This window comes from Carya illinoinensis, chromosome 7, assembly GCF_018687715.1.
Source record: "Carya illinoinensis cultivar Pawnee chromosome 7, C.illinoinensisPawnee_v1, whole genome shotgun sequence".
NCBI lineage: Eukaryota > Viridiplantae > Streptophyta > Magnoliopsida > Fagales > Juglandaceae > Carya > Carya illinoinensis.
Genome location: NC_056758.1, coordinates 29,210,732 through 29,354,910, shown reverse-complemented (window position 1 = coordinate 29,354,910; position 144,179 = coordinate 29,210,732). Strand labels below are relative to the sequence as shown.

Below are 144,179 nucleotides of genomic sequence, written 5' to 3'. Positions count from 1 at the left end.
CAACGCATGATAGTTGAGTGTATGGATTTGGAGAGTACATGTCCTTGTTCCATTTTGGCTTAGAAGAAGTGGTTTTGGTAGATGTTAATTTATGATGGCATAATTTTATGCATGTGGAGAATTATAAGAGTGCGTAGCGTAAGCATGATATTTTATGTTAGTTGGGGGGATTTAAATTTGTGTCGATTTTGAGGAATTCGTGGTGATTTAAAATTTTAGTGAGAGATTAATCATTTGGTTGTGCAAATTATGTTTATTGATAGTTAATTTTAAAAGTGACTATTAGGTTACCAACTTGTAGAATACAATGAACAATTGTAAGTTTTAGCATATGAGTTGATTGAGGTTAGCACAGTTTGTGGTATGAAAATAATAATCATTAGAATTTACTGAGTGTTGTATTAATGTTTTTGTGGAAATGGAGATTTCGGATTACATGGTCGCCTTAGGAGTATTAGATGTGATGTGCCACTGAGAGACTAGTGCGAGTATGATGGAAGCGCCTATAGGAGCAAATATGAGAGAGCATTACTCATGCATGTTTGGGAGTTTTTGACGGTATGATTTTCTCAAGTGTGCTTTGGATTGTATCTTGTAACTGTCTTAGTGTGATTCTTGACCTTGCAAATTTCAAGGATGGAATTTTATTTTAAGGGGGAGGATGTGATACCCCGTATTTACGTGTATTTTAATTAAGTAAATTAAATTATTAATTAAGATTATGTTCTTTTTTGTTTTAAATTTTAGATGATTTACGTAGTATTATTTTAAGACTTTTAACTATGAAATTTAATTTAAAGTGCCTTCTTGTTTTAAATATTGTTAGTTATTTAAATTACTCTTTGTTCTAAATTATTTTATTATTGGATTTTATTATTTTATTTTTATTTAGTCACTACGTTAAAATTATTTTATTTGACTCATCGTTTTGAAATTATTTTCGTTAGATCAGTTTTGAGACCCTGAGTTGAAAAATGCTGGACCCTCATTTCTTTACATTCCTTTTTCTTTTTCTCCTCTTTTTATTTTCTCTTTTTCTCTTTTTCCTTCTTTATTTTTTCTTTCTTTTTCCTCTACTTTTCCCCCTCAGCCCATGCGCGGCACCCTTTCTTTTCTCTCCCATTTCATTCAGCTCTCCTCCAGCCAGCCCACACGCATGTATATTCATGTGTTGTAAATGAAAACAGGTTTTCATGTGAGAGAGGATTTTTGGTATGTTTGTAATGAATGAAATGAAAGAATTGAGAGAGAGGAAAAACTTTAGGGATGATGGTAAGTAAGAACGGTGGTAGAGTCCTGCCTGCGATTCCTACCTATAGTGCTCTGATAGGTACCCCATGTGTTGAAAGAAACTATAAGGATAGTGATAAGTAGGGACGGTAGTAAAATCCTGTCTGTGATTCCCACCTGTGGTGCACGCAGTAGGGATGGTAGTAGTCCCACCTGCAATTCTCGCCTACAGTGAGAGCTATAGGGATGGTGGTAGTCCCGCTTGTGATTTCTGCCTACAGTGAGTTGATAATTGCTTAATGGGTCATTTTCTGAGAAAATGGTGGGTTTGTGATTAATGGATATGTGAACCATTTTTTGAGAAAATGGTAGATTTTATGATTGAGTCATTTTCTGGAAAAATGGTGAGCGGTTATTTTTGGGGAATGGTTTTGGGTCACATGCATGTTTTATGTGGTGCATACATACATGTTGGTTGCATGAATGTATTTTTATTTTTTGGGTTGTTTTAGTTGGTTACTTACCGAGACTCATAATCTCCTTGTATTCGATACCCTATGGTACTGCATGTTTTGATGCAAAGAAATATGTTGAGCTTGATGGATCAGTTCTGCTGGAGGAGTGACATGTGGTCACTTTGGATCACAAGTTGTGTATCACTTTTTGGCTATATAAATATTAGTTTTTATTTTACTCTCATTAGATAACTGTATAATATTTAAAATACTTTTAGTTTGATATGTGTGTATTTAAACTTCTGGTACTTACTTAACTATATGTAAATTATCCACTGCGACTTTTGTGATACACTTTTTGTATGTACACATATTTGACACTTATCGTTGGGATGCGTGACCCGTGTTGTTACAGGAAGCTGGCAATTCTATAGTATGTGGAACCTATGAGAAGTAGGGGTGTAACCAGTTTAGTTCGGTTCGGTTTTGGACAAAATCTAGGACCGAACCGGTAGGTACCGGTTTTACATTTTTCAAAACTGATTACGCACCAGTTACCCTCCTAAACTGGTACTTTGGTTTTACCAGTTTTCGGTCCAGTTTTCCAGTTTTAATAAAATAAAAATTTATCATAAAAAATCTGTTTATAAAAAAAAAAAAAACTGCTATGTCAAAAAATTCTGTTATAAAAAAAACTACTATGTAAAAAAAAAAAAAAATCTGATGTGTATTAGTATTAGTATATAATTATTAACTATAGTCTATATATTAGTATTTGTTAATTGTTATAGTGAGTTTAGTTTATTATAACTATATTATAGATAGACTATATTGATAGTATTAGTATAGTAATTTAGTATTAGTATTACTATATTATTATTTTATATGTGATTATTTAGTATAATGATTTATATACTAATTTATACATAGACTTAAAGTATAATACTAATAGTAATATAGTATTAGACTATTAGTATTTAGTATTAGGTCATAAAATGTAAATTGTATTAATATAAATTAAATACTAATATATACATAATTTATATATATCTACTAATGTCTTATGTACTTATCAGAAAAAATATAAAGAGTTTTAAATTTATTAAGCCATCAAAATTTAATAATAATATTTGAGTGATTTTCTTTCTTTTTTAGTTCTTACTTCTTATGAATCTATGATAAAATGTTATTAATAAATAATATATATTTATAATATTATATATTTAAAGCATATGATCAATTAAATTTTCATGTTTAAGATTAAACTTTTATTTTATAAATTATAATAACACTATATATAATTATAATTTATATTATTATATATATTATATATATAAATTATATATAATATAAAATATATTAAACAGTATCGGTTCGGTCTCGAAATTGAAACCGGACCGATTCCGGCCGGTTTTCCATTTTATGAAACCGGTTCTGGATTGGTCCAAAATTGGCACAACCAGTTCGAACCGGTTTTCCGGTTTGCCGGTTAAAATTTACACCCCTAATGAGAAGTACCTTGGCGTACCTGCAATGGTAGGAAGATCAAAACTCAGCACCTTCAAGAACCTCAAAGAAAGAATTTGGCAGAAAGTGAGAAGCTGGAAGAACAGTTTCATCTCACAAGCTAGAAAAGAAGTTATGATCAAGGCAATTTTACTGGCCATACCTACCTTCACTGTGGGGGTTTTCAAACTACCTAAGAAGTTGTGTAAGGACATTAATGGTCTGTTTGCAAAATTTTTGGGGAAAACAGAAGGAAGGGAAGGAGATTGTATGGAAAAAATGGGATAAAATGGGGGTGTAGAAAGGGAGGAGGGGACTGGGCTTTCAGGATTTGGAGAGTTTTAATATAGCTCTTCTAGCAAAGCAGGGATGGAGGTTTATAAAATTCCCTAACTCCTTGGTAGCTATAATATTCAAGGAGAAATATTTCAGGAAAACAAACTTTCTAGAGACTAAACTGGGCGCACAACCTTCTTTGGTGTGGAAAAGTATTTGGTTAGCCAAAGATTTACTAAAAGAAGGGATTAGGTGGAGAGTAGGTGATGGGGAAGACATAAAAATTTGGGGGTCTAAGTGGATTCCTAGTCCTTCTTCGTATGCTATTCAATTTTCAGTAACAGTGCTGCATGCAAATTCAAAGGTTACTGTTTTAATTGACAAACAAAAGGGTGAGTGTGATGAAGAACAGATTAAAACCATTTTTCACAAAGAAGAAGCTGAAAAGATACGTCGCATGCCTTTGAGTAAGGGTAGAGTCAAAGACAAGATGTATTGGGGCCCTTCAAAAAAGGGATATTTTTCAATTAGAAGTGTATATTTTCTGCATGTAGAAAATAGGGAGAAGGCCAAAGGTAAAAGCTCTTATAAAGTAAAAGAAGACGAAAGATGGAGATTTATATGGGATTTAAATGTTCCAGGAGTGACAAAATTATTCTTGTGGAAAGTTGGTAATGATTTGTTACCTACTAAGGTGAATTTATATAGGAAGGGAGTGACACAAGATAAAAAATGCCCTAAAGTGAAGTGGAAGATGAGTCTCTGATGAATGCCTTGTGGGAATGCCCTGTAGCAAATGATATATGGGGAGATGAAAATAGTTATGCATAGAAATGGAACAGACTTGAAGATGATTTTATGCTCTTATGGAAGAAACTAATGTTCTCCTTAAAGAGAAGTCAGCTGGAGGAATTGGCAGTGATATTTAGGAGAATTTGGTTGCGTAGAAATGGATTTGTTTTTGAACAAAGAGTCGAATGTACTAGAAATCTTATAATTTCTTCTAAGGCTACTGTAAAAGATTTTCAAGATGCTCATAGTATTTGTAAACCTACAGGGAAAGTGTAGAATGGTGGACAAGTGTAGACTATGGGTATAAATTTGAGGCGGGAAAACCAGATAAAGATTTTGTTAAGGTTAACTGGGATGCTTCTTTGGATACCAAAAGGAAGTTAATGAGAATTGGTATTATGATCAGAGATGAGAATGGAGAGGCTCTGGTTGCTTTATGTGATCAGAAAACAAATGTAGAAGATGCAACTGTGGCAGAGTGTTATGCACTAAGGAAAGTAGTAGAACTGTGTAATGACCTCAATATTCAGAATGTTAGATTTGAAGGGGACGCAAAGGAAGTTATCTCAGTAGTGAACAATGAAGAAGAAGTATTGACATGTTATATAGCAGAAGATGTAAAGTTTTCTTTTAAATATATATTAAACTAGACCATACAGTTTGCCCATAGAGAAAAGAATATGGTAGCTCATACTTTAGCAAAAAAAGCATTGACTTTAGATGAAGAAAAAGTGTGGATAAAGGATGTCTCAGAATTCATTGTGGGATGCCTAAACAGAGACAACAATTGTATTGCTTGAAGTTTTATGAAATGAAAAGTTTATATTAAAAAAAAAAAAAAACTAGCATATTCTCTTTCTGAATACCCACTTTGTTTTGCCTAAGACTCGCTTCGTCTTGCCTAAAACTCACTTCCTCTTGCTTAAGACACAACATCTTATTGTCATGATCATGTGTTTCTTGCATAAGTACGATTTTACTCTTTCTAATTTTCTTCAACTTATTTAATACCACGAGAGAATCAAAGTCTGTCATTTCTTTAATCTTTCATTTCTCTTTTTTTTTTGCTTTACGGCCCATTGGTTAATTCAAATTTGAAGATGCTGCATGAAAATCCTCATTTTCACCTAAATTTACTGAATTTGGTGTCGAACCATTCGAAACTTGGTTTTTTCTTTAGCTTCACTATTTCCATATGTTCCACCCACTTTGGATCGAACCTCAGCACCTGCCAACAATGATCAAAGCTAAAAGTTTTCTCCTCTCTAACTCTAGGAACATGACTTTTGCCTTGCCAATCTATATACATAAAGCACCATGGTTCTGAATAAGTAGCATGTTAGAAAAAAGTAGCATGTTCAAAAATAAGCTTAAAAGGTGTAAAATAAGTAGCATGTTCAAAAAAAGCTTAAAAGGTGGAAACTTGTCTTGCTCATTAAAACCACTTAGATGAATTCCTTCAACTTGGGCCAGATAACCACAAAACTTACTTACCGCTTGTTGAATTGTCGACGACCAATTCAGTCGAGATGTTTAGTTACGTAAAGAGTCAAATTTCTTGTTTTCTTCAAAATATTTATGAATTATTTTCCATATATAACATCATATGCTTTTACTTTTCCTTGCTTTGCATCTAAAGAAACTTTAAGCTATCACTCCATAAGCATCAAATCTTCCTCGTTACTAAAATTACTACCTCATTGTGTTTATCATCCACTCGTTTCAATCTCAATAACCTCAACTCGGGATAGAGAGAGTTGCTGTTCATTAATCTCATTTGTGACACTCATAAGAAAGTCATTGTTATTTAGAATATTTGTGAAGTAGGCATTACGGTGAGTAGATGGATCCATTCCTAATAAGAGATGTAAGAATTCATAAAAGTTACAAGTTACAAAAACTGGTGAAAATGAAATTGACAGTCAATACTAAATACAAAAAATTAGAGTTAAATGTTTGTTTACTATTAAGTCCATGTCAACTTTCCCTCATCTATTTCTTATTATCATTTCTCATTTAAATTTCTTTTTTTTTTTTTACAAGTTTTTGGCTTGACATGAATTAAATGAATAAATTAGCAGTTGAAAACTTCATTAACTCAAGTTTTAAAGAAACAATGTTGTTTGGCTTGTCTCGACAAAGTGCAAGACAAGGTTGAGAAAATGAGTGCATGGGTGAAGGTATAATTGCAGGGATGATAAGGCTAACAAAGACAAAAACAAGGGATTGGAACTACTTGGTACATCCTTTTCTCATGGGCCTACAAAAGTTCAGGCAAAATTCTGCAACTGAACTATCTCTATTACTTTTGAACATATAATAGATATATTCAAGGGGGATTAATTGAAAGAAAGGCTTGCAAGTATTCTATAGAGCTAGAAATGAACAATATTGCCTTGAGTTTGATGGTGGTCTATCAGGGATAAGAAGATAGCAACCCTGATGGAACTGCAAAGTTTTCCATGGTCCTAAAACTGCAGAGCTGCTAATGAAATGCTAAAGATGTTTCACTCTAGGCATTACGTGGGAATTTTATTTATAGGTAGTCAAAATGGTTGTAAGCTTCTGTAAGCTTATTTATAGGTAGTCACTCTTTTTTTCTTTAGATGACGGGGGAACCACCCCATGGAACCTAAAAGATAGCATAAGTCTCTTAGTTTGTATTTGCCAACTTCATAGTTCACACTCTTTTGTACCCTAATAAATTAAAATGCTTAAAAGTTCTATACAAAATGGGTTATTTTTCCAATAATAAGCATTCCATTAGAACATCCACCAATTTAACATTAAAAATTAATACATTCAAGCACCAGCATTTCTTGCTCATATGCACACACCTGGCTACCAGCAAAGTCTCATGCATACAGAATCCATGGCCGAGTTATTGACCAAGATTGTCCAAACGTAACAACGTTCCTCACATAACTTTGGTTTTTCACAATGGGAAACCCAAATCAGATGGGATCCTACGAGTGAGAGCAGGTTTAACTAGCATCATCATAAGTCTTAAGTATCTGAGTCACAAACTCTACATTTTATGACAATGTTCTAACAACTTTATTCCAAGTTCAAAGGATGTACAATTGATGGATGCAATTAACATACCCAGAAAAAGGTTAACTGGTTGGTCTAAAATAGTTATAATGAAAGCAAAAGACTTACTGTTAATGGCTAATTAACACAATCTGCACAGTCCTGTTGATTGATCTATAATTAGATCAATTTGTCCATAGATCTAAAAAAAAAAAAAAAAAAAAAGAAGAGAAGGAGCCCCGAGTCAATGAAGACTGCGAAAATTGACTCACGAACACGTTTAGTGTTGGAATATAGCCTCACAGATTGAACAAATGGAGTTAAAATCTAAAGCTACACGTGTCAAACTGGAAGAGGAGAAGAAAAGTTAGTTAATATAGTTAGTCTATTATTTCTTACTTTGCCTTCTATAAATATAGTCAAAGTACTCTGTAATTATCAATTCATTCAAGCATTTTTCCAATTCAACAATTCTGCTTTTGTCCCCATATTCTTTCCTCACAAATCAAAACCTCAATTCATCTAAGATTTGACATGGTATCAGATTGAAAATCTGTGTGCTTCTGCGATCTCACAAAGATTTTGTTCTGAAATCTTTGTAATCTTTTTTTTTTCTACATATTTTCTTCTATTTCTTGCATTTCTGGCAGTTCTTGGAGAAATTCCAGAAATGACTTCTGATGATGAAAATACTATCAATTCTCATACTTCTCCTCATACAATCAATCCTTCGGATGATTCATCAAGTCCATTCTTCTTGCATCAAAGTGACAATTCTGGTGCATTACTTGTTTCAGAAATCTTTACTAGTGACAACTACATCGCATGGAGTCAATCAATCACCATTGCTCTAACAGTCAAGAACAAAGCAGCATTCATTGATGGTACGATTCTTGCTCCTCCTGTTAATCAGCGTGTTCTTCACACTGCTTGGCTACGTGCCAATAATTTGGTTCTCTCATGGTTAATGAATTCTATTTCAAAGGAAATAAGAAATAGTCTTTTTTATGTTGCATCTGCTGGTGATCTTTGGAAAGAATTGAAAACCAGATACTTAAGAAGTGATGGTCCTAGAGTTTTTCATCTCGAAAAATCTCTAAGTTCTATTACTCAGGATTCTTTGTCTATCACTGAGTGTTTCAGTTCTTTCAAGACCTTATGGGATGAGTATGTGAATTACAGACCATTTCCAGCTTGTAGCTGTGGAAAGATGGCAACATGTACATGCAACTTGTTTGATTTTCTGCTTGCCAGACAGCAGTCTGATTATGTGTTAAAATTCTTGGTTGGCTTAAATGATTCTTATGCTTCAATTCGAAGTCAGTTGCTTATAGCTTCACCATTGCCATGTATGGCAAAAGTATTTTCTTTACTACTTCAAGAGGAAAGCCAAAGACAACTCAACAATTCTGTCAGCAATGAAACTCATGCTTTTCTTGCAAAACAGAATAGTCAGCCATCTATTCCATCGAAGTTTCTCAAAGACAAACAGAAGAGATCATCTTTACATTTCACTCATTGTGGGTACAATGGACATACAATAGAGAAATGCTTCCAACTTTATGGTTACCCTCTTGGCTAGACTGGACCAAAAGGGAAGAGAAGTTCACCCACTGCTCATGCTGCTATGTCAACCTCTGAGGTCTATATTCAAAACAGTAACGAGGATCACAAGTTTTCTTTAACCTCTGAGGAATTCAATAAATTGCTAGCACTTGCAAATTCTAACTCATATCCAATACCTACTCAAACACCTACACCAGCTGTAAACATTGTTACTTCTCAATTTTCTGGTAAACCTTCAAACCTTTGCTATTCTGTTTCTTCATCCTTACAATTTGTATCTTCATGGATTCTAGATACAGGTGCAACAGATCATATGATCTGTTCACCACTATTATATTCTTCACCACCTAAGTCAATCAATACTTCTATAAATTTGCCAAATGGAAACTCTATTCCAGCTTCACACATTGGCAATATTTGTCTCACAAACACATTATATTTGTATGATGTGTTATGTGTTCCTAGTTTCTCATTCAACTTACTTTCAGTTTCTAAACTAACAAAGCAGTCTAATGTTTGTGTCTCTTTCTTTGACTCCTATTGCCTTTTACAAGACCAATCAACAAAGAAGATGATTGGGATTGCCTTTGAGAAACATGGACTGTACCACCTATCTCAAGCTACTTCAAAAGCTGCTACCTGCAATAAACCTAAGTTTAATTCTTCATCCTTTGTCTCAGCTATTACTCAAAATCAATTAGATACTTGGCATTACAGATTAGGCCATGTCTCTAACTCAAGATTACCTTTTCTTAGACAGCTAGAGTCATCTATATCTTTCAATTCTACCAATGTCTGTGATGTATGTCCGTTAGCAAAGCAAAGAAAGCTTTCATTTCCTGTATCTCAAATTAGTTCAAATAAAATGTTTGACTTGATCCATTGTGACATATGGAGTCCCTTTAATGTTGTTTCCTACTTTGGTTTCAAATACTTTCTTACTATAGTTGATGACTATACACGTTGTACTTGGGTATACATGCTCAAGCTAAAATCTGAAGTTCCTTTTATCCTAAAAAATTTTTGTAAAATGATAGAAACTCATTTTAGTATTCCTATCAAAACAGTAAGGTCAGACAATGGATCTGAATTCCTTTTGACCCAATTCTATAATGATAATAGCATTATATATCAAAGAAGTTGTGTGGAAACTCCACAACAAAATGGAGTTGTGGAAAGGAAACATCAACATTATTAAACACTGCAAGGGCTTTAATGTTTCAAGCAAACTTGCCTCTAACATTTTGCAGTGAATGTGTGTTAACTGCAGCACACATTATAAACAGAATTCCTACTCCCCTTCTCAAAAACAAAACACCATTCGAAATGTTATTTGGTAAATCACCTAATCTTTTTCACCTCAAAGTGTTTGCCTGTCTTTGTTTTGCATCAACTCTCACAAATCATAGACATAAATTTGATCCAAAAGCTACAAAATGTCTATTCTTAGGTTATCCTTCTGACATAAAAGGCTACAAATTAATGGATCTTAATACAAATAAGGTATTAATTTCCAGAAATGTAGTCTTTTCTGAAAATGTCTTTCCTTTCAAGGCTTTTGCATCCAATTCTGAAACACATACCTTCCTATTTCCACCAACAAATTCTGTTTCAGGTTCCTATTCTCATTCTTTTAATATTCATTCTGATCAAAACCTTAATTCAGATCAGACTCGCCTCACCTCAGATCCTAGTCTCACCTCAGATCAAAATCATACAAACCCTCAACTATCTTCAGACCAGACTCTTGCAAATACTCAACTATCTTTGGAAAATGAATCTGTTCCTCAGATAGCTTCACAAACTCTTAGAAAATCCTCAGGAATTAAACAAATGCCAATTTACTTGCAGGATTATTATTGTGGTACTGCTTCACAAGTTCCAAATGCAACTCACTCATCTTCTATTGATGGTTGCTCTCACAATAAAGGTATTCTATATCCCATATTTGATTTCCTTTCTGTACATCGATTGTCCAGCTCTCATAAAGCTTTTCTAGTATCTCTTTCAGCCTTTCAAGAGCCTAAAAGTTATAAATTGGCTGCTAAAATTCCTGAATGGCAAGCTGCAATGCAAAATGAAATAAATGCCTTAGAGTTAAATAAAACTTGGGAACTTGTTACTCTTCCTAAAAATAAACAGACCATAGGTTGTAAGTGGGTATTTCGAATCAAGTATAAGGCAGATGGAACTATAGAAAGACACAAAGCAAGATTGGTAGCTAAAGGCTACACTTAACAAGAGGGATTGGACTTCTTTGATACTTTCTTTCCAGTAGCATAGATCACTTCCCTTCGGCTACTGCTTGCTGTAGTTGCTATTAAAAATTTGCATATTCACCAATTGGATGTTAATAATGCATTTTTACATGGTGAATTGTATGAAGAAGTTTACATGGAGTTGCCTCCTGGTTTGGTTGTCAAAGGAGAAAATAAAGTTTGTAAGCTTTTAAAGAGTTTCTATGGTTTGAAGCAAGCATCTAGGCAATGGTTTGCTAAAATGTCCACAGCATTGCTTGATTATGGCTTTACTCAAAGTACTTCAGATTGTTCTTTGTTTATCAAGAAATCTGAATCATCCTTCATAGCCTTACTAGTCTATGTAGATGATATTTTTTTAGCAAGTGATAGCTTGCTTGAAATACAATTACTCAAAACTTTTCTACATGATAAGTTTACAATTAAAGACTTGGGAGAACTCAAATATTTTCTCGGATTAGAGGTGGCAAGATCTAAAATTGGCATATCAATTTGCCAAAGGAAGTATGCTCTAGACATACTTGAACAAGTTGGAGTTCTTGGTGCAAAACCTGCAGCTTTCCCAATGGAATCAAATTTGAAGCTCACTGCTTCAGATGCTGATTTATATGAAGATCCTTCAGCCTACAGAAGATTAGTTAGGAGGTTGTTATACTTAACAATAACTCAACCTGACCTTGCCTATTCAGTCCAAGTTCTTAGTCAATTTCTAGCAAAACCAGCTGTTAGTCATTACCAAGCAGCCATTCGAGTTCTCAGATATTTAAAGGCAACTCCTGGACAAGGTTTATTCTTCTCAGTTTCATCAGAATTGCAGCTCAAGGCTTTTTCAGACAGTGATTGGGTAGGGTGTGTTGACACTCGAAGGAGTGTAACAGGTTTTGCCATTTTTTTGGGCGATTCATTAATTTCATGGAAGAGTAAAAAGCAAGCTACAATAAGCAGATCCTCTACAGAAGCAGAATATAGGGCCCTTGCTTCAACAGCTTGTGAGATTCAATGGCTCCTTTATGCACTGCAGGACCTAAATGTTAACCACACAGCCAACTTTGGTTTATACAGACAGCAAATCAGCATTATCCATTGCAACAAATCCAGTCCAACACGAGAGAACAAAGCACATACAGATAGATTGTCATCTTATTCGAGAGAAGCTGCAACAAAACATCATCAAGCTCTTTCATGTCCCTTCAAGATTACAACTAGCAGATATTTTAACCAAGCCTCTAGGCTCTCTTCCATTTCATCATACTTTCCGCAAGATGAACATCCTAAATATACATGTTTATCTTGAGGGGAGGTGTTGGAATATAGCCTCACGGATTGAACAAATGGAGTTAAAATCTAAAGCTATACGTGTCAAACTGGAAGAGGAGAAGAAAAGTTAGTTAATATAGTTAGTCTATTATTTCTTACTTTGCCTTGTATAAATATAGTCAAAGTACTCTGTAATTATCAATTCATTCAAGTATTTTTCCAATTCAACAATTCTGCTTTCGTCTCCATATTCTTTCCTCACAAATCAAAATCTCAATTCATCTAAGATTTGACATTTAGCTTTCATTAGGAGTTGGTCCATTGTAGAATTCGGGCCTAACCGTGGGAATGAGATGCAACTCAAAATTGGCCAGTATCTCTATCCTCATGCAACCATGGTTTGGAGAGGGGGATTTAAGATTATTGACAGAAGAATAAATAGCAAAATTGATGAATAGTACGCTTTTTCTAGGCTTCGGATCTCTAAATTTATGAGCAGCAACAAATCATTCACATTAGAAACATTTTCCCAAAAATATTTAGTGTATTGATGTAATTAGGTAACCAGGTAACCCAAGAAATTATCCAAACCGCAAGGAAAAAAAAATCTTCATCCACATTCCACTAATTTCCACAATAAAGAAATCATTTGCATTAGCACTTCCTCTTTCCAAATTCTAGAGAAAAAAAATTCATATTCGAAGATGAAATCATGACAAATTTGGGAATGGAAATGAAGTTACTTGCCAATTGCGATGTTTTGAGAAGAAGATGAAAAACCGCAAGTAAATCGCGTAGCCAAGGAGTGAAAGAGAAGACGAAAGTGAATTGAAAAGCGTGAACTGAATTCGTGCCTCAAGCGGAACGTGTGAAAGGAATAGCATGTTGGAGGAAATTTTTATGTCAAAATAATATTTTGGCTAGCAGTTGAAGTTCAATAGATTTGATCAATGAAATTGGTGAAAGCTAAAAATACTCATGTAGCTTTGTTGAGTTTATTACAGCCCCTTTTTATACAATCTAATTAAACTTTGGACAAATTTTGAATTTGTTGAGTTTACTACTAGTGCTCTAAACAGAACAAAACAAGGTGATCTTTAATTAACAAGATGTACATTGATTCTTTGTAATTAAGGACTACGTGCGGCCAGGTGGCTGCATGTGTTGACTCATAAGTCATAGACAAGCTAGCCTTGTTCCTCCATGTCAATCAACTGATCGTTAAATAGCTAGCACATGACATGCTGCACTACTCCTTTTCTCAACCTCAGTTCTTCGATCTAGATGCAACTTCGCCATCCTCCCACCTTTGACATGATGTGGACCTAATATACAATAGATACAACTATAGATATAACTATAAGAAAATTATTTCCTGTTAGAATGATGAGTATATTCTCGTCATAAATAGTCATTTTCATTACAAATAACATATCATAAATGTTCATTTTTCTTGTGTTGTGTGTGTGTGTGTGTGTGTGTATATATATATATATATATAATATCACCAATAAGATTTCAAAGATATGACTAATATGAGTCTAGATATCGTGCTATAGTTAAAATAATCAACTACAATGCGTGCATAGTTATATATTCACTACAACATTTTGTGGCTTTTGCCACGAGTTCTTTTTCTATAACTTACTTTCGTGGAAAAAAGTGACATTTTGCCACCAAAATATTTGGAGAGAATAAATATAGACATTTTTCCATGAGATTGTCTTGGTCGATAATGTTTGATGGCAAAATATTTATTCCTATCACGTCCGTAATTTTTGTGACCAACTTATATCATGGATAATAAAAATGGACAGCATATGAATTTTTAGTGGAAAAAAATCAATTGTAACGAGTTAAATTGTCTTTTTACCATAAATTGAAGTCGTCATAAAAAATTGTTTAATTTATACCCTAGTCACCGTGGCTTATTGTTTTTACCCACTATTAAATAAATAATTTCCATGAATATTACTTGCAGCAAAAATCTCTACATATTTTTCTCTTTTTTTGTTTTTGTTTTCTTTCTTCTTTCTTTTTTCTTCTTTCTTTTTCTTTTTCTCCTCCTCATTTCTCCCCTAGCCCGTGTGCGACCCAGCCAAGATCTCCGTCCGTTGCCAACCTCCTCCACCCAGTCACGCCGTGTGCTGCCGTCCGACGACACCGCCCAGCCCAACAGCTCCCCCACACTCCGACAACCTCCCCCACCCCAACCTCTCTTCCCCACGCTCTCTCTCTCTCCTCCCCGTTGGCGTTGCGAAACCCATTTGGGTTGTTGGTTGTTGAGCCGCCGTGCGCCGCCCATTTCTGTCGCCGTTGCTTCCATTCTCTTCCCCATTAACTGGCGACCTCACCCCTCTATTTTCAGCCCCTCTCGCGCCGCCAAGCTCCTCCACGCAAGGTTGCAAGCCGCGGCCCAAAATCCTCCCTGCGCCGCCGTCGCACCACCATTGGCCACCATCTTCTCACCACTTCATTACCGGTTCTCTAGCAACCCAAACCACCCTTCCCCAGCCCCGATCCGCCACCTTTGAAGCCTTTGTTGGATTTGGTCTTTGTTGAATTTCACGGCTTCCGGTTTTTGCCTCATGTTTTTCTCATCTTATTAGAAATGATTAGCCTCATGTTTTGCTCATCTTTTTTTGTATGTAAGCTCTGTTTTGTAGTTGTAGGATTTAGTTAATGGCTAACAGTTGTAGGTATAAAGCTATGTTTTTTGTTTTGATCTGTAAGCTCGTTGGAACTGAGGTGCGTTTGTTTTTGTTCTGCAGGTTCAAACTCTGTCTGTTGTCCATTTCTTTGTGATTATGAGGGTCTCAATTAGTAGTGCAGAATGACTTGTATTCAATGCTCACGATTTTGGTATCCTCTTGGTGTGTCTGTTTATATTTTTCAAGTTCATTTCATTTGGTTTTTTTTACTAGGAATTGTATAGCAATATAAATGTGCATGAAAAATCTTGTTGGCTAAGTCACTTTAAGATGTATATATTTGTTGCGCCCAATTACTAGAGTACCTAATTTACCTGCTGATTTTGTAATCCTCTTGGTGTGTCTGTTTATATTTACCTGCTCAATACTATGTACCTAATTTTTGTGTGTTGCCCATTAAATCTCCACGGGCTAGGGGGTTTGCAAAAGTTATAAGAGATATACAAATTAGGGTTTGCAAATCTTAGAGAGGCCCCTGTTTTAATTATAGTAAAGATGAGGAACTCGTGGTTAGGAAGGAAAGGAACTCGTGGTTATGCAAATGACTTCTAGAATCAGTATTGACCATTGTGTGAAGAAAAAATCAATATATTGTGTAAGTTGGCAGAAAACTATTATACAATATTTTTATTTCCCTGTTTGAATTTGCTAACTTTAATAGATGTGTGCATTTTATTTTACTTGAGTTATTTACTTGTTAGAGTATTAGTGTTTTCTTTATCTCATCAGTAGATTCGGTTAGTTTCCTGTCATTTATATAGACTACTAACAGTAATTATCAAAATGAGAGATTCTAGACTTTCCATATGGTATGATATGTCTATTTCCCTTACTTATCAAAAAAAAAAATGATATGTCTATTTCCGTAAATAGGTTTGGGTAATTTGCTAGAAAATACAAAAAATAAATCACTCTAGGAGTATGAGAGATAGTATACCTGTAGAAGGAATCAAATGTGAGTATGCTGTCCGTGGTGAGATTGTCACCCTTGTGCTATTTTTCTAAACATGAAACATCCATGCATGCTTGCCTTTCAGACCAAATCTAGGGCCTCCATGGCACATATATTGCTTCTATTTGATTAAAAATGGAAGAACCTACTCACATGCATGCATACCCTTTTTAGTTTAGGTATCATTGGAGACTCATACAGGCCATATGTCTCACCCCGATTAACTACTGCTTATGATTTCTTCTCCATGCAGATGATTTCTTCTTCATGTCATTTTATCTTTTTGAAAGTTTCCAGCAAGCATTTCTCAGTTATGGTTTTTGTAGGTCAAGCTGATTAGACATCCATTATTTTACAGGTAACTTGGCTTCATTTGTGTTGATGTTTGAGCATGGAATGGAGTTGGATAAAGATGAATTATTTTGAAGTGTTGGGATTTTGTGATGGAGCAGTTTTGAGTTTGTAAAGCATGATTTGGTATTGCTTTCTAAAATTGAATGTATTGAGAATGGTCAAGTTTGTAAAAACAAATGTAAACTTTTCTTATATTTTTTTTTAAATTGTTATAATTGTCAATTTTGATCTCTAATGTTGGAATATATTTATTTAAGCCTATATTAGACTATTTGTTATGATTATTCGTGGCAAATACATTTTTCCACTATATGCTCAGTAGCTATTGCGTATTTGCCACCAAATTGTAGACTTTAATGAAAAATGAACATTAGCAATCATACAAGATGGTGGGAAAAAAATGGACTTTGACAACTATAATTCATTTTGTGATATAATTGGCACCATGAAGTCTATTGCAAACATGTTTTTGGCACAACAAGATACATCACAAAAAATTTTATGTCACCATATTATACATGAATATCATCGTGGGAATTGTATTATTTCCAACCAAAGAGATTAGTGGGTAAATAAACTTAAAGGACCACAAGGGCTTAAATCCAAGCAGCTTTTGCCATGGGCCAAAATAATTTTTACCACAAATTCATTTCGTGGAAAAAATGTATCTTTTCCCATGAAAAAAAAATTTTGTGGCAAAATAGTATTTGCCACTTATTATATGCCACGAACGTCCCCACAAACGATTTTGGTGGGCAAAAATTTTTTGCCACTTAATCTTAGTTTTTTCTGACCACTCTCCTCTGTGGAATAAGCCACAAAATGTTGTAGTGATTATAAGTTGTGGCTCCACAACTCGCACGTTATATAGCTAGTCTAGTATATGATCTATATATCTACTTGTTCGAGATATGCAAGTTATTCTCCCCTTCGTTTTACTAAGGAAGAAGAAGATCAATCGGACCATGTACGTGCATATATATATATGATGTTGTTCTGTGTAAAACTCGTAAAAAAAATTGGGTTTCTTCCAATTGGCTAATTCGTTACCAAAACCTGAAATATATATTTCGCTACATATAAATTAAAGTTTGATCATCTGTACATGACTTGTCAATATACATGAAATTAAACTAACAAACCAATATACATATATAGGATAATTGAATTAGGTACGAGCTGCGTGACTTAAGTGTAAAAAGAAAAAAACAAACAGAAAAATAATTCAAAAATCCTTTGTGAAGACATTGGCAACCTAGCTAGCTAGCTAGTCGATGTTGGAAATATGACAAATCTCAACGTCCTTGTTCGCCACTTATTCTCTAATTATAAAGTGATCGATATTCAATTTCTAGATAATTTTTCCTAATATAGAAAACAAGATGAGAATATCTTCCTGCCGGTCACGCCGGTCTAATTTGAAAAACGACATCCAATAAAATCATGCCACGTAGACACCTCATTGCCATACCATGTGACCGCAATGCATTCAACCTGGTATTCCCAACTTCCCTCCCCCGACCTCTCCTCTCCCCTCTCCCCGCTCCCTTCTCCCTCGAGCCCCTCCCCCTCGAGCCCTGGCCCCTAGCCCTCCTCGTTCCCTCCTGCGACGTCTCCACCATCCTCTCCCTCAGTCGAGCCCTAGCCCCTCACCCCCTCACCCCCTTCCTTCCCGATTCGTCTCAGTCGAGCCCTAGCCCCTCACCCCCTTCCTTCCCGATTTCTCTCAGTCGAACCCTCACCCCCTCACCCCCTTCCTTCCCGATTCCTCTCAGTCGAACCCTCACCCCCTCCTTCCCGATTCCTCTCCCACGAGCCCTAACCCTCACCCCCCTCCTTCTCGATTCCTCTCCCTCGAGCCCTAACCCTCACCCCCCTCCTTCCCGATTCCTCTCCCTCGAGCCCTAACCCTCACCCCCCTCTTTCCCGATTCCTCTTCCTCTACAACTGCCCTAACCCCTACCCCTTCCCTCCCATCGAACCAGAACAGAGCCCCTGATACGAAATACCATTTGTTTCTCATTGTTGGGTTTGTTGATACTTCTGATTGCTAGCTCCTTTCCTTGTTGTATTTGTACAATCATTTCCATTTTCTATATTTTGTTTGCATTTGATTTATGCTTAGGATGAATGTTGAACAACCATGTTCGTGCTTGTAGTTGTAGATTTTATATAAATTTTCTATACTGTATTTTGTTTGTAAGAGCCCAATAATTTATTTTATATGGATAGAATAGATGGTTTTAGCAATCCCCAAAGGATTTCCCTTATATTGGTGGTAGTTGTTGAACATAAATTTGGTTGTTTTGTTGAGCTTTTTCTGGTCCATGGATGTGGGTTTTGTACATGCTCTGTTCAGTTGCTTCCAAACCTCAGGGGCAAAGTCATTTATTTGTATATAATATATCAATCATTATCTGTTTGTGCAAGTAAGATAAACTGTTGTAGTCTTCGTCATTTATTTGTATATGATATGTCAATCATTTTGCCATTTGAGTGTGAATCTTCTTATGAAATCTGTTTAATTCATTCATTCACTGTTAATTTACTGTTAATACTCTTTCAATTAGCCTGGTACTTATTATTTAGCTGAAGGACATTTGTTTGGTCATGTTCTTTGAATCTTCTGTACTAATTAAGGTAACTTGTGCTTTGGTTGTATATGATATATCAATCATTATTTGTTTGTGCAAGTAAGATAAACTGTTGTAGTCTTGGTCATTTATTTACTTATGATATATCAATCATTTTGCCATTTGAGTGTGAATCTTCTTATGAAATCTGTTTAATTCATACAATACCTTAATTTACTGTTAATACTCTTTCAATTAGCCTGGTACTTATTATTTAGCTGAAGGACATTTGTTTGGTCATGGGGTTTGAATCTTCTGTACTAATTAAGGTAACGTGTGCTTTGGTTGTATATGATATATCAATCATTATTTGTTTGTGCAAGTAAGATAAACTGTTGTAGTCTGAGTCATTTATTTGTTTATGATATATCAATCATTATCTATTTTGAGTGTGAATCTTCTTATGAAATCTGTTTAATTCATTCATTCTGTGTTAATTTACTTTTAATACTCTTTCAATTAGCAAGGTACATATTATTTAGCTGAAGGACATTTGTTTGGTCATGTTCTTTGAATCTTCTGTACTAATTAAGGTAACTTGTGCTTTATGATATGTTATTTAGTATGATATGTATTAATTTGCTGAAGTAGTTGCTTTTGTCTTAGAATCTACCCAGTTCCTCAGTGCTGAATCTTCACTGTGCGTTATTACTTTGCTTTCAGTAGTTGCTAAATATCTTAGAATCTGTTCCTCAAAATCACACTGTCCAACCTTTTCTCCTTTTGCTTGCATTAACTACTTGCTTTATTACTTAGAATCTGCCTTGTTCCTCAAATTTGATACAATATTTTCTTCCAATATTTGCTTGCAGTAGTTGCAATAAAACCACCTTTACTTGGGCTCCTAGTGATCCAGAATCGACAGAAAATGAAATACGATGATAGTAGTGCCAGTGAGAGTAGTGCCAGTTTCGAGCGTCCATTTTGCTACTGTGGGATTCCATCCAAGCTTAGGATTTCAGGCAAGGCTACTAGTTTTGGCAGGCGGTTTTACAACTGCCCAAATTACAAGATCAACAAGCAATGTGAATTTTTTCAATGGATCGATCTTGAAATGGAACTAAACACATGTTGCAAGATGACGTTGGATCTAGCTCAAAGAAGGAACTCTTTAATAATGAAAGAACGCGCAATGACTGAAGAAGCCAAATTCAAGCATATGGAGAAGAAGTATAAGGGAACCTTAAAAGCTTTATATTTGTCATGGACTTGTTTTGTGCTGATATTGGCTGTAATAATTTTGGTTCTGGAGAAGAATGTACCTCTGCCATTGTAATGATGTAATACTTAGCTTATTTTGGATCTGTACTGATACTTAGCTTGTAATGTTGAACTTATTTCCGACTTGTAATGATACTTAGCTTGTAATGTTGAAAATGTATTTTGGAAATGTAATGATACTTAGCTTGGTTTTTTGGCTTGTACTTTGGAAATGTAATGATGTACTTCTGAAGTTGACATGATCGTGTAATCTCTACATGTGAATCTAAAACTGTTTCTTATATCTGGTTTTACTAATCTGGAAATCAAATCTGGAAATCATTAGCATTACATGTTTGCTTCTTATGAAATCAAATCTGTCAATCATTTCCATTACAGGTCTAAACATGTAATGAAACCTGTGAACCGCAAGTTGCTGAAAATACACCAACTTGCAGAATCTTGCCATTTACATCCAACAATATACCAACTTGCAGAATCTTGCCATGTACATGCTGAAAATACATAGACTTGCAGAATCTTGGAATTTACATGCTGAAAACTAAATCAAACATGCTGAAAAATACATGCTCAAACATGCAGAATCTTACCTTCAACATACATGCTGAAAATACATGCTCCAAGTAAAACTAAATCATTTCCAGATTCAGACATGTTTTCAATCCTCCATGTCAAAACCAATTCATTTCCATTACAATGACTGTTAACTGTCAATCTATTACAACTTCCCATTGAACTTAATATTGTCTTAACCTTCCCAGCTTCAAATATAACATACATAACCAGATTCAAATTTGCCACAGGCACAAAAAAAATAAAAAACTGAAACTGAAACACGATAATCGAAATAAAACTGAACATGAGTATAACATTCTGGAAATCAATTCCAACTGCCTTTGAACCGCAATCCTCCATGTTCTTCCTCAAATGCAACCTAGTGCTTCGTCAACACTATTAACTGTAACAGTAAAAAAAAATGTTATACTCACAATAAATTAACCTTCAACATGCCAATTTGAATCACTCAGCATAATAAAAAAACCATTCCAAGTTCCTCAATCCTTGAAATAGTATAAAACACCAACTTGTTTTACCAACCTCATTTTTGAACTGACGGGTCCAAGCTTTGTGATATGTTACCAGTTGTATTTCCAATATCCCTACATAAAAGATAATAAACCTGTCAAAAATTTATTGAAATAAGAATGAAAAATTTACAACACAAATTTTCAAACTATCTTACAACCTCACTGAAGGACAGTTGTTCTTAGCATGACCCTCAATCTTGCAGATGCTACAACGCCTTTTCTTCGCGGTTTGAGTCTCCTTTGGGTTTTTTGCTCTCAACGATTTCGGTCGGCCTTTAGTTGCCACCCGTGGAGGATCTTGTAAAACTTGTGAAAAATTTGATACGACTTGTGATTTGAACATTTGTGAATCATTCAATGACATGTTTTCATCTTCCAAATTTTTTTCTCCTTCAACTTGTTCCATTGACAGTAACTCCTTGTGGACCTTGTCTAAGGCAAGAGAGAGGTGTTGACATTTTTGGATTGATTGTGAGCCAAGTTCGGCAATATCATAGAATTGCATCATCAATTTACTTTTTCTCAACATTGGATCATCTTGTCTCATTACATGCCCATCAGAAGTTGGTATGTCAAGAATAGTCCGACTCTTAGCATTGATGGTCCATCTCTCTAGAATATAATGATGTGGCAACAAATCTAATTTCGATTTCTTCCCAAGGACACATAGGATATGCCGACAAAGAATCCCCACAAACTCAAACATATGACAAGTACATATTGCCTTCACTTCTCCACTATCCAAGGTGACCTGATAAATAGGATATTCTTTGTCATTCTGTGTGACTCCGTATATCTTACTTTCACCATCTTTCCCAACTTTGGTTGGAATGTACCGTTGGCTATTGAATAGCTCATCCTAGAAGATCATGAAAGACTTCCTTGTGTAGATTGAGGCTGCATCTTTTTCAATTTTCCATAACGTTTTCATAATCGCCCGTGTCGATTTTGTGCACACGTCCTTCTCTTTCTCCTTGAAATAACGTGCATCTAAGGCTTTCTCGTATTGATGCACAAAATCGCTCACCATTGTACTCGAACGAACATAATCTTTGAAAAATTTATTCATGCTCTCGCTCCTTTGGGTTGTTGACATACCAGCACAAAACGTGGTTCGCAAGTAAGCTGGAACCCACTTATCCCTTCGGTTGTAAAGATTTTGCAGCCAATCATTATCCACTAGACCATACTTCGCTAGTATTGAACTCCACTCCTGCTCAAACTCATCAACAGTTATTGTCTCATGGATACAATGACGGAACTATTTTTGAAAGTCCGGAAACTTGTTATACACATGTGCCAAATGTTCTGGGAATTTCTGTAAAATATGCCACAGGCACAACCTATGGGTTGTATTTGGGAGGACCTCACTAATGGCCTTCGCCATCGCCTTATCATCATCAGTAATTATGGTTGAAGGGGCACGCCCAAGCATTGCCTCTTGCCAAGTTCTCAATAGCCAAATATAGGATTCAACTGTTTCATTAACTAACAATGCACAACCGAACATTATAGTTTGGTGATGATGATTCACCCCTGAAAATGGCACGAACGGCATCTTATAGATATTTGTCAAGTAAGTCACATCAAACGTGACCACATCTCCAAAATATTGATATGCGGCCCTTGATCTTGCATCTGCCCAAAAACAACTTCCCATACACCCATTCTCATCAACTTGCATGGAATACACAAACCCAGGTTCTTTACACTGCCTATCAAGAAAGTACGCATACAATCTTTGTGCATCTCCTTCTTCAAACAATTTCCTTCTTTTATTTCCCAAAAAATTCTCGACGTCCTTACCAATGCATCCAACATTAAAATCACCACCTGATTCTTTGCTCAACACCGACATTATCTTCCTTGTTGGTACACCGGACTCATTCAAAGTGAGAATGAGTTTTTTTTTGGACACGTGTTACGCCTCTATGTCCACGAAGCAAACTAGTGCTTCTCGGTGTAAGTAGCTCATGGTTGTGTTCGCGGATGAACTTGCATACTGTCCACTTTTGACAATCTTTTTTTATACACATCGTTGCTTTACACCCAATCTTTGTCTCTGCAGGTTCAGGGATTCTCCGTTCTATTTGCTTCCGACTTTCACGCCGAAATCCTTCCCTTGAGCAAACATACTCTACTAGAATTAGTTTTCTATCATCCTTTGATAATCAAGTATGGTTGGTCCTCATTGCAAAACCCGTTCGTCTTGCATACGCCTTGTAAAATGCTTGAGCATCTTCAACCTCATCAAATTCCTTCCCAACGAATGGTTCAATAAGACTACTACTCGAACTGGAAATCTTATTGACTTCATCTCCATCTTCTACTTCCACTTCCACATTAACTCCATCTTCCACCGCTTGATCTCGCTCTTCCACATTCACTTAATCTCCCTCATTCACACAGTCTCCCACACCCACATTCATATCATTTTGTTCTACTCCAATTTCAACATCACTACTAACATCTTCAACTTCAGGATAATTTCTACTCATCATGATCTCAACTTCATCACTATCCGAACTTGACAGAAAATCCTACAAAAAAATATAAAAAAGGATAACAATTCTTGTAAAGAAATTTTCTGTTATAAATATAGAAGCATAGCAATTCTAGCAATAAATATTTCTGTTATAAATATAGAAGCATAGCAATTCTTGTAATAAAAATTTCTGTTGTAAAAAAAAACATAGAAGCATAACAGTTAATGAATTTGACGTGCATATATGCATTATAATTAACGCCATGTTAGATTCCAACCTCCACCAACCACATGCCAAAATAAATTTTCAACAAGATGAAAATTCCAACAATCCTCTTTTAATGATTTAGATGGCCGACTAATTTTTTTTTTTTAACACTGATATATACCTTAAGTGGATTTAGCAGTGATGAACAACTAAAATGGGATGTTTTTTACCTTTCAAATCAAAGCCCTATAACAGAGTGTATGACTCCATTTTGCTAAAACAATATTCACAACATAAGGATGAACAAACACACCGACCCAAATATTATTTGGGATTTTATTTCAAATCATCCACACCGAATCTGGAAATGGAGTTTACATCCAATAAATCTGTCAAGCGTATGACATCAGATTCAAGATTACAATAATAACTTATAATGGCTTTACAGATCGACTGAATGTGAGACGAAATAAAACCCAAAACGTAATAGATCTGAAAACAAGATGAACATAAATCTGGAAACAATAATTTTTTGGATGCAAAACCGACCATGTGCGACGGGCTGAGGCTGAAGTGTGCGACGTGATTTTTGGGCCGGAAGTGAATGCTACGACGGGTTGAGGTGGAGGTTGCCGACGGTGTGAACTGGAGGCTGCGACGGGCTGCAGTGCGACGGATGACGTGAGTGAAGACTGCGACGTTGAGGGAACCGGGAATGATTTTCCCTCTGTTTTTACAAAATCTATTGGGCTATCTCCTGTCGTGTGCTGCATGGAATTAAGATGAAGCCCGCTGACGTGTCGGGCTGTTATTGGTTGCCGTTTAAGTGTTGAGAACGGCATGACCGTTCCGAAGAGGAACTGAAACAAGATTAGAAGCTAGCTAGTAGCTAGAGCAATACACACTAGCTTGCTAGCTAGTATATATTGTCGATGTATAGAACGCTTGGTAGCTAGAGAATTAGCAATCTTAATCTTCAACTAAATAAATTAGATCGAGCACTGGAAGCAAGTATAGTTTGGCTATTGCCACAGCCATAGAACAGTACTTTGCCCGCCTCGTACGTGCTTGAGCGAGAGACAGCCCTTGCTTTTTAACTCTCAATGAGATAAGACAGAATCAAGAAATTAAGATATTAAAGCTAGTCGTTGATTTTCAATCATCTGGCCGTTACCATCCCAATCTGAGTCGACCATAGAAAGCAACTTCAAGAGCAATTTCACATGGAGAAAATTAGCCATACTCAATTGCGTCCTAGATGTTGCACAAGACCCGCGCGTTTAATCGTACGTACTGGTCCAATGCGTCTATATATGTAGGAGCGTGCATATATATGTTGGCAAAGTTGGTTGACAGAATGGTTATATATTAATATTAAAGAACCCCCCGAATGTTCATTGTATGGAGTGCTAGGATCGATCTAATTAGAGAAGCACACCGGCCATCTAGTTTGCATGTTTGGGACCCCGATACAGAAAGGAGAACCAGCCATATATAGGTTTGGATACTACCATTAATTTTTGTTTGTTATCTGAGAGATCATGATCAAATATATATATATCTATATATATACTTTGTTTAGCATAAATGAATACATGAGGAAGACTTGCCTCACGACGCAAAAAGTGCACCAAAGTACCATGAATAGGTCTCGCATTGCAAACCCCAAATTACCATTTAAAGCAAATTGGCTTTGTTTTGGGATGGCTTCATTACCAAAACCTGAAAACACTTGATCAGGTCCTAGCTGCTATATCATGTAAAGTTTTTGTACACTTGTCGTACACTAATTGACAAAACATGCGTGAATGCTTTACATGTAGCTTTAACAGATCAAGATCGAGCTCCTACATCGATCTTGAACTAGCACTCTTTGTCCAAATTAAATTGTTGATCATGATCTCATGGAACTAATAATTAAAGCCAACAAATAAGGCAAATGGATGGGACGTTGTAAATGCAGATGATCTATTCATCATTATACTCATTAAAAGCTAGCTAGCAAAGTACATCTTATGAGAAGACACATGAAGAATGGATTCCATGAACACCAAAATAAAAATGTCCAAAGTGAAATAATTAATTACAGCATTGAATTTGGTCAGAAACAATGCATATCTCTTTGCCATATGATCACAACCACTAATTCCATGTGATCATGGAGCGTACTAGTGAAAAGTGAAAGTGTAAATTGAGTGTTGCTTATGTGTCTGTGTCATGCTCGATCGAAAAGATGTATATTATATGCTTATTCAGGAAATGTACACGTCATTAACTAATTACGTACAGAACCCACTAGACGTACGTCTGGCCTGAAGAAAAATAAATAAATAAATGGTTTCATCTTGTTAAAGCTAGCTAGCTAGTACGTACTTCTACGTATACGTCTCATTTTGGTACATCTTTTTCACTTTCTGGCCTCACAGAATCGATCGAAAAGATGTTAATCGCTGATCCATTATATAGGCTACTTGCAACAAAAGAAGAAAACAGACGTACAACAAAATTAAAGAAAAATGCTAGCTCGATCTTGCATTATATATGCGGCCTTTTTGCCTTATTGTGATAGTGCTCCTGATCTCAAAAGTATTTAGTGTGCGTACAGCTTTGTTTCATCAGAAAAGGGATCATATATAGCTATAGATCAAGGATATATATATCACACCTGGACACACAACATAAAAGCACAAATGCATTGCATTTTTCCGTTTTGGATAATGATACTTTTATTAAGCTAATTATTCCTTGTGAAAGTTTAATTTGCTATATATATATATATATTAGATATCCAAAACCTCTCAAATCTGCATATATATATATAAATATATATAAGAAGTTAAGAACGTTAAGAACATGAGGGCTGATGACGATTGTAATGTCGGGTTAGAAATATCTCTGATCTCAAGGTCATGAATACTTCCAAGGAGGTATTGGCGGACACCATGATTTGAGTGAGAGCACGCGATGTGCTGCACCTAGTCATGGAAAAATGATGCCCAGTAAAGTGTACGTTCACTTTCTCCTCCATTATCACAAACTTCCCAGGTCTGGAAAAAAATGAAAATTTTATTGCATCAGCGCTGCTGTGCGTCTTTCCTGAATTGTCATGGAAGGGGATATATATTTATATATGTATATATATATCTATATCAGAGCTTAATTCCTTGTCGATCGATACATTGTATATTTCTGATCATCAAGACTTGGAAAAAGGTACGTACATACATACATATATATATATATATATATATAAAGAGCAGAGACTCAACACAGATGCGGCGAGCACCAACCGCACCGAATGCTACATTTATAATTTAAAGGTGTACGTGGATTGTTACAGTACTGGTTTCTTTTCCTATATACTCGACATGGATGCTGTTGATCATTTGCGCGCAGACGTTAGCTGTCTCCCTAGAAGATCTTCATGAGCTAGGTGAATTCATCGAACGGCGCCTGAGGTTGTTTCTTCTTAATTTTGTACTCACCATTAAAGTCTCATGAACAAGTCCTTTAATTAATAAAGATATATATATACATACGTATATATATATACACATATAGAAGCCAGCGGCATTTCCTTTGCAAACCAATCTACTTCATAAATAAGCATTAGACCAGCTTGTAAAGCACCACGTTTCCCATTGAGATGAATGGAAGTATAGTTTTCTCTTTCTGTACAGCTTTACACGTCACATACCGTTTTGAGAGAGGGAACAGATACTATAAAGGAGATTTCATTTTATCTGCCTTTTTTCTCCATGCTTTTTACGAGGACAAAGTTCAACCATGTGGATAACCATGATGCATATGTAGAACACAACTCTGAAGGTTATTAATTATCCATTATACAGACAGATATGTGTCATATGCCTATTTGGAATATCATGTCAAGTCGTTGTCATATAATATATACACATAAATAACATACATACACACACAAATACATATATAGAGAGAGACAATGATTTAGCCATAAAGAAATTTTATAAAAGTAAACACATAAACTGATGTAGCCTGATATGATTTCGATTAAAAATATATTTAAATTATAAAATAGATCTAACATACATATCATATGAAGATATGTTAGTTTATATATGTACTTCTGTAAAAATTCTTTATAGTTAAAGTATTTCTCATACACTACAAAAAAAATGACTTTTTGCGTCACTTAAATTGGAAGTAAAAAACATAAAATAGTTGCAAAAAAAATTTTGGCAACTATTTTGTATTTTTTGCATCCAATTTAGGTGACACAAAAAGCTTTTTTCTTGTAGTGATATATATATATACACACACTTGTGTACTTTTGTATTTTGCAATACTTTTTCGAAATGCAAGTCACAATTTAAGTGCACTAGTTGTGTATCACGCAAGAAAATGGTCAGTGATTGGTGCTCAATCGCCGAACCAAAAAAACAAAAAACCCGCCCCGAGTCTTGATCCTGTGTTCATCACATGCAGAGAAATAGCGAAAAGCATTCATATCACAAAGAAGGTGCAACTATTGAAACGGCTTTAAGTTTTATCTAAGACACGCACATGTGCACAGTTAATATGATAAGTGAGAGTTATTACGTGGATCATAGGCACGTCTTCGCCGTGGGGGCTGTCGAAATGTTCTTGCTTGCTCGTTGGTACGGAAAAGTTAATTTAGTTGAGAAAGATATTTAAGTTGTTAAGCAATATTCTAGTAGTTGTATACAAAACATTAATTTGCGAGGGATGTGACGTATATCAAATCACAAAAGCTTGTGAGGGGCCATGTTACGAAATGGCATCGATCGATGATCATCATCTTCTAGGGCGAACAAAAAAGAAAAGGAGAGAATCATGCATCACAGCGCGCATCAGCACCTTTGTGAAACAAAGAGGGCTGCAATGACGTGGGAGAGAGTGATCCATCGAGAGAGCATTTTCTAAAGGCATTTTAATTGCTAGGCCGAACTTGATCATTGTATATAAACCCTTCGGCCTCTAAGACATTTTGACAAGAAGCATATTGTAACTCAAATTGTCTTTTGTTGCTATCGTTCTCATCTCTATCGATCTGACATCATGGATGGGAAGAAATTAGAGTACAAAGGTGAGGAGGCATTAAAGGATATTGAGAGACTCACGACGAAGGCGGATGAAGTTCAAAAGAACATCTTGAAAGAGATCTTAACTCGAAATAGGGAAACCGAGTATCTCAGTAAGTATATGAAAGGATCAAAAGATATTTTAGAGTTCAAGCGTAACGTCCCGATCATTACTTACAAGGGTATTCGCCCATATATCCAAAGAATTGCTAATGGTGAAGACTCCTCTCTCATTACTGGACACCCTATAACTGAAATGCTATGCAGGTCTCTCTCTCTCTCTCTCTCTCTGATTCTCTTTTTAGCGCTTTCATTGATATATATATTTCCTCCTTTTGAATAAATTATGCTTTCCGGTTTTCTATGATATTTATGTTTTCTATATGTCACGGTACTTGCAGTTCCGGGACTTCAGCTGGAGAACCCAAGATGATGCCCTCAATCGCAGAAGATCTTAACCGGCGAACATTTTTATATAATCTAATCATGCCCATCATGAATCAGTTACACACTTTTATCTCCCGACGTCCATGCATTAGTATATAGTTTTATTAATCTCCAACTATGACCACTTTAGCCATTATGTAGACAATTCAGGATGTAATGTCTCCATTGTTTTCTTGACATTAGGTGTATCCCTGGTCTTGACGAGGGCAAGGCCATGTATCTCTACTTCATCAAGGCAGAAACGTCAACTCCTTCTGGTTTACCAGCACGGGCTGTGCTCACCAGCTACTACAAGAGCAAGCACTTCAAGGGCCGAGCACGCGACTCTTTCAACGATTACACGAGCCCAGACCAAGCCATCCTGTGCAACGACAGCAACCAAAGCATGTATTGCCAACTGCTAGCGGGTCTAATCCACCGCCACCAAGTCCTAAGGCTAGGGGCAGTTTTTGCCTCGGCGTTTCTCCGAGCCATCTCATTCCTTGAACGTAACTGGGTTCGTCTCTGTAATGACATCCGCACTGGACAACTAGATCCCGCCATTACAGATCCTAATTGCCTGTCATGTATGTCGAGCATGCTTTCAACACCGAACCCACATCTTGCGGACGAGATCGAGCGCATTTGCAGCCGCTCATCGTGGAAGGGAGTTTTGTGCCAGCTTTGGCCTAGGGCTAAATACATCGAGGCTGTTGTGACTGGCTCTATGGCACAATACATACCATCCTTAGGGTATTACAGCGACTGGAAATTGCCGTTGGTGTCCACCATGTATGCTTCGTCAGAATGTTACTTTGGGGTCAACTTGAAGCCCTTGTGTGACCCTGCTGACGTGGCATTTACACTCATGCCAAACATGGGTTATTTTGAATTTATACCCTTGGGAGAGAATGGGACGATGTTAATGGACGTAGGGGAAGAAGAGGAGGTGCCTAATGATAAGGTTGTCGACCTGGTGCAGGTTAGGCTCGGCTGTTACTATGAATTGGTGGTCACTACCTTTGCAGGTAAGAAAGAGTACTCTTTAATTAATTACTTGATCAAGGTCAGAACATCTTATAATTAAATTCTGTCACTATCAAAAAACTGAAATTCTAATCCGAAAGTCTTTTTTTTTTCCCCGCCAATTTTGTTGTTATATATATATAGTGTTGTATTGATCTTATTAATATTTAGTGCTTTTTTTTGTTTGGGTAAACCTTTTAATCAGGACTATATCGTTATCGTATTGGTGACGTGCTCCAAGTGACGGGATTCCACAATCGAGCCCCACAATTCCGATTCATTTGTCGGAGAAATGTCCTTCTCAGCATCGACAATGACAAAACCAACGAAGAGGATTTGCACAAGAGCATCACTGTGGCCAAGAAATTGCTAGAACCATACAATGCCCTACTCGTGGAGTACACTAGCTATGCGGATACATCAACTTTGCCTGGACATTATGTATTGTATTGGGAAATAATTCAACTCATTCAAGGATCAAAGCCAGATCATGATCACGGCCTGGCCGCGGCTACTCATACAGTACTGCTACTTGATCATCATGACGAGGTACTCCAAGAATGTTGTATTGCTGTGGAAGAAAAGCTTGATTACATATACCGAAGATGCCGTGCATATGATAAGTGCGTAGGGCCCCTTGAGATTCGAGTGGTGGCGCCGGGAACTTTTGAGAAATTGATGGACTTGTTCATCGACCAAGGGGGCTCGATCAACCAATATAAAACACCTAGGTGCATCAAATCTCAAGTAGCTCTTAAATTGCTTAATTCTCATGTCCAGGCATCTTTCTTTAGTCCTCGGGATCCAAAGTGGATTCCTTAATTAAAATGTCATACCAAACAAGAGTTCATGTATAACCTTGTTGGTAATGATCATGATCGATCTACGCTCCATTAATTATGTATATTGTCTTGCTAGCTAGCCAGTAGTTATGGTTTAAGTTTAAATTTGGGAAGGGGGGTGGAGGGGTACCACATCATGAGTTGATGCCACTAATTCAATTCCTTTAATTTGCACTGGCTGGAGCGATTGAATTTGCGAACTAATTCTGATAAACCGATCATTTCATCTTGAAAAATAAGAATGATTCGGTTTGATATGATTTCATAACAAATATCGACCACGTACATTCGAAATGGCGAGTGCAAACGATAGATAATTGGTGCAAAATGCAAAGAGACTTGACGATCCAGATGCAGCTAGCTTGTTGTTGCATGCATATATATCAAGCAATAGATCAGTTTATATTATATATGTTGCCAGGTGCTACGCAACATAGGAAACAGGATAATCGGACGTGTCATTTCTCAATGCGTACGCCTCATTATAAGTCTGACAAGACAAGAAAAAAAAAGGAAAAACCGAAAATGGGTGCACCCATTAATTTCCCGGGTGGCTCTACAGCCACAGCTTCCGCTAGTGTAGTATTTTTAATTTTTTTTTTTTCACATATTCTTCTTAACATTTTTAAATATATTTTTTTAAAAAGTTCACAACATTAAAATATATCTCTTAATCATAAAGTAAAAAGATAAACAAAAGATCACATCACCATTTGACTTTGATCATAAAGGAAGTTCAGACGTATGTCGTCATTGATTACCTCATTAGCAGAATTCAATATTGTGAAAATTCTATATAGAAGTGAATCCGTAATGATCGGGTGCAAAGTTACAATCTTTGAGGCTCTATGGCTACCTAGTTTCGTTCACTATAACATATTTGGATTTTAGAGAGGTTGGAAAATTGTGATAGTTTCCAAACCATTATTAAAAGGTATGTTTTGTGACAATTTTTGAAAACCATTAAAGATAAATTTGACTATTTTTTTTTTTTTTAATGTTTGAATAGAGATGAAAATTACGTTCGCATGTTACATATATGTTAGAATATTGAGACTACTGACGTGCGAACGTGAAATGTTTTGGTGTCAATGCTCTATAAATGCACATAATAGATCCGCTCTGATTGTCCACTATCGTGTCGGTTCAAGGTCATTTCACCGTTTTGTTGAAAAAATGGCAATTAATAAATTATAGAATTCATTTATTTTTCTGATATTATTTTATATAAGTATTAATACTATTTTTTTAAAATTATTAACTTTGTTAAAAACATGATGATCCTGAAAACTTTTCTTTCATTCATGTCTATGCTGCTGCTCATACTAATGAGCGAAGTGAGTGGATGGATCTTGCCACTACAGATAATTATGTAAGTGGTGTTAATTTTGTTAAATAAATTATACAACATGTAATCTAGATTATTTTTTATTTTTATTTTTTTAATATGCTACTTAATTGTGTGTTTTCTTTCAAATTACAGGAAAAAATTATGGAAATGCAGTCAGCTTCTGGGGAATCCTCCCTGAGTGATATAGACATATTCACGTAAGTGCTGATGCCCAAGTCTACTATGGCAAGAGGTTTGAGACGATTTTTCAAGCATTTCTTTGGTTCATCTTCCTCAATCTCATCAACTTCACAAATTAATAATCTTACCAAAAATTTAGAAGTTTCACGGCGCGAGAATGAGTATATCAGTTTGAGATAGCAAGAGTTGGAGTCTCTCTTAGAGCGACAATCTCATTTAGAGACTTATTTGCAGGACCAACAGAGAGACCAATAAGAAAGAATACGCAGTGAAATTCAAGAGCAAGTGCAGCAAAAGATGATGGTACAAATGGAGTGTGTTATGTCTTTACAACAGAATCGCGATGAGCAAGAGAAAAGAAGAAGAAATGGATTTTATCAATTTTATCAGTGTATATAACTTTTAATATCTAATTTAGAAATATTATAAGACATTGTTAGTTGTTAAACGATGGTGTGTAAATATGATACAATTGGTATGTTTTTTAATTTTATGAAATTAGTATTTCTGATATGTACATTCGAATGTAAATAAAAAACATTTGAATGTTGGTTCACATTTGAACAAACTTTCGAACGTAATTGAACAAAATTAAAAAAATAACCTTTGAATATACAACTCAACGCTTGAATGTAAACGCACTAAAACTAACAAAACGTTCGAATGTTTAAACGATTAACGTTTGATCAAACATCCGAATTCGTTTGAACGCTTCTTCATTAACATTCGAATTAGCCTCCGAACGTTATACTAGTTACGTTCAACCATTGGTCCGTTAACATTCGAACTAAAATTCGAATGTTTATTGCAGTTAACATTCAGACGTATAAACGTTCAAACGTTTTACTAATACTTCGAACTATAATCAACGAATTAATTTCAACTTCTATCATTCGAATGCCAATTGGTCGGGTTGACGTTCAAACGTTATGTCATACGTTTGAACGTTATTTCTATGACAGTTTTCAAACGTCACAAAAAAATTTCACATTCGAACGTTATACCAAATGGAACACCTCCAACCGTCACTAAAAGTACTTTTAGTAATGACTGCATAGTAAACTGTTACCAATTATATTTTGTGACTCACATTAGGTGACGGTTTCAAACTGTTACCAAATGTATTTAGTGACGTTTTGATCATTTTTTGTGACTGTTTTCTCTTTCACAAAATACAAATTATGTTGTAGTGGTTAGTCATGAACTCCTAATTCGATACGAATCATTGATTAGAAAATAATCAGACATGGAGATCATCAGTTCGTACTGCTGAATACATAATAAAAAACAAATCTTATCCTTGGCTATCGATGGGAAAAAGGTGGATCCGGAGGAGAATATTTACACAAGTTCAAGGCCCACGGGTCTGATCTTTTCATTGCCATCACTGATGAAAGCACTAAAAATGATGACTTGGAGTCAATAAAAGGAATGCCCACGGTAAGTCCTAGATTATCCAATACATCATGAATATCGACCATGCATGATTGCCTGTATGAAAAAGATATATTTATATATATTAATGGATTATAATAAATATATAATAACATGCAGCAGCTAGCCCTTAATTTATTTGCGGAAAGCATGCATGCATTTAGTCGCATTTTGTCGTGTTTACTGTTTAATGGTATCAACAGATTAATTGCAATATATTAATTTGCAATATCGTTTGCACCAAATGTATATATGGTCGATTCCTTACGTACTGTGGCCATTTTTTACGTGCGTAATATTTTCAACACAATTTTCGATATTGCACATACCGATCGATCATCGTATGAATGATCGATATTTCTCATTAGCCATTAGGATCATAATATATATATATATATATATATATATTGAAGCTGATAGACATTAAATTAATTTTTGGTTGATCCGCGTACGTTCAAGCGAGCTCTGGAATTTTTTGAGGTGCCCCCACCAGTTTGAAATTTGCGCAGTCTTGCAACTAATCATTGTTATAAAGCATCGATCATGGATGCAGCCGGCACCATTTTCAAGCGTGCCCAAAATGCGCATGCAATTTATTCGTAGACTTTTGAAAGAGATGACCAATTGAATGAGCTCCAAAAAAAGAGTTGTCTGGATACTACATAATTCAACTCTAACGGAAAATCAGTTGTACATTATAATATTGTCTATAAAAAGTGATTTATGTTTGTAATTATTCTATCCATTTTCCAGCTAGCAGGCCGATATATGCATACATGGGAAAAAGAAAAGGAGATCATCATCTACCATAAATTAAGATATAAAAATAACCCATTTAATTAAATTTTGAGGCTCGATCTGATAAATCAATCAATATTAAATATCGAGGAGCACGTTTATATGAATTATATATATATATATATATCAAACGTGGGAGAAGGTACATAAATCTTTTTCCAATACATGATCTATCTGATCATCGATCTCTGACAAGTATATGGATTCGAATCTTGTTCTCTTTTCTCCATGTCCCCCTGCTGCTGCCTCTCTCCCCCCACCACACAGATTGCAATGTACTTTAGTATCAACTTCTCAAACACTTCAATGCGCCAGAGAGATCAAAAGCAAAAGCATGAGAAAGCAATACGGATTAATTAACTGCTCAAACAGATAATGCATATAAATATTCTACTTATATATATTAAGTATATATTCACTATAACCAATCTTCGAACGGCCATTTATTATATTGTATACAATATTTGATCTGAAAGTTCATATACATATATAAATATATAATTATCCAGCCATTATGGGTACTAGGCCATGTCTAAAAAACATTATAACAAGGGCTAATAATTAGTTTCAAAGAGAGTTTATGTATAGTAGGTAAGCTATCCTAGGCTTGCAGTAGCCATGATCATTAGCATGAAGCTCACGAATTAGGTAATTGCTAGCTATTCATGAATTCATCCATGGTTGGTCACGTAAAGACATTATCACTGGTCCATACAGCCAATTAATTTGTCGGTGAGAAAAGCTTCAAAGTCTGCTGGTAAATGATGAAAGCCTAAGTTTATGGAGAAGACACAAAATGAGGATGAATGTGGAGGGTCAAAAGGCATGTAAAGTGGTTTCATTATTAATTTTATTAGGAAAAGCTAAAATGTTTTTGAGTGCTCATGTTTCTCCCAGCCACATGAATGCTTTGGGGCTAAGAGTTTTCGGATAAGGTTGTTCATGTTCATCATGTGGAAGGATGAGTGTGATGATAAGCAGCCAATTGGGTATGAGGACATGTGGAGAATCAAAAATAAGAATTTCCCAGTGCCTAAAATTTATATTTATTTTATGTGAAGGGCATGCATGCAAATCATGTCATTTTTATCGATCCTTTGTATGTGTACAGAACCTTTTTAGCCGGTGGGCTAGCTGTTGTTTTCAAGCAGCCAGTTTTTACTTTCAAAGGTGTCAGTGCCCATGAAAATGAAATAAATTATATTTCATGTTATTGATGTTATATATCATATATATTATATATATATTATCAAAAAACTACGTGCAGTCATTTTAATCATATATTAATATTCTTGCATTTTTAATGATATGTAATATATTTTAAATAATTTCACATGTTTCTTAATAAGATTAGTCCCACTTAAAATGTGATATCTTAGTGAAAGTGACTGGAATGATAAAATCTAGAACTATATATATCTAATTGATTTTGTTTTTTATCTGTATTTTGGGTGACACCATGAAAACGTTTCTCAGTGAGAGTTAAATACCCCATAATAAATATGACATTTTATTCATGATGTTAATTAAGAAATTTTTAAACTAATTATTCAGTAATTATTGTCATTTTTTTTAATAAAGCATAACTTGGTTAGACACTATAATTAAGATTTCCATTAGATTTAATAAACATAGAAAAATCTAAATCTCTCTTTCTTTCTTGAAAAGAAAATAATAATTTGAAGATTTATGAAAGGTTTAGTACTGGTACGTACGTACCATATATATATATATATATATATTTATATATGGAGATGGAAGGTTAATTTACTGATTTTTTGTAGCAGATTTGTCACCGGCCCGAATTAATATAATTAAGTACGTAGTACTTTATCAAAAGTAGTGGCTGTAAATAAAACTGGGAAATTAAGAAGTTAGTCCTTCATGTGTTTTAACACCTTTTCAGATCATGATCACAGACCACAGTTTCCCCAAACTAGAACCTAAGTTTTGGCTCTTTGCCACATTGACCCGTCATGAGCTGACGTACGTCTATATAATGTTTTGGCTCTTACCTCGATCCACTATATATGCATATGGTGGAGATGAAAGGCCAGGGAAGAGACCCTGATTGAAGACCTGGCCTCCACCATCACACACCCATTACAAGGTTAGACACGATAAGAGAATGATGTAGGGGAAGGGGGTCTCCCCCCTTTTCACCACTTAATTAGTGTACGTAGTACTTGGAGGTCCCTCCCCCTTAATCACCATTAATATTGTGTGGTGAAAGCAGGGATATGGAAGCGAGATTCCTTTCCCTCTTTATCATTTGGAGTAGTACTGGATCAGGTAGGGGTCGGATTCAATCCCCTAGCTACTTTTTATTTTTTATTTTAAATTTAATTTAGTTTATTTTTATTTTTATTAATTTGATATTTTTTTATTTGCTTTTCCTGCATTGGCTTGATCAATTGTAAAGATCTACATGACACGTGAACTTCTGCCATTGTAAAGCTTTTCGTGTAAAATTACATGGTAGACTAGTTTTTCAAAGCAACAAAAATAATTAATTATAATTTTGATAAAAAATACATAATGGAAAATAAAAATGATAATTTGAATGTCAAATTGATGGGGGACCTGGTCCGATGATATTGAGTTGACAAATTATATGTTGATAGGGTTGGACTACCTTGAGAAGCCAGATTCGGCACAAATATGGTAGGAAAGGGTTCCTCGGATTGGGGCAATACTGCATAAGCATCAGCAATTTGACCATAGCTTTGATTATGAGTATTAAAATCGCGTATATGGCTCTAATTCAGAAAATATTTTCGGCACTCTTATCGTGTTCACCGTTTCGACTCCAAAATCAGTCATTTTTTCTTTAGAATCGTCAGTTTACGTTGTTTTTTTTCCCCTTTTATGGAAATGTTTTGCTGCCACTTTTAGAGATGATTTTTATTCGGTCTAGGCTAGATCTTTGGTAAGATTCGTATTTTATTATGTGTTTTTATTTTTATGCAAAAATTTTGATTTTGCCTTTTCAGGTAAAATTCTTAAAATTTTGAATTTCCTTACCTATATGAACCCGACTTACGGGTTTTAGAACCAAATTTTTGACTTTTATGACTAAATCATACCTTTAGAATTTTCTCTCTATTTAACATCATTTGTCAATCTCAATGCTTAGTTTATGTTGATTTACTAACTGTTATAATAATTCTTATTCTACTCGGCGTTAGAAGTTAACTTAGAATCATGAAATGCAAATTTCCTAGAGGGTTAATAATTCCAAGGATAATGCATAGTCCACAGATAAAAGCAATTGAAGCTGCCATCGATTCTTTTTCTTACTTAGTGATTAAGGACGTATTTTAAAATGATGTTGTGAATTATTTAAAAAAAATATTTAAAAATATAAAGAAATGTATGAAAAAAAAGAGAAAAGAAAATTACTCTATTCAGTGGCCACCTCAGTGGCGTTTATTTGTGGACGTGGCAGTGTCCTTATGCCGAACATCTTTACATATAAGCTTATAAGAGCTGATCTAGCTATGAAAAAAGGAGACTCCAGAGTTGGAGCTAGAAAGCTTCTTTATTAATTTGCAAGACATGGCCTGAGGAAGCAGATGTAGATCTTGGCCATGATCATGCATGTCATCTCATGTCACATGGCATAACCTTTATAATTAGTTTGGCTTGACCATACTTGCCTCACTTGTATGTAGAGTTAATATCAAATGGTCGTATAAATTGTTTTGTGTCCATGTAACACCCCGCTCCCCCATGATTAAGAACAATGTCATATTTAGAAAATCTAATGGATTCAGATTTCTACTATGGACCTTGACTAAAACTTATTTTCTTATTCTTACAAAGATTTCCTATAACAAATAAAATCATTCTTTATTAAAAATAATGAATATATAAAAGAGATTGCGTGGAAAAATTTATTAAAATTTATCAAAACTTTGTAATACAATAACTTAAAAGCTTTATACATGATCTAGGCCTTTGCCTTGCCTCCCTTGGCCAAGTCTTGTATTGCAGCTCCACTTTCATAAATATTCTGGCTTGTGGTAGTTTACGAACATAAAATAAAACTAAAATGAGTAAAAGACTTAATAAGAAATCTATCATAATGTAAACATACTAAACTTAAGGTTTTTTTATATAATATTTTATGCTAAGAATTTAAAATTATGATCTATAGATGCTTATGACATACATGACTTGTTTTGTTTATCTAAATTATCTAAATGATTGACTTATCCAATTGGCCAACACGGTTAACCCTCTGTGCAAGGCTGTACACCGGTCCCACATCTTATGGCCATAAGGAGAACCATTGATATGATCTGATAGTAATATATTATGGTGGACCACACTTGAGTCCGTGACTTGCACATCTAACCTGGCTATATTGGGAGGTCATTCGGGCATTCTCGTTGGTTGTTTACGGAAGTTGGGAACATGGGTCTATGGTAGTGTAGGATAGGAGTTTGAGGCAGTGGGCTTGGGGGCTTCCGTCATGCAAGAGAGGGCATGGCATCCTGAGGCAGTGGTACACAAATATTTATGTCTACAGGCTGTGATATTCTTGGCGTTGGTTGTTGCTGACGGTTTCGGTGACGTTAGATGTTGACTTTGACCATGGGTTCAGGATAGAGATTGGGTGTTGTATGGCCGTGGTATTGAGCAACGACTTTAGGCTGTATCAAATGGCAGTTGATCGAGGGTTGTAAGTAGAGGAAGGAGCAGCAGTCGTGAGTTAGAGAAGACAAAAAGAGAAGGAACCCCTAGCACACGTGGGGGACTTTAGTTGAAGAGGGTACTTAGAATTACACATGCAGTTGACTAGTGGTTGGAGTCTCATGGGCCGAGGGATGTGGTGTGGGCTTGCATCTGTAAGAGGCCCATGGCCATATCATGATTCCTTTATTTCATATTCTTCTTTACTCAAAAGTAGTCTAAGTATGTAAGCAAACCTCTAAGCCTTTTAAGCACTTGTGGTCATCTGAAGTAAGGCTGTAGCCTTGAACTCTTTTAATTTCCTTTGTAAGAGTTGGTTTGTTAGGCCGGTGACCATAGCTAGTGTTCGTTAGTCAAGTCAATCCTATCTGTACGCCTGGAAAGGAATTGGAAAGGCATCTGGAATATATCAAAAATACTAACTTTTTCTCTTTCTTTCTACTTTTTTTTTCCGGTGGCACTCCCTTCCATGAGAGCTACCATCCCTGCCATTTTTGCTTTATTATTTCCACTATGTTACAAAGTGGTATCAGAGACATTTGTTCTTTGTGTATCAATATTACAAGTATGATATAAATTACAATATTGAGTCAACTACAAGATGTGTTCAGTTCCATATAAAAATCAAATGATGTGTTGGAGACTAAGGTGCTTGCTCTAAAAGGGCAATTTGACACCATAATATAACATCTGACAACCTTGACAATAGAGATGCACAAGAGTAACTAGAACAACAATCATGGAGAGTCAACATCTTATGTGAAACCTAGAGATCAGGGACCTGTCACACCTTAGCAAATGCGAGAAATGCAGGCTAGAACATTCAGACTAGACTTTATGGTCTTCCATGGTGAAGATTCTATAGGTTAGATTTATAAAGTGCATCAGTTTTTTACTTTTCATAATACATTGCCTTAGCATCGTTTAAGACTAGCTTCCTTTCACATGGAGGGTAAAGCCCTCATTTGATTCCAAGATCTAGATGAATCTGGGTAGATTAGTGATTAAGATTCCTTTATTAGGGCCTTGTTGGTAAGATTTGGGCCTAATGCTTATGATGACCCATGGAAGCTCTTACTAAGTTGAGACAAAACGATATAGTGGAGGAGTACAAAGCTAGGTTTGAGACCTTGTGTAACAGGTTGAGGGGTTTGTCTGGTACCTACAAACTCAGTTGTTTCCTTAGTGGCCTTAGGGATGACATGTTTACCTGTTAGGATGTTCAACCATTTCAACTTAGTTTCAGCCTATTGCCTAGCCAAGATTCAAGAGGAGAATGTTAACCTTGCAAGAAAAAACCACTGATATGGACTCAACTACTCACTTAAAAAAACCATTCTCAAGAGAGCCCCAACCATTTTCCAACCATCCAATAGAAAAACACCACATAACTCAACAAAAACATTCAAAAATCTTCACTACCCATACAAAAAATCAACAAGCAACAAATGAAGGAACTGAGAGATAAAGGACTATGCTATTTTTGTGATGCAAAATGGGGCAAGGGCCAAAACCCAAAACTTTACTTGCTTGAAGATTTGTTACTGGAAATTGAAATTAGTGAACTAGGTGGTGATGGGCAGGGAGAAAAGGTCAAAGAACCCGCAACCTTAGAGGTGGTTGTTCCATAAGGGGATCATGAAATTTCCCTCCATGCATTGAGTGGCTCCCATAACCCACAAACTATGAGGATAAAGGGGAGGATTGGAGCATAATGTGTCACCATCTTGGTGGACTCGACGTCCACTCAGAACTTCCTAGACCCAACTATATTAAACAAGGCCAAATTACCCTTAGACCAATGTGAGAAGGTGATGGTTGCTAATGGGGAACTCATACCCAATGAAGGGAAGTGTAATGGGGGTGAGGGTCCTAATACATGGAACTATCTTTACAATGGAAGTGCATCTATTGGTCTTGGTTGTGACATGGTATTGGGAATTAAATGGTTGAGAGATCTGGGTTCAATTTTGTGAAATTTTGGGGACTTGAAAATGAAGTTTGGCTACTAGGGGAATGAAGTCAAAATCCAAGGGCTAGGGCTGCTGCAAAAATGATTGATGAAGGGTCTCTAAAAAATTTAATGAGTTGGGAAAAAAGGGGGTAATTTTACAAGTGATGGAAGGAGTTACCAACATTGAGTTAAGAGATGCAACTGCAATTCCTATTGTCCAACAACCCCTATTGAGACAATTTAAATATGTAATTTCTTAACCAAAGGGGTTACCCCCACCAAGAACCCATGACCATGCCATCAACCTTATACCCGACACTAAAACTATATCCATAAGGCTATATAGATACCTCTATTGCCAAAATGACAAAATTGAAAAAATCGTGAAGGAGCTACTATCTACTGGGGTTGATTTGCAATGGGCCATTATTTTTTCTAAGTTAGACTTGAGGTTGGGTTACCACTAAATCAGAGTTAAATCCAATAACATACCAGAAACAGTGTTTAGGAATCATGAAGGGCACTTTGAGTTCATAGTCATGCCATTTGGGTTAACTAATACTCTATCCACTTTCCAAAACTTTATGAATGAGATATTCCACCCTTATTTGAGAAAATTTATACTGTTTTTTTTTTTTTTAATTTTCTTGTCTACAATAAAATAGAAAGGGAGCATGTGGACCACCTCCAAACCACTTTGGAAGTACTAATATACCATAAATTGTATGCCAAACATACCAAATGCTATTTTGGGTGTAGTGAAATAGTCTATTTGGGTCACTTTAATATTAGATGGAGGTTTATGGGCAAATCCTGACAAGCTGCAAGTAGTGAAATATTGGCTTCTACCTATGTCCCTAAAGGCTCTAAGGGGATTTTTACGTTTGACAGGCTCTTACCATAGGTTCATAAGAGGGCATGCTGGGATTGCCTCACCCCTAACTTGGATGTTGAAGAAGGATGGGTTCTAATGGAGTGAAGAAGCTAAGGTGACCTTCCACAAACTGAAAGAAGTTGTTACCGAATCCCCCATTCTTGCCCTACCATATATTTCAAGACCTTTCACTATTGAGTGTGATAATTCAAAAAATACAATTGTTGTAGTGTTTATGCAGCAAGGCAGACCCATAGCTTTTTTCAGCTAGGCCTTGAAGGAAGAGCACTCACGATGTTCACATATGAGAAGGAACTCTTCGCCTTCGTGTCAACTGTCCTTAAATGGATGCCTTACCTTGTGGGGTAGACCTTTGTGGTACACACTGACTAGAAAATCCTTAAGCACCTTTTGGACCAAAAGTTGGGAACCTTGATGCATCGTTGCTGGATCACTAAGTTATTGAGGTATGACTTCCTTGTGGAGTACAAGAAATTTTTTGAAAAGAGGGTTGCAGACACCCTATCAAGGAAGGATAAGGTGGAGGAAGGAGAATCAATGTTGATCACATTCTCTTGTGTGCAATGAATGAATGGCTGCCTATGAAGTTGATCCACAGCTGCAGGGCCTCCTTAAACAGTGTTCTGAAGATAAATTGGGTCCTAAATACACTAAGAGAGAAGGACTGCTACTGTGCAAGGGATGGTTATACATTCCATGACATGAGGAGTTCAAAAACAAATTGTTGGAATTGTCACACAACAACCCTTGGGGCGGTCACTCGGCAGGACTAAAAGGGGATTTGAAGACATTCATCAAAAATTGTAACACGTGTCAAAGGGTCAAGGTAGACAACACCTTACCCAATGGGTTGCTATAGCCATTACCCATCCCAACCCAACCTTGGATGACTATGGATTTTGTGAAGGGAGTTCCCAATTCACAGGGGTTTAACAGTATCTGGGTAGTGGTTGATAGCCTGATTAAATACAGCCACTTCATCCCCCTTGAAGCACCCTTACACATCTAAGGACATTGTTGAACTATTCCTTAAGCATATCTTTAAATTGTATGGACTACCTCAATCTACAATCTCTAATTGTGACAACACATTTACAAGCCAATTTTGACAAGAATTGTTCACCTTGCAAGGGGTCCAGCTGTTACTAAACATAACATGTAATATCCGAGTCTTACTATGTAGGTCCTTACGTTATTTCATTTTATTCTTTAGGTTAAATATTTTTAAGATAAAGATTTTTATTATTTTATTTTAAGATGGGTGTACTTTTATTTTTATGTAGGTTATTAAAATAAATCAAGGGTATGATTTTAAGACCTTATAATATTTTTCTCTTAAACCCTCTAATTTTCATTATTTAAGAAATGACCCAATTATTTCCTACTATTATATTGGTAGGTGAAAAGTATTTTGAGGTAGATGGATCTCCACCATCCATTTGCTTTCTTGTGATGGAAGAAGGGAAAAAAGACCAAAAAGCCCTTGGCCCTTCCTCCAAGTCTATGTCTAAAGCAATCAAAGAAGGGAAAAAGACCAAAAAAAAAAAAAAATGTAAGTCTTCCCCTTAACCGTTGGTCATCCTAGCTTGTGAAATAATCTTTGACTAAAAGTAACTTTATGCTTTTTATCCTTCTTGAACCGTCGGTCTTCCCTCCTAGCTTATGAGATAAAGTTTTGACCAAAAGGTAATTTAGCCTTTTTCATCTTGAACCCATCGGCTTCTAAGGCAATAAAAGAAGAAAAATTTTCTCAAGCACTCAAGCCTCTCACTATGTGACACTACTACCCTTCTCTCCTATTCCCAATCTCCTTTCAATCTTATGCCAAGCACCCATTATTTTTTCTTCTCAAGAGAAAAATGGCAAGGTAAGAGTACCCTTAATCTTTCTCCTTTGTGTATTTCGAACCTATCCTTGGTTGAATCAAGTGGGTTTTCTTTTGTTGTTGATGTTTTAGTTTTCGATTTCCAGCCAAGGGATTCGCATGCTCTCTAGTTTGCCAAGCTGAACCCACCTTTCCTCTTCTCCATTTTGTGTTTTGGGAAGGGATTCACCAAAAGTATAAACCCTAGTTGAACTCCATTTGATTGGGATGTTGTTTTGAGGCTAACTGAATCATGTAACAAGCTTGTGTTCCAGATTTTGTTCCTTATCTTTTCTTGTTGTGATTCCTCATATATATGCCCTGTTTTGGCTTATCCGTATATATATGGGAGTTTTTTTTTTTTTTTTTTTTTTTTTGTGTGTTGTGCAATATTATATTTCAAAATGAAGGGGGGTTTTAGCAAACAAACTTGTTTTAAATCTTGGATGACTTTGGTTCTGTTGGAAACGTTGTATATAAAATATTGTTTTGTTTTGGGGTCTTCCAATTAATGAGGTTTCTTCAAAAAAGGAAACTTAGAGTAGTGTTAATTGGTTTATATCATGCTTATAAAAGTGTTAAACGATTAAACTATAAACTTGATGTTTAAAGATTTTTAAGTTTACTTAATGGGTTATTCTTGCTATTCTCTATGTTATGCTCAATTAAATAGTGTATGTTAACTAGGGTATTTATTATACTTATGTCACTAGATTTATACAATGGATTGGTATTAAGAAGAGGTGACTAAAGGTGCAAAAGGTACTATAGTATGTAAAGCTGTCCAAGAACTCTTAAACCTATGATATACCATGTCTTGTTTTGGAAATAGCCCATTTATGTTGCTCATCTTTTTAGTTAATTTTTACCGAACCCAAGAGTTCAAATGTTGAATAAACTAGCCTTTTATAAAGAGGGATCACGAGTTGATTTCAAGGGGCATGTTTCCTAAGCTTGTTAGCCCACTTAAGATGCCTATGTCTATTTTAAAGCCATTGTTGAGCATTTCCATATTTGATCTCTTAATGTCCATAGCCCAAAGTGAGCTTGAACCAAAGAGACCTTGCTTGAAGCCTATGAAATCTTAACTACTTTTCATGTCAGCTATTAAATAGCCTTTCATGGACAGCTAGTATGATATAGTATTAATTATGTTATTCTTGTAAATGTTAGACGAGAGGTTAATTATTGGGTTAACGCTAAGTGTAGAAAGGGTGTTAGATTAATGTCATGGCTTTCTCGTTTAAAAGGATGCCTAAAGGATGTTGGATGAGTATGAACACACTTGTGCTATTTATTAGAATAGGACCTAAATTGACGTTAGAAGTATCGAGGAGCATAGAGGTAAGTAGTTATGACCATGCTTCTTACACAAAGTTATCTTATGAAAGAATATCTCGCTCTTTTCAAAGGTTCTTCTAAAGAAAGAGTAAATGTATATATTATGTACAAGCCTTTCTTAGTAGCCCCTGTTAAGCACCCTATCGATTATAATTGCTTGTATGTGTATAAGGTAATGCATGCACGTAGATTCCAAGTCATGAGATTTTCATACATGCTCTCTCAAATAACTAATGTCTTACCTATATGTAGCATGACATGAAATGCTATTTTTAAAAAATAAACACATATGTACTGGACTAAGAAAAGATAATGAAAACATTTGATTGCAAAGAAATGAAAGAAATGAAAAGAAGGTTAACGTATGAAAATAGGTAATGGCATGAAAGATGATGTTTAATCTCCTTCTTTCAAACGATGTTTTTTCAATGAATGAACTGTTAAATGAAAAGGATTGAATGAAAGAAAGAAATGACTAAAAGGAAATGAATGTTTTAATGTATGAAACTACGTAATGGCCATGACGGATAATTGAATGATGGTACCAAAGGACTGGGTAGATTACAATGCCTTGTAAGTAGTATTGTCGGTGCACCAAGTGCTGCCCCCTGACAGAAGGATTTCCAACGCACGACCATGGGTGGAATCAAATCCAAAAAATTGCTAATCCCAACACGTGGGGCACAATAGTGTGTACCGGCCAAATGAAAGTGAAACATGAAAGTATTGTTCAAATGTTTATGCATGAATGTATTGTTTAAATATTTATGCATGAAAGTATGATTTATTTATTAAATTGTTTTTGCATGAAAGCATCGTTAAAATCAGCAAAGGTTTATGTATGCGTGATTTCAAAAGAAAAATATTAGATGATTAGTAAGTTAACAACATAGTATATTGCTTACTGAGTATTAGACTCACTTTGTGTTTATATTTTAAATGTTCAGGTAATGAGAAAGAGGCTGGGGAGTGGGGCATTACCACAGAGGGAGATCGAGGTAGACGCTTAATGTCTTTCCTGTTGGTTCAACCTTACATGGATGATGGGTTATGTTTATGGATGTTGTTTTTATATTGGGATGGGTCCCTTGTCGAGACGTTTTGTTGGGTTTGACTTTAAACCATATACCATATATCTCTTAGTATGGTTTAACTGTTATGGTGGGGTGATGGTAATCCCTTATACATTGACTTAGTGTTTTCTTGTATATAAGGTACAGATGGAGTCATTTCCTCACTAGAACAGTTATGTTTTTATGAATGTATGATGGACTCTGAGAGTCTCTTATGGATGAATGTTGAATAGAATGTCTATCATGTGTTCCTTCATTAAATTAAAAATTTAGAGTACACGTGTGTCATGTTTATGCTGATCACATATTACTAGAAAAAAAAGATTACTGCAGAGGGACAAGTATGTACATAGCGATTTCACCCTTCCTAGGGCGAAGTTGTTACATAACATACCATCCACAAATTGACGGGTAGATGAATAAAACATTTGAAAATTATCTCAGGTGTTTCATTGGTGTCAGACCTAAGGACTAAGCTAGGTGGATATCCTTGGTCGAGTGGTGGTTTAACTCCACTCAGCTGGCATCAACCAAATGACCCCCTTTGAGGCCCTTTACGGGCAACCCCTTCCTAGACTCTTAGATTATGTGTAGGGAACAGGACATGGGGAGCCTGAGGAACACTCTCTCAAGACTAAAGACTAGATACTTGAGGCTTCAACCTTACTGACAAATCACCGTGACCCAACAATGCCATCTCAAGCTGTTCCCTAGGTAGTTTGGGCTATTCCAGGTGCTACAGAGAGTGGGTCAAGTCAAATACAAGTTGGATCTTTTGAGCTCTTCACGGATCCACTCTACTTTCCATGTGTCCCAACTCAAACACAAGGTCGGTTCCAAGGTGACTACTCTTCCAACACTACCACTAGTGGATGACCAAGAAGTCATAAGCCTAGAACCAAAGGAGATTCTCAACCACCGTATGACTAAGGCCAGAAAAATAGCTAAGGTGGAGCTCTTGGTCCATTGGAAGGAAAAGGGCCTAACGAGACCACATGGGAAATCTATTCCAAGTTGAAAGAGGAATTCTCACACCTTATAGGCAAGGTGTTTTGAGCATAGGAAGGGGGGGGGGGGGGGAGATGTGTAACAAACTACGACTAGTTAAGAGTTTTAAGCAGAAGAGGGAGGGGTGATTGTCAGTTAGAGAAGACAAAAGGAGAAGGAACCCTAGCACAAGAAAGGGACTTCAGTTGAAGCGGGTACTTAGAAGTGCTCCTGCAGTTGACTAGCAATCAAAGTCTTATCGGTCGAGGGATATGGTGTGGGCTTGTGTCTATAATAGGCCCATGGCCTTATAATGTTTTCTTTACTTCATGTTTTTCTTTACTCAATAGTAATCCAAGTTTATAAGCAAGCCTCTAGGCTTTTTAAGCACTTGTGGTCATCTGAAGTAAGGTCGTAACCTTGAACTCTTTTAATTTCTCTTGTAAGAGTCAGTTAGTTAGGCCCGTGGCCATATTTAGTGTCTGTTAGTCAAGTTAGTCCTATTTTTATGCCTGGAAAAGGATTGGAAAGGCATCTGGAATATATAAGAAGCCTTAACTTTTTCTCTTCTTTCCTACTTTTCCTGAAGGCGCTCCCCTAGAAGAAAGCTACTCTCCTTGTCATTTTTGATTTATTAATTCTGCTATGTTACGAAGGCTATACGTGACTTTAAGTTTGCCAAGCACGTTGTGTAATTGTGGTTTCTATGTGATGTTGCTATGCAGGTGCGGCATAAAGGGCTGGGCAGTGGCTGAGGGAGGTGGTGGGCAACGCCCTGATGGAAGATAAAATCATGAAGCTACATCATGGAGGAGAGGACATGCATGCAACGGTGGTGTTGCTATGCTTCTTTCTTGTTGGTTGCAAGAGTTTGTGTTGGCTTCCATCTATGGAATGGATGGCAACCTGCATGGGGGAAGTGCTACGTGAAGGTGAGGTGAAGGTTCTGTTGTATGTGGAGAAGCTTGGGTCATGGGTTAAGTCTATGGTCTAGTTTTATAAGGAGGAAGAAGATTGTGGATGGCCAATGGGTTGGAACACATCTATATAGAGGATAGTCAGGTCTTAGAATTTTAATGTGAAGAGGACTGTAGAATTATAACCCTAGTGTGTTTGAACTTGAACATGTTCATGGGCTTAGAGTTCATAAATAAGTTTGGCCTTAGTTATCATGGATTTGGGACCATTTAGTCCATATCTATTAATTGGACTTTAATCTAATTATCAAGCCCAATAAAATCCCGTAATCTACTGTAATAATTTATGGGTCCATGGCCTATTTATGGCCCATCAACATAATTTAGGCCCAATAAAATTATCCTTATATTGACCTTAAAAATATTAGATTGGGTCGTTACATCATTATTACTCCAGCCTCCATACCCACACACACACATATAAAGATGACACAAAAAACGTTATTGCATGGTTGAAGGAGATCAAATTATACAATCAACAGATTGACGTTCCTATAATGTCCCTAGGATGGTGCTTGCCTGTATAAATTACCAACAAGTTCGTACATAGGGGATCAAATATTAGAAAATCAATTATGGAGTGACTATTGCTTTGTTGTGTTTAGGCCTGCAACCTGATTAGCCCAAACTAGGTTTGGACTCGATCCAACCGAATCGTTCACTCAGAGTGACCCATCCTGACTCAACCCTTCCTTCCCATGCGTTAACACCATACAGTACCATTTTCTCGCCTCCTCCATATCCAAGGACCAAGAACATCGCTTCCTCCTCTGAGTCCTTCAAGAACACAATATTAGGCAATAGGTTAAAGAACCTACTTTCCTTTAGTCCCATGAGCCTTATTGTCCCATCGACAGGGTCAAATTCCCGAATCAAGGCTTGGATATCCATGAGCACCTCATTGCAAATCTCAAGCATTTTCTCCAGAGGCGAGGCTAGGGTTTGATAGAGAACTCAGCCTTATAGTAGCTTAAAATGCATTGGGAGGTGCTGGGGGGGGGGGGGGGGGGAGGTAGCATATGATCGTTTTTGCCCGAAGTTTATTGGGTTGGATGTTGTTCAAATCATTTTTTAGGTAAACCCGACATTGTTGGGGCGGGTCGGTATGGGTTGCCGGGCCATTAGTTTATATGCACAAGCCTAGTTGTGTTCCAGTTGAATTATCGTGATTCTCTACAATTTTAAATCACTCTAATATTTTTTTCTAAATATGATATAGGGATATTTAATGTTGTATGCGATATGTGGGAACCTTAGCATTAGACCACTTTTTTATACGTACCCTTTAATAAAAGATTGACATACCAATCTTTTTCTTTAGAACTCAAAAAGATACTCTCTAAAAAACCCTAGCGCCTCTCTCTAAAATCTCTCTAATCCTTCCCAACTCAGAGCCGCTTGATCGCCGGGGGGGGGGGGGGGTGGGAGCTTCGTCTCCCGCTCCCCTTCCTTTTTATCTGTTTTGCAGTTTTTTTCCTTTTTCCTCTTTAGTTTTTACAGGCCAATAAGGGAGGATTGCCGCCCGGGACTATCTGGCCGCTGACCATCATCGCGCGCCCCTCCAGGAGCTTGGTCAGCCGTCGATCTACAAGCTCACCGAACGTGATGCCAAACGGAGTGGGGCGTTGCCCCCACACGCGGGACGAAACTTCAGTTTTCTGCGGTGTGTGGCGGCCACGCGCCACCAAGGGCCCACCTGCAAACGAGTTTCTCAGCTTTTTTGGTCTCTTAGGCTTCAGTAGTTCAGTTTTTGTGAGGCAGTTTTTCCTTCCAGAGTTAGCGTTTGTTTTCTGTTTTTCTGTTTGCCGGCTGTTTTGTTTTCTATTTTTCCATTTGCCGACTGTTTTGTGTTCTGTTTTTCCTTTTTCAACGTCCAGCTTTTCTGCTATGGCACGGTTGCTGCTGCTGTGGGTTGGTGTTGCCGGTGTGTGTGTGTTATTTTCCTTCGATTATGGAGTTTCTTTTTGTGTCTTGCATGGTTGGTTTTTGAACTCTGTGTCGCCGTTGCTAGTTGTGCTTAGCATGGCCTGTCGTCGTGGTTTTTCTTGTTTGGTTATTCTGTTTGTCGTTCATGTGAAGTCCACAGTGTGGTGTTGAGCTGTTGAGCGGTCACTATCTGATGCAAAGAGGTGAGAGCGGCAGGCGATGTTATGGCCGGTAGTCGTACGGCCGGCCTTCGTTATGGAGGATGCTGTGGTCTGTACGCAAGCTGGGTACTCGTGCTGTTTGTGTTCATAATGCCGATTGCCTGTGGAGGGTATGCCGTTGGAGTTCATGCCGTGCTTGTGGTTTGGTTGTTTTTGTTGGTTGTTTTATTTTGTGGTTTTGTCTGTTTATTTAGTTTTAGTGTAGGTATATGCTATTGGACTGTTTGTTTATAGTAGTTGTCTTCCATGTTCCGCCTCCTGGAGGTTGGAGGGGTCATCACTTCTCTGGTCTTTACAGAGCATTTACTCTCTCTTATGAGAGTCTTAGAAGTTAAGACAATGTTCATCACTTGTGTGCGGGGAAGCTCTTGAGCAGATGCGTTAGTTGACTTATAGTCTGGTTCTCCTGTATTGATAAGTCACAGTTGTAATTTCGTTTATGAATGAATACAATGAAGCATTTTTTCATCAGAAAAAAAAAAAAAAAAAAAAAAAAAAAAAAAAACTGCGTACGCTTGAGATTATTATAAACATGATAATTAAAAAAAAAAAAAAAAGACTTAGATGAAAGAGTACTTGCAAGGGGTGGTTTGGATCCCAATTAGAGGACTAGCTAGTACTTATAAATTGCTTGTACAACCTTACAACCTCAGCAGCCCGACCAACGGGTGGCAACAAACCTTTTTTTTTTTTTTAAATAGTTTGTCGAAAATAAATGGGTATATCTCTTTTATTAAAAAAATAGTAGGAATTGATGTGTCAACCTTTCAATGGAAGGTTTGATGCTAAGCTTTATACCACGCGCGCATAACGCGAGAGTAGGCCAGCTCCCTTAAAAGAAGTTTTAAATAAAATATTTTATGTGCATCTCGCGCGATCAAGGATGGCCGTAATCTATAATATTTGTAATTATAAAATATATAAATATTATATAATATTTTTTAAAAAATAAATAAATATAAAATATATATAAAAAAATTAATTTTAATTTAATAATAAATCACATTTTTTAAATAATTATGTAATATTTACTAATTTTATAATTATATTTAACATTACTCGCACAGTTAAAAGATTCAATATTTAGACATTGGCCTTCTGAGATGACCTAGCTAGCTACTAGCTAGTCCTGGCTCCGATTGTAATATGGTTTGGTAAGCACATGCAGATATATGTTTCAAAACATGACATGATATATAATATTCTTTTCACGATGAAGATAGACGACTTTGTAGAGATGAAAATTTTCTTAAAATAAAATAATTTTTGTTATAGTGCCACGCAATATTACTGCCCTCGGTCAAGCTACCTGACCATTTGTCTGGTAATGCATGCACTTGCGTACCAAACCTTTACAAGGGATTGAAAATATCAACTTAATTAATGCCAACATGATCAAACATCTCTTTCGGGCGTTTGTCAAAGTTTTAAATTTGTAATTAAATATGATAATGATATATCATCCATATTCACCAGCTCTTGAAAATTGATCACCGTCTACTCTTGAAAATTGATCATCCATGTAGCTAGCATAACTACTCTTCAAAATGTCCACAAATGTCAAAATATGTCTCCCAAATCCCAAAAAATGGCGCATGCATGTACTTCCGTGGCCGAGATTCCCGATCAATGGTGGCCAAATTTTTGCCACTAAAGAATGGCCAGATCATACCGTCCATAATGATTAAAGATATATTTGGATAGTGAAATGAAAATTTTTAATTTTAGATAAAAATTTAAAATATTTTTTTAATATTATTATTATTTTGATATTTGAAAATTTTAAATTAAGATATAAAAAAATTTAATTGTTTACAATATTTTATATAAAAAATTTAAAAAAATTTTAATAACGAGATAAAATGAGAATTTTATATTTTATTTTATTTATCAAATCTGTCCTAATATATATTATCTCTTTTATTTTTAAAATATAAAAATCTTAAATTATTTATTTCGTGTTCCTAAAGTTAGAATCTAAACCCTTACATCATTCTCATTCTTATCTCGTTACATTTCGTCTTGGTTCTAGAAAACCTCCCGCCCATTTTATATATAGAATACTAGCAATCTTATATGTACGTACGGGTCAATTATAAACGCCGCCAATAACAGACAACATAGTAGAAGGCTTATGCAAAATCCACGTCTCCTCGTACGTACGTACCGCTAGCGGTTGAATTTATACGGAATTAAGGAATTATTCATGCTTTTCCATGTATTAATACAACATTTAAATCTAAATGAGTTAGCGGCATGATCATCAGCTGCATGTGTGCGAGCTTATCTTCCTCGATCGTTTGTCAATATGCGTTAGACCTACGTAGGTACGATCCAAGTCTCGTTTGTCAAAGTCTCATTTATATTCACCCAACAAACGTCAATTCAGGCCGTCACAATGAGCTCCCCAGAGCTCATTGTAGATGATCATCATGTACTGCCATCTAGATGATCATCATCATCAACTTCGATTCATCATGTATTGCCGCTCGCGCGTAATAAATTTTGAGGCAATGATAAAAGTCGTTTGAATAATAAAATGAGATAGAAATAAATTTAGATAAAATTTAAAAATAAAATAAAATATTATTAAAATATTATTTTTTAATATTATTATTTTAAAAATTAAAAAAATTGAATTATTTATTATATTTTATTTGAAAATTTTTAAAATATTATAATAATTAGATGAGATCATAGATTGAGAGTATTTTTTAATTTAGACGGCCTAATTGTAAAAATCTTATCATCAGATTTTTTAAAATATTCATTAATCTAATTTTTAGATAATTAAGATTTCGGACATAGATAAAATATAACTTGTGAGTTTTTACAGGGTATTTATTATTACTATATATATTATATATAGGTATGTCGGATATTAACATTATTAAAATACTATAAGGTTTATACACCATGATTATGTTTATATATCTTTGAGATTTATCTAGAGTTGGGATAAAGAATTTTTAGAGAATTTAATATAATGATCTATAGTGAATATTGCCAATCCCTTTCTCTAAACTTGGTTCATTGCATATACATCATGTGTGTGTATTTAAGATTTGTACTTTTTATAGATTAGTACCTCACCAATAAAAGGGCACCAAATTAATTAGGGTTATAATTATGAGATCGGTTTCCAAAGAAAAATGAACAAATTATTAAAGTGAAGTACTTTTATTTTTAGGGTTAGGCTTTCCTAGATCAAAAGTGTCACTTTAAGATCCTCACATCGTCTCAACTTGGTCCCATACATAATTAACAATATTTCCGGTGTATTAATCTTATAATACTTGCGTATTTCTCAAATATATAACATAAAACCCCCGATAAATGATTTTAAACGAGTACTCCTATATACTATATATTCTCATTATACATTTAATATCTTATTATATAAGGTATGTCGCATGATTTATTTCTATTAGATGATAAGGAATTATCTAATAAAGAATTAATTAATATTGATAAATGTAATACATCTTAATATAATGTGATGAAAGTAAGACGATAGTATAATATATAAAATTTTCATTCCGAAATATATGCAACGGCAGCAACGTTAATATCTTTATATAATTGACATATATATAATAGGGAGTGCTTAATTTACTCATGATCAGCAAAATATAGCATATTTGGATTTATTGATGACGTAATTACAATATTGTAGAAACTAAAAACATTAATTTAACGATTTATACCTTTTAACCATCGATTTATTGATTCTTTATTGTAAATTATTTCGGGTTCCATACCGATAAACTCCCTATTAAGAATCCCAACCCGGCCAGTACTATATAGGGGAAGCTCCTAATTAAGCTTTGGGAAGATATCTCTCTGCAATGTTCCCACCTCCACCATTAGGGTAAAACCCACCAGGTTTATACTCACTGCCACTTCCATAAACTATCCTTAATATCTCCGGTGGCGTCCGAGCATATGAAAGAGAATTAGGATCAGCAGACAGGATGTTACTGCTCGTAATATTCTCTGCTCCAAGAAATAGAGGAACAAGGATGCCTTCGTCTTTGATGCCACACGCGGCCAGCTTGTTCCTAAGCCCTGAGATTCGGTTTGTGAATTCGGCCACCGTAAGGTTGTATGGCTGCACAATTTGGTTGGCTTTCTCGTACAGTAGTGTTCTTATGACCGCATCCTGTCCTGCCTCCACGCCCAGAAGCGAAGCAACCAACTGCGTACCAAAAGACATATATACTAGGAATTTAATGGATTCATATATGCTTGCATGTTGCGGAGACGAAAATTGATAGATTAGACTCTTACACTTCGAGAATTTTTTCTGACAAGATTTGGAATGGTGCCAACATAACCCACTAATCCTACATAGGGGATCACATATGATGCTAAGAGATAGCGGTTTGTGTCAGCGTAAGGGTCAAATGGAGGGATCAATTTGAAACCGACTGCATCATCAAATACTTTTGCAAAATTCTGAACGCCGAGATCCAGCTGCGGCCTTGGAATCCCTCCTATTCTAGTAATTATAGCCCTGAAAAATCATCATCGATCTGTTAAAGAGACATTCTAACCAATTAACAACAGCAATAATTTCATGAATGCATGATAAAACCGACAATTACATGAAGAAAGAAATGGATACCCCTTCATGCACTGTTAATAAAGCGTTTAAGTTTCCAGCAAATCGGAAAAAGGCAAATTAAGGCATCAAACCACAATAAATCTGAGAATACTTTTAAAACTTAACAAGTTATACCATGTAGTATCAATATTTTCTTATTGACAAGTGGTACCTGAGATGACCGACTTCTTGATAACCGAACTCCTCGATTATCCTAGCGACTAAAGGGTCGAGACTGGCCTTCCTAGCACCAATCGGAGGAGGACCACCCTTAGCCAGAGATGGAGCGATGCTGTCAAGTCCCCTACCAGTTGCACCACGCAAGAAAAACTCTGCTTCGAGGAACTCCAGATTAAGAGCAAACTGAATCTGGTCAGTATCACCAGCTACGATTGGTCCACAATCGGGATTACCAACAGTACTGGCCATGACCCCCAGGATGAGTTTCAGTACTGAAACCAGAAAGATAAGGGCAGTGAAGAAAGCAGTACTGGCCATTGTTTATCAATATCTCAAGGAAGCGACTATAACGATGAGTTGGGAACGTACGTACATGATCGACAAGTTACGAGCTTATATAGACAACAATATGCGCGCGACGTGTGAGCTGACGCTACGTGTCATGTTGATTCTAGAATAATGCTGTATGTAGCACGCTTCTCGCATCTATTTTTATACACACGCGTGGATGTCAGTTGATGTAATATCCTAGCCCAGCCTAAGCCGACGATAAGCCCAAAAGCTGATGAGCAGAACGGCGTCGTTCGGTGAGTTTCTATCCTTTTTTCCTTCCTTTCTTTCCTTCTCCGAACCCTTCTCCTCCCCGTTTCTATCTTCCCCACGCCTCTGCAGTTGTGTTTTCTCACCAGCCAATTTCTTTGTCAACAGATACACTCTCACTCCCTCTACCTCTCCTACGATTTTCTTTGTTGTCGTTTGGTGCTGCGACTTTGTGGGTCTGCGGATTCTTGTCTCCGTTGAGCCTCCTCACCGGAATGGTGTTGAACGGCTGTAAGCCATTTCACTCACTCTCTATTCTTAGTTTCACAAACTCTAATTTTCGCACTCACAAAATTCACTCTCAGCACTTGTTTCTACAAATCTCTCACTCCCCTACGATTTCCTCGTTACGATATTATATATATATTTGGTGCTGCGAACTCGTTGGCCTTCCCGGATTTGTGTCGCCGTCAAGTCTTCTCGCTGGATTTCTTATTGAACGACGATAAGCAACGTCTCTTTCACTCTCTCTTTTTCTCCGTTTATTTCCCCTGTACCGAGTGTTGATTTTTGGTTGATAAACCAGCGCATTGCCGTTTGTTCGTGACTCTATTGCGGACACCACCGTGCAGGTTCCACACGTCGACATTGGTAAGGCCCACTCGCCATCGTTTTCATCGAATTAACCGCACAAAATTTGGCTAACGTCAAGAATTCAAACTTTTGTATTTCACTGACTTGATTTTTACATTTAGAGAGGAATTGAATAAATAGATACAATGAATAAGTGTTTCTAAGGCAACTAATTGAATATGGTAATTACAAAATAAATGGCTAATTTCCTAAAATCATGGTGCTACAAAAATGGAGAAGATTGTTGCTTAATTTAGGAAAGTGAGCTATCAATACTCCTCCTCAAATTGGCGCATGGAGATCCGTAATGTCCAACTTCGGGTAGAAAGTGATGGAAGAGATCCTGGCCTAATGCTTTGGTGAATATGTCAACAGCTTGCTCGTGAGATGAGGTGTGATTAGCGATAAGGAGGCCGAACCAAATTTTATCACGAACAATATGGCAGTTAATTTCAATATGTTTATTGCGCTCGTGGAACACAGAATTATGAGCAATATGTAAAGTAGATTGTTTGTCACAATGGAGACTAAAAGGCGCTGAGTGGGAGAGACCAAGATTAGTGAGAAGCTGTTTCAATCAAGTAAGTTCACAAGTGGTAACGGTCATGATGCGATATTCAGCTTCAGCAGAGGAACAAGCCACTATGGTCCGTTTTCTGGGACGATAGGAAATAGGATTGGTGCCAATTTGAACAAAGTAGCTGGTGGTAGAGAGACGAGTGGTGAGAAAGCCGGCCCAATCGGAATCAGTGTGGGCAGTAACATGAAGAGAGTTGGAGGAGTCGAAAAAAATGCCTTGTCCGGGACTACCTTTGAGGTAGCAAAAAACGCGAGTGGCAGCCTGCATGTGAGGGGCATGAGGAGCGTGCATGAATTGACTGAGAATGTTCACTGCAAAGACAATATTAGGACGTGTGATAGTCATATATATGAGACGACCAACAAGTCGACAATAAGGAGCAGGATCTAGAAGAAGGGAGCTGTCGTGGTTGGTGAGCTTTAAGTTATGTTCCATGGGGAAAGAAGCAGTCCGAGCACCGAGTTGACCACTATCAGATAAGATGTCAAGAGCATATTTGCATTGGTTGAGAAAGATGTCTTGGGGTGAGCGAGTAACTTCTAAACCAAGAAAATATTTGAGGGGACCAAGGTCTTTAGTTTTGAAGTGGGTGGAGAGAACACTTTTGAAGACCTCAATTTGGGAGCGATCATTGCTAGCAACCAAGATATCGTCGACATAGACAAGAACAAGAGTGACATTGGTAGAAGTAACCAGAGTGAATAAAGAGTGATTCGCCTGAGATTGAGAAAAACCTGCATGAAGAAGCACACTGTTAGTTTAAAAAACTAATTGTGGGAGGCTTGTTTGAGGCCATAGCAAAAGGCGACAGACACGAGTCTCCACTTTCGAACAATAACTAGGAGGGGGAGTCATGTAAACTTCCTCATTAAGGTCCAGTGTAAGAAGGCATAATTGACATCAAGTTGGTGAATAATCCATTGGCGAGAAGTAGCGACAGCCAACAAACACCGAACAATAGTCATTTTGGCAACAGGAGCAAAAATCTCATGGTAGTCGAGACCTTCAACTTGAGTATAGCCTTTGACAACTAACCGAGCTTTGTATTTTTTGACAGAGCCATCGGCTTTGAGCTTAGTTTTGAACGCCCATTTGCAGTCAATGGGTTTCTTGCTAGGGGGAAGGGACTTAAGTGTCCAAGTTGAATTGGCTTCAAGGGCATGAAGTTCAGCAGACATGGCATAGTGCTAATAGGCATGACAAATAGCAATGGAATAACAAGAAGGGTCAGCAGAAACAGTGAGAGAATTTAAAAAATAAGATGAGAAGAAGAAAAACGAGAATAAGAGAGAAAAGAAGATAAAGGATGTGCAGTACCTTAGGTTGATGCAGCGGAGAAAGATGCAGTAGACTTGGTGTGTGTGGTCAGGCATATAAAATCCTGAAGATAGGCAGGTCTAGTAATGGTGCGACGAGGATGAGTAGGTGAAGAAGGAGGAGAAGGAGAATAGTTGGGAAGAGAAGGTTCAGAAGGAGAAGGTTGGGAAGTAAGGAGGGATGGTAAAACGGGTTCAAGAACAGGGAGAGGAATGATAGATAGCGAGGTGGAAGAAGAAGAAGGGATATCCTGGAAAGTGAAATGGTGCTCGTGAAAGGTGACATCACGAGAATAAAGAATGGCCTGAGTGTCTAGATTGTAGAGTTTGAATGCTCTATGAGTGCTAGGATAACCGAGAAAAAGACACTTAAAGGCGCGGGGAGAAAATTTATCGCTTGAAGCTTGGAGAGTTTGGGCATAACAAAGGCAGCCAAAAACTCAGAGATGGTCATATTTGGGTGGGGTATTAAAGAGAAGTTCAAAAGGAGATTTATTTTGAAGAATAAGACTAGGTGTGTGGTTTATGAGATAGGCAGCAGTGAGGACACATTCACCCCAAAATTTTAGAGGTAAGTGAGCTTGAAAGTGCAGACTATGAGCGACATTCAAGAGTTGTCGATGTTTACGTTCCGCAACATCATTTTGTTGAGAAGTTTCAACATAGGTACGTTTATGAATAATGTCGTGGTCATGAAGATAATTTTGAAATTTATAAGAAAGGAATTCTTGGCCATTGTCAGTGTGAATTCTTTTAATGGTGGTATTGAATTGGTTTTGAATAAGAGCAAAGAAATGCATAAGATAAGTGCATGCTTTGGATTTATAGCGCATGAGATAAATCCAAGTGGTGCGAGAGAAATCATCAACAATAGTGAGAAAATAATGTGCACTACAAAGGGAATGAGTATGATAGCCACCCCATATATCACAAAAAATTCTATTAAAAACTGTAGTACTTTTATTGGCATGAATAGGAAAAGGTAGTCTAGTATGCTTAGAACGATCACAAATATCACAATCAGAAATAACACAAGAATTATTGAAAAGACTAGGAATGACTAAATGGGAAGGATGACCTAAGCGTTGGTGCCATAAAAGTTTATTCACAGTGATCTGAGTAGAAAGAGCCATGGTGGTGGGTGATCGACATAAAGTCCATTGCAAAGTTCACTTGCTCCAATCAGCCTCATCGAGTGCGGGTCCTAAAAAGAAATAGTGGAAGAAGAAAAAGAAATAATGCAAGAATTAGTATGAGTGAGCTGAGGGACAGAAAGAAGATTAAAACAGAATTGAGGGACAAAAAGGGCATTGTGCAAAGTGAGGTGTATTGGCTAAAACACATGTGCCGACACCTTCAATTTTAATTAACTGCCGAGTTTGTAAAGTGACCATACAGTCATGAGAGGAAATAACAAAAGAAGAAAAAAAGGTGTGGTCATGGCAGAGGTGGTCGGTGGCACCACTGTCCACCACTCAGTCACGGTGGCTGTCAAAGGGAGAAAAGGAGGAGACGTTATCGATGAAGTTGGCAGCATGAGGGTTCGGTTTAAGCAAATCAAGAAGCTTTTGGTAGAGGTCTAGTGTCAGGCCAGGAATCGGAGGGGAGATGGAAGCTTGGTGAGCCATCGGCTGCGAAGGGGGAGGAGGTTTGTCAAGAAGGGAGGGCTGCTGTTTGCTGCAAGGTTCATGTCTGGCTGGGTGACCAACGATCCGCCAGCATCGGTCACAGGTGTGACCATGTTTTCCACATTCGGTGCAATGCAGGGGCTTCCGTGGAGGACCACTGGAGTGGGCGGCGAAGATGTGGGTGGTTTTCGTCGTTGCTGTAGGCCTAACATGGAGGAGACGCTGCTGTTCCTCCTGAAAAAGAATGGAAAAAATTTTGGTGATAGGGGGACAGGTTTCCATGGCTAAAATTTGGGTTTTGAGTTGGGAGAATGAGTTATTTAGGCCAAGTAAAAATTGGTAAACTCTCTCATCTTCAACTTGTTGTTGCATTTCTTTGAGGTCGTTGGTTTTTTGTAAGTGGCTGAGTTCATCCCAAATTTGCTTGATTTGGTTGTAATACTCATGAACTGAATGGGTGTGCTGTTGCAAGGAGGATAACTCTCGCTTGAGATAACAAATCCGTGCATTGTTGCTGTGGCAAAAATGGAACTAAAGATCAAGCCACACGTCTCGAGGGTCAGTATGAAATTCAAGGGAGTTGGCGATTACGGGATTGATGGAATTGAGGAGCCAGGTAAGGACCATATCTTTAGTTTGGTTCCATTGTGGGTAATCTTTAGAGGTAGATTTGGGTGTGGGAAGAGTACCATCAACAAAAGCTAATTTGTTTTTGGCATTAAGGGCACGAGTCATGGCTTTTTGCCATTTGGAAAAATTGTCACCGGTGAGGAGGCCAGAGACAAGAATGAGACTAGGGGAGTCTGAGGGATGAAGAAGGAATGGGGATGAAGTGGGGTTGGAGGAAGAAGCCATGAACATGTGAGAGGGAGGATCGGTTTAAGCTGATGCCATGTCAAGAATTCAAAATTTTGTATTTCACTAACTTGATTTTTACATTGAGAGAGGAATTGAATAAATAGATACAAGGAATAAGTCTTTCTAAGGCAACTAATTGAATATGGTAATTACAAAGTAAATGGCTAATTTCCTAAAATCATGGTGTCACAAAAATGGTGAAGATTGTTGCTTGATTTGGGAAAGTGAGCTGTCAATAGCTACGATAATTAGAACCTTAGTATCGTCTTTATATTATTGTTTACGTTATTTGTACATTGGTACCCAGTGGAAGATTGTTAAAGATGAAAAGAAGATAACTTTGAAAGAATGGAGTACGTATCTCCAAGTTTCATTCAATAATATTCATCTATTTTTACATCAAAATAACTAAACTTTATATCAGTTCATTGTTTACTCTTCAGATCAAATACATAGAATGTAAAACATTACATTAACTTCAGTTAAAAATACAATGATGAATGTATTCAATTAAGATGGACACATTAAAATCAATACTCCTCCTTAATGTATTTGTCTGAAGCTAACATCATGGTCCTCAAAATCTAAAACCTGTCCCTCGGCAAAGCTTTGGTGAAGATGTCTGCAAGCTGTTCTTCAGTACTACAATACTTCAATTGAATTTCCCCATTAGCTTCAACTTCTCTTAGGTAGTGACACTTAATTGCAATATGCTTGGTCGTGTTATGGAAAATAGGATCTTTGGCAATGGCAATTACAGAATTTTTATCACACAAGATTCCAACAGGCTTTAGTTGCTCTTTTCCCATGTCTTCCAAAATTCTAGTCAACTAAATAGCTTGATTTTCAACACTTGTAGTTGCAATGTATTCAGCTTTAACAGTAGATTGAGCTACGAATTTATGTTTCCTTGAACCCCATGAAAATACTATTGAGCCATAGTTGAAACAAAAACCCGAAATGCTCCTCAAATCATCCACTGAGCCTGCCCAGCCACTATCAACATAACCAATTAGTTTTCCTTCTGGACACCAAATTTCAAAATTAATAGTTCCCTACAGATATTTGAGAATTCTTTTTCATGCACCAAAATGAACTTGGTTGGGTTCCCACATAAACCATGGTAGTAGACTTGTAGTAAACATTATGTCTGGTCTCGTTGCAGTTAGGTAGAGGAGACTACCAACAAGACTTCTAAACAGAGCAGGTTAGCCTTTTTAACTCCATCATCATTCTAAAACTTTTCTCTTGCAATCAGAGGAGTTGCCACTGCTTTACACCTGAGCATTTTGAACTTTAACATTAGTTCATCAGTGTAATTTCTTTTTGAAATGAAGATGCCATCCTCCTCTTGACATACTTCCATTCCCAAAAATAATGCATCATACTAAGGTCAATCATTTCAAAAGTTTTCATCATATTTTCTTTAAAACTTTCAACGACCTTAATATTGTTTCCTGTAAAGATTAAATCATCAACATACAAAGAAACAATTAATATGTCAATAGCTCTTTGGTGTTTTGTGTAGAGTGTATGTTCGATCTTGCTTCTTTGGAAGCCTTGGTCAAGAAAATAACCATCTATCTTCCCATACCAGGCTCGAAGTGCCTGTTTTAGGCCATAGAGTGGATTTTTTAATCTCAACACTTTTCCAGCCTCTTCAATAAACCCATCTGGTTGGCTTACATACACCTCTTCTTGTAACTCTCCATTTAAGAAAGTAGACTTCACATCTAACTAAAAGACTTTCCATGTCTTTTTAGTTGCCAATGCTATCAAGGTCCTAATTGTGTCTAACCTTGCAACAAGTGCAAAAGTTTCATTGTAATCTCTTCCAAACTATTGGGCATACACTTTCACAACTAGTCTAGCCTTGTACTTCTGCACTGATTTATTAGGATTCAGTTTGATTTTGTAGATCCACTTCACTCTAATGACCTACTTTTCTGCAGGTAGATCAACTAACACCCAAGTCTCATTTTTCTTGATCATTCTTATTTCCTCCTCGATTACTTTGACACACACTTCTTCTTTTAAGGCTGCTACATAATTCTCAAGTTCTAATGACAGAAAATTGCAGCTTTCATAGATATCATTCAATGATCTAAGCCTCCTTGGGGGTGAATCAGCTAAACTTTCTGATGATACTGAAGTTGGAGTTGTTACTGATGTTTCAGGATCATCAATTTGAATGTTATGATCTATTTCTGGTTCTAAATTGGCTATAGGAACTGAAACTCTGAAAATTTTGCTTCCTAGAAATCCCCTTCATCAAATTGCACATCTCGGCTTATAACTAGCTTTTCTATTTCTAAGATATGAACTCTATAGCCTTTTGATTCAGTACTATATCTTGGAATAATTCCCTTTTGAGATTTCTCCTCTAACTTGTGTCTCTTTGGAGATAGAATAAGAACATAGCAAATGCAACCAAACATCTTTAGATAGCTTGATTAAGGATTGCACTTGTTGAACACCTATTCAGCAGGTATACAGCAGTATTGACTCCTTCTGACTAGAATTCTACGTGCAGTCCTTTTTCCAATAGCATTGATCTGGACATTTCCATCATTGTTCTATTTTCTCTTTCAAACACTCCATTTTGCTGAGGAGTGTATGCAACCGTGAACTGATGTTCCAGGCCTTCTTCTTCACTGAATTTGTCAAATAGTTGAGAGTTATACTCTGTGCCTCTGTCACTTCTCAAGGCTTTTATCTTGAAACCACTTTGAGTTTCAACTGCTAGTTTGAATTTCTTGAAGATCTCCAACACTTTTGATTTCTTCTTCACAAAATAAACCCAATTTTTCCTTGTAAAATCATCATTGAACAAAAGAAAGTACTCGTTTTGATTTTGTGATGGTGTTCTCATTGGACCACACACATTCGAGTGTACCAATTGCAATAGTTCTTTGGCCCTCCATGTACTTTCAGATGGGAAGGATTTTCTGTGTTGCTTTCCAAGCATGCAACCTTCATAAACAGCCTCTTGTTCTTGCACTAGAGGCAAGTCATTGATCTTCTCTTTCTGATGCAATTGTCTCAAGGCATCATAATTATAATGTCCGAACCTTTGATGCCACAGAGTGGAATGATTAACTTATGCACTCATAGCTTTAGGATGTTGCCATTGAATAGGAAAATTCTATTACATCCCATTTTAATTTAAGCTATCTCCAAATTATTTCTATCATAAAAAATTTGACATATACTATCTTCAAAATGTAAAGAGTAACCATTTTGAATCATTTGACCAACACTCAATGAATTTTGTTCTAGAGAAGGAACAAGTAAAACATCTTTAATGTATTTTGTACCTCTTCTTGTTTGAGTGGCTATTGTTCCCTTCTCTTTGGACTCCACCATTTCTCCATTTCTCATCTTAACTTATTTATCAAGTTGTGAGAAAATATCTTCATTTGCTGCCATATGATTACTGCATCCGATGTCAATAAACCAAGTGTTACCAACATTGTTGGTGGAGGGTTGACAAGCAAAGAACATGTGCTCTTCATTTTTTTTTAATTTTGTAATTTTCTTGTTGATTAGTTTTGACCCTGCAATCTTTTTCAACATGGCCAAACCTTTTACAATACATGCACAAAGGTTTTCCTTTATGAAAACAATCATTTTCAACATGATTTGTCCTTTTATAGATTCCACAAGGTGGAAATTCTTTCTGTTTTCCTTTCTTCTTTTCCTCTTTCCAAGTTTTCTCTCATTTTTTTAATGAATTCTGGCCACACTTCTTCAAATCTTTTGGCTTTTGAAATTTTATATTTACTTTTGATTGGCATGCATTTTCTATAGAATCTTCAGATCTTCTCTCAACTCTTTGTTCATTTGCTTGCAAGGATCCCATCAATTCAGTGATGGTTGTAGTAGTTAAATCCTTAGATTTCTTCTACAACAACAACAACATGATCATTCTTATCTGTTAGACTAATTAGAATTTTCTGCACAATTCGTTGATCAGTAACTTTTTCACTATAAGTTCTCATTTGATTAACCAATTCAATTAATCTAGAACAATAATCCTTCACACTCTCAGATTCTTTCATTTTAAAGTTCTCTAATTCTCTTCTCAAACCCTGAAGTTTGATAGATCTTACCTTTGCATTTTTTTGGAATTCCTGTTGTAAAATATCCCAAGCTTGCTTTGAGGTTATAGCTCTCATCAATATGGGAAAGATAGAATCACTCACTTCCTATTGTAGAACAAATAAAGCCTTTGAATTTTTCTGCTACTAAGACTTTAATTGTTCTTGGACTGCTGCTGATTGTCCTTCAACTGGAGTGGTAACTCCTTTCTCTATTACTTCCCATAGATCTTGAGAACTGAAGAAATTCTTCATTTTTATACTCTATTAATCATAACCCTCTCCATTGAAGATGGAAACTGGTGCTGTTGCTCCAAAACTTGACATGATTCGACTTTAGACAAATCAAACCTACTCTGGTACAAACTGTTGAAGATGAAAAGAAGATAACTTTGAAAGAATGGAGTATGTATCTCTAAGTTTCATTCAATAATATTCATTTGTTTTTACATCATAATAACTGAACTTTATATAAGTTCATTTTTTACTCTTCAGATCAAATACATAAAATGGAACTAGTAGTAATTAAAACATTACATTAACTTTACTTAAAATATGATGATGAATGTATTCAATCAAGATGACGCATTAAATTCAATAAAGATTTTACTACCTCTGCTGTGTGTTGGGAATTGTGTAATTGCAATTTCTTAATTGGGTTAAAGTTTGTGTTTGTGTGGGATGATGTTGGTGGGCTGGTTGTGTTAGACTTATCGTGATGGTTGGCTGTTTGTGTTGGACATGTGTGAATTGTGGACGTTGAGTTGCTGTTTGGGTAGTCGTTTGACATATATAGGGTCTCGGATTTGTAGTATTATGGGCAGAGAAGACTTAATAGTGGTTGTAATGTCATTGGGCATGTTGGTTCGACGTGTTGGGAGTAGATGTGGCTATTTATATGTTTGAAAAGTCGATGGTAAATTGTGTTTGAATATGTGGACCACTTGTATAATATGTCGATATGAGTTTATAAATAATATTTAGTTGCGGTAAATAGTTAAACAAATTCAAGGTGGATGGGATAATCTTCGTGAAGTTGTAAAATTTCTTTGGATGTTGTGAGTAATTTGTGCACGTTGAATCTATGGCTCGAGTTACGGATTGATTTTCGTTAATGAAGTTGGTTTTTATGCTAGTTTGGGTTTGTTGGTAAAGTTAGTGGCATGCTTGTTGTGTGATTAAATTTTAGTGAATGTTTTATGGTTTAGGTTGTGATATGGTCATAGGTCGGATCCCAAGCTTAAATAGTACATGACAAGAGTTAGGTAATAGGGGTTCCTATGCTAAACTTTGCATAAAAAGAAAATGGACTAAGGTTAATTTATGAAAAATATGCATGCTTTGTTATGGAATGAAACTTGAAATCTATATAAATAGAGAAAAGTATTTTCTGACATAATTGGTGTAGACATTAACAAATTTTTGGCTTTCTGTTCTCAACTGTATAAAAAGAGCGAATATACAGTTTTGAAAATTTGTACATGGTTATTTGAAGATGCTCTGAATTTGTTCAGTACTCTGTTATGATATGATATGACATCTGAAAACCTTTAGCATGACATTATGTTTCTGTTCTACTCCGTTCTAACCTTACCACATGTGTAAACATGTTGCCTCTATTCTGGGTTGGTACCAACATTTTTATTTCTAAGTGCACTCGCTTTGAAAACAAAGTTTTTTTTCTATATGGTATTTCTTGTGTGCACACTCAGGGCTCTGAAAATGATAAGGGGAATATTCACTTTTTTTTGCCTGATTTGGCCATTAGGGATAGCACAACCCTTCTACTGGAGTTAAACATAGCCTTGGTTTTGATATGATGCCTCTGTTATGATATGATGATGTTTAATTATGTTATGCCAAATGACTTTTATATATGAATACTTCTGAAACTATCGCTTTGATATTTTGGTAATATGTTTTGTTCTACATTCTGAAATTGAAAATATTTTGTTTTGTATTATGTACTCTATAAATTGCTCATGTTTACATAGTAGTATATATTCTATACTTACTGAGTTGTTGATAACTACTCATCATCTCCACAATATTTTCTAAAATTTTGGATGTTTCATGGGCAAGCCTATGTAGCATAGTGGATTAAGTACAAAGAGTGTACTTTGATTATTGGGGAGTTTATTTAGTAAATTTGTTTTTGTTCTGTTTACTTAGTAATTTGGAAGGCTAACAGTTATAATGAGACTTTGTAGTATCTTAGATTAATTATATTGAAGTAGTTGATTTAAAACAATAAGTTTTATATGTCATTTAGATTTTGGAGTTTATATCTATATTGTGAGTTATGATTTTAGGTGACAAGAAGTAACTTTTCGGCCCATTAAGGTACGGGTTGTTACAGTTGAAAATATTAAAAATATTCCTCAATACAAAAAATGAATGGAAAAATAGACTTGAAAAACCTTTGATTCTCACAGCTTAATAATCTACCCTACAACCGCCTTTCAACCTTCTATGCCCTACAAACCTAAAGTTTTCACTATTATCAATGGGATCGATCAAAGAAATCCCTTGAACCAGACTCACAAATATGTACAAGTGGGACATATACTATCAAGATATCTGTTCCTTGAACCTACTAGATGATCTTTCATTTTCAATCTTTGGAGACTAAGAGCTTCATTTGTTCATACAACCCCTTTTCACTGTCTCGTTTGGATAGTGAAAATATTTTATCTCATCTCATCTCTCATCATTATAATTTTTACGAATTCCCATACAAATTATAATAAACAATTCAATTTTTTTAAATCTTAAAACAATAATAATATTAAAAAATAATATTATAACAATATTTTATTTAACATTTAACTTTTGTCTCATCTCAACTCATTATCCAATTTCAATTCTTATTGCAATTCAATTTTCTCATAATCAAAACATTAGCCGCACAAAAATTAGAAAACCACACATAAATAAAACCATAAAGATTATAATTAATATTCAACATTTCAGTCAAAAATTGACAACCCCATTCCCATAGCCTTCAAAGTAAATCTCTCAACAAACTGATTTAAATCCCCCATAACTAATACTTATACAAAATTAGGAATTTAAACACTTTTAAGTGAAATTTTAACTCATGGAGAAACCCATGTGGCATAAAAACTTTATTGTGAGAAAAGCAAAAGATCCAGAAGGAAGGGAAGGGAGCAAAAATAATAGAACTTCCATTTTTTAAGTATTTTAACATGAAATAATAATATTTACATCTTCGATAGAGAATTTCACCTAATGATGAGAGACAAATTACCCTAGCAACTTTCCTGTAAGTGTCCCAATAACTATAGGCACAATTATGTTTTAGGTGATAATCCTTAACCTCTCATTGCTTAGATAGACTTTCAGCCATCCTGAAATTGATCTAGATGTATTGATTAAGTGATATAATTGACATACTATAAACTCATTGAGATATGAGCATGTGGGACATTGGGTTTTAATAAAACTCTTACATTCTTCTACTTGGTCTATATGCCTATAAAACAATATTTTCATTTTGAAAGAAAATTTCATGGGTTTATTCCAAGAAATTAACCATATTGTGCATGTTCATTTTCAAGAAACATTCCTAACTCAAAACACATTATGAGTTCTGTAATATCTATGTCAAATTAGCTACCAATGCGAATCATGATAGTCTTATGTTATATAAGCAACAAAATTCCTTCCATGTACTACTACACTTATAACTTAATTCAACATGATCTTTAATAGGGACAATTAAGGCAAATACTATAATGCCTTGAATTCAAACTCATGTCTACTTCATATATTTATCTTGTTATTAGTCATTCACACTATTCAATGTATATAAATTGGAAAGACAAGAAAACAAAAACAACTTTAATAATTATCATTAAGTATCCAAAAACAATTAATACATCAACAAGCTCATCAACATGTTCACATCATAGATAAAGACATAAGATTGCGGGTCCTTCGTCAACGAGCCCGCAATCATAAGCATAGTACTGATGTGTTCAATGGAAACTATTTGTTTTTGTACTTCCTCCTTCATGCCTAGGTTTTTGTCTTTCATGTGCTTGGCACCATTAGAATACCTATTATATATGTAAAAACATACTGCAGATAAATTATCATAATAAATTCCCAATGGCTTGGCAATAGAGTCGACAACTCTAAGGTCTGAGATAAAGTTCCTCAACCATAAATCCAGTGGCCTCAAAACATGCCGCAAACACACCCAAGAGGGTGAATTGGATTTGTTTTTTTTTTAAAATAACATTTATAAATTAAATACACAATAGAAGATATGAACATAATACTAAGCATCCGTAAGAATAAAAAGTAAGGATAATAGAGATGGAAACTCAGTATTTTAATAAAGTTTACCCCCACTACCTACTTTTTTGCCTCAACTTACTCATTGAGAATTTTCAAATTTACTATTAAACTTTCTTTAGGTGGAGATATAAACCTATTATACTTTAAGCAATATTTCTTCAAAGAATTTGTTTAGAGTACCTTCTACACTTACATTTACCCTTTGATTAAAGATTCAGTTATTCCCTATGTAGAAGTCCTACCATACTCACAAGGGTTATATACACCCTTTTACAATTTATATAAGAGTTGATCATAGGTAGGTTTTTAGGGTATAATTCTCAACGAGTGAAATGAAATAATACAACACAAACTATATATCCTTCAAAATGAACAAGTGTTAAGGTTCAATATTAGAAAAGAGAGACTGAGAGTTTTTGATGAATGAATGCCATAAACCTTATAATTGTTGTATAATTTTGAAGATGTCAAATGAGCTATTTATAGACATATGAGACTTCTTTTTCAAATTTAAAAAGATTCAAATATCAACAAGGAGCATAATTCATTTTTTAAAAACTCCAAACAAAAGTTTTTGTTTTTGTAATTGTAAAAAACACATCATTTATTTTTCAAAATTTTCAAACAAAAGCTTCCACCTTTTTGCTTATGTCAAAAGGAGAATCATTCACTTCTTAGAATTTTCAAACAAAAACTTCTACCTTTTGCATATGTCAAAAATAGCATCAATCATTTTTCAAATTTTCAAGTTCCAAACTTTCAATCATATTATGCGCATATGAAAATGACAATCAATCATCTTTCAAGATTTCAGATTTCAAACTTTTGATCATATCATGCACATGTAAAAATTACAATAAATCATCTTTGAAAATTTCAAGTTTCAAACTTTCAATCATATTATGTACATGTGAAAAACGCAAGTTGACGTTTTATGAGAAAATATTGTTTTTTAGCCTTGAACCTTTTTCAAAATTTCAAACACAATTATGTGGACAACTTGAGACTTTTTTTTTATGCTTGAACTTATTTGTTATAATCAAAATTCATAATTAGATACAGAATTTTATGATCTTTAAAACCTCATGTTCAACAATCTCCCAATTTTGGATGATGATAAATACTTAGTAAAACTTTAATATCAATAGTGAAGCTTAAGCTCTCCCTGAGAATGTGTGTTAGTTTCTTAAGCAATAACTATAAATAAACTTAACTCCAAGCATGTATCTATCATGCTTAATAATTGAAGAAAAATTAAACCAAATCAAGTATTAGCAAATATCTAGATATCAAAATCATAAATAATGATAATGTTTAATTCTAAACTTCTCCCCCTTTGGCATCATTAAAAAGGATTGCAATAACTAGAGCATTGAGGAAATTAGCCTTTTTTAGAAAATATAGATAGTTGAATAACTGGGACTGTTTGGGTCTAGACAAATGTTGCAGAGCTATGGGGCTAGATCTATCGACTTAGTGCAGAAAGAGCTTCAAATTCACTTGATTTTTTGACAAATGAGATTTTAAAAAGATTTGATAGCTATGAATTTTTTCTTAAAAGGATTATCCTTACCCATCATATTCTCAGGAGAAAAGTTTCACATATTTTCATTGACCTAGTTTTTGTTAATTCAAAACAATTTTTATGGCCGAGTAGTTTTCTTCCAATAATATTCCATATTTGAATCACCAACTATTCATGCTTCAACCACCTATTTTCTCCATTGAGGCTATTAACACCATGATAGGAGTAGAATGACCTTTGACTTTTAAGACTGATTCTAAGATAATTGCAAAATCAAGAACTCTTAGTGCTTAATATGCTGCGTCTATTACAACCATGTCTCGAAGATTACTAGCAAGAGAGAGTGACTTTGATCAATTTAATAATCAAATTTCTGAATTGCGTTGAATGCTTGCTGATAAATACAAAAAAATAAAAATAAAAATAAAAGCTTAAAACAGGAAAACAAGTGTTGAAAAAGTTGACGAACAGGAATGCTTGCGACCTTCAATCACAAGTAGGGGAGCTGGAAAAAGAGAGCTCTAATTCAAGGCCAATTGGGGCAGATAATGGAAGAGGTTCAACATTTAGGAGAAAAATAAATTTTTGAGAATATCCATAAAAAAAGAGGAGACGAGCTATATTTCATCTCGCTAGCCTACTAATATGACTTGACAAAATGAGTCTAGCATATTTTGTAATGTTGACCAAGTAAGATATGAAGAGATATGATGTTTTGTGTTGTACTCATGTTTATATTTAAAAGGTAGTCTTCATCTTGTCCAATTCCCATTCAAGTTTCTTCCCTACGATCAATCTACATTTTAACTCTTCTAGCAATCACTCAACAATCTTCTTTGAACAACCATTTTAATCAATATATGAGGTATTATAGATTTCAATCACCAATTTTCTCAGCATCTACAATTCGTACCAAGATGCAGCAGGAAAGAGATTAGCTACAGATGATGAGACCATTTATGAACTAGTGACTCTTGGTACTTGACATTCATCATCCATTTTTTCAGTGATTGCAATATAGAACAAATGAGATTGAAAAGCTTAACGAGATTATTTGTCCACTCCAACAGCTTATTCAGCAGTCTATCATAAAGATAGAAGGCTTAAAACTAGAAAATAAGGAGTTGAATTTCTTCATTGAATCTTCTTTTTAATTGCCTAATCCTTTAGATAAGGATAACATGTTGATTTGTGAAGAGTAATAACATTTAAAAAATGAGGCTAAGAACCTTAGATTCTTATAAATAATTTTGAGAATAAAAAAAGTTCTCACAAATAGCCATAGTATGCATCATTCCTAATTCTCTTCTAATTATGCATAATCTATCTTTTGGCAGATATTTTTTAAAGATATCACCAACTGGTAGTGTTTGCTTGTGAAATCTACCATTTTGCACATGATTTTGTAGAAAATGATATCTAATCTTAATATGGTAAGTTCTAGAATGTTGTATCGGGTTCTTTAAAAGCTTTACAATTCTGGTATAATCAAATCCGATTGGAATGTGATTATACATAAGATTAAAACCCTCAAGTTGTTGCTTCATCTATAGAACTTGAGCATAACGACTACCTGCAGTAACAAATTTTGCCCCAGCAGTAGATAATGCAACAGAATCTTGTTTTTTACTAAAACATGAAATAAGTACATAACCTAAGAAATAACATGTTCTACGAGTACTTTTATTTATCAACTTTGCAAACAGCATGATTTGCATCTGAGTGACTGATTAGATTGAAAGAAGTGTGCTTAAGATACCATAAGTCTAGATTAATTGTACCAACAAGATATTTGAGAGTACTTTTAATAGTAGTCAAATGAGATTATTTTGGAGATAATTGAAATCATGCACACACGAATACACTGAACATTATATTTTATCTACTTGTTGTCAAATATAATAAGCTACATATCATATCTCGATATACCTTTGAGTCGACTAGTTTACCATTTTGATCTTGTCAAGTTTAGTGGATGGACTTATTCGTGACCCAATTTCCTTCGTACATTCCATTCCAAACATTTTGCATAATTCTTTGATATACTTTGACTAGTTGATGAATGTTCCACTTTTTCTTATTTGTTTTACAATCTGAGAAAGAAATGAAGTTCTCCTATCATGCTCATATCAAATTCTTCTTGCATACTTATATCAGAGACTTGGCACATCGTTTCATTAATAGGACCAATATTATGTCTTCTACATAAATTTGAATAAAAAAGAATAACATCGTTTTTATTTTTAATGAAAAGGATTATTTCAATTTTACTCTTGAAAACCCTTCTCCGAAAAAAAAAAAAAAAATACTAAGTCTCTCATATCAAGCTCTAGTATTTTGTTTGAGTCCATATAGTACTTTTGTGAACTTAAAAAAATGATTTTGAAAACTTGGAGGTTACTTAGCATTTACTTTCTTATTTATAAGACTATTTAAGAAAACATATTTAATGTCAACTTGAAAAAATTTGAAATCTTTATAACAAGTTTATGCAAATAGTATTCAAATAAATTCTAATCTTATGAATGGTTATATGTTTTATCATAATCAATTCTTTCTTTTTGATTGAAATCTTTTACTAGTCGGGCCTTATTACTAGTGATGATTCCAGGCTCATCTTTATTGTTTCTATAAACTCATTTTGTTCCAATGATAGTATTTTTTTTTTATAACAAGTTTCCAATAATCATTTCTTTCAAATTGATTTAGCTTTTCTTGAATAGCTAGAATCCAATATCCATCAAGAAGTACTTTATCAATATTTTTTTAGTTCAATTTAAGATAACAAAAAAGTTGCACAATTGCAAGTATTTCTAAGAGATGAATGAGTACTTACTCCTTGTGATGGTTCTCCTAGAATTTGTTCCACTAGATGATCTTTCTCAAGTTTTCACTGTTTGGTTGCACCCTACCTTAAGTTTTGATACTTGATGTCTTCATGTAGGAAATCATCTGTTATATTCTCTTTATTGAGTTTATGGTTTGCCATATTATTTATAAGTTCAGTTTTCCTTCTTCTCATCTTTTTAATGTGTCTCATGGATAACAAGTGACCCGATAAGTTTATTTATCTTTAGTTTCAAGAATCACTGTTACTTTCTGTTCCCAGCTTTCAGATAGAGACTTGAGAGTTTTTCTTGTCGTCTCCATGTTGGAGGAAACCTTGCCAAAATCTGTTAAGCTGTTTACAATATTTTTGAAACGAGTATACATAGCGTATGGCTATGGCCGGTACATCATCAGTCATTCTAAACATTTTATATTCATGAATAAGAATGTAATTTTTTCATTCTTTGACTTGAGAAGTTCCTTTATAATTTACTTTCAACTTATCCTAAATTTCCTTTACTGACTTGCAAGTCATTATTCTATTGAACTTATATTCATTGAGAGCACAATATAACAAATTTGTGGCCTATTCATCAAATTGAATAGATTTCCTGTCTTCATTATCCAAATCTTCTTATTCTTTGATGACATTTGCTCTATCAACAACTTTTGTTAGGATATAAAGTTCTTTTACAACGTATCTCCAAATTTGTACATCTTGAGCCTCAAGAAATATTCACATTTGGCTTTCCAAAATGTGTTATAGTTTCCGCAATATAGTAGAAGTCGAACATCGTATTGACCTTTACTAAATTTAGCTCTTGAAATGTTAGTTATAAGATCTTTAACTCAAAAGATAGTTAATCTTACAATAAAGCTCTTGCTAGTATACATATTATTTCCCAGATGACTACCCCAAGAGGTGAATTGGGTTTCTTTAAAAAAAATAACAATTATACATCATCATATACACAATATAAAATATAAATAGAGTACTACGTAGCAATGAAGATAAAGAGCAAAGATAAGAGAGATGTAAATTTAGTATTTTAACGAGATTCAACCCTATTAACTACGACCTTGCCTTGAGATGCCTATTGAGGATTCAACCTCATTTAGGTAGAGGTAGAAACCTATTGCACTATTGAGTAATATTGCTTCAAAAAATTCATGTAGAACACCTTGTACACTTACAACCACCTTATAAGTAATAATTTAGTTATTTCAGAATTTTCAAACAAAAACTTATACCTTTTGTATATATCAAAAATAGTATCAACCATTTTCTAAATTTTCAAATTCCAAACTTTCAGCTATATCATGCGCACGTGAAAAATAATAATTAATCATATTTCAAGATTTCAAATTTCAAATTTTCGATCACATTATGCACATATAAAAAATGACAATGAATCATCTTTTAAAATTTCAAATTTCAAACTTTCAGTCATATTACGCACGTGTAAAAAGTGCAAATTGGGGTTTCATGAGAAAATGTTATTTTTTAGCCTAAAGCCTTTTTCAGAATTTGAAAGAGATATACAAAAATACTCTAGGGGGTGCTTGGAGAATGACATAAGATAAGAATTTTATAAATAGTAGTAAGATGGTTTGTGAATTGTAGTAAAAAATATTATAAAATTAAAATATTGTTAGAATATAATTTTTGTTTTGAAATTTGAACAAGTTGAGTTCTTTTTTATTTTTAAAAATTTGGAAAAGTTATATTGATTAGTTTGAAAGTGTTTGTCTTTGAGTGATGTTTAGCTAGAAAATGAGATGAGATGAGATAAAATAATATCGATAGGATGAAAACTATTCCAAACATACCCTAAAAGTTTTACCTGTAAGTTTGATTTTTTTTATATCCTTGGTATTGACAACTCAATTATGTAGACAACTTGAGACTTTTTTATTTTTTAATACTTGGACTTATTTGTTATCATTAAAATTCATATGTAGACACATAATTTTATGATACTTGAAACCTTGTGTTCAATAATCTCTCAATTGTTTATGATGACAAACACTTAGTAAAAATTTATTATCAATAGTGATGCTTAAGCTTTGCTTGAGAACGTTCGTTAGTTTCTCAAGTAATAGGTATAAATAAACTTAACTCCAAGCATGTATATATCATGTTTAATAATTGAAGAAAAATTAAATCAAATCAAGTATTAGCAAATATCCAGATATCAAAAACATTAATAATACTAATGTTTTATTCTAAACTTCTCCTCCTTTTGATATTATTAAAAAGGATCACAATAACTAGTGCATCGAGGAAATGAGCCTTTGTAGAAAATATAGAGAGCTGAATAACTGGAACTGTTTGGGTCGAGACAAATGTTGCAGAGCGATGGAGCTAGCTATATCAACTTAGTGCAAAAAGAGCTTCAAATTTGCTTGATATTTTTGACAAATGAGATTTTGTAAATATTTGAAAGTTCTGAATTTTTGCTTAAAAGGATTATCGTTACCCATCATATTCTCACAAGAAAAGTTCACATATTTTCCTTGACCTAGTTTTTGTTTGTCCAAAACAATTTTTATGACCTGAGTAATTTTCATCCAATAATGTTCCATATTTTAATTATCAAGGAACTCTTCACGCTTCAACCACCTATTTTCTCCAATGAGGCAATTAACACCATGATAGGAGCATAAAGACACTTGACTTGCAAGACTGATTATGAGATAATTGCAAAATCAAGAATGCAAATGTATATTCCTTAGATGCTTTTTTGGTATCAAAGGTTACAATTAGCTACTCTTAGATATTGCCTCTAATAAGTGTTTTATCTCACGGCATGTTGTTTTCCATGAAAACCAACGTGATCTGCCCCAGCTGATCATCAACTTCATATGTACTTACACTCATTAGTCATATATATACTTTGTGACAAAGACTAAATTTGAAAATCTGAGATTCCTTAAAATATTCATTCATTTAATTTTTTAGGTAAGATTTCGGAGATAGATCATAAAATATAAATCCTGAATTAGAGATTATTTATTGTTACTATTTAATTGTGTATTTTGGACAACATTCAATGTTATGAGACCCATACTCTTTAATCCATTATGAGATCGATTTTCAAATAAATATGAACAAAAAAGTGAACTCTTATTGATCTAGGGCTTGGCTAATTTACTAGAAAAATGTCACTTTAAGTCTCCAACTTGGTCCCATGCATACATAATTAAGTAAGATCCTAATTAACATCGTCCCTAGCTACTTTCAACGATTCTAGCCAGTGCATTAATTTTATACACAAAACGATACGTATGATTACTCAAATTAATATATAACATAAAACTTCCAACAAATGGTTTTAAAAATATGATCATTTAAATTAACCGTTTGCTGTGCAACTTTTTCTCACTACAACAGAAATTAAAGCACTTTAATCGCCAGCAAAAGTGTAAAAATCACCGCCAAATCCCTATACCAGTGATTACAAACTCGACGGATAATCGTCGGTACTATTCAGCCATTTCTTCTATATTGTTGCGAATTGCCAAAATCGCTGTGTAATGTGTGATATTTAGCAGCGATTTTATAATCGCTAGAATATAATTTGAAAAAGCTAAAATTAGATGCCGGCGATTTAAAAATCGCTGGAACGTAACTCTACGGTGATTTCTTCATCGCCGACAAATAAATTTCAAAACGATAATTTATATACCGGCTTTTGAAAATCGTCGTCAACTAACTTGCCAGCGATTTCTTCATCGCTGGCAAATGAATTTCAAAATGGTAATTCCTTTGCCGGCGTTTGAAGAAATCGCTGGCACTCAGGCAAATGAATTTCAAAACGGTAATTTATATGCCAGCGTTTGAGAAATCGCTGGCAATTGATTTGACAACAATTTCTTTATCGCTAGAAAATGAATTTCAGAATGGTAATTTATATGCCGGCGTTTGAGAAATCGATGGCAATTGATTTGACAATGATTTCTTCATCGCCAGTAACTCGTTATCTGTTTTTAAATTCGTTAGCCGGCAATGAATAAATCGTTGTCAAGGAAATCGCCAGCGATTTCTTAAACACTGGCATATAAATTACCGTTTTGAAATTCATTTACCGACGATAAAGAAATCGCTGGCAAGTTATTTGATGAAGATTTCTTGATCGTCGGAAAATCCTTATTCATTTATAAATTTATTTATAAACGCTGGAAATTTAGTTGACGGCGATTTGTTCATCGCCGGAAAATCCTTATCTATTTTTAAATTTATTATCCAGTGATGAAAGTTTCCAAATGAATTGCCAGTGATTTTCTAATCACCGGTAGTTAACATCATTGCTATTAAATTATTTTCCAGCATTTTAAATATCGCTGCTCTTTAATATAGCAGCGATTCATAAATTGCTGCTATATACTATCACGACCATTTAATTAGTTTCTGGCAATTTCAGAATTGCTGGAAATTGAATTACCAGCAATTTTTATTTCATTGCAATTTTATTTATGGTGTTTTGTAAGTTTTTGGCGGCGATTGAAAAATCGCTAGAAAATCCTAAAAATTTGAAATTTTAATAACCCAGTATTCCTATAAAGGTCTTATTTAAATGAGACCAATGAGTTCTCATTTAAATGAAACCCAGTAAGAATATTGGGTCTCATTTTTCACCCATTAATCATGAAAACTAAATATTTTCCCTTCATTCATCCAAATGTACCTGAGTGACATGAGTAGCTAATTAATTATCCATACATCAACAAATTTATTAAATATCAATATTGACTTGAAGTCGTCAATGAGACCAAAGTCATATATATTTTTACACTGGTTGGTGCATTATACTGATCATGTCAAGTACAAGCTGAGCTACTAATTATGTGAAAAGATAGTCATCACTAATATTTTTATAGTTCAAGCCTCTACTACATCCAAAATCAAAGAGCTACCAAGTTGTGTTTGTTGGTGCCTTCAGTACACGCCAATGAACAGCACTTAAGTTTTGAAGAATGTTCCCATTTGTTTAAAATTAGCGAAACAAAGACAAACTCATGAGCACCATATATGACATAAATAGTTCTTTCTTGAAGAAAAAAAATAGTACAAATCATTTAAATATCGATAAGTTGGAATGTGACTGTACAATATATCCATATATCGATAAATTAACTAGAAACTCTCAATTAACCTATTTGGGATGGAAGTACCTCAGAAACCTCATAACTCTTACTTTCAATAGTTCACACCACAACAAAAGCCTCACTCAAAATGTCATTAGGGGGCTTTGATATTGTATAGTTACCTAAAATTTGGATGGTTGATTTGAAATATGAGACTTACACTATGCTAGTGTTGCCTATATTTGTGAAGCTGTTTGCCTATATTTCTGCACTCCCCAACCTTCAAAGATTGTACAGCAGAGAAAAGTTTACCTTAGTCTACAGTGAATGGTAACCTTGCCACAAGCTCACATTTTGAGAAAAAGTGGCAAGTGCAGATTACAATAATTTCTGGGCATTTACATTGCCATCTTTATCAAAGACAGATGCAAGATTTGATTCTCTTCCACATGCAGTTTCTGTATTAACAGCAAGACCAACGACAAGAACAGCAAGTAATCTGCGGTTGAAACAGAGTATATTTCAGTTTCTGTTGAAATACAGCAACTGCACAAACTAAAAGTATCTAAAAGGATGCACCAATACATGGAGTTGGAGCACAGTCAGATAAATTAAATTTCTAGAAATGAATCTTAAGACCCTTAAGCTTGGGAGCTCATGATCTCTCGACCCGCACCCCTTATATATCTCTGTTGCACATAGAATTAGCTCAGGATCAAAAGCTGCCACCATCTCTTGCTATTGACACTAATAACATCTCTACCAACTTGTCAAATAGAAAAATGTAAATGATTCCCAAGCAACTTCCATTATTGCAATATTAATTGTACGAGTAATAGAAACATTACTCACTGAATCCTACTACTGGTTTTTTTATTCAATCTTGAATAATTCAAATCTGTAGAATAGCCTCCAAATTATATTTTTAGTACAGGCCTTAAAATCACATCTTAAAGGTTATATTGTTTCCTTTCACAAAGTACTAATATATATATATATATATATGAAACCAAGAGGCTAAAGACTCAATTTTTATGTTGAGTTACAAGAAGTACACCACCTGATCCAATAAAAAACAACTAACTCTCATAACCTAGTCACATATGTCAACAATCTCTCTCCCCCCCTAAAAAAAATTAATAAATTGTTTAATAATCTTTCTTGCAATTTAGTTCACCTGTCCATCACCAATCATTAACTCAATGGACCAAGGGTCAGATGGATATGTAATTATCTGCTTGAGTTAGTATAATCTATTCATGCTTAAAGAAATGGTTTGGGATTTCCTAGCATCTTCTCCTTGAGTCTTTACTAAGCAACTCTTCTCTATACACTTTGTATTAGAATGTATATCATAAAAATTTTTCTGAACATTTTAACAGCAAGAGTACGTAATGGGATCATAGTAATAAGCTTGTAGCACTCTTATAACCCAAAGGTGCATGTCTTGGCTGCAATTCCTATTTGAGTTAATTTTAATCTATATGGATTAAAAAAAATATAAATCATGTATAAAAATAAAAAATAAAAATGAAATACTCCTTTGGATTTTGTTATCTTAATTCTGTCATACTCAACTAGAATTAAGATTTTATAGGTATTCAAATAGAATGTCATAAAATTCTAGGAAAATGGAAAGCTTGCAAAACTAACCTGATTATACTAGAATAACAAAACCTTCTTTAAGTTTTTCCCTGGAATCATTTTTGTTTACACGGAGTTCATCCAAAAGCAAGACTTTCAACTGTTTTATCACATGGCACATTATTTACTCCCCAACCAAGCTTGTACATTGATGTATTACCCTCACAAATAATGAGGACGTCCTTTTTTTTTTTTTTTGAGATTTATTTCCCTCAAAACCAGTATTCCATGTGCATCGCTAGAGCTAAATACAACCCAAATGCTAAACTAATATCAATTAACAAACTGCAAGTCTGAATGTGTAAGCACATCTAATGCATTGGCCAAGTGAGTTGAGGAAATGCCATTTCCTCCAACAATCACCAGCAAAAAGAGTAACAATTTTAACAATTTGTTACAAGTTCAATTATAACCACCATAAAATTTCTGGGTTTATGTATGCAATATCATAAATCATAACACACTCATCCGCAGGAAGTCACTACAATGTTATGCCGCAGGAAGAACTCTTAAAAAGCTTTTGGTGCAAACAAAGAGGCCATATATGTAAGCGGTTTCAAAGCCATGGTGATGGGAAATAATAGATGCTCTGATGTTAACCTACCTAAGAATTACATTAAATTGACCATATGAGTTTCATTCATGAAGATTTGTGTGCTCCTTCAAGGCTAAAGTAAGAGAGAATAGCCCATGGAAAATGCTAATAATTCATTCCAACAACAAATCCTAAAAACTGTTGAGAAATATTTCCTGAACTTATCGTTTAAGCGTCTCAAAAACTCAAATCGTTAGGAGCTAAACGAACCCTAAATTGCACATTCCTACCAAAACAATTACTTGGAGGTCCACATTATTATGATAATTGAGGTTAGATGAAACCTGAAACACACAATCATGGAATGGAGGAAAAGCTTGAAGAAGTCTCTTGTGGTCATAGTTGTTGATGTGTCGCCCAGCGAGAAAATGGCAGCGGTCAAAGAGCTGAAAGAATCCTTTCGTGCACCCAATCTACTTCTACAAATCTTGATTGTCATCAATCATGGTACGCAAAAGCTTTGCAGACAACAAAAGCTTCTCTTTTCTGGTTCCTACTCCACAAATTACACTTGCTGCACTTCCGTTAAGATTCCATCTCCAAGAATTGATAACAAAGCGACAAGATTCTGGTATATTTTGTTGTAGAATCTAAGATTATACTTGAGATAGTAAAATCACACATTAATAGAATTTGGCTTTGTAAATAATAGAACTTCAATCTTTAATGCCAGTCGTTGTTTTTTCCAGCTACTTGAAAGATAGAAACACTGCACTAAGGCTTCTTTATGTAAAGTATCACTCTGTAGGGAAAGCTCAGTGGCTTGTTTCTTTTGGAGTTACTTTTCTAAAAGAGTTTTAGAGAATATTCTGATGTCTTAACAGTTTAAACTGTGAGCAGCAGATAGTGAACAAACAATTAACAATAAAAATCGTTAATAAAGCCAAGTTGATATATATTAAATTGGACAAGATATATATCTAGTTACGTTCAAGTACACTGGACTATAATAATACTCGGATATGGCTGTTACTTATCAGTAAGTAACACAGATTATCACTTATAACATGTCATAGGCTGACCAAAGATTTGGGGTAAAAAATTTAATGGTGATGTTTTGCAATCACCAGAAAAATTCACCTATATAAAGAATTGTGGCCTATATTCCCTAAACTGTTTTGGTTGCTTCCAATCCTTCTGACTGTCAGCTGGAACATCATGCTAGGATATCTCGGGAAAAGTTATAAAGATCGCTAAAATCTTATATTTCTCTAAAACTTTTGAATTGCTTCCCTACAGAAAAATCCTAAGACAAGTAATTGGGCTATGCCTATTTACTTGTCTTAGTATAAATTTCTTATAAATTTTTTTAGCATATAAAACAGGGCTATAAAGAAATCCAAATTACCTATTTTATTTGTCTTAAAATTTATATTTCTTATCTATAAAGAAAGGGCTAGACCAACAAATAAACTTAAAATTAATTGGTGTGCATGCAAATTCATATTTAAATCCTTAAAACTAGGGTTGTGGCCAACTCGGCCAATTGAAGATTTGTATTTAGAGAGTACTTACCTCTTGGTTTTGAAGTCTTTCGAAATTGCCATTGAAACGAGGAACCAGAACCATTGAATAAATATCAATGATTCTTGGAGTGTTAACCATTTGCTCAAAAAACTTCTCACGATCCAGTCATTGGGCCTAAACTTCTCTATATCCCTAGTGTTGACATATACTCCTTAATATATATATATATATATATATATATATATATATATATTGCCCAGCTGTCTTTTTGACTAACAAAAAAGCACCCAAAATGCCAAAAAACCCTCAACCCCCCTTATGGGTCGGGGGAATCATTACACTGAGTCTAGCGATATGACTCAATGAATGTGGGATGATCCTTAAAGAAAGCTTGCAGCAGCCTGTCAGTTTGAATGGCATGCTCCCTAAGAGCCCGCACCTCTGATCTCACTTCATCCAGCTGACTCTTATTGTCTTCGGCATCTTTCTTATGTTGTTCAACATCTTTCTTGTATCTTTCAATCTCAGATTGGTAGTATTGCATTTTAACTTGGTCACATTGTCTACTTGACTCGGGGATGACCATCTCCTCGAGTCCTCGTGCATATCTAGGTCAATGTCCGAGGACCTCCCTAAAGACCATCGCTGCTGCCTCACCACTTCGTTCCTCTGGTTCTAGGCCATCCAATCTACCTTGCATCTCCTTCTGTACAAATGCAAAATAACGATTATTAACAATCTACGCGACCTTACGCTCTTATTTATTATTATCAGAAATAAACACAGATCAAGTAGCCATGACTATAAGTACTAGGACTAGGACTAGTGTACTACTCACGTAAGTATCTTCAGTTGCATCTGTCACAAACTTATTCCTCTTCTTCGACCAGCGTATCTCCTTATAGAAGTCCACCAAATTTTCATTCTCAGTGCGCTACACGTGTGACATATGAGGAATCAAAATATGTTTGAAGTTTGAAAAATTAATTTATTGTGGTTTCCATTTGTAAATTAATCCCAATTAGTCATATTGAAATGAGACCGCTACCCAATCAATAAGGAAATAATATCAGAAAAAATAGGAAATCTAGTTTCAATGGATTAGGATGACAATATTTATTGTGGCCTATGAGTTCGGAATTTGGACAAGTGTATTGAAGTGTATATGTGTATATAGGGCGGCATTCTCATACCTTTTGCTCAAGTATTCAGACGAATGATTTACGTCCTGATGTGTGATTAATTGATTGCTTTTTTTGGTTCTCCCGCTTTTGAGATGACATTTTCTGCAATGCACACACACCCAATGTTAGCAATAATAAACAACCGGATTTGCCCCAACTATATTGCTCCACTATTTAATGGAAGGATTTATGGTTTATATAGTTGAAGAGCATATATACTTTAAAGGCATCACTGCCCCACCTGCCACACAACTTGACCCATACAAGTGGGTCCACAAAGCTTGTGCCATTAGCTAAAGCTTCTTCATGGCTTCCACAAGATTGATAAATCATATGCAAGTCATGATGGAAGCAGTTGAAGTGCTTATGAAGTACCTTTGTCACCATCAATCGGTGGTTTTCCCGTTCCCAGTCTAACACGAAGTTAGCCTACAGTAATTGGCAAATTAGTATATGTGCTACGGTTATACTAGATAACACACTTCCATAGTAACATTTCACTACTAACACATAAAACTTACACGAACACTGTCAATTAGTTCCTCTTTCATGGCTTGTGGGACATCAGTCCATTGCGTATAACTCATGTCACAATATTATTTAACAATCCATGATACTCGTGTTGTGAACATAGAAGCATGATCACAACAAGGGGCAGTCTCACCATCGTTTATCTTTAAAAGTAATTTTCTGTTCTTTCTCACCTTCTCAAACTCAATGCATCGAGCAGGCCCACGTGTTCGTTTCTTCTGTTGCTATGTTAATACGGGCTCCGTGGGGGCGTCTGCAACTATATTGCATAATTCAGATGATTAGTGTATGAAATTATAAATTATCTAAACTCTTACAAATGGGTTTAAATATGTCAACGCATTAAATATGTATTGGAAAAACACCCACCAGTTTGGGGTATACTAGAGTCTTCCAATCTTGCATTTTCTCTAGTAGGTGATTGTTACCGCACCGGTGAGGGTTCTCGAATAGGCGCTGGTGTGGGAATTGGGTTGGTGGATGGTGGGGGGCTTGGGGGCTGTGTGGAATCATCCAAGGACTCTTTATTACACTCCTCAAGGCTATGATATGAGGAGATTTTCGCTCCCCGTGGTCGATTGTGGCGGGCCGAGTACGGTACATGGCGCCTTACACGAATACCCCAGATTCTTCCTCCACCTCTAGAACTGGGTCCCGCTCGATCACTTGCATGTGTATGAGTTATGAGGATTGTAATAAAAATCAATCTCATTCCACAAAATAATCTGAAAGTCACAAATACGGTTCGAATAACTCCAAATATCCTACATTTTTAATTACTTTTGGCTAGACTAACCCTTACATTATGAGCATAATATAGACAAATGAATAGCTTATCGATCAAAAGTATATACCTTGATAATTAATAGTGCTCCTCATGCCTCCAGCTTCAAGACGGGATTGCATGATAAATTGTAAAGCTTGAAAATGGCAACACAGTTTTGTTTTCCTGTAACCTGACCAAGAATAATATGATACACATCATAAGCAAACAAGTTTATTAGGTATTAAATATAAGAAACCATAAATGTTATCTTCTACATATTAGTTCAATCCTAGAATTCAAACATCCGATACTTGATGGTTTTAAGCAAGTAAAACAGAAATTGGTATTTCATACAAAATAATATTGAGCTGTCTATGTACTAGCACCAATTTGGAATAGGTAAATGAATGTACCAACCTCGAGCCATGTAAAGTTTCTAGCTTTCAATTATAAATCTAATATAGACTCTTCGTCTATTGATAGGTCATCCTCATCTGAATATTCTCCCTCACTATCGACATTTCCAAAACCAAAAGTAATCATGTCATCATTAATAAACCCAAATGAAGAGTTGCATTGACCATCACTAGCCATGACTTCTCGTGCATCAATATGGCTAGGTGGTATATCAAGCCTATCAAGTGGAGTTGACACTGGATTTTCATTATCACTTTGCAATGGTTCATAATAATATGATGACTCATTTTCTTGATCGGTCTCATTAGTACTTGATTCGCCATCATTAATATCTTCTATAGTAGTTGATACTGACGGAATGTTGTATACATTCCTATTTGTAAAGTTTTGCACAACACCCCAATTCCTTTTCGCTTTTAAATCTCCTATGTAGAAACATTGATCAGCCTGACTCACCAACACGAATGGTTCATCCTTATACCAAGTCCTGTTCATGTTGACACTAATCATATGGTTATCCACCCGCACCCCTCGTTTTTTATCACCAACGGTAAACCAATCATATTGAAATAGGTACACCCGACACCACTCCATGTAGCGTAATTCTATAATATTATTAATAACACTGTAAAAGTCGACGTTATTTGTGTTCTCGTCCCCAGTCACCAACACCCCAGAATTTTGCATATGACGGCAAAGTTCACGCTGCTTCGTATGAAACCTTTTTCCATTTATTATGCTTGCAGCATATGATGTAACCCAACGGTCAGGCCCACAAGCTAACGCATAAAGATCATTGGACACATCATGTGGATTCTTGATAAAATGTTCCTAGATCTATACTGAAATTGTTGAAAATTCACAATGTATATGCTCATCATTAAAAAACATATCAAGGAAACCTATATGTTTTCAGTACGTAGATAAGGTTGGAAAATAACTTACACAGTGCTTGAACCAAGTTGGAAAGTCAATTTGATGCGTGCGATCGATGCAATTTGGGTGTTGCACCTTACATTTCTCGTAGTGTTCCCTACATATGGAGCACGGAATCGCAAAGCAAAATATTTGATGTTATGGGCATTGCATGTATAAAATTTTGTATATGGAGAAATGGAAGTAGATGATCAAGTAAATTAGTTGATTCTTACTGTATATAGGGTCCAATCTCTGGACAATTGTTGAGCACATACCAGATGGCTGCCTTAAAGAATTTGTCTTCTAATTGCACATTAGAAGTTATACCCAAGGGACAAACTTTATGGTTGAAAATTCTAAATCCATCTACAGTTTCCTCTTCGTCAGCATCAATGTTTCGGTCTGCTCAATTGAACTTCGTCTCAACATATTGGAGGTACATGGAGCAAAATGTCAGGCATTTAGTGTGAATGTAGGCCTCGGCTATTGAACGTTCTGGTCGGACTTTATTCTTAACATACCACTTGAATTTATCGAGATATCTCTCAAATGGGTACATCCATCGATATTGTACTGGACCTCCAAGTATGGGCTCATGGGGCAAATAAACAATTAGGTGGACCATGACATCGAAAAATGATGGAGGGAATATCATCTCCAGTTTGTATATAATAGTTACGATATCAGTTTGGAGCTGGGATAGGCGATTCACATCCAGTGTTCGAGCACACAACTCTTTGAAGAAAGTGCTAAGTTCAGTCAAAGCCAAGGCAATGTCACTTCTTAAAACCAGCAGCAATTGGGAGTAGTCTATGAAGGAAAACATGATAGTTGTGGCTTTTCATCCCACTGATTTTGCAATCACGTAGAGAAACACAGTTCGAGATATTGGAAGAGAACACATCTAGAAATTTGATATCGGACAACCACGCACAAAATTTATTCCTTTCATCTCCGTGTAATATGTACAGTGCATGTGGCATTGTTACATGATCACCTTCACACCTCAAATGTAATTCTTTTCTATAGCCCAAAATCTCAAGGTCACGTCTTGAATTGATATTATCCTTAGTTTTTCCTGGACTGTTCATTAAAGTGAATAAGATGTTTTCGGCAATATTCTTCTCGATATGTATAACATCTAAATTATGCTGAAGTCGAAGTGTTGACCACTAAGGTAACATGAAGAATATGCTAGACTTTGTCCAGTTCGGCTCTTCAGCAGTACGTTTTCTCTTCCCACAAGATTTGCCAAATTGAACATCCCTAATCATCTGTAATTGACCTAGAATATCGTATCATCCTATATCCCTTGGTGGCATGCGATGATCTTACTTGCCATTGAGCAACCCTTTCCTCCTCCACATGTGATCTGGCAGTAAGAAACGGTAGTGTCCTATATAATAATGTTTTCGGCTGTATTTCAACCAATTGGAGTCTATGTCAGCATTACAAGACGGACAAGCTAATTTTCCCTTTGTTGACCAGCCAGAGAGATTCCCATAGGTAGGGAAGTCATTTATTGTCCACAACAATCTAGCATGCAACATAAACGTCTCCTTAGTTGTTGCATCATATGTAGGGACCCAATATTCCTAAAGTTCAAGCAGTTCATTGAGCAACGACGGCAAGTAAACATTGATCTCATTCCCTGGTGACTTTGGACCAGGAATAATCGAAGATGTCATAAAGAATTAATCTTTCATGCATGACCACGGTGGTAAGTTATATGGGATAAGGATCACTGGCCAAATGCTATGAGGTTTAGCCAAGTTGTTGAAGGGAGTGAAGTTGTCACAGGCCAAACCAAGCCGAACATTGTGAGGATCCGCAGCAAACCAACTATGATGTTCATCAAATTTCTTCCAACACTTAGAGTCAGTCGGATGTCTCATGCTGATATCGTCTATCGGCCGTTAATCTTTATGCCATTTCATATCACCTGCTATCTTTGCGGACATAAAGAAATGCTGCAATCTCGGTTTCAATGGGAAATGATGCAACACTTTTTGAGGTATAACTCGTGATTTGTGTGTATTTGGCATCCACCTTGAAGCCTTACATATAGGGCATTCATTAAGAGAGGAATTTTCCTTCCAGAATAAGATGCAGTCGTTGGGGCATGCATGGATTTTGTGATAACTGAAGCCCAACCCGCGCTCCAATGACTTTGACTCCTCATATGATTGTGGCAAGAGTGCATCAAGGAAGGCAGACCGCAACAGATCAAGTAGCTTATCAAATGACTTAATTGACCATCCACCGATTGATTTGATGTGTAATAACTTGACAATGAATGACAACTTCGTAAATTTTGTACACCCCTCGAAAAGAGGATGTCGGGCATCTTCTAGTAGCTTGTCAAAAGTAGTTGCTGGTGAATCTTCAAGTATTGGTGGCCTATTTGGCACAGTAGTGTTGTCTTGGGGCACATCAATAAAGGTCCTTGCTCAGATGTCATCCAACATATACTGCATGCCATCTATGTAATTATCTTCCAGTATAACTCGTCACCAATATCATCGTCACTAACATACAAGGTTGTCTCCTCCTCTCCATGAAATATCCATTACATGTAATTGGGATTGATCCCTTTGATAAACAAATGGGTTTCCACCTCAAATATAGGCAGCCAAAAATTGTTAAGACATGTATGGCATGGACACCAAATTCGATCCCGTCCACTTACATGATTTCGTGCTTGTGTGAGGAAATTTTTATCACCCTCGGCATATACGGGTGATAAGAATCTATCGGGCTCATTTATCCAACTTTGTCTATCTAAAGAAAAATATGGTGGGAAAGAGATTTAGATAAACAAAACTCTATCAACATAGTTAGTTGATGAAGGCTAAAAACTATATTGATTCATTCGATTGAAGGCATGGAATAAAAACATGAGATTTTCGCTATAGGACTAGCAAGAAAGGTGGGCATGTTACAAAAGTTATATCCATGAGTCCACTAAGAGGTGCATGGATTGAGTGATGTTCCGCAATTGTGATGTTTTCCTTTAATATAGGAGAAGACTTAGACTGTAATGGGATAAATTTTTAACTTCCCTAACATTTATTACCAGGGGATACTAAGGGTCACAGTCTTCATTTATAGTCATATATGGTTCAAGGATAATTGACTGTCTAAACATAAATGAACCATATGAAGATAATCGGGCAATTGGACAGTTAAAAATCTAAATGGGTCTTGTTTATGACATTGTTGTTATCACAGGTCAAGAATGGTATTGGATAAGTTGTCATCTGCATTAAGGTCAGTTAAAAAGTGTGAATAATGCTGGCTACATAGTCTGTAGTTGTATATATAGGGGTTTTTTTTTAAAAAAAAATGGAGAAAAACCCATATATAGTATATTCATGGTTGGTCAACCCATAAGCTATGGCCAACACTACTGTGTATACACAAAATAATTAGTAATAGATAATAAGATAAAGCATTAACAAATGACAATTTAGATCAGGCCATGAAGTAAGATAATTCATCACATGTCAATACTAAGAAAATACATGTGAGAATGTGATAGTATTAACTATCTGAAACAACTACATGTCCACCACCCTCACTAGGAATATATCGATATATATATATATATATGTATAACTATATATATATATATATATATATATATATATATATCTGTATATGTATAGTCATACATACCCTAGAACTTTTATAAACTATCATAAGTAATGAGTAAAACTGTGAAACAATCCCTATATGAGAACTACAGGCCAATTATTTCATATTTGAGAAGCTTGTTCGTTGTAGATAGAGAATTATGAGAAGCTTTCACAATGTAGGTACTCCAATGTCAGTTATAACGAGGAAGCATAGTTCTATTTATTTCACAAAGGCAGAAAACATTCATATATGAAATGAGAGTTTGTGGGAATGAAAGTAAAACGAGGAATTACAGATGCAGATGCAGATGCTGGCGTTACCTTCAATAACCAGTAGACTATGTTGAGTTTCGGCTCACCCCTGGCTGAAATGGCTCGACAAATGACAATTCTCAAAGGCTCAATGAACACCTTTTAGCCTCAAAAGCACTCGACGTCCAATTGCACTCTACAGGGGAAAATCCAAGTCATTTTCAGTTTCAAGGCGAATTGGAATATATTTATCAAGAATTCAGGGTAAAAAAATACACTAGAAAGCTATAGACAAAGATTGTTATTATCACAATATGGACTACATAAACCAAGTTGGGAAAATCATCTGCCGTTAATTTCCTTACCTATTCTTCACTTGGGGAAAATAAACAACGAAGCACAACCTCAACCCATTTAACTTGCTGTCCATACATTCAGCAGTAAGCCAAAACCCTTAAAACTCCTTATATGATATCGTGGTAAAGGAATCGATGAAGAAAATTAATTCAATGCTTGCTGTCCAGTAAAGGACATTGAGTTTTATACATTCCAGATAAATGATGAAAAGGACTATAAGAATTTTCCAATGATTGGAAATTAATTAGAAATGAAAGGGAACAAGTAAGCTTCCCATTTAATCTGAAATTTTAACCAAAATTCTCTGTCGGATAGTTTTTTAGTAACTTGTTCCAAATAATTAAATGAAGAGCTAAAGGTTGAAGATGGTTGGTTTCATTTCCCTTGATTTAATAGTCTTTCATTGTAACATTTCTAACATGTGTAGCAAAAATGGGGAAGAAATGAACTGGTAGATGCCCCAAAATAGAGTGCTAAGCAGAGATTGTTGCACTATCATGGACAGCTAAACATCATGTTTAGCGTTCATGATGTTAAACATCCCTCACTTAACCACAACAATTTAGTATATAAACCAATCATACTAGAGTCGAAGAAAACTTGAGAAGAAACTGATTTTTTTAGTGCATATCTAACATAAACAGGAAGCGGAGATCTCAACATGTTAGAAAATTATAATCGAACGTATGGGATTAAATAAAGTCATTCGTTGATTACTTAGGCAATTGAATCTTGGGGAAAAGTGTTATCAAAGGAAACTAGTATAATGGAATATACTAGTTTAACACATAGTCAAAAGGGTTAAAGGCTCTCAAAACCCTTAATTTAAACTCAATATTAAAAAGAGTAGAAATAAATATCAATAAGTAATACCAGTATAAATATAGCGAAATGACATAAATAGTTCATCGGAACAGGAACTGATGCAGACATTTCTACATTTTAAGGACAATGAACTTTCAGACAAAGATGCCATTTGTATCTCATATCAGTCATATAGATGTTGTACTGATATATACAGAAGGTGCATGGTCTTGTTGAAGGGACCATTGCACCTCTTTCACTTTCAACATTCATGCAGAAAAAGAAACTTAAACATACTTGCTATTGAGGCAAGTTGCAAGTCATGCCTATTTACTTGTCCATGAACAAGCTCTAGTTGATGTGGCAGGTCAAAAAAAACAATCCGACAAACAAGTTGGAAAAGCATCCTCACCAGCAAGTACATTACAACACATCAGAAAGGGAAACCTTAGCATACGTGATTGAAATAAAGATAGTTCCTAAATAGAACTGTTGGTCGATGCAATTCAAATAGAAAGTTATAATTATTATTTGTTGAGTAATATAAATCAACAAATTGCTATATAGCTCAATTTTTATACAATGACTTTGAATTATATTATTGTCTCGACTAGATTCAAAGGCCATATTCCCACTCCTCGATTCTTCCCTGCTTTAAATGATCACTTTAAAGCTTGTTATTGATAGGAGTGGCCTGTTTTATATTAACTCGATCATAGCTGAAACTGAGTGTGACTTCTTGTAGAAGAAGCCAAAAGAGTACATGAGTATATATAGATATATATACTCATCATACAAGCATAAATACATATACATGTCTGTATGAAACAAAAACAGAGAAAACACTTTAAATATTTTTGTGAAATTTGTACTAGCTAGGTATTTGGATGCTCATAGTATCTCAATGAGTTGAATACGTGTCATGCATACTCTCTGGTTCTGACTGCTATAGAATGATTCTAATAGCTCTCTTTTGAGGTTTTCTAGCTTGTTTGGTTTCGTATTAAATGCCCTCATTTTTATTCTGAAGTGGGTAGTATAAGCATGTTCTATTGTGGTTCAAATTCAAATTTGATCACTGAGTATTATTCTCTTAACCAGTACTGCTTTTCTGTATGTTTCTTTTTCCCTCCTTAACTACCTCCTTATTATGGTTATAACTTGTAATTTCTACATTCTATGATGATACCTCAACCCTCCGGATATTTTATTCTTGTTGTTATAGTGTAGAATGGTTATGTGCAGAGCTGTTTAGATCTGTAATTGCTTAGATATAAAGCATGCTCATAATATTTCATATTTTGTTAGCATCATCAGAGTCTTGGAGAAATTAAAGTTTTAGTTGAATTTCTTTTGTATTTTTTTCTTCAAAGTTTTTGTCATTACTAAGCTTATATCATGGATTTCATTAAGAAGTGGTCTGCTATAAAAGGTTGAGTTGTTTTTTCCCAGAAACATTTTTGCAAAGGTCAAGTAACCATGCGTGCACCAGCATTGCTTTCTCAATGTTTGTCCGGGTTGGTGACCCCTAACCGAGGAAGTCACATCACATTCATTTCTTACATGTTTTTAATGTTTTGAAGCTTGAAGATTTTTTTATCCCAAAAGTAACTATTTTTTTAGCAGCAGCTTTTTTTTTTTATCATTTTTTTTTTCTGGGTAACATTCAGTCCTAATATGGAAAATTTAAAGTATTTCTTCCATGGTGTTTTCATACGGGAAAACATATGTATCAGCTGGGATTGTCTTATTCATGAAACTATGCAAAGAAGCATGGTTACATTAATTCAATGTTCCTATATATATAGACAAGTAATCAAAATATGCTTCTAAATGATGCTTAGTTTTTTAATTGGACTTCTTTTTCAATATTATTATTGTATGACTGCTTATTACTTGCACTTTAACAGTTGCGTGATTTTATAACTTCCTTCACTTATGAGTTGCTGTTAATCCTATTTGCTGTTAATCTTTATACTCGGCTATTCTTGCAGCTCGGCTACAGTTATGGACTTCTTGGGATTTTCTCTTGCTTGAAAGTAAATCCTATTTGTTGATCAGGACTGTGATCTTTACTTTTGCTGAATCTTGTTTATACATCTACCTAGAAGTGTGATAAAAAAGAGTCATTTTCGTTGTTCTGTCTCTCTCTTCTTCCAGCCACCACTTCTAAAATATACAAATCATATTGCTGCTTCTATATGGGAACCTCCACTTAAGGTTTGCATGAAAGCATGAGCATGTTGCTAAGAGGTGCCATCTGATGGTGGACATTTAGAATATTGCGACACTTGCCATCAAGTCTCCAATGATTATAAACCATCAGGTGTCCAATCAAGTATCTCAGATAGCCAGTATTTAGATTGCTATGTCATCTACATATACAGAAATGGACAGCTATAAAGGATATGCACTTTCTATTACTCTCGGTAATTTTTGCAAAAGCATGATTCCTTCGAATTGAGTAGGTTCCAAATTTGTGGGTTCAGAATCATTACAGAATGGGATTGTCATTATTATCATTGTCAAGGCTCAAATTTTCTGTTTGCTTGCATAATTTGGAAGATTTTTCATTCTAATTTCTAATTTATGCACATATCCAGTGAATGTTGAACTCACAACCTTCTCCTTGTCTATTACTAAGCAATAACTGCCATAATCCTACTACTGGTAATAAGCAATTCTGAGCTAATAAGAATGCTGGAAGAATATTGTTATTTTCAATAACCAATCCATGCATCCAACAAGGTGTAGATTCAGTGCATGTGAACACGTATACCATATCATAACAGAGTCACTAACTGAGTTAGGCTAGCTGCAGGACTCATCCAAATCTTTTTAAAAAAAACATAGTAGGTATAGTTATAAGCAAACCTCATTGTCCACTTAAAGTTCATGAGCCTTTGACATTTGGGGTACTGTTTCGAAATTACAGATTGGGATGGCTACCAACCTGAAAACAAAGGCAATAGAAAAAAAAGAAGAAAAAGGAAAGAAACAATTAGAGACAACCAAATAAAATCTGTCTTGGATTTTAACATCACTAATATATATTTAGAATCATAGATAGGAAGCAAATATATCAAAAGAGAATCCCATGAAATAAAATAACTAATTTCACGTTCAATGAAGACGGAAATGGCGGGGATCGAATAATTTAACGTGCTGGTAGCATGTGTTGCCTATACCTTAGTCAAATATTGTTCAACGCACACTCATACAAATTGTAAATTTGTAAGTTAGAACGTAATCCATCTCTGAAGAGTACTAATGAAGATTGATAATTTATACTAAACTCTCTTCAAAACATAAATCTATAATATATAAATGTATATATATATGTATTGTTTCAAAGATCAAAATGTTGTGAAATCAACTATATATGCATATAGTTTCAACGAAAATATTTTTCTTGCAGAGAGATGGGGAAATTATGATTTTTCTCTCTTTTTCTTTCATGTAGATGCATCAAAAGTGTAAGGATAAAAGTCTCAAAATAGGTTGAGTGCAGTCAACCTAAACAGGAAATTCGAATTGAATTGCATCTCTTGTCATCCTCTATACAGTACAAAGAAAGTAATCAAAACATTTCTTAAAAGCAGTAGGTGACAACCTTAACCTCCTATCGCTAGAATCAAAGCATTTAACAAAAGACATAAAGCCAAAAGTGAGAGCATTAACAACATTCAGCACTTGCTCAATAGAGGGTGACTGCATGGTGCTACTTTATCAATGCAATCATGTACAACAGTAAATGTATTAGGTAATTAAACAACCAAAGAAACTTACTGGTATGCAACAAGAAAACGTAAGAACATATTTTCACATATTAATGATTTATTAATTCACTCGGCATATTAAGCGGAAATGTTTTTTTGTTTGATTCTGGGAAAAAGAAAAGTACTATCTGCTCTAAAGTGGAGAATTAATGGTATGCATTGGTGTACACCATGCATATGCTGTAAGTTAATCAAACATAAATCACTGAAAATACAACTTATTAAGAAAGATAGTGTAAGCATAGTTCAAAGGATCGATGAAGTAATAGTAGGTGATAACATTCACCTACTTCCACAATATTTATTAATAATCCTCACCCATTCCTTGATATATAGAGATTGAGGATTTCAGCCCCATTCCAAATTAATTAGTTCATTTTGCTTTAAACAATTTCGAAAATTTTCAAATTATTCTTTCTACAATTTACTAACTCATAATGAGGACTCCTAGAATGTCTTGAAAAACTAAATTGTATTTGAAAAGGTGTAGCTAATGAAACCAAGAAACTCTTCTATCAGAAACCCCAAATTATCTGTTATGTATGGCCACTAATATTAAATATTTACTCATCCAATAATTTATGAATTCCTAATAAAGATCATAAATATGTGTTTTCTGATCCAAAATTTCAATTTGCCAAGCTTCAAAAATTAATCACTGACCAATTACATAAACATCACTCAAGACCAGAAAAATAAAATTATAAACCAACAAACAGGGTACACGAAAAATCTAAGAGAAATTATTATGTGAAAAATCGCTTCCCCGGCAACTAATTTCTGTCAAGAAAGGTGTTTCATTTGGGGTTGGGAGGTTAGCAGGAGAGGAATGTAAATGTTTAATTCGAGGGTCCAAACAGTAATTGAGGAGGAGGAACTTACGACCGTGGCTTTGGCTTCAAAGATTAAGGCGCCTTCAGATGCTAAGCAGTTTCAATGGCTGGGTTTTGCCTTGCGTGGTGTTGTGTCGACGAGAAACGACTGGGCTTTTTCCTGGGTGAATGGCGTGTGCAAACGAGGGTCTTCTACACCGGTGGAATTTTGGAGACTGTGAAACAGCGAAAGCTTTAGAACAGATAGGAAAAGACCAGTGTGGGGAAACGAGGAGTGGAAAATGGTTCCCAGTGACGCAGGGTTTCAATCGGGGGAGGTTGCCGACGACGATTTTGGTCATTGATTCCGCAACATAGGTGTTTGAGAAGCTGGTCGTGTGTAGATGAGGGCGGGGGAAATAAGTTGGGGGGAAAGAGTGCTTTTGGCACCCTTCGGTCCTATCCCGACACTAAATAAAAGGAAGGTTGAAAATATTCTATGTTGTGATTTGGAATGTCGTTGTAATATGATTTTGTAGTCGCTGCTAAAACGATTTAATTATATGGCGCTGGCTTATTTTTAGAACTACTCGACAAGTTTCTAATCGTAGCCAAATGTGTATATATATATATATGACAGTGTTTTATATGGCTGCGATTATAAAATCGCCGCTAAAACTACGATTTTTTGTAGTGTCTTTTAATTCCCATTTCCAATATGTATAATATATATTATACGCAACGGCAGCAACATTATTATTATCGATCTCATAATTGACATACAATAGGGAGTGCTTAATTAATTTACTCAACAAAATATAATATATTGGGATTTCATAATGGCTCGTAATTACAATATTGTAGAAACTACAAACATTAATTTAACGATTTATTCCTTTTAACCATCAATTTATAATTGATTGTTTATTGTAAATTTCAGGTAATTCTATGCCAATAAAACTGCCAATTAAACATCCCAATTAAGCTTTGGGAAGATACCTCTTTGCAATGTCCCCACCTCCACCATTAGGGAAAAACCCACCAGGTTTATACTCACTGCCACTTCCGTACACTATCCTTAATATCTCCGGTGGCGTCCGAGCATACGAAAGAGAATTAGGATCAGCAGACAGGATGTTACTGTTCGTACGATTCTCTGCTCCAAGAGATAGAGGAACCAGGATGCCTTCGTCTTTGATGCCACACGCGGCCAGCTTGTTCCTAAGCTCTGAGATACGGTTTGTGAATTCGGCCACCGTAAGGTTGTATGGCCGCACAGTTTGGTTGGCTCTCTCGTACAGTAGTGTTCTTATGACCGCATCCTGTCCTGCCTCCACGCCCAGAAGCGAAGCAACCAACTGCGTAACAAAAAGACATATATACTTAGAATTTAATGGATTCATGCATGTTGCAGAGATCTAGCTAGAATAGTGATAGAAAAGACTTGCACTTCGAGAAGTTCCTCTGTTAAGATTTGGAATGGTGCCAACATAACCCACTAATCCTACATAGGGGATCACATATGATGCTAAGAGATAGCGGTTTGTGTCAGCGTAAGGGTCAAATGCAGGGATCAATTTGAAACCGACTGCATCATCAAATACTTTTGCAAAATTCTGAACGCCGAGATCCAGCTGCGGCCTTGGAATCCCTCCTGTTCTAGTAATTATAGCCCTGAAAAATCATCATCGATCTGTTAAAGAGACATTCTAACCAACTAACAACAACAGCAATAATTTCATGAATGCATGAAAAACCCGACAATTACACGATGAAATAAATGGATACCCCTTCATGCACTGTTAATAAAGCGTTTAAGTTTCCAGAAAATCGGAAAAAGGCAAATTAAGGCATCAAGCCACAATAAATCTGAGAATACTTTTAAAACTTGACTAACAAGTATCATGTGCTACCGCTACTTTATTGTTGATAAGTAGTAGTAAGTACCTGAGATGACCAACTTCTTGATAACCGAACTCCTCGATTATTCTAGCGACTAGAGGGTCGAGATTGGCCTTCCTAGCACCGATCGGAGGAGGACCACCGTTAGCCAGAGATGGAGCGATGCCGTCAAGTCCAATACCAATTGCACCACGCAAGAAAAACTCTGCTTCGAGGAACTCAAGATTGAGAGCAAACTGAATCCGGTCAGTATCACTGGCGACGATTGGTTCGCAATCGGGATTTTTAGCAGTAATGGCCTTGACCACCAGGCTGGGTTTCAGTACCGAAACCAGAAAGATAAGAGCAGTGAAGAAAGCAGTAGTACGTCTGGCCATTGTTTATGATATCTTAATAGGATAATGATATCCTTACTTTTATTCTACCATCATTTTATCATTTTTTTTAATTTTTTAATTTTCTTTAAAAAGGTTTTGTACTTATAATTAAAAAAGACTATTAATAAAATTATATACTTTAAAAAAAAAAATTAATGATTAAATATATTAAAAAAATATTACTGCGCTGGATATGTACGTGCATGGTCGACACGATACGGGCTTTTATAGACATCAATTTGCGTGCGACATGTGTTAGTGCGAGTCTGTGACGCTTACGTGTCATGTGGAATTTGTCCAAAGTGCTCTCGTCAGCTCCCACTCACATCTTCAAAATTAACTCTTAAAAATTAATTAATGCTACCTACAATTATTAAATAAGTAAATATTTTTTAATTATTTTAAAAAATATAAAATTTATTATTAAAAAATTAAAAAATTAATTTTTTAATAATAAATTTTATATTTATTTTTCTTCAAAAACAATTATATGATATTCTGTGCTTTATAATTATAAATATTATTTTTTTTAAATTACTAATGCGGGTAATTATATTTTTTAATTAATATTTTTAAATATATTTAAATATTAAAAATATATAAAAATTCATTAGTAGTTAATTCTTTAACTATTAAAAAAATAAAATAATATACACCAACAGTTAAAATGAGAGAGCAAAATCTTGAAGTTAAGTAATATTATTTGTTTTCCTATTTTTAATAAGTGAAATGATTTTTACAGTTTTTGGGTTTGCAACTCTTGCACATTCTCGAAGAAAAAAGAGATAAACTTAAGATATACTTATATTTTTTTAATGATAAATTTCATATTTTTAAAAATAAAATTTGTAAAATTTATACAATCTAAAATTATATCAAACAGCGCTACTCTTTGGGAAATTAAACAAAAACCAAAATAAAATGATGAAGCGATATATATATATATGGACAAGTCACGACATTAATGCCTCGTAAGGAAGAAAACGATCAGCTAGCTTGTTATAAAAGAGGTTGTACTAACTAAATAAACCAAACTATTTCCTCGAGGTTAAGAACTCGTTTGGATTAAGAGATTAGTGATTAATCACATTTTATCTAATCTTAGTTTATTATTATAATTTTTTTAAATTTTAAAATAATAATAATATTAAAAAATAATATTTTAATAATATTTTATTCAACTTTTAATTTTCATTTAAAATCATCTTATTTTATATCTGAATACAAACGAGTCCTAAGGTAATAGCTAGCTAGCTAGATTAGAATAATATATGTCAAACTAATTGCCAATAAAGAGTTTAAATTCAACTATTTATTTGCTAGTAATCGTTCCACCCAAGGGTGATGTACCATCTAATTACCAAAGCCTGGTCATTAAGATTGTATTGGAAATTTCAAATGATATTAATGTATCGATATAATTGTCAATCGGTGAGAAAAACACATACCCATATACTGTTTATTTGGTAAGATCTGATTTACGATATACGGGAATGACAATTCGTGTCTGAGGAATATTATTTTCATATCATATCAATTTATAAGTATTAGTCTATATAGATCAATCTAAATACAATCTGTTTAATTAAACATATCAGACTCGGCCTAAAATTTGAACCTGACATATTTTAATTAACGGATGACATTACACGCATGACCTGGTTAACCCATTGAGTAATTTTTATTGAGTTAATCTAGAGACGACTCATTTAACTCATTTCAACCATCTTCAACCTGTTTAAGTACTCTTTTTATATAAATAAGTTGAGCTGACTCATATTTTATTTTTTTAACTCAATTAATATAATTTCATATACAATACAAGGATAAATATATAAATAATTTATAACTACAACTAGATTAATGATAAAATATTTTAGTATCAATGTCCAATCAATAATGCAAGAAAGTTAATATTTTCATAAAATAAAATTACATATATATATTAACAAAAAAAATTTAATAGTTTGAAATATAATGTAGTCAAATACTAGTACACAACAATAGAAACGGTTTTTTGTGTCCAATTATTTTCCGTAACTTGATCAATTGTTGCGATAAATCAGTATTTACATCTTCATTAAACCTACCACAAATAACCAACATAAATGGTCATATTAGCCACATGCATAGCGAAAATTTTATTTGCATCGACCTACATTTTGTCACGTGACCTACATTTTGTTACGTCTTATTTTCAAAGTCGCAAAAGAAACATTTAGTTGCGTCTTATTTTTCAAGTCACAAAAGAAATTAAACCGATCAGACCGTTATGTGTCAATTTTTGATAGTTGCGAAAACTAAACCAATCTATTGTGATGCATCTTTAACTTTTTGTGTCCAAATTATTGACATAAAAGAAAATTTATATATGCACTGATACTAGCTCCCGCCACCATTAGTTATGTTCAAGTTTTTTTTTTTTTACATGTATTTTTTAACACATTTTAAATATAAATTTTTTAGAAAAAAAAATTCACAACATAATTAAAAAACATGTCCTTAATTATGCCATAAACAAATATATATATATATATATATATATATTTCAAGAGTAGCTCCCAGCGGGAGTTAGGATTAGTAGGACCGGACTATCATTTGAAGAAATGCTAATCACTCTTCAAACATTATTTTACTATTTCTTATCTCTCCTACCCATTAATCTAATTTGTATAATTTTCATTTATTTAGTTTTGATGTATGAAATTTGTATTAAGTTGATAATACAAGGTGGGTGCTAATAGTAACAAATATATTAAAAATCCATTTTTGGGAAAAAATAAGAAATAAGAAAATATTAATAATATCACGTGTCGCTTGGTTCAAATATGCATAATTTAATATTTGAATTTTTCTTAATATGCAAAATCATTCTTATCAAAATCTAATTTTAAAAATACATATAGAAAACTAATGCTAGTGCAACGTAGTAGCTAGTTATATTTTGGTGCAATAGCTTATGTGTTGTGACAGAATTGATATTGTTCATCCCATATCCATCATTTCAAAGTACAGAGGATCAGAAGCCCAATTAAATTATGACTCCCCTCTCTCCCGCATCTCTTTCTTTGTCTTCAGCTTCTTCCCTCTCTCTCTCGTGTCTCTTATGGGTTTCTTTTATTCCAGTTGGATATTTTTCTTGTTTATCTTCTTCTTCCAAAACCGTGTTCTCTCTTCCTTCTTTCACATCTTCTAGTATTTTTTTTTTTCTCTTCTTTTTCTTCTTCTTCCCTCTTTCTTTCTCTTCTCTTTTCCTCTGTTTCCACTAGATCTCTTCTCCTCAGTGCATATTCTAGGTTTTTTTCTCTTCTTTCTCTTCTCCTTCTCTCTCCCTACCAGTCTCTTCCTTCTTTCTTTTCTTCAGGTTTTTTTTCTCTTCTTGTTCCCTCTTTCTCTCTCCCCGTCTCTTTCTTTCTCTACTCCTTTCCTCTATTTCTCCCGCGTCTCTTCTCTGCATCTCACATTCTAGGTTTTTTTCACTTCATTCTCTTCTCGTTCTCTATCCCGTGTCTCTTCCTTCTTTCTCTTCTTCGAGTTTGTTTTCTCTTCTTTCTCTTCTTCTTCCCTCTGTTTTTCCTGTAGCTCTTCTTCTTCCCTTTTCACTTCAATCAAGTCCAGCATGGCACTGCTTCGGTTATATCTCCAGCACATTGATTGACATACATGGTAAAATCTGAAACCCTAGCCTTGATTTTAGTCAATGAAATCGCAATGTTTGGGTTTTTTTTTTTTTTTGGTTGACGTTTTTTGGTGACATAAATTGAGTTACATATTTTTTTGTTGACATTGTTGGGTTTTTCCCGTGGCTCTTGACTTGATTCTAGTTGTTGATAGGTATTTTTGCTCCAATTGATGAATGTGTAGGACTATCCATAGCTTTCTAGTTGATAGGAACTAAAACATTTTTAGAATGTATCACTAAAGTATCGTTTTTAGAGTTCCATGTCGGACTTGTCTTGGGAAAATTGAAATTCAAAAGCTTTTGAACTTGTCTTGCAAAACAGCTCTTGCCATGGTATATTATCCGTATTGATTTACATGCAGGGGTCTTTCTTTTAAGTTGTGAAAGCATTAAAAATTGTGGTGGGGTTTGAGCCATTGACGGAACATTGTAGCGTGGGCCAGATTAATAAAAACTTGAACAAAAATCATCTCCATTAGATTGTGTATAAAAAAAATGATTCATTTTACATGTTTTCTATATTAATTCGTTAGATTTAGCTTCTATTATCTACTAATCTGAAAATACTTTATTGTCTCTTTCTCTCTTCTCATTTCATTCTTTGTCATATTTACACTCTCCATCTATTTTGTTTTCAGCCCTCTCTCTTTGTTTTGAATGTCTTTGAAGTTTCTTTGGTTTCATGTTTAAGAAAGACTCTGGATTGTATTGTTTTGGTATCATTTTTCTTTGATTTCATGTTTCTGCAAAATTCTACAGATGGACTAAATTTTGCAGCTAGAATTATGCAAAATTATAGCATTGTGGGATATAGAACTGTAATTATACAGATGGGTGACACAAATTTGGTTCTAAACATACTAATACTTCACAATGAATATGGAAAGCCCAATCACTGGTAGCAAACTTGATACTGAGTCCTTCAAAAGCTCTTGCAATACTACATGTCCTAAGTTCACATTAAGCTTGGTTGATGAATTATATATCTCTATAAATTAGATAAGTTATGAAGTACAACCAAGAATATACAAACAGTGAATATCATAGTTTGGTTGTTGATATATTTTGCTAATATCATAGTTTTGCATGATGCAGCTCAGCCACAATCCAACCAGATGAAGAGTTTAGTAATGTGTAGAACAATAAGAGGAAGGCCAGGTACCTTAATTAGAAGGTGTGTTGGACGACCATGGACCTTGTGGATTGAACTCAAAAGGCAGCAACGATAATTTTTAAGGAGGTTGTCAGGCATAGGCCTAAATATGCCAGAAGGCTGGGAGAGATGGAGATGCTCGAGTCGAGTAGGAGGTCGCAATATTGTTGTGCATGTGGTGTTGATGATGGGGGCCCTCACAAGATGGTTGTCGTTACAAAGCAGAACTTGAGGAACTAAAGAAACATGTGCAGGACCTATTGGAGAAATAGGCTGAATTTGATAAGTTCATGACGTATAGCACCATGTCACAGCAGCAATATGCATAGAGAGAGTCTCCAATAGAGACTCATGGTGTTGAGTAATCCAAATGATTCACCATGATGTTTTTTGTATAAAACCAAGCTTTTGGAGAGGCCATGGTGGGAAATATTTTGGAAACTGATGGGTGACAACGTTGGAGATGACCAGTTTAAAGTGATGAATGGATCGAATATTGTGGGTCAATCTCAAGGTATAAAAAACGGTAAGTACATATTTTGGGACTAAGTATTTGGGCCATTTTGGTGGTGGCTGGATCATTTATATGAAACAAACATTGAGGCCATTTTTGTGATGCTTAACATGTAAGCTTCACTAAGTTTGATGTGTATATAAAGGTTGTCTGAGCTTGTATGTCAATATAAAAGTTGTCTCTCATATATGTATAGGCTTAGAGCATACACCATGATTGTTGTAACAGGAACTTAGCATGAATGTCAAATATTTTGTGACATGGCTTTATGGTTGTACCTGAACTTGGTATGATGTCTACCATTATGGGTATCTCACAATCAATATGTGGATGAATATATATATATATAATTGAAAGAGATTCTTTAAATAGTTTGTCTACTAGCTAGCACTATAATTTGGTTTGAAAAAATTGTACTTAAGAATTGAAAATCATTCATTTTCGAGGAAATGGGTTTAGTGATCACGTTAGTATCAGTTTTCAATCCATTACAATCCTTTTGGTGATGCAATTTATGCAAAACCAACTACAAATGTATCACGTATAGTACAATTTAGCAACATGCAATTCTAGAATCTTCACGACCATACCAATAAGATGTAAATATAATTGATCTTTTGCTACAATAAACTGCCATGTGCGGCAATTATATAAATGCCTCAAGAGGGTCAATTATGTATAATTTTTTTTTTTATTATTTACAATAGTTTGTCATGTGTAGGATAAAACTAGTTCCTGCTAATAACCAAGATATTGTGCCAAAAATGAGTTAGTCAGAAATATATTTAAACATTTGGTTAGACAGCCTAGCTATTGTGAAACACTTATTAATTATTTGTGATGGTGGTAATCGACGCAAACTCATAAATTATTGCTATGTTTTTGTTTATTTTTTGCAAACATAAAATAAGCTTGGAAGTAAAATTTTTTCTAACATTTATCTAAGTATTTGCGTCACGAATAGAATGTCGTAAATGTATGTTTTTTTATCATCGGTGAACACTATTACTTCAATGGAAACCAACAATTGCATCATGGATATTTAGATGCAAACATTAATTTTTTGCAACTCAACACGTTTAGACGCTATAAACCTTTTGAGAGTCATTACTTGCTTCCACGTTGCGTCGATCGAATTTGGACGAGAATTGATATATGTGACATTTAGTAGATTTTTTGCGTCTATTTTTTTAAATGCAAAAAGCCATATCTGTTGTAGTCATATTAATATCACAAGTTCCCAACAACATAAAAGGACATACAAGACTATATATATAAGGAGCAATGCTACATACAGTTGTAGAATTGTAAACGCCATGCAATCGCTTTGAAAAAGAGTGGGGTCCATGATTAAAAAGTTAGTTTTTTTTTTCATGTGAGTCCCATATTAATTCATTTTTTTCAAAGTGACTGCACGCCACTTGCACAACCACGACTGCAAATATTATTTCTCATATATAAGACTAAATATTTATAAAATTTAAAAATATAATTTATACGTGTTGATTGTGGGCCATTTTGCGGGTGGGCCATTTTGTGAGTTGGCCGACAATCGTCTTATTTATCAATCAGGCCAACCCGTTCTAATTCAAAAATGGTTATATCAAATCTAAAACTGCTTATTTGGTGTCACGTTTTTATTGAATATATAAGTAATGTCATATATTGACATAATTTAATTTTAAACTTTTCTACTGTATCAAATAGTACCAAGGCCGGGGTTGATATATATAAATATATATATATATTATATAGAGGTTCCACACCAAAAACTACTCAAACAAATCAATACGTTAGATTTTTATGTTTTAGGCTTGTGTCATGGTTAGATAAGCCTGTCGTGGTGAAAGTTTTTCTTTTAAAAAAATAAAAAAGAAAGTAAGTACGGTAATTTATTGTTCTTATAATGGTAATTAATATATGAAAATTTTTATAGCCACAAATAGATGAATTCCACAATTGTAGATCTACAAACTGACGTGGTTTAATTTAGTATGTTAGATTGTAAAACACTTTTATTATAAAATATATCTAACGTATCGTATGAAACTATAATATATGTTGTATTAAACACTTGTCTAAATATGCAGCATATTGCAGTTAACTAACAAATATATTTTCAATATCTAGACTTCCTGAATCCCTCTAAGTCTTGTGTCATTAAATATTATAAGAGACTGCGTGCATGTTTGAGATTACGGTAAATAATATAACTTTAAGTTTTAGGGTTTAAGAATAAGTCATGCTATTAAAAGTTATTTACTATTCAATAACTATATATATATCTAAAATAATTTCAAACACGTTACATTTATTTGGAAACAATATAAAAGGAAAAATGATATTTGTAATTCTAGGATAAATATGGGACCTGCACTCTTTTGAAAAAGAGTAATCTGGGACCCTCATTAAAGAAATATATTTTAATAGAAAACTTCACTGTTTCTTAAATGGATTGTGTGGGACTTGCACACCTTAGGACTATATATAGCATTACTCATATAAAATGTCATTTGAGATAGTATCATGCTTGTGATAAGAAGATCAAAGGGTAAAACTAAAATTATTTAGAAACCATATGGATATTTTCATCTTCTTTAAAATAGAACTGTATATAGCATTACTTATATAAAAAAATATTTTTTGAGATAAATATGACATAAAAGGTCATTTAAGATAGTGTCATGTTTGTGATAAGATCAAAGGGTAAAACTAAAACTAAAATTATTTAGAAATTATATGGATATTTTCATCTTCTTTAAAATTAAAACTACATTTCACATTATTCGAAAATTCCGTTTTAGGAAATGCAAATTTTTTAGTATTTTTTTAGATTAAAAAGTACTTTAATATGTAATAACCAAACAACTTAACTTTATCACGATAAAAAGCTTTTGAGATTATTTAAACATTTTTTATTACCCGTAATGCAACTCCAAACAGGCCATTCCTCCGTGATGAAGCTCATATATGCATGGCTCGCCTTGGCTTTTTCCAACCATAGCTGTAATTGAGATCATGATCCCCAATTCTCAGTTTTGTATATTTGAAACTCGAAGTTCATACTAAAGTAAAATCGAGACCCCTTTTCTGTTCAATTATTTTTCAATTTTTTTTTTTTTTTTTGTTCTGTTTTGTTGTTTTTAGTTATTTTTAGTTATTTACTATGTATTTTTTTTTTTTCAAGTTTCTGTTTGACTTTTTGTTTAAAATTGTTTTTCGACACGTGACAATAATATTATAGATTACACTTGTTTAATTTGTGCAGTGTCACATGACCAAAGTATAGTTATAATACTCGTAGTTTTTCTATCTTTTGTAAACATACAATTAAATTACACCTAATTAATTAATTAATTAGCTTTTTGGAAGATTTTAATTAGCTTGGGATTTTATTGTGACTCCCAAGTTTCTTTATTTTGTATATGGTTATAAATTAATTGCTGATCTATCCGTCTAAAGCAAGAGTTAAAATTAATTAAATTCTGGGGCGTCTAAGTCCTCTTTACAATAAGTTGAAAGAAAACCTTTTCCAACGGTCTAATTAAATAATTAACTTGGATCTCAAGTCTTCATGAAAATTCAAAACTAGTACTTGATTAATCTCAATGTCAACAAGTCATGAAGAGATATTTTAAAAAGTTTGAAAGGATCGAAGTCAATAATTCTATGGTATATTAAAAATGTCAATATGTGTGTGTGTGTGTGGAGATAAAAGCAGTTACGTTGAGAAGTGAGTTGAAGGCCTTCTGAGCTGCTCTCTCTAAAACCTCTCCCTTCTCTCTAAACAACAACAAACGATTATCGGCTAGAGGGGGTGGGAGCTTCGGCTCCCTCCCTCCTCCCTCCATCTCCCCGCCTCCCTCCCCCTCCACCTTCTGGTTTTGTTTTTTTCTTTTTTGTTTTTCCGGCTGTATAAGGGGGAATCACAGATCTGGAAGCATCCGGCGACCACCGACCAAGACGCGCACCTCCATGGCGTAGCCCAGCCACCGATCTTCAAGACCACCGAATCCGGTGCCAATCGGAGTGGAGAGTGGCCCGCACGCGCGGGTTAAAGTTTCCCGTCGTTCCGGCGCGTGGTGCTCACGCGCCACCGGGAATCCCTCTGCCGATGCCACGAGCGGCGTTTCTGGGACCTGTGAGTCGGGGACTTCCAAGACTGGCCGTTGGTTCTCTCATAGAGTGGCGCGTGTGTTGCACGCGCTACAGTACCTAAGGATTACACTGGTTTTTCGTGTACAGTGTTTTTCATGTAGTTTCTTTTATTGTCTTTGTTTTCAATAAAAAAAATCCAAAAAATTAGTCCCCCCTCCGCTTAGCGGTGTTTGGTGGGGTTGGTACCCTATATACCGCTTAGTCGGGTATAGGGTTTTGGTAACTCTATCTTAGATAGAGTTGTGCTGTCTCTTAGACTTAGGTCTTTAGAGATTCGCAATCTGGACTAGACTATGTCAACCACATTAGTGTGTTGGGAAGCTATCAACCGTTGTAATTGACTTGTTTAAGTCAAATTTGTAAGTCCTCTTTAATAAATGGATGTGATCTGTTATTCAAAAAAAAAGATAAAAGCAGTTACGTTGTGGAACTCAATGCCTGAATCCATAGGCAATATTATGTGCGACGAGAATTAATCAATCAGCATTTTTCTTAATTATAATGAATGAGAGAATGACAGCTTGCCTTTAATTGAATAATGAGACAATTTATAATAAATTAAGAAAAAGGTATCTTCTACGAGCAGTCGTTTTTCTTCCATTTTAGCTATTAAATATCCACTGTTTAACTAATTTAAATTCAGAAAACATTTCATCTCATTTCATTTTATCTTATCTTATCATTATAATTTTTTTAAATTTTTACATAAAATATAATAAATAATTCAACTTTTTCAAATCTCAAAATAATAATAATATTAAAAAATAATATTCTAATAATATTTTATTTAATTTTCATCTTTTATTTAAAACTATCTCATTTCATCTTATCTCATCTTTGAATCTAAACCAACAAATTGAAACAAGTTGACTAAAAAATTAAAAAGCTAGCCTCTATTCATCCAGCTTGTCTATCAAAATTTCTTTTATTTAATTTTATTTTGCTTTCCTTAAATTCAAAAAAGACAAATCTACAGCTTTCGGCAACTTTTAAGAGACACACGCGGCACAAGCAAATTTACAGGTCAAAAATCGTTTGGATGAAAGTGATTGTGTGTGGTTTTCATGCGCCGCCCACATTTGCACGTGGTTCTCACGTGCCCCATTTCTGGTAGCTCTTCTCAACACACGCGCCAGATCACCAGACTTGCCATCACTAGACCTTTCATATCTGACTTTTGTGGTTAAAAAGAGACAATTGCGTTGCCCTCACCGGCCTTCACAAATTCCAATACTGTTTTCCTTTTTGGTTTCCTTAATACTGTTAAAAAAAATAAAAAAAAGTTCATCTTTCAGACATTTGTCTGTATAGGTTAGGTCCTCTCTTTCTATAAACGGGTAAGGTTAAGTCTCTGTTTAGGTAGAGAGTATTGTCTCTTTGACGTTTGTCTGTAGAAAATATCAACAATAGTGAAAATGAAACTAATCACAAAAGGAAATAGTGTACTGGTGAAGTTCTGAATCCATTATTTTGATTTATAATATCATGTTTGATATAGGGACATCTCCGAATATATCCGGTCATTGATGTAAGTTTTTCTAATGAATGAATGATGACAATTTTCCTTTTAAAATAGAAGTTGGCCTCCAAAAATTATTCTCTCTTTTTATTCTTACTCCCTCTGATGATCTCCAATCTCCAACACATCGATCTTAGCCTCATGATCGTGTCCGGATATGGATAATTTCTTGCAATTAGAGATCGTCCAAATTACAAGAATTAAACTTGGTGACTGAGTTTCTATTGAATTATAAAAAATACTTTTGTGATTCTTTATAATTGGGATTTTCATAGTTTACTACAAGAAAAACGGGCAATTGCGACCAATTTATAGCAACGAAAAGAGTATTAGCAACCAATTTGCAATTGCGACCAATTTATAGCAACGAAAAGAGTATTAGCAACCAAAATTGGTTGCTAATACTCTTTTCGTTGCTATAAATTGGTCGCAATTGCCCGTTTTTCTTGTAGAATTTTCTCAGTGAGTCTGGCCGGTTGGTGTTTGGAGAACAAATTGAAAGATGGGATATTTCACTTTATAATTATAAAAATGTGATAAATTGCACATTCTTCCTATACTAAAAGTAATTATGTTTTAGAGTGAGGATATCTTTATAAAATAATATTATTTTTATAAGTTATTAATAAAAATATTCATAATTTAAAACAGAATTGTATAAAAATTGTAAAAAATTAATTGTATGAGTGTCATTTTCGTTTCAATATTAATAAAAAACGGTGATGCTATACTATCAGCTGGAAGTGAGATATATACCGGCCATATGGACAATGCTAGGGGTGGCCAGCAGATACGTGGGCGTACCAACGTCTAATGTATTTAAGATTTTTTTTTTAATATAAAAAAATTTATAATTTTATTAATACTTATTTTCTTAATTATTAAATAAAAAAATAAAATTAAAATTCCCTAACGATAAGAACTATAATTTTCCTACCCGCCCACAAACCAGGCCGGCTAGATAGTAGGGGTTGAGACGTTAAAGAAGGCCAGCCGAAGTGGCTCTAATTTCATAGTAATGGGTGTCTAGCAAGGAGACTGAGAGAAATATATGAGGTCGGCTAACTCTAATTAATTAGTTATGTTTAAATGCTAAGGTGATGTGAGATATTTTCGTACTTTAGACTATATTCAGCATCTAAACCCATAGAAGTATTCATGCCCGGCCATCTCAAGCGATCTCAATTCTCATGTGGATCAAGATGTTTTTTAACTTGATGGGCTTCCTATAACAATAAGCTAATAATTATAAAATTCACTATTTATTTAATTTTTTTATAAAAATTAAACATATTATAACTTATTTCATAAATCTCAATGAGATCTATACTCTTACAAAAAATTCACTCAAATATTTTAATTTATTATTATTTATAAATAATTTCATATTATTTAAAATATTCTTAATATCCAAATAAAGCCTCAAACTCTCCCTGTCAACATAGCTAGGATGTAGCTTTGAGTCTCACTTGGTGGAAGAGTGAAAGGGGAAAGTGTCTATGATAGGACGTACCTTCAAGTACACACAGTGTTGTATTCTCATCCAAAGATATTAGGATACTATGCTATTGATCAGATTATTAATATAAACACTATCTATGATTGAAAATGCCTTTTTATAATAGGATGAGAGTACATACCATATGTTAGTGCAAGAGTACATAATAATAATTCCTTATTGTATCTCCTCAGAAATATATTGTGGAATAGCATATGCTGTATTTTATCTCACTTTATAGAATTTCCAAAATTATCAAAATAATCAAAACTTCAAATCACTTCATTTCCAAACATGATCACTCAAATACAATATTTTTCATTTTTAACTTTTTTTTATTTAATCATTATTCAACACAAAAATCAATATACATGACTTTCACAAACTTCAAAATAAAACATAAAAATCAATATAATTTTTACAAATTTCAAAATAAAAATAATATTAAAAAATTATATTCAAATAATTTTTAATCTTATTTATTAACTTTCACAAATTCCAATACAATTTCTATTTTTAAAAAAAAAAATATTTTTATTCAATTTTTTTTCTTCTTTCTAAAATCTAATAAAATATTTTTATTTAAATTATTTAACTATTATTTACAAGATTTTGAGATACTTTGAAATATCCTAAGCATCTAAACATGCTAGATCGCCTTAAGTAACTCTTTCTAATTTTGTGTCTTTTGAAGTAAGAGTATTCACCCGAGTATGGATTCAGGGTACATATACCTAGAGCCGGACGTGTAATACAATCACTTAACCGGGGCCAATACCTGGATTTTTTAAAGGAAAATATTAGGGTCACTAATAAATATTTAAATATTCTTAACTATTAAGAAAAAGAAAGAAATAGAAAAATAAAAATAGATAAGTAGACACATTTGTTGGACATATTTAATAGTTATTCTATCATTTTAATTCCTTTTTAAAATCTGGATATCTCGTCAGACGGCAAGCGGTTTGAGATGAAATGTTGTCTCCATTTAGAATTAATTTTGTCTTTTAGCCGTACAGTAAGAATTCATAATATCCTTTGAAATATGCCAAACTGATACAATGTAACGAACCAATATTAGTGCTGTTTTCTCTAATCTCGTGTTGCCCACTTTGCAAGAAACTGCACCATCTACAAGCATGCATGCGCGCTGTATTTTCCCGGCCTACTGGTAACACATCCCAAGCAATTCTCCCACACATTAATATATAACATCAAATATCGGTCTGAGTTGACTTTTCCTATCCACCTTGGAGTCTAGGGCCATGCATGCAAGCATACTAACTACTATGGTAGCTTAGTAGCTTACACTCCATATGTAGATAAGCCAAATTAAAATTCACTTTAAAATTCTAACTTTCTAAATCTTCCCTTTTCATGAATGATCAGGATTAATTTAGGTCATGTAATCCTCACCCACGTCCTTTGTGACATTTCATTCATCGTGGTTAAAATATATAGTTACTTGCAGTTAAAAACATTTGCAATTTAAAAAAATCATACAATTTTATCACTGAGTCAAGAGTGAAAACATGATCCATTGGATGATTAATTAAATGTAAGTGTTTTAGAACCGCATATCTTCTCTTGAAAAATATTTTTTTTTATGACGAATAATTCTAATTAAATCTCTACAAATAAAATATATATTTTTTGTTGGGAGCTGGTCGGAGACAGAAATTATTCTAAATAAAAGAGGGACGAAATTTAACGTGGTTCGGCAATTGCCTACGTCCACGGCTGCTGTAATTTCACTATGAAATAATTTTTACAAAAAAACCTCTCTTGTAAACACTCTCTGCTCACCCACTCTTTCTGTTTTCTTTCTTCCCCACACACACTACTCCGCACAATTAAGCTCTCCTATTTATAGGAGAGCAACCCACTTTTGGTGCAGCAATTTGCTGCATCAATTACGTGGGTTGTGTGTGTGCCTAATAAACCAAAAAACTAAGCGGTGGGCGGGTGCCTTTCGGTGCATTAAATAAGCAATGGAAATGCATGACCCACTAACCCATTAATTATTGTCTCTACTCGTAACAATCTCCGACTTGGAGACAAATGAGTCTACATATCTTCATAGCAACCATCACAGCAACTTCAAGTTATGCTTTTAATTATGGAGGCCAACTGAATCTACACACAGCTTCTGTTTGTCAGCAGTAACTACTTTTGTAAACATGTCTGCTGGGTTCTCTGTTCCTCGAATCTTCTCAAGTATCAGCTGTCCACCATCGAGAAGAGATCAGATAAAATGGTATCGCAACTGCATGTGTTTTGTTCTGGAATGAAAGGCTAGATTCTTTGTAAGAAAAATAACACTCTGACTATCACTGTGCAGAATACATTTTTCATTCTTCTTTCCCAATTTCTCCAAGAATGACTGCAACCAAACTATTTCCTTCTCTGCTTCAGTTATAGCAACGTATTCCGCTTCTGTAGTCGAGAGAGCAACAATCTTCTGCAACTTAGAAGCCCACGATACAGCTGTACCACCCAGCGTATATACAAATCCAGTAATACTTTTTCTGCTGTCAACGTCACCTGCTAAATCAGCATCTACATATCCCTGTAGTTTTAAACCTGCTTTTGTAAAGCATAGTGACGTATCTGAAGAGTCTTGTAGATATCTTAAAATCCACTTGACTGCTTCCCAATGCTACTTTCCTGGATTACTCATGTACCTACTCACAGCTCCCACTGCTTGTGCAATATCTGGCATTGTACAGACCATGGCGTACATAAGACTACCAATAGCAGATGCATAGGGTATTCTGTTTATACATTCTTGCTCTTCCTCCGTCTTTGGCGACTGATCCTTAGTTAGTCGAAAGTGACTAACTAAGGGTGTGCTCACTGGTTTCGCCTTGTCTATGTTAAACCTTCTGAGCACCTTCTTTACATACTCCTCATGCGAGAGCTTGAGAGTATCATTAGACCTGTCTCTAATAATTTTCATACCAAGGATTTGTTTTGCAGCACCCAAATCCTTCATCTCAAACCGCTTTGACAACTACTTCTTTAGTTTATTGATCTCCTCGATGCTTGACCCTGCGACGAGCATATCATCCACATACAACAGTAGGATAATATAAGAGTTGTCAAAGTTCTTCATATAGCAACAATGGTCAGCATGCAGTCTTGTAAATCCTTTACTGCACATGAAGTTATCAAATTTCCGGTACCATTGTCGTGGAGCTTGTTTTAGGCCATACAAGCTCTTCTTTAGTTTGCAAACTAGATTCTCTTTTTCCTTCACTGAGAATCCTTGTGGCTGGTGCATATAGATGTCTTCCTCCAAATCACCATGAAGGAATACAGTCTTCACATCTAACTGCTCAAGATGTAGATTCTCTGCAGCCACAATTGCCAACACTAGCCTGATTGTGGTCAATTTTACAACTGGGGAGAAAATACCTGTGTAGTCGACACCTTCTTTTTGTTAAAACCCCTTCACGACCATTCTGGCTTTGTAGCGCTTGCTACCATTGTATTCTTCCTTAATTCTGTACACCCATTTATTGTGCAAAACCTTCTTGCCTTTTGGAAACTTAGTTAGCTCCCATGTCTGATTTGACATCAGTGACTCCATCTCATCTTGCATGGCTTTTTCCCACTTGATCGAATCTTCAATTCGTAGAGTTTCATTATAACTTTCCGATTCACCACTATCTATTAGCAAGATGTAGTGTAGAGATGGTGAGAACCCCTGTGGTGGCCTGATTGTCCTTGAAGATCTTCGAATAACAGTAAGTGGTGTACGTTGTTCGATCTGTGTATCATCATTTTCTTGATCCTCCTTCTGATCAGTGTTGACTCAAGTAACATCAAAGTCAACAACCTCAGGTTTCTTTGGCTGCTCCTCAGGTTCAGCTTGTGACTTAGTTTTGTACAGAATCTACTCATTAAATATCACATTTCTACTTCTGATGATTTTGCGATTTTTATCATCCCAAAATCGATAGTCAAATTCTTCATTACCATAACCGATGAAAAAATATTTTTTAGATTTGGCTTCTAACTTGTTACGATCAGTAGAATCTATGTGAACATATGATAAACAGCTAAAAACTTTCAAATGGGAAAGATTTACCTTCTTTCCGTTTCAGACTTCCTCTGGTAGATCGAACTTTAAGGGAACTGAAGGTCCCCGGTTAATCAAATAGGCTGCAGTGTTAACTGCATCAGCCCAAAAACATTCAGGCAATCCTGAATTCAGCCTCATGCTTCTGGCACGTTCGTTGAGAGTTCTGTTCATGCGTTTAGCTACGCCATTCTGCTGCGATGTCCCGGGAATAGTCTTCTGAAATCTAATCCCATTTGCAGCACAGAATTCTTTGAACCCTCCGTCGATGTACACTCCGCCATTGTCTAACCTCAGACATTTTAACTTCAAGCCTGTTTCATTTTCATCTATGGCTCTCCACTTCTTGAAAGTATCAAATGTGTCAGATTTATTTTTCAAAAAATAAACTCATATTTTCCTGCTTGAGTCATCAATAAAGGAAACATAGTACCGCGATCCTCCAAGAGAAGCGACTGGGGATGGCCCCCACAAATCTGTGTGCACCAACTCCAACTTTATAGATTTTGGAGTTCTACCATTTTTTAGGAAACTAACTTTTTTCTGCTTCCCAAAAATGCAATCTTCACACATGTCGAAATCAGTTGATTCCAACTTTGGTAACTTTCCCTTGGATAATAGTACTTTCATTCCTTTCTCACTCATGTGACCAAGCCTTTGATGCCATAGGTTAGCATTTGCGTCAGCAATTGCAACAGTATCTCTAATACTTGAAGTCATGTATAGAGTACCTGATTTTGTGCCTCGAACTACTACCATATCTCCTCTTGTTATCTTCCACTTGCCATCGGTAAATAGTACCGAATGCCCATCAGCATCAAGTTGTCTTACAGAAATCAGGTTCCTCATGAGTTTGGGAACATGTCGCACCTTCTGTAGCAACCATGCACTTCCATTGGGCAGATTGATTGGTACATCTCCCATGGCTTCGATTTCTAACGTTTCACCATTTGCTAAGTACACCTTCCCGAAATCACCAGTGACATAATTCCGTATGATTTCTCGATGTGCTGTAGTGTGGAATGAGGCTCCCGAATCTAACACCCAAGATTCAATTTGGTTGTCGACTGAAAAGAGTAAGGCATCTTGGAAATCTTCTGTTGTGGCATTAGCAGAGTCATGCTCATTCTTCTTCTTTGCTTCCTTGCAATTATTTTTGAAGTGGTCAATCTTGCCACAATTTCAGCACTGTACTTGTTTTCTGGACCTAGATTTACTTCTGCCTCTTCGGGACTTTGACTTGCCCTGATTTGAACTTCTACTAGCTCCTCTATCTCTCGTCTCGAGGTTTAAGGCAGAACTGGAAGTTGATGCTTCTCCTGTATCTCTTCTGCGAACTTCCTCGCTAAGAATATGGTCCCAGATATCTTGATATTTCATCTTTGTTTTGCCATAAGAATTGCTAACAGCTGTTCTCATGGCCTCCCAGCTTTTTGGCAATTGAGTTAGAGCAATTAGTGCACGTACGTCATCATCAAATTCAATCTCCACTGAAGCTAATTGATTACTGATGGTGTTGAACTCATTCAGATGTTGAATAACTGGAGTTCCTTCTGCCATTCTCAAGTAGAATAGTTTGTACATCAAATGCACTTTGCTATTGGCTGATGGCTGCTCGTACATGTCTGATAGAGCTTTCATCAAATGCACTGTGGTCTTTTCCTTTCCCACATTGTGTGCAACTGATCTTGACAGTGTTAGTCGAATGAATTCCAACACTTTTCTATCAAGAAAACTACAATCTTCATTGCTCATGTCATTTGGCTTTCTTCCTAGGAGTGGAAGATGTAGTTTCTTCCCATAGAGATGATCCTCTATCTGCATTCTCCAGTAGGCAAAGTCTGTACAATCAAATTTCTCGATACCAACACCTTTAGCTTCTTCTCCAGCCATAACTTTACAAATGAGTTCAAATTTAAATAAACAAAGATCACCGTTGCGTCCGAAACACTCGAATTAGCTGGAAACGAGTCCGGAATGATCCAAATAGTTTGTCAGCACTATTTGATCATCGCGATGGAACTCCAACTGGCGTGATCTAGCCCAAAATGATCTGCAACACGTGGATGGTTCAGATCGAATGTACTGATGGAGAATCTCAAAATTTTCACCATACGGATGAGTTCGGAATGATCCAAATAGTTAAAAAGCACTATTTGATCGTTGAAATCGGACTCCGAATGGCTTAGATCTAACCCAAAAAAGATCTGAAAAATGGACGGTTCTGATCTGTCTGGCGTGTGAGATACACGCGCTGCACAGTGCGAGTGGGCGCATGTATTACACGCGCTAAAGCACTGTGTGCGCATGGGGAGAGTGAGGCGCGTGTCTTACCCGCGTTGAACCTCTGTTGGGCGCACGGGGGCTCGTGTCCTTCACGCATCTTCAACCTCTGGAGCACGTGGGGGAGCATGGGCGTGTGTGGATCACTCTTCTTCAACCTCCGATGCGCATGGGGGCGCGTGGGTTGCAGCAGATGCACGCGCCGATCTTCTAGGGGCGCGTATGGGCTCGTCCGACCTCCGTTTTTGATTCCGTTTGTTGCAACGGATTCCTCTCGACATGAGGAACACCCTGGAGTTGTCAAAAATTGATTTTGAACAATTTGAATTTTCAGACAGCTCGAACCAGAGCTCTGATACCAATTGTTGAGAGCTGGTCGGAAACAAAAATGATTCTAAATAAAGGAGGGACAAAATTTAACGTGGTTCGACAATTGCCTACGTCCACAACTGCTGTAATTTCACTATGAAATATTTTTTACAAAAAACCTCTCTTGTAAACTCTCTCTACTCACCCACTCTTTCTGTTTTCTTTCTTCTCCACTACTCTGCACAATTAAGCTCTCACATTTATAGGAGAGCAACACACTTTCGGTACAGCAATTTGCTGCATCAATTATGTGGGTTGTGTGTGTGCCTAATAAACCAAAAAACTAACCGGTGGGTGGGTGCCTTTCGATGCACTAAATAAGCAATGGAAATGCATGACCCACTAACCCACTAATTATTGTCTCCACTCGTAACATTTTTATCATATCAAATAATCAGAATCGTCTAATGTATATCTCTTATACAAATTAAATAAATCATCGATATTTTATTTTAAGATGTCAACTTTAATTAAATATTATATGCACTCCAAAGTTGGAACATCAGATCACACGAGGAGCAACATGTTATCATGAAGTAAGCAAAGAGATGACTTTTATATTAATCACTGGATTGGTAAGCATCCAAAATATCCTTAGACTTTGAGTAGAATATTGCAACAGTAATTGGGCCTGAATATGGATATTTCATTATCAACTGGTTTTACAGTTGTTTTGTTAAAGTAAATAATGCAGCAGAATTTGGCCCAGTAACTGAAATCTATTTTTCCTCTGTTTACATATATGTTAGGAATGGAAAATTTTAGTTGTAAATATAATTATGTTTTAATGTATATATTAATTTATTGTGATTTGTTAAAAAATAAATTTTATTAAAAATAATATTAATTTAAATTTTAAATATGAAATAATTAGTATTAGTATGTAAATTAATACACGAATTTATTTGTACGTAACAAAATTCATTAAAAATTTACGACGACGATTGATAAAAAAACTTGATCAATATTGATCAATTCAATTAATACATGATTATGTGCATTAATTTCTTTTTACATCATGAACCCTGCAGTACTAACCATATAATATCATACATAATGTAGAGATTTTTCGGATAAATCTTTTTATTTGATCTTCCAAGTGATCAATGCTACTCGAATTCAAGCTGCGATTAAAATAGTTTGTTTAAAGTGTGACTCCATGCTCCCAAGAACATCAGAATTCTTATTGGATCTTCAGCGCTGTAGCTCCACTTTCGTCTTTCAATTTCTTTGGAAATTGGAAGACTACGTCCCTCCCAATTAGCCGTGTAATTGGCTATGGCTGTTACAGCCACCCCAAAAGCCTGCCTGAGCTTTTCTCCGACAGTTCTCTTTGGTTCTTCAGCCAGAGAACCATCGCCTGAGAGCTGTACTGAAGGTTTCATACTCCTGATCTCTAACAATGCTGATTGTGTTTTAAGCTAAGATATTATTAGAATTGAAGAGGAGAGTTGTGAGGCTATTTATAGAAAAATAGAAACGAGCATCATCTTGGGATGCATGGTAGGGGTCTGATGACATGGCAAGATGCTATGAGTGTTTGACCCACCTGTTCTCTAAGATTGGGTGGATTCCACATTTTTGTGGATGACAACTCAGTTGAATAGTTGATGGAGTGTACCCACTTGTGTACGAATGATTCCTCATGTTTTTTTAATAATCTTCCATTTGTCAGTTTCTCGATCGATCCCCTAGCTTGATTTTTTTATCAAAAATTTTATATGCAGTTATTTTTATAAATTTTTTTGTGTATTTCAGTGATATGATTGGTTGTATATTAAAAAAAAATTAATCCAGCCAATCATATCAGTGAAGTGCACAGAAAGTACGCAAAAATGACTATATGTAGCATTACTTTTTTTTTATATCCTTAGCATTGAGACTCAATTATGTCGATAATTTGAGACTTTTTTATTTTTTTAATATTTGAACTTATTTGCTATCATTCAAATTCATAAATAGATACATAATTTAATGATACCTGAAACATTGTGTTTAATAATTTTCTAATTGTTTATGATGGCAAACACTTAGTAAAAATTTATTACCAATAGTGATGCTTAAGCTCTATTTGAGAATGTGCGTTAGTTTCTCAAGTAATAGGTATAAATAAACTTAACTCCAAGCATGTATATATCATGTTTAATAATTGAAGAAAAATTAAATCAAATCAAGTATTAGCAAATATCCAGATATCAAAAACATTAATAATACTAATGTTTCATTCTAAACTTCCCCTCCTTTTAGCATCATTAAAAATGATCATGTGCATCAAAGAAATGTGCCTTTGTAGAAAATATAGAGGGCTGAATAATTGGAACTGTTTGGGTCGAGACAAATGTTGCAAAGCTATGGGGCTAGCTCTATCAACTTAGTGCAAAAAGAGCTTCAAATTTGCTTGATATTTTTTGCAAATGAGATTTTGTAAAGATTTGAAAGTTTTGAATTTTTGCTTAAAAGGATTATTATTACCCATCATACTCTCACGAGAAAAGTTCACATATTTTCCTTGACCGAGTTTTTGTTTATCCAAAACAATTTTTATGACCTAAATAATTTTCATCCAATAATGTTTTGTATTTTAATTATCAGGAACTCTTCACGCTTCAACCACCTATTTTCTCCATTGAGGCTATTAACGCCATGATAAGAGCATAAAGTCATTTGACTTGCAAGACTGATTATGAGATAATTGCAAATTAAGAATGCAAATATAAATTCCTTAGATGCCTTTTCGGTATCAGAGGTTTCAATTAGCTGCTCTTAGATATTGCCACTAATAAGTGTTTTATCTCACGGCATGTTGTTTTCCATGAAAACCGACGTGATCTGCCCCAGCTGATCATCAACTTCATATGTACTTACACTCAAGTCACATATATACTTTGTGACAAAGACTGAATTTCAAAATCTGAGATTCCTTAAAATATTCATTCATTTGATTTTTGAGGTAAGATATCGGAGATAGATCAGAAAATATAAATTCTGAATTAGAGATTATTTATTGTTACTATTTAATTATGTATTTTGGACAGCATTAAATGTTATGAGACCCATACTCTTTAATCAATTATGAGATCAATTTTCAAAGAAATATGAATAAAAATGTGAACTCTTATTGATATAGGGTTTGGCTAATTTCCTAGAAAAATGTCACTTTAAGTCTCCTGAATAAGCAGTGGTTCTACCCAACATTACACCTAGAGGGAGGGTGAATAGGTGTAAACTAATTTTTATGGCTTTTTGAATATTAGACAAACAAGCAGTTAATAAATGAATCAAATAACACAAATAATCAACACATGATTTTGATCACGGAGTGGAAACTCATTTGAAGAACATCTTCAAAATCTAAAACCACTCCGGGTGTAAGACACCACCTCAAATCCACTATAGAAATTTTAGTTTGTTACAACCAATTTAGAGACACTCACAAAAACTTTGTAGTAGCTAAACTTGGCTTGCAACACCACGAGTGACCCACTCGATCTCTACACGCATGTAGTGTCGGAACTCCGACCTTCCTATAGCTTCCCACGAGAACCTCTCGATCTCTGCATCAACGGCAGCTCCGGACTCTTCCGACCAACAAAAATGTCCACTTCAATGGACTCAAGTAAGAGTTGATTTTGAATGAGTTGTGGTGGAGAAATGTTTATCCAAGAGAGAATCAAACAAATGGGGGAGAGTTTGCTCTAAGAAGTTCTTGGAGGCCCTTAGGGTTTTTGCTCTGATTCTCCACCCCAAGAACAGAAGTTAACCTATTCTATTTATAGTTCCCATCAAATGAGGCGTTCAAAACCCTAGTGATCTGGAACATTGGCTTGAGCGAAGTGTCGAGCGAAGGTCGAGCGAAACAATCTGCTAAAGTTCGCTCGAGCGACCTGTCGAGCGAGTATCGAGCGGTCGACTCTGCCTGAGTTCGCTCGAGCTCAGTGTCGAGCGAGGGTCGAGCGACTCACTCTGTCTGGGTTCGCTCGAGTTCAGTGTCGAGCGAAGGTCGAGCGGTTGAATCTGCCTGAGTTCGCTCGAGCTGTATGTCGAGCGAGGGTCGAGCGGTTGAATCTGCCTGAGTTCGCTCGAGCTGTATGTCGAGCGAAGGTCGAGCGGTGCAATCTGCCCAAGTTCGCTCGAGCGCTCCATCGAGCGAGGGTCGAGCAAAGTTGACTTCTTTGACCAATTTTCAAGCCTTTCCGCAACAACACTTGTTACAACACTATTTTACACAGGTTTTCACAAGAATATGCCAATACGCTCATTTTTCCCTCAATCTCCCCCTTTGGCATTTCTGTGACAAAACCTCTAACCTATACATATGACTTAATCCTAACACACCCAACTAGATCCATATTCTTGAACATGTTGAAATATTTCTGCACACGCTTAGCAAACAGTTAAACATACCCATTCACATATGCACAAAAACATATTTGCAATTCCCAAATCATAATTCATGAACAATCATGTCAAGAAAAGAAATATTTCATTAAACAACAAATTAGAGATTGAGTTCAAAGAAACATTAATCAAACAACAGCAGCTAACAAGAGATATAATTCAACAAACATAACCAAAAGCTGCTGTTCCCCCAAAAAAATGTTAGTACAAGTAACACTCCCCCTGAGTTAATACTATTGTACTACTCCCCCTCAACAATATCTCCCCCTTTTTGTCACAATAGGCCAAGGGTCTCAATCATCACCATCGGCATCCTCATCATCTTCATTGAGCTGCCTCTCGATGTCGTTGAAACGTTGAGTCATAAGTTGTTGCAGGTTATCAACTTTCACCTCAAGGCTGTCGAACCGGGCGTCAAGGCGAGCTAGATACTCAAGTACCTGCTAAAAACTGGGCTCCGACGAACCGGGGGCTGAGGAAGATGGCTGAGAGCTGGATGGGGCCGAGGTAGACGGCTGAGAACTAAATGGTTGGGAGCTCGAAGGCTGAGAGGAGGGAGCGGGAAGATGCTCAACACGGAGAGGGTGTGGAGTTGTGTGAGCACGACTTAGCTGGAAGGTCCTACGACCAATAGGAGCCTTAAGTGCAATTCTGGGCTTCTGAGGATGTAAAGCAACAGATTAGGAGAGAGCTAGTCGGGTGATTAAGCACGGTAAGGGCAAACCAGTCCGTGTTTTGGAGGACCGATATGCCTCAACAATAACCCGACACAAAAGACTTCCTAGATCAATGGAGACACTATTGATCAAGGCATACAGCAGAAGGGCTCGGTCAAGACCCACATCACTATTATGACCAGAAGGATCTAAGTTCGTAAGAACAATCCTACTGAGAATAAGGTGATCAGGGGTAAAACGAGCAGTTGAAATAGGGGTTGTCCCTTCCCAACTACTAGGTCGACCACAAAGACAACTAGCAATGACTTGTGGACTGGGAGGAAATGTCCCTGAGTAGGGAAACTCAGGATAGGACACACGAGGGGCATTTAGCAAAGTCGCTATCATGCCCGGAGTTACTCGAAAAACAACGTTCCTGAGACTGACTTTAAACGAGTCGTCAACAGACACGTCATGAATATTGGAGTAAAACTCCCTAACCAACTCCACAGAAGGAGTGGCATGACCAGTGGTCAATGCCTGCCACTGACGAGACTCAAAAATACGGGAAATTATAGTCTCGGTAAGCTCACCTAAGGCCACTTCACGCTCGACTATGGGAGTACGATGCGAGAAGTTCTGAGAATATAACTCCTGAGCTCTGGCACTATGGAAGTGAGCTTGAGCGGGTGCAGGGGGGTTTTGGCGAGGACGAACTCGTCGAGACATGGTTTCAACTGTAGACAGAGTCAACGACGTTAGACAAGGCTAAGGCAATGTGAAGACGTGATGAATGCATGCCAACCATGCTGATACAATAATGCCAACCGACAATGCAAGACTCGGTGCATGCCCTATGTCACTTTTCATTTTTCAAAACAATGATAAAGGCCTAGTCCAAAGTGTCCCATATGCATGCCTCTTATGCAATGATAATGCCAAGCCATTTGTAAGCCAATGCCAACCCATTGGCAAGTTAAAGCCAACCCATATGCATAACCCATGTGCTAACCAATGCAACTTCTAAACCAAAACACCTTCAAACCCAATGCAATCCTAGTTAAACAATGTCCCAAACCTAGAATAGACATGAAATAGATATGGGGACAATGTTATACCAATGCATGATGAAAAAGAGAATACAAACTTCATTTAGGCATTTTATTGAACACTTGGAGTGCATCCAAGTGGGAAACTCGAGCATAAGCCCATGGGAGTTCCAAAAATTGCCTAAATACACTCAAAAACCCAACAATGGCTCCACAATAGCCTCAATAAACCAAAATAAATGGAAAACAATCGAAGAAAAACCTTAAACACCCAATCCGAAACCTATATGCATAACAATCAGAAAACACCCAAAATAAATACACCAAATCATGAAAATACTAAAGAGAAAGGGCTTTACCTTGATTTGGAGATGATTTCGGAAATAAAACACTCGATTATACGAAGAAATTTGAGAAAAGAGGAAGAAAATCGCACGGGAGGGGGAAAAAGCACGAAACAGAGCAGTCTGCTCGAGCGACTCGAGCGGCGCTCGAGTTTTATAACAGTCGTTTGCTCGAGCGAACTTAAAACCCTTGAGCAACTGTCGAGCGGGTTTCACTCGAGCGGAGTCGAGCGAGGGTCGAGCGAGACCACCAGAAAATCACATTTTGCCCAGTTTTGAAGTACACAACACTCACATGACTTGGACAAATATTGAGAATGTCAATTTTCACACCAAGAGTACATATCAAATGTAGAAGAGCATCATATTCCCATAAAACATGCAGTTAAAAACAAAGTATCACAAGTAATATAGACGTGCGTGTTTAAAGCGGTCCTTGCTCAATCAAGAAATTTCAACCGTAAGGCGTGAGCGGGGTTGGGCTGAACATGAAACCATAAGTGCTTGGGAAGCTCATTCAAGATACAGAAAGTCAAACCCAATGCTGCTAGGACCTGAATCTTTCTGTTTAAATACTTGTTTCAGTATGTTCAAGAAAACAGAAAACTTATTCTGTTTTTCACCACTCCTTTTTTTTTTTTTTTTTTTTTTTTTACAAACAAACCATGATGAGGTCATCTAGCCCGTGGTCAATTCTGTATGAAGATAGAGCTTCCTACCACTTTTGATTGCCTCCCCAATAAACTCACAAGTGGTAAAATGTCAATTGACCGAGTTTGGAGTAAAGTGTGTGATGCCAGTCACAGATTACACGAGATACTCATGTTCCAAACCTTTGTAAAACATAGGTATATGATACAAATCTCAAAAGATACATGCACCTAGATTTTAGAATTAACAACCCCACTATTATATAGCGCAATCATGGCATGCATGTAGGGACAGCAATCACAGACAATAAAACTAAACAACTAACATATGCAACCCAAACATCAACAAAAAAAAAAAAAAATGAAAGTGCATGAAAAACATGTAATGCATGTTATGCATATTTCAGGACTTATGTCAAAGCACAAATCCCAATAGCCTTTCTAAGAAGTTCAAAACGAAGCTTATCCAAGGGTTTTGTAAAAAGGTCGGCTAGTTGATGTTCGGTGGGAACATACTCAAGAGTCACAACCTTTGTTTCCACAAGCTCCCAAATGAGATGGTGCCTAATGTCAATGTGCTTGGTCCTAGAGTGTTGGACAGGATTTTTTGAAATGTTAATAGCACTGGTATTGTCACAATAGACGCTCATCACACCTTGGGCAATGCCATAGTCACATAGCATTTGCTTCATCCACAACAATTGCGTGCAACAACTCCCCTGCAACAATGTATTCAGCCTCAGCCGTGGACATGGAAATTGAGTTTTGTTTCTTACTCATCCAGGCTACCAAATTCGTCCCAACATAGAAACACCCACCAGAGGTGCTTTTCCTATCATCTGCATTACCTGCCCAATCAACATCTGAATAGCCTGCAAGTTCAGTGTTAGAGTCTCTAGAATACTAAATTCCATAGTTAATAGTTTCATTCACATAACAAAGTATGCGTTTGACAGCTATCAAATGTGATTCTTTTGGATTGGCTTGAAATCTAGCACACACCCCAACACTAAAGGCAATGTCTGGTCTACTTGCAGTGAGATACAGCAAACTCCCAATCATACTCCTATACAAGGATTGCTCAACATCCTTGCCTGACAGATCAGCGCTTAACTTAACACTAGTGCTCATGGGAGTTCTAGCATGGCTCTTGCCATCTAATACAAATTTTGTGATAAGATCTTTTGCATATTTGGATTGAGATATGAATAACCCATCATTCAACTGTTTTACTTGGAGTCCCAAGAAAAATGTTAGTTCACCTACCATGCTCATCTCAAATTCATTCTTCATTTCATCAGCAAACTCAAGAGCTAGAGTGTTAGTGGAAGATCCAAAAACAATGTCATCCACATAGATTTGAGCAATTGTTATGTCTTCTCCAGCTTTTCTGATGAATAATGTCCTATCCACACTTCCTCTCAAAAACTTGTGGTTCTCCAAATAGGAAGTTAGTCTTTCATACCAAGCTCTAGGAGCCTGTTTTAGGCCATAAAGAGCTTTCTTCAGCCTGTAGACATGACTAGGATATTTTGGATCCTTGAAACCCTTTGGTTGTTCAACATATACTTCTTCTTGAATAACTCCATTCAGAAAAGCACTATCGACATCCATTTGATAGAGCTTGAAGCACATATGACAAGCGATGCTCAACAAAATTCGAATTGACTCAAGTCTGGCAACCGGAGCGAAAGTCTCATCGAAGTCTATACCCTCTATCTGGGCATACCCTTGAGCAACCAGTCTTGCTTTATTTCGCACAATGATTCCATTCTCATCAGACTTATTCTTGAAAATCCATTTTGTGCCTACCACATTGTGACTTTCTGGTCTTGGCACCAAATACCACACATTGTTCCTCACAAATTGATTTATTTCATCATGCATCGCATTTAACCAATTCTCGTCACTTAAAGCTTCTTCGACCCTTTTTGGCTCAATTTGTGAGATGTAACTTGAGTGAGCCAATTGATTTATCACTTTCCTTCTTAGTCTCATCCCTTCATCTATGTTTCCTATAATATTTTCTTGAGGATGATTCAACTTTACTCTTGAAGAAGGTTACTTTTGGCTTTTTATCTTTTCGATCATTTGATGCGGACTCCAAATTTTCCTTTACTTCATCACTATCTTCTCTTTCAGTTCCACTTGGTAAGTGAGATAGCTCATCTTTACTCAATTTCTCTTCAGGAACATCATTCACTACCACATTTATGGATTCTATTACAGTTCTGGTGTGCAGATTGTAGCATCTATACGCACGACTGTTTCTAGAGTATCCAAGAAAAATCCCTTCATCACTTTTGGGGTCAAACTTAGCTAAGTTTTCCCTGTCTCTCAAAATGTAGCATTGAATTCCAAACACCTTGAAGTACTTCACATTTGGTTTCTTTCCTTTCCACAGTTCATATGGTGTTTTGGAAGTGTTTGGTCTCGGATAGACTCTATTCACAATATGACATGCTGTGTTCACAGCTTCTCCCCAGAAATGGGTAGGAACATTCTTACTGTGTATCATGACTCGAGCCATTTCTTGAATCACCCTATTCTTTCTTTCAACCACTCCATTTTGCTGTGGAGTGATAAGGGCAGAAAATTCTTGACTGATACCCTCTTCATCACAGAAACTCTCAAGATTTGAATTGTCAAATTCTCTTCCATGATCGCTCCTAATTCTGACTATTACCTTTCCTTGCTCATTTTGAAGCTTCTTGCACAAGATTTTAATTACATTAGGAGCTTCAGCTTTCTCTCTCAGAAATTCTACCCATGAATATCTGGTGAAGTCATCCACCATTACCAGTATGTATCTCTTTCCCCCCAAACTTTCAGTTCTAGAGGGTCCCATAAGATCTATGTGCAATAACTCCAAAGGTTGTTCAGTTAGGATAGCCGTAGTTTTCTTGTGAGCTGTTCTGACTTGTTTTCCCAATTGACATGACCCACACACAGGAGTCTCCACTTTACCTAGCTCAGGCAACCCTATCACCATATCTTTCTTAGCAATCTTGGACAGATTTTTATGATTCACATGTCCAAGTCTTTGGTGCCACAGGTCTGTTGCCTCACTCTTAGCACTGTTGCAACTATATTGAAAATTTAGAGTGATGCCATAACAATTGTCAGATGTCCTCGTTCCCTGCATCATGCAGTTTCCATCATTATCTGAAAAAATGCATTTTTCTCTTGAAAAGCGAACCTCAACACCATTGTCACGCATTTGACTTATGCTAAGGAGATTTGCTTTTAATCCATCAACAAACAGTACTTCCCTCAAGACGGGTAGTCCAGGTATATCAATTTCACATTTTTCAATTATATCAGCTTTTCCACCATCTCCAAAAGTTACTGTTCCACACGTGTATTCCTCAACAGTTTTAAACAAACTTCTATCACCTGACATGTGACGTGAGCATCCGCTGTCAAGGTACCACACATAGGTGTCTCTAGTCTTTAGAGCAATGTGTGCCACATGACATGTGTTTCTTTCTCCAGTTCTGACCCACATCTTTCTAACTTTTGGAGAACCACCCTTTTTGGTAGTTGACAGTTGATCTAACTTGACATTCAGCATCTCATTCTGCCTGGTTAAGGCCATGACTTGACTCCAAAGATTCAGATGTCCTCTTCTTGGTTGTCTATCTCCATTTTTCATGTGATTCTTCCTAAGCTCATAGCAATTTGGTCGGATGTGGCCAGCCCTACCACAATTATGACACACATAGTTTTCTTTGCTATCTCTTTGTCTCCTGAATGAAGAGGTATACTTAGGAGCAGTTATGAGACGTTTACCCATGTTTGGAGGATGCATACTTTTGCTTTGAAAAGGTGCATGTTTATACCCGATGTATCTTTTCAGCTTAAAACACTCCGTTACAACATGACCTGTTTTACCACAGTGATGACAAATGGGTCTTGCATTTCTAGTTTTTGGTTTCACATGAGACCGAACACCCATTTGGACATGAGATGATTTCTTGCCCTTGTCAGATGGGTTAGTCTTTCCATTGACTGCTGATTCACAAACAAACACAGTCTTCTTCTCCTTTTTGTAGTTTGGACATTCCAGGCGAATATGTCCAAAACCATGACATTCATGACACTGCACACTGGACTGACCCTTATCTCTATTTGTTCTAGTGTGCTTCTCAGAGTTTCTATCCTTGTTCCCTGAACTTGAGCCTCTGTTGTATCTTTCAAACTTTTTCCTCTCTAGGCTCTGATTCTTTTTATTTCTGGCCACAAACATTTTCCTGAATTTCTTAGCATAAAATGCTATTTCTTTGTCACTCATAGCCAAATCATCGGATGACTCATCTGACTCCTCTCTAACAGTATTGAGAGTTATGGACTTATGCTTTTTATCCATTGGAAGAGTATGTTCATATGTTTGGAGGGAGCCCACCAATTCTTCAATTCTCATAGTATCAACATCTTTGCTTTCCTCAATAGCTGTAACCTTAGGACGAAATCTCTCAGGAAGAGATCTGAGAACCTTTCTCACAACTCTATTTTCAGGAATTTTATCTCCTAGATTAAAGTGAGAGTTGACGATATCATTTAGTTTGGCATAGAAAGCATCAAATGTTTCATCATCCTTCATTCTCAACTCTTCAAAACTAGTAGTCAACATTTGAAACTTAGAATTCTTAGCCTTGGTACCTTCATGGGTAATCTCAAGAATATCCCAAGCTTCCTTGCAGTTTTGACACATTGATATCCGTTTGAATTCTTCCTGGGATACAGCCATAAAGATCGCATTAAACCCTTTGCTATTCCAACCGCACTCACTTATTTCATCCCTAGAGTAATTTTCTACACTTTTGGGAGTTCGTACTCCGTCAACAAGAACCTCTAGTTCTGTCCAACCATTTGTGATGGAAACTCATACTCGTTCATCCACAGATTTCAAGAATGCTCTCGTTCTCACTTTCCAATAAGCATAGTTATTTCCATCAAAATATGGTGGAGATGTGAGTGATTGAGACCTATCCATTTAAACCACTACAGCAGGATCACACTCAGCAACTAAATCCTAGCAGAGTGAACCCTCTCTGATACCAATTGAATAAGTAGTGGTTCTACCCAACACTACACCTAGAGGGGGGGTGAATAGGTGTAAACTAATTTTTATGGCTTTTTGAATATTAGACAAACAAGCAGTTAATAAATGAATCAAATAACACAAATAATCAACACATGATTTTGATCACGGAGTGGAAACTCATTTGAAGAACATCTTCAAAATCTAAAACCACTCCGGGTGTAAGACACCACCTCAAATCCACTATAGAAATTTTAGTTTGTTACAACCAATTTAGAGACACTCACAAAACCTTTGTAGTAGCTAAACTTGGCTTGCAACACCACGAGTGACCCACTCGATCTCTACACGCATGTAGTATCGGAACTCCGACCTTCCTATAGCTTCCCACGAGAGCCTCTCGATCTCTGCTTCAACAGCAGCTCCGGACTCTTTCGGCCAACAAAAATGTCCACTTCAATGGACTCAAGTAAGAGTTGATTTTGAATGAGTTGTGGTGGAGAAATGTTTATCCAAGAGAGAATCAAACAAATGGGGGAGAGTTTGCTCTAAGAAGTTCTTGGAGGCCCTTAGGGTTTTTGCTCTGATTCTCCACCCCAAGAACAGAAGTTAACCTGTTCTATTTATAGTTCCCATCAAATGAGGCGTTCAAAACCCTAGTGATCTGGAACATTGGCTCGAGCGAAGGTCGAGCGAAACAATCTGCCAAAGTTCGCTCGAGCGAGTATCGAGCGGTCGATTCTGCCTGAGTTCGCTCGAGCTCAGTGTCGTGCGAGGGTCGAGCGACTCACTCTGCCTGGGTTCGCTCGAGCTCAGTGTCGAGCGAGGGTCGAGCGGTTGAATCTGCCTGAGTTCGCTCGAGCTGTATGTCGAGTGAGGGTCGAGCAGTTGAATCTGCATGAGTTCGCTCGAGCTGTATGTCGAGCGAAGGTCGAGCGGTGCAATCTGCCCAAGTTCGCTCGAGCGCTCGATCGAGCGAGGGTCGAGCGAAGTTGACTTCTTTGACCAATTTTCAAGCCTTTCTGCAACAACACTTGTTACAACACTATTTTACACAGGTTTTCACAAGAATATGCCAATACGCTCATTTTTCACTCAACATCTCCGACTTGGTCCCATGCGTACATAATTAAGTAAGATCCTACTTAGCATAGTCCCTAGCTAGCTGCTAATTTCAAGTTCAACGATTCTAGCCGGTGCATTAATTTTATACACAAAACGATACGTATGATAACTCAAATTAATATATAACATAAAACTTCCAACAAATGGTTTTAAAAATATGATCATTTTAATTAACCGTTTGGTGTGCAAATTTTTCTTTTAATTCCCATTTCCAATATGTATATTATACGCAACGGCAGCAACGCTATTATTATCGATCTCATAATTGACATATAATAGGGAGTGCTTAATTAATTTACTCAACAAAATATAATATATTGATTCTTTAACGATTTGTTCCTTTTAACCATCAATTTATAATTGATTCTTTATTGTAAATTTCAGGTAATTCCATACCAATAAGACTTCCAACTAAGCATCCCAATTAAGCTTTGGGAAGATACCTCTTCGCAATGTCCCCACCCCCACCATTAGGGAAAAACCCCCCGGGTTTATACTCACTTCCGCTTCCGTACACTATCCTTAATATCTCCCGTGGCGTCCGAGCATATGAAAGAGAATTAGGATCAGCAGACAGGATGTTACTGTTCGTACGATTCTCTGCTCCAAGAGATCGAGGAACCAGGATGCCTTCGTCTTTGATGCCACACGCGGCCAGCTTGTTCCTAAGCCCTGAGATACGGTTTGTGAATTCGGCCACCGTAAGGTTGTATGGTCGCACAGTTTGGTTGGCTCTCTCGTAAAGTAGTGTTCTTATGACCGCATCCTGTCCTGCCTCCACGCCCAGAAGCGAAGCAACCAACTACGTACCAAAAAGACATATAAACTTAGAATTTAATGGATTCATGCATATTGCAGAGATCTAGCTAGAATGGTGATAGATAAGACTCTTACACTTCGAGAAGTTCCTCTGGCAAGATTTGGAATGGTGCCAACATAGCCCACTAATCCTACATAGGGGATCACATATGATGCTAAGAGATAGCGGTTTGTGTCAGCGTAAGGGTCAAATGTAGGGATCAATTTGAAACCGACTGCATCGTCAAATAATTTTCCAAAAATCTGAACGCTGAGATCCAGCTGCGGCCTTGGAATCGCTCCTATTCTAGTAATTATAGCCCTGAAAAGTCATCATCGATCTGTTTAAGAGACATTCTAACCAATTAACAGCAACAGAAATAATTTCTTGAATACGTGAAAAAACGAACAATTACACGATGAAAGAAATGGATACCCCTTCATGCACTGTTAATAAAGGGTTTAAGTTTTCAGAAAATCGGAAAAAGGCAAATTAAGGCATCAAGCCACAATAAATCTGAGAATACTTTTAAAACTTAATTAACAAGTATCATGTGCTACCACTACTTTATTGTTGATAAGTAGTAGTAAGTACCTGAGATGACCAACTTCTTGATAACCGAACTCCTCGGTTATTCTAGCGACTAGAGGGTCGAGATTGGCCTTCCTAGCACCGATCGGAGGAGGACCACCGTTAGCCAGGGATGGAGCGATGCTGTCAAGTCCACTACCAATTGCACCATTCAAGAAAAACTCTGCTTCGAGGAACTCAAGATTAAGAGCAAACTGAATCAGGTCAGTATCACTGGCGGCGATTGGTCCACAATCGGGATTTTCAGCAGTAATGGCCTTGACTACCAGGCTGGGTTTCAGTACTGAAACCAGAAAGATAAGAGCAGTGAAGAAAGAAGGAGTACGTACGGCCATTTTTTATCGATATCTTAAGAAAGCAGCTATAATATTACTGAGTTGGATAAGTACGTGCATGGTGGACAAGAGACGGGCTTTTATAGACATCAATTTGCGTGCGACATGTGTGAGTCTGACGCTTACATGTCATGTGGAATTTGTCCAAATTGCTCCCGTCAGCTCCAATTTACACCTTCAAAATTAACGCTTAAAATTGGCTAATGCTGCCTAAAATTGTTGAGTAAGTAAATATTATATAATTATTTAAAAAAGAGTAAAATTTATTATTAAAAGATTAAGTCTTTTTATATAAGTCTTATATTTATTTATTTTTTTAAAAGAATTACATAATATTTATATACTCTACAATTATAAATATTATTTTTTTTAAACTTTCAATATGTGTAATTATATATTTTTTTAAATATTTTTTAAACATATTTAAATATTAAAAATATATACAAATTCACTACTAGTTATTTTGTTAATTATTAAAAAATAAAATAATATACATGAGCGGTCAAAATAAAGGAGCAAAATCATAAAGCTAAATAATATTATTCATTTTTCTATCTTTAGTGAGAGAATTAATTTTTACAATTTTTGGGTTTGCAACTCTTGCACGTTCTCGAAGGAAAATAGATAAACTTAGGATTGACGTAAAAAGATATATATTTTTAATAATAAATTTCATATTTTTTAAAATGAAGTCTGCAAAATTTGTACGACATAAAATTATATATAATAGCGCTACTCTTTGAGAAATTCAACAAAAACCAAAAGAAAACGATGGAGCGGTATATATGGACGAGTCACGACATTAATGCCTCGTACGTAAGCAAGAAAACGATCAGCTAGCTTGTTCTACAATAGGTTGTACTAACTAAATAAATCAAACTATTTCCTCGAGGTTAAGAACACTATACCAAATTTAATTTTTAGGGATGAAATTTATTAAAGACGAAATAAATTTTATCTTTAAAAATACTTTTTAGAGATAAAATTTAAATGTCATCTCAAAACATAGAGAATTAAAATTTAATTCTCTAAAAATCACCTCTAAAAATTTAAACTGTTTAAATTAATAAAATTTAATTCGAACAGATGATTAATCTATTCAAATGCAAAATAATTAGTTCGAATGAGTATTATCTTATTCGAACGGTATTATTTAATTGAAAAGATATATTGTTAAAATTGTAATAATACATATTTTTTTCTATTAATTTTTTATCATTTTCCAAGTAAATAAAAATGCCTATATATTATATATTATGATTTACAATAAATTAAAATATTTATGAATTTATAAATTAATTTTATATAATTAATTTTAAAATATTTTAGTTAAATAAATATTACTTTAAAGATAGTGTCATTTTTTCAATTATTGTGAATATTAAGTATAATGAGAAGAAAATATAATTAACAATAAAGAGGCTAGCAAATACTAAAAATAAAAACCAAATATTAATTACATCCCAAAAAGAGGTAGACGTTTTATACAACATAAAAAAAGTAAAATAATAACTAACAATATCTATTTATTAAGTAAATCAAAATCATCCTGTAAGGTATATAAGCATCCTTCCAAGTCCTTAAACTTCTCCATGATGGGCTGAATGAAGTCCCTTAATATAAATAACAATAAGAGCTGCCAAATATCATTTTTAGTTTAAATGATTTAAATTCAATTCGAATTGCCAAAAATTCCATTCGAATAACGTTAAAGTCCATTCGAATGGAATTTAATGTCAATCAAATGATCATAAAATTCATTCGAATGAGCCTAAATTCCATTCGAATGAACTTCTATTCCATTCGAATGACAATAAGTTTCATTCGAATGACCTTGAATTTCATTCGAATGGAATTTATGCTCATTCGAACGGAATTGAGCCAAACACATATGGCTAAGTTGACTCAGTCCTGAATCTACAAACTAATTTTTCACCATAATCTAAGATTTTAATCGGTAGAAATGATTTAGGAGTAAAGTCTCATCTTTTCTACCGATTACTTTTGTATCATTTGACCTCAAAATAACAAAATGAGGTCAGAGAAGAAACTGTATCGTGGCTTATATAACGTAATTTCGTTCAAACGAAAAGGGCATAAGTTCAAATGAATTATATAATAATTCATAAAATATATATATAAGTACAAGAGGTAAAACAATACGTTTTATATTAGTAATATTAGTATATAATACTAATATTAGTACTAATAAAAAATTTCTGAACTAGTATATATGATAAAGTTTATATATAATATATATTAGATATCTATATTATATAGTATAGAGTATTTAATTAGTTACTTATATATATTGTAAGTAACTAGTATATATATAATAGTATATATATTATGCATTAGATGAGTATAAAATAGTATTGTGTAAAGCATTGCATTATAAAGTAATATACTAAGTATATAGTAAAACATTGCATTAAATATAAATATAAAATACATATATCTAATATATTTAGTTTGTATATTAGTAATAAACCAAGTACTTAGACTATATTATAAAGTATTATAGTACTATTAGTTTTCATATATTTATGCTATCTATACGATAATATCACTTAATATTATACTATTAGTGATACTTAGTATTATACTTATAGTGATACTAATTATAAGTATAACACTATTAGTGATACTAAATAAAATATTATACTATTAGTAATACTTAATATTATATATTGGTAAGAAACTTAGTATTATGCTATTAGTGACACTTAGTATTATATATTGTATATAATTTTTACATATACTAATAATAATATTGAAAATATTATGTGTATATTTATATATTTATAGAATTATCTGTTCGAACGAATATAAAAGAGTTCGAATAGAGATAAAATATGTTCAAACGAATTTTTTTTGTTTGAAGGAAAAATTCACGCCAAATTATCGGTATATGCTGGAGAATATTTTTTTTTTTTTCGAACGCTTATATTATTAGTTCGAATGGAAAAATATTGTGGAAACAATTTGCAGTTTTTTGAATTTTCGCGTTCGAACTTCTAAAAAATCCGTTTGAATATAAATTCACATATTATTAACCCGATCTTTTCACTTCATTTTCACTCAAATTAAAGTTTGAGAGAGAGAGAGAGAGAGAGAGAGAGAGAGAGAGAGAGAGGCTTTGAGAAAGTGTTGTGGAGAGAGAGAGCCTAAAAGAAGTGAGAGAGAAAAGACAAGGACAAGAGGTAATATGTTTTTTTTGCTATTTTTCATTCCAATTTTCGTTTACAAGTATCTTGATATTTGTTGCATTTATTTGTTGGGATAGAACAACAGTTTAATGTGTTTTATGCATATATAGGTACTATGGATTGATATTTTTATTGGATTGTAAAAATTAGAGGTAAGTTTTTATAGTTTTCTAAGTTATTTAATAATCATATTTAGGAATAATCATATAGTTTTCAATGTATTGTATTGAAATATACTGCAATGTATGTAAAAGTTATGTTTTGTGGTTCAGTTTCTTGCTCTGTTTCATGATTGGTTTCTGACTTGGTCCCATTTGAATACTCTGAATACCCTTCGAACTGAATTTACTCAGTTCGAACGGAATCTGACTAGATCAGAATTCCGTTCAAACATTTTGAGTGTTTGTTCGAACAGTATCAATTAAATAGATATTTATAATGTAATTATAAAATGTAATTATAATGTATAATTATAAATATTTAAGTACTGTAATTAAATAAATTAATCCTTAAAATCTAATTATACATTATTTAATTAAAGAATTGTAATGTATTAGTGAAAATATTTAAGTACTTTAATTAAATAGATTAATTAGTTAAAATATAATTATAAAATATTTAATTAAAAAATTATAATTAAATATTTGAAAATATTTAAGTGCTCTAATTAAATAGATTAATACTCTAAATATTCTTATAAAATATTTAATTAAATAATTATAATGAATTATTGAAAATATTTATGTACTCTAATTAAATAGATTAATTAGTTAAAATATAATTAAAAAATAATTAATTAAAAAATTATAATTAAATATTTGAAAATATTTAAGTAGTCTAATTAGGATGATTAACATGATGGAATATACTTATACAATATTTAATTAAAGAATTATAATGTATAATTAAAAATATTTAAATATTCTAATTAAATAGATTAATACTACATTTTATACATTTATTATAATTTCAAACAAATATACCTCATAAATGCAAAAGAACACGTGAGTCATCCTCACCACTTACTAACTCCCCATGTGATTCACCTACCAACAATGGTAAGCCAATATCACCAGAACTAGAACAAGGTATTTTATCACTGTATATCTTTTAAATAAAATAATTTAATTAAAATATATGCTTTAATTTTTGTACATATAGCTGTTGTACACCAGCACCGAGTTAGAGGCATTACGATGGGTGTCTGTATAGAGAAAATAAGGAGAGTGAGTGAATATATTTTTAAGTTTAAGTTTATTAATTCTATTGTCTAAATATATTTTTGTTACCTATACTAATTTTAATGTTTTTCTTTTTGTAAGACAAGATGATATCTTTTAAAAATACTGTTGCGGATCCATCTAATGAATTATCTGTCAACAATACTCAAATATTTTTTCAAGTTCTGGATATTTGAGAGGATTAGGACGTTGCGTGAAGCCATCCTCAACATCGTCATCTTCTTCTAAAGTCAGATTGAATGACGACAAGACTAAGAGGTTAGAGGAAGCTGCACTTGAGATAGAACGATTGAGGTCGAAGGAAAAAGAGTTGCTAACCCAATCAGATCAAGCAGCAGATTTAGAGGTAAGATTATAAGAGCCGTTATAATTAAATAATCAAAAAATGTTTGAATAATTCCAGTCGATGATGTCCCAAAACCCTTTGCCACCACTACCAACACAATCATAATTCATTTAATTTTTTTAATTGCCTTTATTTATGATATTTGTAAACATTTGAACAATTGATGTATATAGATTATAATTTTTATTAGTATGCTTTTTTTAATTAAATTTCATTTTGTTTGATAAATACCGTTCGAACTTAAAATAACCCGTTCGAATGGTAAATTACTATTTATGCATACATTCGAACAAAAATATACCCATTTGAACAAAAAAAAAAAACCATTCGAACGTATTGGAAAATACAATCCGTGCGTTTGTTCGAACAATTAAATACTTATTTGAATAACGTTATTTTTCAAAACTTTGTTCGAACAGAAGATTTCCGTAATAGATTGTTTGTTCGAATAATTAATATTTTTTTTCGAACAAAAGTCACTTAAAATGTGTTAGTTCGAACAGACTTGGTCAGATATGGTTATTAGTTTGAATTAACATTTCATGTTGTTCAAACAGAAATTTTTTCATTCGAACTTGATTCTGAGACGACATTTTTTTGTCTAAAAAAATTTTCCATTCGAACGGTTTCAATTAGTTTCGCTTAATTTCGTCCCTAAAAATATTTTTTGGAGATAAAAATCAATTTTTTTCTTGAAAAAGTTTCTGAGACGGACTTTCTGAGACAAAATAGAGACAAAAAATTTTCGTCTCCAAAAACTTTTAGGGACAAAATTCGGATTTTTTGAGACAAAATATTTTGTCTCAAAAAACCAATTCTCTTGTAGTGAAATTCGTTTGGATTCAGAGTTTAGTAATTAGTCTCATCTTATCTAATCTATCTATTTTATCATTATATTTTTTTTTAAATTTTAATATAAAATATAATAAACAATTTAACTTTTTCAAATTTTAATTCAATTTTTTCAAATTTTAAAACAATAATAATATTAAAAAATAATATTTTAACAATATTTTATTTAATTTTTAATTTTTATTTAAAATTATCTTATCTTATCGTTAAATACAAATGAGCCCTAAGGTATTAGCTAGCTAGCTAGATTAGGAATAATATATGTCAAATTAATTGCTAATAAAGAGTTTAAATTCAACTAATTACGTGCAAGTAATCGTTCCACCCAAGGGTGATGTAATATCTAATTACCAAAGCCTGGTTATTAGTATTGTATTGAAAAATGCAAACGATATTAATGTATCGATAAACATGTCAATTGGTGAGAAAAACACATATTTATATATTGTTTAGATGGTAAGATTTGATTTATAATATACGGAATGATAATTTGTGTCCGTAAAATATTACTTTTTGTATCATATCAATTTATGAATATTAGACTATATGGATTAATTTGAACCCAACCTATTTAATTAAATGTGTTAGACCCTAAAATTTAATTTTAAACGTTTCTACTGAATCAAATAGCGCCGAGGCCAGAGGTGATATATATATATATATATATATATAGAAGGTATCCACACCAAAAACTACTCAAATAAATCAATACGTTAGATTTTGATGTTTAGGGCTTGTGTCATGGTTAGGTAAGCCTGTCGTGGTGAAAGCTTTTCTTTAAAAGGAAAGGTCCAAGTACTATTGTTCTTATAATGCTAATTAATATATGAAATTTTTTATAGCCACAAACAGATAGATTTTATAATGGTAGATTTATAAATTGACGTGATTTGATTTAATATGTTAGATTATAAAATATTTTTATTATAAAATATATTTAACGTATCATATTTTATTTTATTATAATTTATATTAAATGCTTGTCTAAATATGCAACATATTGCAGTTAACAAATAAATATATTTTCAATACCCAGACTTCTTGAATCTCTCTAAGTCTCGTGTCATTAATAAATATTATAAGAGATTGCGTGCATATTTATGATTACAGTAGATAATATAACATTTAGTTTTAGGGTTTTAGTTTTAGGATTTAAGTAATAAGTCATTCTATTAAAAGTTATTTAATATTCGATAAATATATATATATATATATATATATCTAAAGTCAATTTAAATACGTTACATTTGTTTGAAAACAATATAAAAAAACAATAATATTTGTAATTATATGAATATTTTCATCTTCTTTAAAATTAAAACTACATTTTACATTATTCAAAAAATCCATTTGAGAAAATGCAAACTTTTTAGTTCTTTTTTAGATTAAAAAGTAATTTAATATAATATAATAACCAAACAACTTAACTTTATCATGATAAAAAGCTTTTGAGATTATTTAAATATTTTTTATTACCCGTAATGCAACTCCAAACAGGCCATTCATCCATGATGAAGCTCATATATGCATGGCTCGCCTTGGCTTTTTCCAACCATAGCTGTAATTGAGATCATGATCCCCAATTCTCAGTTTTGTATATTTGAGACCCGAAGTTCATACTAAAGTAAAATCGAGACCCCTTTCTGTTCAATTATTTTTCATTGTTTTTTTTTTTGTTCTGTTTTGTTGTTTTTAGTTATTTTTAGTTAATTACTATGTATTTTTTTTTTCAAGTTTCTGTTTTACTTTTTGTTTAAAATCGTTTTTCGACACGTGACAATAATATTATAGATTACATGACTTGTTTAATTTGCGCAGTGTCAGTACATGACCAAAGTATAGTTATAATACTCGTAGTTTTTCTATCTTTTGTAAACATATAATTAAATTACACCTAATTAATTAATTAGGTTTTTGGAAGATTTTAATTAGCTTGGGATTTTGTTGTGACTCACAAGTTTCTTTATTTTGTATATGGTTATAAATTAATTGCCGATCCATCCGTCTAAAGCAAGAGTTAAAATTAATTAAATTATGGGGCGCCTAAGTCCTCTTTACAATAAGTTGAAAGAAAACATTTTCCAATGGTCTAAATAAATAATTAACTTGGATCTCAAGTCTTCATGAAAATTGAAAACGAGTACTTGATTAATCTCAATGTCAACAAGTCATGAAAAGATATTATAAATAAGTCATGTGTCGTCATCAATATATATAAGTGTGGAGATAAAAGCAGTTAGGTTGTGGAATCCATAAGCAATATTACTTGCGGCGAGAATGAATATCAATCATAATTTTTCTTAATTATACTGAATGAGAGAATGACAGCTCACCTTTAATTGATTAATAAGACAATTTATAATAAATTAAGAAACAACGTATCATCTACGATCGAGCAGTCGTTTTTCTTCCATTTTAGCTATTAAATATCCACTCCGCCTAATTTGGATGATAAAAGTCTCTTATCTAATTCCATCTTATTTTAATATTTAAATATTATAAAAATAAATACTTTTCAATTTTAAATTTTTAACTATTTTATCTAATCATTACAATTTTATCAAATTTCTAAATAAAACACAAAAAATAATTCAACTTTTTTAAATTTCAAAATTAAAATTATATTAAAAAATAATATTCTAACAAGATTTTAATTTTATAATATTTTTATTCAATTTTTTTCTCTTCTTTTTCAAAATCTCATAAAATATCTCAACTCAAATAATTTCACTACTATTTACAGATTATCTCATCTCATCTTAATATCCAAACGAGGCAGAAAACGTTTCATCTCATCTCATCTTATCATTACAATTTTTTCAAATTTTCACACAAAATATAATAAATAATTCAACTTTTTCAAATATCAAAATAATAATAATATTAAAAAATAATATTCTAATAATATTTTATTTAACTTTTATATTTTATCTAAAATTATCTCACCTCATCTCATCTCTGAATCCAAACCAACAAATTGAAACTAAAAAATTAAAAAGCTAGCCTCTATTCACCCATCTTATCTATCCAAGTTTCTTTTGTTTAATTTTATTTTACTTTCTTTAAGGTCAAAAAAGACAAATCTACAGCTTCCGACAACTCTAAGAGACATGTACGGCACAAGCAAATTCACAGGTTAAAAATCGTTCGAATGAAACTGAATGTGTGTGGTTCTAATGCGCTACCCACATTTGCACATGGTTCTCATGTGCCCCCTTTCTGACAGCTCTTGTCAACATATGCGCTAGATCACCAGACTCGCCATCACTAGACCTTTCATATTTGACTTTTGTAGTTAAAAAGAGACAATTGTGCTGCCCTCAAAGGCCATTACAGATTCCATTACTATTTTCCTTTTTGGTTTCCTTATTATTAATTAAAAAAAAATTCGTCTTTCGGACGTTTTTCTATAGATGTTAAGTCCTATCTTTCTATAAAGGGTGATGTTAAGTCTCTATTTAGATAGATAGTGTTATCTCTTGAGCATTTGTCTGTAAAGAATATCAGCAATGGTGAAAATGAAATCAATCACAAAAGGTAATAGTATACTGGTGAAACTCCAAATCTATTATTTTGGTTTATAATATCATGTTTGATATGGAGACATCTCCGAATATATCCGGTCATAGATGTAAATTTTTTTAATGAATGAATAATTATGACAATTTCCCTTTAAAAATAAAAAGTTGGTCTCCAAAAATTATTCCCTCTTTTTATTCTTACTCCCTCTGATGATCTCCAATCTCCAAAACATCGATCTTAGCCTTCTGATCGTGTCCAGATATGGATAATTTCCTGCAATTGGAGCTCGTCCAAATTACAAGAATTAAACTTGTGACTGAGTTTCTATTGAATTATAAAAAATACTTTTGTGATTCTTTATAATTGGGATTTTCATAGTTTTCTTGGTGAGTCTGGCCGGTTGGTGTTTGGGGAACAAATAGAAAGATGGGATATTTCACTTTATAATTATAAAAATGTGATAAATTGCACATTCTTCCTATACTAAAAGTAATTATGTTTTAGAGTGAGGATATCTTTATAAAATAATATTATTTTTATAAGTTATTTAATAAAAATATTCATAATTAAAAACAGAATTGTATACAAATTGTAAAAATTAATTGAATGAGTTTCATTTTCTTGTCAATATTAATAAAAAACGGTGATGCTATACTATCAGCTGGAAGTGAGATATATACCGGCCATATGGACAATGCTAGGGGCGGCCAGCAGAATTTTAAACAATAACATTGAAGATGAAGTATAATTTTCCTGGGAAATGCTATACATCATCCTACACCACACACTTTATATATTAAAATAATATTTTTTATTTTTTTTATTTTTTATTTCATTTTATTCTTATTAAACTAATTAAATTATACTATTTATCATCTACACATTACATATTTATTATAGAAAAAATGAAAAAAAAATTAAAATAAGTGTGGTGTGTGAAGTGTGAGAATGATAAGAAGAATTTTCCAATTTTCCTACCCTCCCACAAAGCTGGCCGGCTAGATAGTAGGGGTTGAGACGTTAAAGAAGGCAAGCCGAAATGGCTCTAATTTCATAGCAATGGGTGTCTAGCAAGGAGGCTGAGAGACATATATGAGGTCGGCTAACTCTACATTAGTTATGTTTAAATGCTAAGGTGATGTGAGGTATTTTCGTACTTTAGACTATATTCAGCATCTAAACCCATAGAAGTATTCATGCCCGGCCATCTCAAGCGATCTCAACTCTCATGTGGATCAAGATGTTTTTTTACCTGATGGGCTTCCTACTTTTTTACTACTATAACAATAAGCTAATAATTGATAAAATTCACTATTTATTTAATTTTTCATAAAAATTAAACATATCATAACTTATTTCATAAATCTCAATAAAATCCATACTCTTACATAAAACTCACTCAAATATCATAACTTATTATAATTTATAAATAATTTTATATTATTTAAAATACTCTTAATATCCAAATAGAATCTAAAAGCCCTCCCTGCCAACATAGCTAGGATGTAGCTTTGAATCTCACTTGGTGGAAGAGTGAAAAGGGCAAGTGTCTATGATAGGAGCTTCAAGTAAACATAGTGTACGATTCTCATCCAAAGATCTTAGGATACTATGCTATTGATCAGATTATTAATATAAACACTATTTATTATTGAAAATGCCTTTTTATAATAGGATGAGAATACATACCATATGTTAGTGCAAGAGTACATAATAATTATTCCTTATTGTATCTCCTCAGAGATACATTGTAGAATAGCATATGCTGTATCTTATCTCACTTTATAGAATTCCCAAAATTATCAAAATAATCAAAACTTCAAATCACTTCATTTCCAAACATGATCAGTCAAATACAATATTTTTAATTTTTAATTTTTTAATTTAATCATTAAATAATTATTATCCAACACAAAAATCAATATACATGACTTTCACAAACTTCAAAATAAAACATAAAAATTAATATAACTTTTACAAATTTCAAAATAAAAATTATATTCAAAT

General features: G+C 34.7%; 6 protein-coding genes and 1 long non-coding RNA gene across 21 annotated transcripts; 3 read left to right on the top strand and 4 right to left on the bottom strand.

The window, feature by feature from the left end:
* Positions 1–11,252: 11,252 nt before the first annotated feature.
* On the top strand, positions 11,253–12,410 carry LOC122316304 (uncharacterized mitochondrial protein AtMg00810-like). The gene has a single exon (XM_043132834.1). It carries the CDS (start codon positions 11,253–11,255, stop codon positions 12,408–12,410), a length of 1,158 nt encoding a protein of 385 aa, XP_042988768.1.
* Positions 12,411–20,979: 8,569 nt separating this feature from the next.
* Positions 20,980–22,072, bottom strand: LOC122314997 (protein FAR1-RELATED SEQUENCE 1-like). The gene is made up of 3 exons (XM_043130663.1): positions 21,491–22,072; positions 21,343–21,404; positions 20,980–21,202 (listed from the first exon to the last, which is right to left on the bottom strand). The coding sequence occupies exons 1-2, from the start codon at positions 22,036–22,038 to the stop codon at positions 21,344–21,346; spliced, it is 609 nt and encodes a 202-aa protein (XP_042986597.1). The 5' UTR covers positions 22,039–22,072; the 3' UTR covers positions 20,980–21,202; position 21,343.
* A 119-nt stretch (positions 22,073–22,191) lies between these two features.
* On the bottom strand, positions 22,192–23,190 carry LOC122316303 (protein FAR1-RELATED SEQUENCE 5-like). Its single transcript, XM_043132833.1, has 2 exons — positions 22,699–23,190; positions 22,192–22,593 (listed from the first exon to the last, which is right to left on the bottom strand). Exons 1-2 carry the CDS (start codon positions 23,188–23,190, stop codon positions 22,192–22,194), a joined length of 894 nt encoding a protein of 297 aa, XP_042988767.1.
* A 5,408-nt stretch (positions 23,191–28,598) lies between these two features.
* Positions 28,599–31,462, top strand: LOC122317459 (putative indole-3-acetic acid-amido synthetase GH3.9). The gene is made up of 4 exons (XM_043134567.1): positions 28,599–29,373; positions 29,508–29,609; positions 29,737–30,560; positions 30,764–31,462. The coding sequence occupies exons 1-4, from the start codon at positions 29,084–29,086 to the stop codon at positions 31,378–31,380; spliced, it is 1,833 nt and encodes a 610-aa protein (XP_042990501.1). The 5' UTR covers positions 28,599–29,083; the 3' UTR covers positions 31,381–31,462.
* A 23,256-nt stretch (positions 31,463–54,718) lies between these two features.
* Positions 54,719–98,788, bottom strand: LOC122316065 (desiccation-related protein PCC13-62-like). 15 transcript variants are annotated; one of them, XM_043132562.1, is made up of 14 exons: positions 98,420–98,788; positions 97,921–98,146; positions 97,472–97,830; positions 94,756–94,834; positions 90,790–90,916; positions 85,584–85,685; positions 85,099–85,454; positions 84,903–84,988; positions 84,440–84,627; positions 84,208–84,300; positions 83,853–83,948; positions 83,063–83,720; positions 81,832–82,115; positions 79,254–79,807 (listed from the first exon to the last, which is right to left on the bottom strand). In XM_043132562.1, the coding sequence occupies exons 1-4, from the start codon at positions 98,749–98,751 to the stop codon at positions 94,768–94,770; spliced, it is 984 nt and encodes a 327-aa protein (XP_042988496.1). In that variant the 5' UTR covers positions 98,752–98,788; the 3' UTR covers positions 79,254–79,807; positions 81,832–82,115; positions 83,063–83,720; positions 83,853–83,948; positions 84,208–84,300; positions 84,440–84,627; positions 84,903–84,988; positions 85,099–85,454; positions 85,584–85,685; positions 90,790–90,916; positions 94,756–94,767. The 15 variants fall into 15 exon arrangements, with proteins under 15 accessions (XP_042988508.1, XP_042988509.1, XP_042988496.1 ...); XM_043132567.1 differs by having other exon boundaries at positions 81,832–82,061; XM_043132561.1 differs by having other exon boundaries at positions 81,832–83,720; positions 84,720–84,988.
* Positions 98,789–101,699: 2,911 nt separating this feature from the next.
* On the top strand, positions 101,700–104,377 carry LOC122314934. Its single transcript, XR_006243906.1, has 2 exons — positions 101,700–102,417; positions 103,529–104,377. It is a non-coding gene; the product is annotated as an uncharacterized LOC122314934 (long non-coding RNA).
* A 27,194-nt stretch (positions 104,378–131,571) lies between these two features.
* LOC122316795 (desiccation-related protein PCC13-62-like) lies at positions 131,572–133,050 on the bottom strand. Its single transcript, XM_043133584.1, has 3 exons — positions 132,671–133,050; positions 132,172–132,397; positions 131,572–132,079 (listed from the first exon to the last, which is right to left on the bottom strand). The coding sequence occupies exons 1-3, from the start codon at positions 133,000–133,002 to the stop codon at positions 131,702–131,704; spliced, it is 936 nt and encodes a 311-aa protein (XP_042989518.1). The 5' UTR covers positions 133,003–133,050; the 3' UTR covers positions 131,572–131,701.
* Positions 133,051–144,179: the final 11,129 nt, after the last annotated feature.

Coding starts and splice junctions, on each gene's coding strand:
- LOC122316304 (XM_043132834.1), top strand. CDS start 11,253: ATGGAGTTGCCTCCTGGTTTGGTTGTCAAAGGAGAAAATAAAGTTTGT.
- LOC122316065 (XM_043132561.1), bottom strand. CDS start 98,751: ATGGCCAGACGTACTACTGCTTTCTTCACTGCTCTTATCTTTCTGGTT. Junction 98,147..98,419: donor CAAGAAGTTGGTCATCTCAG/GTACTTACTACT, acceptor ATGATTTTTCAG/GGCTATAATTACTAGAACAG. Junction 97,831..97,920: donor ACAGAGGAACTTCTCGAAGT/GCAAGTCTTTTC, acceptor TTTGTTACGCAG/TTGGTTGCTTCGCTTCTGGG.
- LOC122314997 (XM_043130663.1), bottom strand. CDS start 22,038: ATGTTTGAGTTTGTGGGGATTCTTTGTCGGCATATCCTATGTGTCCTT. Junction 21,405..21,490: donor AACAACTGTCCTTCAGTGAG/GTTGTAAGATAG, acceptor TCTTTTATGTAG/GGATATTGGAAATACAACTG.
- LOC122317459 (XM_043134567.1), top strand. CDS start 29,084: ATGGATGGGAAGAAATTAGAGTACAAAGGTGAGGAGGCATTAAAGGAT. Junction 29,374..29,507: donor ATAACTGAAATGCTATGCAG/GTCTCTCTCTCT, acceptor CGGTACTTGCAG/TTCCGGGACTTCAGCTGGAG. Junction 29,610..29,736: donor ATCATGCCCATCATGAATCA/GTTACACACTTT, acceptor TCTTGACATTAG/GTGTATCCCTGGTCTTGACG.
- LOC122316795 (XM_043133584.1), bottom strand. CDS start 133,002: ATGGCCGTACGTACTCCTTCTTTCTTCACTGCTCTTATCTTTCTGGTT. Junction 132,398..132,670: donor CAAGAAGTTGGTCATCTCAG/GTACTTACTACT, acceptor ATGACTTTTCAG/GGCTATAATTACTAGAATAG. Junction 132,080..132,171: donor CCAGAGGAACTTCTCGAAGT/GTAAGAGTCTTA, acceptor TTTGGTACGTAG/TTGGTTGCTTCGCTTCTGGG.
- LOC122316303 (XM_043132833.1), bottom strand. CDS start 23,190: ATGTCGGTGTTGAGCAAAGAATCAGGTGGTGATTTTAATGTTGGATGC. Junction 22,594..22,698: donor TGGCGAAGGCCATTAGTGAG/GTCCTCCCAAAT, acceptor TTTCAAAAATAG/TTCCGTCATTGTATCCATGA.